Raw genomic sequence first — 144,179 nt, 5'->3', positions numbered from 1 at the left:
CATGGCTTGTACAATGCTCAGATACACCATCTGTACGAGATGTGAGATGACCATATCCCAGATACAAGCCAGATAATCGCCATATACCAAACCATGCGTGCTCGACTCCACTCGCGGCCGCTACTCCTCGTACTGCTGCCGCCATGCTACTGCGGTTCAGCTGAGCACCCCACCATGCCCGCCCTCCAGCTCGCCCTCGGCCACACCCGCGTGCTCGTCATGCCTGCTGCTCGGGCGCGGTTGCTCCCTCAACCTTCGCAGCTCCAGCCTCTGATGCACACCGGCCTCCTCAGCCTACGCGCGCCCGCGCCCGTCCTGGCTCGGCGTCCGCGTGCCCGCGGGCTATGGCTCAGTCTTGCGGCTCAGCCTCGCCACACGGTCCGCCTGCGTCGCGCCGCCTATTCAGCGCCGGAAGCTCCGATTTCCGCCCAGCCCACTCCGCTGGCTCGTCGGCCTCCTCCAACGCCTGCCGGGTCGTCCTCGCGCACCGGCTCCCGTGCCTGCCGGGTCGTCCTGACACGCCGGCTCCTGCGCCCGCCGGCCCGTCCTCGCGTCTCGGTCGCTCCGCCATCGACCACGCCGGGCGTCGCGCCCGGCCGCCCGGCCTCCACGCCAGTCGGCCTCCGTGTGCAGAGGCCGGCTGCTCCGTCCGTTCGCCCGCATCGCCCTGGGCCGGCTGCTGCTCCGCGCCGGCATCGCCCAGCGCATCTGCCTCGCTCTACTACGCGCGCCGACTCCCGAGCTCGGCCTCCCGTCGCCGGCGCCGCTTGGCCTCGCTTCCGACCTCTTCGCGCCGGCTCCTCCCCGCCGGGTGCTCCGCGTCGGGTCCCCTGCACCGGCTCCGGCTTCCCGCAACCCGGCCGGCCGGCTCCGCCCCCAGCCTTCTCCGCTAACCCGGACGGCAGGCTGGGCCGCCTCCGCCTCCTCCACGAACAGCGCCGGCTCGCCCACTCCGCCGGGCCGCCTCCCCGCGCCACCTCCCAGGACCGGCTCCGCCTGCTCCGCCGGGCCGCCTCCTCGCACCGGCTCGGCCGCGCGCGCGCTTGCCCCACCTCGAGCCTGGCCGCGTCCGCCTCCCCGGTGCCGCCCCGCGCCCAGCCGGGTCCGGTGAGCACCGCCTCCACCTGCGACCGGGTCGCCTCCTGCGCGCCCCCACGCTGGCTCCGCCCCGCACGCGCGTCCCTCTGCCGCCTTGTGCCGGCCCGACCGCCTGCCGTCCGCGCCGGCTCCCCTCGCTCACTGCCTGCCGGCTCCCTCCCAACACGGACGACCGGCTCCGCCGCCTGCCGTCTCCGCCGCAACCGGGCCGCCGGCTTCGCCGCGACCCGGCCGCCGACTGCCGCCATCCCGCTCCTGCCGACTGGAGAAAAAGAAAGGGCCGACTGCCCCACACGAGAAGCAAAAACAAAAAAAGGGGGAGGGGGGCCGGGTGAGAGAAGTCAGGGGCCGGCTGCCCAGGCCGGCTGAGAAAGAAGTGGCCGAGTCCTGAAAAAAAAAGAGAGAGAAGGAAAGAAAGTGGTCGGCTGGGACAAAGAAAAGGAAAAACTCCGTCTATCCGTCCGCCTGCTTCGTCACTCGGACGACCGGACGCGACCTGGCCTGCCTGTCCACCTCGACGCCTGGATGGTCGAACCTCGGCCCGAATCTCGGGGGCTACACCCAGCCGGTGCGCTGACGCGCCCCCGCGAGGAGAGAAGACAAAGTAGTCGCCGGGAGATCCGGCCCGACTACTCAGCAGTCGGCCCGAATCTCGGGGGCTACACCCAGCGGGTGCGCTGACGTGCCCCCGCGAGGAGAGAAGACAAAGTAGTCGCCGGGAGATCCGGCCCGACTGCTCAGCAGTCGGCCCAAATCTCGGGGGCTACACCCAGCGGGTGCGCTGACGCGCCCCCGCGAGGAGAGAAGACAAAGTAGTCGCCGAGAGATCCGGCCCGACTGCTCAGCAGTCGGCCCGAATCTCGGGGGCTACACCCAGCGGGTGCGCTGACGCGCCCCCGCGAGGAGAGAAGACAAAGTAGTCGCAGAAAGATCCGGCCCGACTGCTCGGCAGTCGGCCCGAATCTCGGGGGCTACACCCAGCGGGTGCGCTGACGCGCCCCCGCGAGGAAAGAAGACAAAGTCGTTGCCGGAAGATCCGGCCCGACTGCTCAGCAGTCGGCCCGAATCTCGGGGGCTACACCCAGTGGGTGCGCTGGCGCGCCCCCACGGAGACAAGAGAAGAGTTTCGTCCGGCTGCCAGCAGCCGGCAGAAGAAGAAAAAGGACGCTGCAAGACGCCTCGCCGCCTGGCCGGTCGAGCCTGACCGGCCGGGACCCTCCTTCGAGCGACTGGGGGCTCGAAGGTTACACCCAGCGGGTGCGCCGGCTCTCTCCAGCAAACCCCGCCTCGGCTACACGAAAACCAATGTGAGCTCCTCACCCGCAGATTTTTTCACCGCGAGAGCACGGATAACCCCGAGCGATGCTCGGGGGCTATCTCCGCATTCCATTATAGTCGCATCACTGTTCGCCCCGGCGCCAGCCAGAGTTGGCCCGGGGACTGGCCGCTTGGCCTGAGACGTTAGTTCCCGCAGACGGCTTAGTAGCGTGCGCGGTATGAAAAGCCCACTCTTAGTCACAGACCGCAGAGCGGCTGTCCGACTGGCAAGAATGAACGCTGAAGGCCACCCACGCGAAAAACGTCCGGGAAGAAAAACGCTTCGGGCGACCCGACCGTTTTCTTTATGAGTATCTACTCGGTTAAATTCGCTCCCAGAGTCTGAGTATTGTACACTCCACTCCGCGGCCCACTCTCAGCCACAGACCGCAGAGCGGCTGTCCGGCAAGCGAGAGCACAGGCCAAAGAGCGGAGGGAACATGAAAAAGATTGAAGGGGGCTCGGACGAAACCGAGTCGGCACCCTCCGCATAAAACTTGCAGTGCTAAAAAGCAATCATTTGATATATCTGCATGGACTAACTTTGTCTTTTGCATGATCATTTCCATGAACACTCGCGAAAAAACCTCCGCCCGACTTTGCCAAGTTGCCCGGAGGCTTGGGGGATACTGTCGGAGTAAGTGGACACGGGTATCCCGAAGACGGCGAGACAATATTTCAAGACATCGGGGCTAGCAAAGCCCCTCAGTCCGACTGCCCGGCCGCTCCTGCCGGCTCCCCGTCCGACTGCTCCACCCGGCCGGCTGCCAGCTGACCGACTGCACCGACTAGCCGGCTGCCGACTGCAGTCCGACCCGGCATCGACAAGACCCCGACGAGACGGCCATACCGCGGACAAGACAACCGTACCGCAACACCATCATGTATAGTGTCACTTGTCCCCTGGCACTATTCATGAAGTGACCTAGGGGACAAGCATGACATGCACCATGCCTTGCTCCCATACCTCCACATAGCTTAGATACAAAGCTACCCTCTCCTATAAAAGGAGACACACATCCATCCATCCATGGATGGACTCACACGTACACACACAAGCAAGCTAGCTAGCAAGAGAGCTAGCTAGCCATCCATCCATCCATTCCCACGGGCAAGCATGCCCAAGCACACATACGACCATGCTCATGGCCGGCCACTAAAGCGTGCCTTGTGCACACATATATGGAGTCAGATGCCCATGGCACTGTCCCCAGAGACAGCTCTTGGAGCGCTTTGTACTGCCCGATGTACACCCCAGATATATATGCTCGGACATGCAGGAGTAGGGGTATTATCTCTCCGGACAGCCCCGAACCTGGGTAAACTAGCGCGTGCTACTCGCATACCCGCTCCCGGGCCTATCAGCAGCAGTCTTACCCTCACACCAAGCCCTTGTGGCATCTGTCGCCTCACACCCCCCCCCCGTGAGAATACCACGACATTCGCCTTCTAGAGAAACAGCTCAAGGAGCAAGCTTGTAACCATCGTTGTTGCTTGAGTGATCATGCGGAGACCCCGCAGAGTAGGAGTAGGGGTGTTATCTCCTAGGAGACCCCCGAACCTGGGTAAGATTTGCCGGCCTGCATGTCTACGCCTCATCCCGTTTCCTGGCACCGGCGACGTCTTATTAGCCCCCTCCATGATAAGCCATCCTTTGGCATATGTCGCACGACACCCCCAACAACTTGATTATGAATCACTTGGTACTTGCGAACCATGCCTAATGGGCAAGATGACTAAAACTTCGTTCTCCGGAACAATGGAGCGAGCAACAGATTTATTGGAAATAATACATACTGATGTATGCGGTCCAATGAATGTTGAGGCTCGCGGCGGGTATCGTTATTTTCTGACCTTCACAGATGATTTGAGCAGATATGGGTATATGTACTTGATGAAACATAAGTCTGAAACATTTGAAAAATTCAAAGAATTTCAGAGTGAAGTGGAAAATCATCGTAACAAGAAAATAAAGTTTCTGCGATCTGATCGTGGAGGAGAATATTTGAGTTACGAGTTTGGTCTTCATTTGAAACAATGCGGAATAGTTTCACAACTCACGCCACCCGGAACACCACAACGTAATGGTGTGTCCGAACATCGTAACCGCAATTTATTGGATATGGTGCGATCTATGATGTCTCTTGCTGATTTACCGCTATCGGTTTGGGGTTATGCTTTAAAGACGGCCGCATTCACGTTAAATAGGGCACCATCTAAATCCGTCGAGACGACACCTTATGAACTGTGGTTTGGCAAGAAACCCAAGTTGTCATTTCTGAAAGTTTGGGGCTGCGATGCTTATGTGAAAAAGCTTCAACCTGATAAGCTCGAACCCAAATCGAAGAAATGTGTCTTCATAGGATATCCGAAAGAGACTGTTGGGTACACCTTCTATCACAGATCCGAAGGCAAGATATTCGTTGCTAAGAATGGATCCTTTCTAGAGAAGGAGTTTCTCTCGAAAGAAGTGAGTGGGAGGAAAGTAGAACTTGATGAGGTAACTGTACCTGCTCCCTTATTGGAAAGTAGTTCATCACAGTAATCAGTTCCTATGACTCCTACACCAATTAGTGAGGAAGCTAATGATGATGATCATGTAACTTCAGATCAAGTTACAAACGAACCTCATAGGTCAACCAGAGTAAGATCCGCACCCGAGTGGTATGGTAATCCTGTTCTGGAGGTCATGTTACTTGACCATGACAAACCTACGAACTATGAGGAAGTGATGATGAGCCCAGATTTCGCGAAATGGCTTGAGGCCATGAAATCTGAGATGAGATCTATGTATGAGAACAAAGTGTGGACTTTGGTTGACTTGCCCGATGATCGGCAAGCCATAGAGAATAAATGGGTCTTCAAGAAGAAGACTGACGCTGACGGTAATGTTACTGTCTACAAAGCTCGACTTGTTGCAAAAGGTTTTCAACAAGTTCAAGGAGTTGACTACGATGAGGCCTTCTCACCCGAAGCGATGCTTAAGTCTGTCCGAATCATATTAGCAATTGCCACATTCTATGATTATGAAATTTGGCAAATGGATGTAAAAACTGCATTCCTGAATGGATTTCTGGAAGAAGAGTTGTATATGATGCAACCAGAAGGTTTTATCGATCCGAAGGATGCTAACAAAGTGTGCAAGCTCCAGCGATCCATTTATGGACTGGTGCAAGCATCTCGGAGTTGGAATAAACGTTTTGATAGTGTGATCAAAGCGTATGGTTTTATACATACTTTTGGAGAAGCATGTATTTACAAGAAAGTGAGTGGGAGCTTTGTAGCATTTCAAATATTATATATGGATGACATATTGTTGATTGGAAATGATATAGAATTTCTGGATAGCATAAAAGGATAATTGAACAAGAGTTTTTCAATGAAAGCCCTCTGTAAAGCTGCTTATATATTGGGCATCAAGATCTATAGAGATACTTCAAGACGCTTAATTGGACTTCCACAAAGCACATACCTTGATAAAGTTTTGAAGATGTTCAAAATGGATCAACCAAAGAAAGGGTTCTTGCCTGTGTTACAACATGTGAAGTTGAGTAAGACTCAATGCCCGACCACTATAGAAGATAGAGAGAAAATGAAAAGTGTTCCCTATGCTTCAGCCATAGGCTCTATCATGTATGCAATGCTATGTACCAGACCTGATGTGTGCCTTGCTATTAGTTTAGCAGGGAGGTACCAAAGTAATCCAGGAGTGGATACTGGACAGCGGTCAAGAACATCCTGAAATACCTGAAAAGGACTAAGGATATGTATCTCGTTTATGGAGGTGACAAAGAGCTCATCGTAAATGGTTACGTCGGTGCAAACTTTGACACTAATCCGGACAATTCTAAATCACAAACCGGATACGTATTTATATTGAACGGTGGAGCTGTCAGTTGGAGCAGTTCTAAACAAAGCGTCGTGGCGGGATCTACGTGTGAAGCGGAGTACATAGCAGCTTCGGAAGCAGCAAATGAAGGAGTCTGGATGAAGGAGTTCATATCCAATCTAGGTGTCATACCTAGTGCATCGGGTCCAATGAAAATCTTTTGTGACAATACTGCTGCAATTGCCTTGGCAAAGGAATCCAGATTTCACAAGAGAACCAAGCACATCAAGAGATGCTTCAATTCCATCTGCGGTCAAGTCAAGGAGGGAGACATAGGGATTTGCAAGATACATACAGATCTGAATGTTGCAGACCCGTTGACTAAGCCTCTTTCACGAGCAAAACATGATCAACACCAAGACTCCATCGGTGTTAGAATCATTAGTGTGTAATCTAGATTATTGACTCTAGTGCAAGTGGGAGACCGAAGGAAATATGCCCTAGAGGCAATAATAAAGTTGTTATTTATATTTCCTTATATCATGATAAATGTTTATTATTCATGCTAGAATTGTATTAACCGGAAACTTAGTGCATGTGTGAATACATAGACAAACAGAGTGTCACTAGTATGCCTCTACTTGACTAGCTCGTTAATCAAAGATGGTTAAGTTTCCTAGCCATAGACATGAGTTGACATTTGATTAACGGGATCACATCATTAGAGAATAATGTGATTGACAAGGCCCATCCGTTAGCTTAGCACTATGATCGTTTAGTTTGTTGCTAGTGCTTTCTCCATGACTTATACATGTTCCTATGACTATGAGATTATGCAACTCCCGAATACCGGAGGAACACTTAGTGTGCTATCAAACGTCACAACGTAACTGGGTGATTATAAAGAAGATTTACAAGTGTCTCCGATGGTGTTTGTTGAGTTGGCATAGATCGAGATTAGGATTGGTCACTCCGATTGTCGGAGAGGTATCTCTGGGCCTGTGGGCGTTCTGGGAACGGGGGTCACCAGACTTGCCTGCTTGCGGCCCACGGCGTGGCTCTACCAGCGGGCCCATATGACCCGTCTTCACCAACAAACACTCAAGACCCTCGCGAGGCGGACGACACAAGACCTTCTCAAGAGCGGCCTCACCAGGCTGGCTCGCGAGGGGCAAAGAGATCAAGGCAAGGCAAACCTCGCAAGGTTCCAATGACGCAAGCCATGACGACCACACCAGGCAGACGCCAAGCAGGCACCCGCGCGCGCAGTGTCCTTGTTTCCTCTTCGGTGCTAAAGAGGCAAGCGCAGGCATGGAGTCCCGAGGCATCAGGCAAAGGTTTCCCTATCGGTGCAACGAGACCAAGACCAGCAGGACGGCAGGACGGAGGTCACTGTGGAGCCCAAGACGGCGTCACCACCAGAGCCTTTGGCAGGGGAAGACCGCTTTTGTCAGGATAAGCTGTACTAGTTGTTCCCCTTCAAACTTGGCCGTTGTGGGATCCCTTCCCGCTCAATATTTGGGAAGAGGACCCAGGCCTCTATAAATAGGACTAGCCACCACAGAGGGAGAGGACGGATCAAACCCTTCTCCAGCTGGTCGAGCACAAGAACACCTCACCTCAGGAGGCTGTTCTTCCCATTCTACTGTTCATCCCCAGCCCAAGAGGCAATCCACCACCACCACACTGGAGTAGGGTATTACACCACAACAGTGGCCCGAACCAGTATAAATCTTGCGTCCTCGTGTTCTTTGGGTTCGGCGAGCTAATCCGTGAGATCGTAGAGTGCGAGAGCGTGGGAGAGGAGAGATCTTCGTGCACACCCTAGTGTTCGAACCTCAAGGGTTTTGCCGGAACTCGAAATCCGACATTTGGCGTGCCAGGTAGGGGTGCGCTGGAGCTTTCCTTCCAACGATCTGCGCTTTGCCGCCACCGTGCTCCGCCCCCATGGCAAGCGCAGCGCTTTCCGCTCCGATGACCGATGCCAGTGGCGGTGCCAGGGGGCTCTGAGCCTTGGCCCCCGCCTTACGACAGGTGCAGTGGCCGCCCAAGTTCAAGCCGGAGATGCCACCATGCTACGACGGCGCAGCGGATCCGGTGGCTTTCCTGCTGGCGTACGAGGAGGCCGTCCTCAAAGATGGGGGCGACAACAGGGTCATGGCCAACTGGCTTCCCATGGCCCTTACGAGCGCACCGCGTGCCTGGCTGCTCACCCTCCCAGGATCTTCTGTGGCATCTTGGGAGGAGTTGCACGACTTCTTCACCGCGCGCTTCGCGGCGCCGACACCCCACGCTGTAGCGGCCTTCCTCGGTGGCTCGCAAGCACCGCCCTCAGACAGCCACCTCAAGCCGTTCCTTCGCCAGATCGGCGCCGCTTCCACGCGCCAGGGGGCACCCCCGGGCTGGGTGGCGCCCGAGGCCGACCTCACCTTCGACTCAGGGGACCACCCCGTCACCACCACCGGCTCGGGTGTGCTCCCAATGCTTTGCACGCCCACCATCTGCAACGTGTCCGCACCAAGACCCTCATCGACGGCGGCACCGGCCTCAACGTGCTCTCTCTGGAGGCCTTCAGCCTTCTTCACGTACCACTCGAGCGGCTCCTCCTCAGCAAGCCTTTCTCAGGAGTTGGCGGCGGCACCGCCCACTCCCTGGTGCAGATCCGCCTTCCTCTCACCTTCGACACGCGCGACAGCTACCGCACTGAGCTGGTCGACTTCGACATCGCCCGCATCGGCCTCTCGTACAACGCCATCCTCGGGTACCCAGCTCTGGCCCAGTTTATGGCAGCAACCCATCCGTCTTACAACCTCATGAAGATGCCTGGGAGCAAGGGCGTCCTCACCGTCGAGGGGGACACCAAGGAGGATCTGGTGGCACTCAAGCTTGCCCTCAAGACCGCCGCGGCGGCGCAGCCCGGCGACGCGGGCGCCTCCGGGGCCAAGAGAGCCGCACCAACCATGAAGAAGCAGTTGTTCACCCAAGACAAGGCTGAAACCAAGCAGGTGCCAGTTGATGAAGATGGGTCCTCAGGAGCCACCTTTACCAAAGGTGCAGACCTCGACCCTGATCAAGAGGAAGCGTTGGTGAAGTTCTTGCGCGCGAACAAGGAGATATTCGCATGGGAACCCAAACAGCTGGTGGGGGTACCGAGAGAGGTGATTGAGCATCACTTAAAGGTGTGCCCCAATGTACGCCCTGTGAAGCAGCGGGCGAGACAACAGTCCACGGAGAAGCAGGCCTTCATCATCCAAGAAACCCGCAAGCTAGAGGCGGCGAGTGCCATTCGCGAGGTTCGGTACCCCGAGTGGCTGGCGAACCCCGTTGTTGTGCCGAAGAAAGGCAGGAAGGAGCGCATGTGTGTTGACTTCACCAACCTCAACAAGGCCTGCCCCCAAGATTCGTTCCCGCTTCCACGCATCGACCAGATCATCGACTCCACCGCCAAGTGTGATTTGCTGTGCTTCCTGGATGCGTTCTAAGTCTATCATCAGATCAAGATGGCGGTAGAAGATGTGGAGAAGACCGCCTTCCTGACCCCATGTGGGGTGTACCGCTATACTTGCATGCCTTTTGGACTGCGCAACGCGGGAGCGACCTTCCAGCGGCTGATGCACATTGCCTTAGGGCGGCAGCTCGGGAGAAACGCAGAGGCCTACATCGACGACATTGTGGTGAAGCCTCGGGAGGCGAGAACTTTGATCCAAGACCCGGAGGAGACCTTCGCGAGCGTACGCCAGGTGAACTTGCGGCTCAACCCGGAGAAGTGCGTGTTCGGTGTCCCTTCTGGAAAGCTGCTGGGATTTCTCATGTCCCACAGAGGGATCGAGGCGAACCCAAAAAAGGTCAAGGCAATCGAAGACATGAGTCCACCGCAGACCCTCAAGGAGATGCAGAAGCTTGCCGGCCGTGTGACTGCGTTGGGGCGCTTTATCTCCAAGCTGGGAGAGTGTGCCCAACTGTTCTTCAAGCTGATGAAGAAGAAGGGCCCATTCGAGTGGACTCCGGAGGCCGACCAAGCGTTTCAAGACCTTAAGAGATACCTGACCAGCCCGCCAGTGATGGTGGCGCCTCGACCCTTCAAGCCGTTGGTGCTCTACCTGTCTGCCACACCCCACTCTGCCAGCGCAGCGCTGGTGGCCCTCAAAGAAGAGCGCCAGGTCAAGGGCCCACCAAGTGGAACCACCAGGCCGGACGAGGCGGCGCGTCACCAAGGGGAAGCTCCTGAAGCAGCGGCTGCCTCGGCAGACCACCAAGCCCCTGAAGCCGAAGACCCCGAAGAGATACCTCGACCCCTGGAAGCCGAAGACTCCGTCAGCTCTCCCGCCCTCGTAGAGCACCCGGTGTACTTCGTCAGCACAGTGCTGCGGGATGCGAGGGCACGATACCCCATTCCTCAGAAGATCCTACTCGCGCTCCGGGTGGCCTCGCGCAAGCTGCACCACTACTTCCAGGGTCACCCCATCAAGGTCGTCTCGGCTTACCCGCTGGAGAGAGTGCTCAGGAGCCCTAATGCTGCCGGGCGAGTCGCTGAATGGAACATCGAGCCGCAAGTGTTTGACTTGGAGTTCAGCACGACCAGGGTCATCAAGGGGGCTACGCTCACAGACTTTGTGGCAGAATGGACCGATGCCCCAGAGCTCGAAGCAGGCGAGAACCAATCCCTATCTCCAAGGAGCGAAGCTCCGGACGGCTGGGTCATGTACTTCGACGGCGCATTCTCACGCCAGGGCGCGGGGGCTGGAGCGGTGCTTATCTCACTCACCCAGGAAAAGCTCTGCTACGCTGTGCAGCTCTGCTTCCAGCAGGGCGAGAAGGTCTCCAACAACAAAGCAGAGTACGAGGGCCTCATAGCTGGCCTCAGGGCTGCAGTGGCCCTGGGGGTGAGGCGTCTCACCATCAAGGGCGACTCGCAGCTCCTCGTCAACTTCTCCAACAAAGTATATGAGCCGAAGGACGAGCACATGGAGGCGTACCTTGCGGAGGTGCGCAAGATGGAGAAACAGTTCTCGGTTCTGGAATTGCAGCATGTGCCCCGTGGAACCAACAAGGAAGCCGACGACGTCGCCAGAAGGGCATCCAAGCGGCTACCCCAAGAGCCCGGCGTCTTTGAGGAGCGGCTCTTCAAACCATCAGCAACACCGCCGCTCTCAACAACAGCGCTGCCTCGGGAGGAGCTCCCTCAACCACCTGCCTCAGGAGCCCCGGCCTGCGGCCCGACCTCGGGAGCGCGCTTGCTCTTAGCGCCCGAACCTTAGGAGGGGTGCTGGATCAAGGAATTCAAGGAATACCTGACGAAAGGGACGCTGCCGGAAGAGGAGGAGGACCTGGAGCGTGTGGCCCGACAAGCCATGGCGTACTGCATCCGGGACGGTGAGTTATACAGGAAGCGGCCAAATGACGTTTCCTGCGTTGCATCTCTAGGGAGCAAGGAAGAGAGCTGCTGGCCGACATACACGGCGGGGAGTGCGAGCACCACTCGTCGTCACGGACCCTCGTTGGCAAGGTGTCTCGCAGAGGATTCTACTGGCCCACGGCGCTCAACGACGCGACTGAGTTGGTGAGGTCCTGCGAGGCCTGCCAGTTCCACGCCAAGCAGATTCATCGGCCGGCTCAGAGCCTCCAGACCATCCCACTCTCATGGCCATTCGCGGTCTAGGGGCTGGATATCTTGGGCTCGTTCCCTCGAGCGCCTGGGGGCTACCGCTACCTCTACGTCGCCATTGACAAGTTCACCAAGTGGGCGGAGGTAGAAGCCGTCCGCACCATCCCAGCTGGCTTCGCGGTCAAGTTCATCAAGGGTCTCGTGAGCCGTTTCAGGTCCCCAACTGCATCATCACCGATAACGGCTCGCAGTTCACTAGTAATCTCTTCAAGACATATTGTTCTAACCTTGGAACACAGATCTGCTACGCTTCGGTGGAGCACCCCAGGAGCAATGGACAGGCTGAACGCGCCAACACGAAGGTCCTGAGGGTCCTCAAGACCAGGACCTTCAAGAAAAAGCTAGAGGCCTGCGACAGGGGCTGGCACGACGAGCTCCAGTCTGTGCTGTGGTCCATCCGCACCACTGCCACCAAGCCGACGGGTGAGACCCCATTCTTCCTCGTCTACGGAGCAGAAGCGGTTCTCCCTCACGAGGTCAAACATCGCTCCGCACGGGTCCTGGCATTTGATGAGGCGCAGCAGGACGCCATGCGGGGGATGGACCTCGTGCTGGGGGAGGAGCGCCGCTGTGAAGCCACGCTACGAGCTGCAAGATATCAATGGGCACTGCGGCGGTACCACTGCCGCAACATCCGCTCCAGGACGCTCGAGGTGGGTGACCTCGTCCTAAGGCGGCTGCTCTCCAGGGAAGGGCTGCATAAGCTCTCACCCATGTGGGAGGGCCCGTTTAGGGTTGCCCACATCTCCAGGCCTGGCGCCGCGTGCCTGGAGATGCAGGACGGGGTACCCATCCAGAACGCCTGGAACATCCAGCACCTCCGGAAGTTCTACCCATGAAGAAAGGCCCAGCGCCTGTGAAGAAGGCCCAATGCCTGTGAAGGTCTCCACTCGTGACACTCTCACGTAATAATGAGTGGGGCTGTACATGCCACGGAGTCTCAGGAGTGCCACCCTCGGGCCTCTGGGGCTCCCTCCCACATCCTAGTGGCAGCACTTAGCTCCGCGTTGGTGAGAAGACAAGAAGACTAGACTAGGCGCCGGACGCGACTTTTCATTTGCTTTCCTAGTTGGCTCGCCCCTCTTTAATCGAAATTTGCTTTCTGGTGTTCTCTTGTTGGTTTCGTCCTGTCGCTTTCTGCCTCTGTTCTGCCTTCGTTTCTTTTTTTGGCCTGTATTCTCTCTCTCTCTCGTGTCCCTCGCGAGGGGGCTGGACAGGTGCCCTCATGAGCGTCTAGTTTTTTCACGAGGCACCCTCGTTCGAGCCGCAAGCTGGCACTCCTCCCCTAATTCATGCCCCACGGGTACCGCGATGCGAGGCGTTGAGTCATGGCTGACGGTGCCTGCGATCAGGGCTCGGAATTCCCTAACTAACAAATTTTTGTAGTTCCCAAAAAGCCTTGCCAGGTGCTGAGGAATGCGCGCCTCGTAAGGCGGAAACTACTTCAAACACGTCAAGCTAAGTTATTCCTACACGCCTATATAAGACATTTATGCTGCGACACGACACAGGAACGATAAACATAGCATAACAACTCGGAAACCACAGTTTTGTTGCGCCCCCCTGCGGGACCCCATACTCGTCTCTCTAGATGCAGGAAGAAAAGGAAGAACAAAGCAAAAGCGGCGCGTGCCTCTGCAGCGGTTCATGAGGTCGGACCCGTGGCGCTCTCCTGAGCTCAGTCGGACCCTTCCTCATGCTTCACTGAGGCGCGACGGCGAGATGACCCGCTGCCACCTTCAAAGCGGGCGCGGCGACTGGTCGTACCCGCTGCTGTTGGAGCTTTCGCCGGAGGGAGAGTCACCGTAGCTGGGCGCGAGGTCGTCCTCGCCCTCATCTCGACCGTCGCCAAGGCCGAGCACCTCGTCGCCGTTGCTGACCTCGGGGAAGCACCCGGCGCGGCGACCATCTTCCCCAAACACCGTCACATAGAGGGTCGCGTCGCCGTCGTACTTGAAATGGAGGGTGCACCGCCTGCCCAGGCCGCGTGCGCGGGCAAACGTCTGCCAGCCACGGGCTAGGGCTATGTTGCCCGCGACGGAGACCTCAATCGCAACCCAGGAAGCCCTGCTGCAGCAGCTGTCCGCCTGCAGCCAGAGCCCGCTTGGACCCGCGGCCGGCAGCTCGTCGGCGAAGAAGCATGGGAGCTTAAGCCAATTGCCTGCCGGGTTCTCCGACTAGACGACGAACTCCGGTAGCACCTCCGCCGAGTGGAAGCGCGGCCAGGGAGGCCGCGTGACCACGACATGTCTCTCTTCACCGACAGGGCTGCCATGACCGGGGCGACCCCCACCACGCGAAGCGGCACCGCCGCGGCTGCGGGGGGCCACGGCGGGAGTCACGGCGTGCTTGCGGGGACGACCGCGTCCATGCTTGGGCACCGGAGATCCGGGCCCCTCCTGACGGGCCTTCCCCTTCTCCGCGGCGGAGAACCTCTTCGACGGCGCCATTGGTGTCGCTACTGGCAATGGAGCGAGGAAGAAGAAGCGAGCAGAGCGAGAAGGGATGAGCGATGGGGGCTCCGCCGCCCTCCTCATTTATAGCAAGAGAATGCCAACCGGCGACCCCCACGATCGCAGGTAATGATAACCCTTTTTGCATGCAGCATGGACTCGTCAAATCGGGCAGTTGCCGAGGCAGCGTGGGGAAGCAGAGATGCCCACGTCCAATCAACCGCCACGCGTCGACCAAGGCCGCAGGCTGATGGGGCCCGCGGCACTCCGTGCTTGCCCTTTGGCTTCGCCTCGAAGCCAAGCCCGAGCGCGCCTTGGGCCCGGTGGCTACTGTCAGCGTTCTAGGAACGGGGGTCCCCAGACATGCCTGCCTGCGGCCCACGGCGTGGCTCTACCAGCGGGCCCGTATGGCCCGTCTTCACCAACAAACACTCAAGACCCTCGCGAGGGGCCGCCTCGCGAGGCGGACGACACAAGACCTCCTCAAGAGCGTCCTCACCAGGCTGGCTCGCGAGGGGCGGAGAGATCAAGGCAAGGCGAACCTTGCGAGGTTCCAATGATGCAAGCCATGACGACCACACCAGGCAGGCGCCAGGTGGGCGCCCGCGCGCGCAGTGTCCTTGTTTCCTATTCGGTGCTAAAGAGGCAAGCGCAGGCGTGGAGTCCCGAGGCATTAGGCAAAGGTTTCCATATTGGTGCAACGAGACCAAGACCAGCAGGACGACAGGACGGAGGTCACTGTGCAGCCCAAGACGGCGTCACCACCAGAGCCTTTGGCAGGCGAAGACCGCTTTTGTCAGGATAAGTTGTAGTAGTAGTTCCCCTTCAAACTTGGCCGTTGTGGGATCCCTTCCCGCTCAATATTTGGGAAGAGGACCCGGGCCTCTATAAATAGGACTAGCCACCACAGAGGGAGAGGACGGATCAAACCCTTCTCCAGCTCATCGAGCATAAGAACACCTCACCTCAGGAGGCTGTTCTTCCCCTTGTACTGTTCACCCCCAGCCCAAGAGGCAATCCACCACCACCACACTGGAGTAGGGTATTACACCACAACGGTGGCCTGAACCAGTATAAATCTTGTGTCCTCGTGTTCTTTGGGTTCGGCGAGCTAATCCGTGAGATAGTGGAGTGCGAGAGCATGGGAGAGGAGAGATATTCATGCGCACCCCAGTGTTCGAACCTCAAGGGTTTTGCCGGAACCCGAAATACGACAGGGCCCTCTAGGTAATGCACATCACTATAAGCCTAGCAAGAAATGTGGGAGCCAATATGAGGATCCAGGTTCCGCTATTTGTTATTGACCGGAGATGAGTCTCGGTCATGCCTACATAGTTCTCGAACCCGTAGGGTCCGCACGCTTAACGTTCGATGATGATTGGTATTATGAGTTTATGTGTTTTGATGTACCGAAGGTTGTTTGGAGTCCTGGATGAGATCACAGAATTGACGAGGAGTCTCGAAATGGTCGAGACATAAAGATTGATATATTGGAAGGCTATGTTTGGACACCAAAAAGGTTTCGGATGAGTTCGGGCATTTCCCGGAGTACCAGGAGGTTACTGGAACCCCCCATGGGCTTAATGGGCCTACATGGGCTTTAGTGGAAGAGAGAGGAGAAGGCCAAGAGGAGGGGCACGCCCCCAAGCCCAATCCGAATTGGGAAGGGGCCCGCCCCCCTTTCCTTCTCTCCCTCTTCTCCTTCCTCCCCCCTCCTAGTTGTACTAGGAAAGGCGGGAACATATTCCTAGTTGGAGTAGGATTCCCCCCTTGGGGCGCACCCCTTGAGACCAGCCGGCCCCCTCCTCCACTCCTTTATATATGGGCGAGGGGGCACCCCATAGACACACAAGTTGATTGTTTAGCCGTGTGCGGTGCCCCCTCCACAGATTTCCATCTCGGTCATATCGTTGTAGTGCTTAGGCGAAGCCCTGCGTCGGTAACTTCATCATCACCTTCATCACACCGTCGTACTGATGAAACTCTCCCTCGGCCTTAGCTGGATCAAGACTTCGAGGGACGTCACCGAGCTGAACGTGTGCAAATCGCGGAGGTGCCGTCCGTTTGGTACTTGATCGGTTGGATCACGAAGACGTTCGACTACATCAACCGCGTGACTTAACGCTTCCAATTTCGGTCTACGAGGGTACGTGGACATAATCTCCCGCTCGTTGCTATGCATCTCCTAGATAGATCTTGCCTGATCGTAGGAATTTTTTTGAAATACAGCGTTCCCCAATAAATACTTGGGGCAGTTCCGCTTCCAGTGACCAGTCCCTTTGCAGTAGAAGCACTCAGTCTCAGGCTTAGGTCCAGACTTGGGCTTCTTCACTTGAGCAACAACCTGCTTGCCATTCTTCTTGAAGTTCCCCTTCTTCCCTTTGCCCTTTTTCTTGAAACTAGTGGTCTTGTTAACCATCAACACTTGATGCTCCTTCTTGATTTCTACCTCCGCAGCCTTTAGAATTGCGAAGAGCTCGGGAATAGTCTTTTCCATCCCTTGCATATTATAGTTCATCACGAAGCCTTTATAGCTTGGTGGCTGTGATTGAAGAACTCTGTCAATGACACTATCCTCAGGAAGATTAACTCCCAGCTGAGTCAAGTGGTTGTGGTACCCAAACATTCTGAGTATGTGTTACTGGAATTTTGTCTATTTTGGGCCTAGCCCAATAGCAGTTTTCAGAACTTCCTAATAAATCCTAGAGGCCCACGCAGCCCATTCGTGCAAGGCAAGAGATGGAACTAAAGTTTAGCCCCACATTGCTAGTTTAGAGGGAGTTGGACCTCTTTATAAGGGAGGCTCTTTCTCCACATGTATGAGGATGAGAACAAGAGGGACATCCACGCGCGCTCCTCCTCCGCCGCCCGCCTTGCCATGCCACACCTTGTCACGACGTTCCGCGGGTTGCGGGAATGAGCCGAGCCGATGTCTAAATTTTTGCCACGCACGACGGGTATACGAAAGGTCACGCGGAAGCTGAAACGGTTTTGCTGTAGTGGAGATTGAATACGAACGGTGCACCTCTTCGCCTGCTACCTGTTCGTTTCGTCTCCCTCATTCTCTTCAGCTCCCGACGCAGCCTCTCGCCTCCTTCTCTCGCGCCTATAAAAGGGAGGTCGCTCCTCTCAGAGAGGCGCACCAGAACCTCTTCTTCCTCTCGCCACAAGTTCCTAAGCACTGCGCTGCTGCTACGTTCTTCCCCATCCCGGCTTGCGGTGTGCACCGCAGGTCGGGACAGTAGGCCTCCAGAACCGCATCTTTTGAGTCCTGTACAGGAGAAGGGTGATAAGGTTTTTGGGGAGCACTCAGCGCGACTACTGACTTCTTCGTCACGGACGCCCTGGACTCCGACGACTACTTCCCCGACGATGACTTCTTCCCCGACGTCGACAACCTCCTCGACGACATGGCTGGCGAGGACACCGACCCCAAGACCGGTGCATCTGCTCCCATTCCGTACATTCTCATACTCTTCCTGTTAGAGGTTCTGTCACAACTTCTTGCTCTAGTGTCTGTTCTAGATGTGTTCGGTTCTAGTTCATATATACAGATGTTGTTTACCTTCTCTTTGTCAAATCGCATGATTTGTTTTATCACTGCTATACTAGTCGTGCTTTATCTAGTAATTCTGTTAATAAAACCATTCGGTAAATTGCTCATATTTCCAACAATTCAAAAACCTTGTTATAGGCAATTTACCCCAAGTGGTTTTGCTGCTTCCGTGAGAACTCCTATGTTTGAGGGTATCCACTATAAGAGGTGGCGCGTGAGAGCAGTCTTATGGTTTCAAACCATGAGTTGCTATGATGCCACTCTTGGCAAACCTGAAGGGGTGCTTGATGCTCAACAGGCACAAGCGTTTCAGAAAATGGATACTCTGTTTAAGGCTGCTCTCTTAAGTGTTCTTGGTAAGAACATAGTTGATGCTTATGTGTCAATTGATAATGGAAAAGATACGTGGGATGCACTCGAGGCCAAGTTTGGGGTCTCGGATGCTGGCACCGAGCTGTACATCATGGAGCAATTCTATGATTATAGGATGACTGAACAGCGCTCCCGCATGGAGAACTTGAGCACTTTAGTTGTATGCTACCAGAGAAGTTTGTTGCCGAAGGTATCATCACTAAGCTTCCTCCTTCGTGGAGGAACTTTGCTACCTTACAGAAACATAAGAGACAGGAGTTTTCCGTCCCGGATCTCATTGGCACTCTTGATGTGGAAGAAAAGGCGAGAGCAAAGGACACACGTGCTCGAGGTATTGAGGGAGGATCTAGTGCCAATCTGGTACATAAGAAGAACTTCCAGCCCCACAAGTTCAAGAACAAGGGCAAGTTTGATGGTAAGGCAAAGTTTGACGGGAAGAACAAGGCTGTGCAACACACGAACTTCAAGAAGAAGAATGACAAGAAGAAAGGTGTTTGTCATGTGTGTGGGGATCCTGATCATTGGACTCCTAGTTGCCCTAATCGCTATGACAAGCGTCATCCTGGGAAAGGCGGCAAGACCGCTAATGTTGTCATTGGAGACACTGACATGAAGGATGTTGGGTATGGTATATTTCCCACTATTCTTTCAGTATGTCATTCTCCTGATTGGTTGATTGACACGGGTGCTAATGTGCATGTATGCGGTGATATTTCCATGTTTTCGTCTTATCAGACCGCAGGGACTTCAACCGTGTTGATGGGCAACAGTTCAAGTGCTTCTGTTTGTGGTGTTGGCACGGTCGATCTGAAGTTTACTTCGGGGAAGATCGTGCGGCTGAAGAACGTGCATTATGTCCCCTCCGTCAATAAAAATCTTGTTAGCGGATCTCTTCTGTGTAGAGATGGGTATAAGCTTGTCTTTGAGTCGAATAAATTTGTAATATCCAAGTATGGAACCTTTGTCGGTAAAGGCTATGAGTCAGGAGGCCTATTTCCTTTATCCTTATCAGACGTTTGCAATAAAGTTGTTAATCATGTTTGCAATAATAGTGAATCGAATGTGTGGCATTCACGTCTTTGTCATGTTAACTTTGGTTGCATGTCGTGACTAGCGAAGTTGAACTTAATCCCTAGTTTCACCACTGTCAAGGGATCTAAGTGTCAAGTTTGTGTGCAAGCTAAGCGAGAAATCTTGCACCACTAGAGCTCATACATTCAGATTTATGTGAAATGAATGGTGTGTTGACAAAAGGTGGAAAGAAATATTTCATGACGTTAATTGATGACTCCACTAGATACTGTTGTGTGTATCTTCTGAAATCTAAGGATGAGGCTTTGAACTTTTTCAAGATCTATAAAGCTGAAGTGGAAAACCAACTTGATCGGAAAATCAAGAGGCTTAGGTCCGACCGTGGTGGAGAGTATTTTTCCAATGAATTTGATGCTTTTTGTGCGGAACATGGTATAATCCATCAGAGGACGCCTCCCTATTCACCTCAATCAAATGGGGTGGCCGAAAGAAAGAACCGTACTCTAACTGATTTGGTTAACGCCATGTTAGACACATCGGGTCTCTCCAAGGCATGGTGGGGGGAGGCGATATTGACTGCATGTCATGTCCTAAACCGAGTCCCCACAAAGAATAAAGAGATAACTCCATTCAAGGAATGGGAGAAGAAAAGATTAAAACTCTCTTATCTACGAACCTGGAGTTGTTTGGCGAAAGTCAATGTGCCAATTCCAAAGAAGCGCAAGCTTGGACCAAAGACCGTGGATTGTGTTTTCCTGGGATATGCTTTTCATAGCATTGGTTATAGATTCTTGGTTGTAAAATCTGAGGTACCTGACATGCATGTCGGTACGATCATGGAGTAGAATGATGCGACTTTCTTTGAAGATATCTTTCCCATGAAGGATATGGCTACCTCATCTAATCAGGAGATGCCTAGTTCATCGAATCAGGAACCAGTTACAATTACCAAACCTGCCATTTCGATGGAACACTTTGAAAGTCCTGTGGAGGAGAACAATGAAGTTCCTACTAGGAGCAAGAGACAGAGGACTGCAAAGTCCTTTGGTGATGATTTTCTTGTGTATCTCATAGATGACACTCCTAGTTCTATTTCAAAGGCCTATGCATCTAAAGATGCTGACTACTCGAAGGAAGCAGTTCGTAGAGAGATGGATTCCATCTTGGCGAATGAAACTTGGGAGATAACTGATCGTCCTTATGGGTGCAAACCTATAGGATACAAATGGGTATTCAGGAAGAAGCTTAGGCCGGATGGTACTATTTAAAAGTACAAGGCTCGGCTCGTGGCTAAGGGTTATACCCAAAAGGAAGGTGAAGCCTTCTTTGATACCTACTCACCTGTGGCTCGACTGACCACTATTCGAGTTCTACTTTAACTAGCTGCCTCACATGGTCTTCTCGTCCATCAAATGGATGTTAAGACTGCTTTCCTAAATGGAGAGTTGGACGAGGAAATTTATATGGAACAACCAGATGGGTTTGTTCTAGATAGTCAGGAAGGAAATGCGTGCAAGTTGCTGAAGTCTTTGTATGGACTCAAGCAAGCACCTAAACAGTGGCATGAGAAGTTTGAAAGAACTTTAACAGCTGCAGGCTTTGTTGTAAACGAAGCTGACAAATGTGTGTACTATCGCCATGGTGGGGGCGAGGGAGTTATCCTTTGCTTGTATGTTGATGACATACTGATTTTCGGAACAAATCTGAATGTTATTAAGGAGGTCAAGGATTTCCTATCTCGCTATTTTGAGATGAAGGATTTAGGAGTGGCTGATGTCATTCTGAACATCAAGTTGTTGAGAGACGATGATGGTGGGATTACATTGCTTCAATCTCACTATCTGGAAAAGATCTTGAGTCGCTTTGGCTATAGTGACTGCAAGCCCTCTCCAACACCATATGATGCAAGTGTGTTACTTTGAAAGAATCGAAGAGTTGGTAGAGATCAATTGAAATATTCTCAGATTATTGGCTCGCTTATGTACTTAGCTAGTGCTACAAGAGCTGACATCTCTTTTGCAGTTAGCAAACTGAGTCGGTTTGTCTCAAAACCAGGAGATGTGCATTGGAAAGCTCTAGAGAGAGTTTTGCGTTATTTGAAAGGCAATGCGAATTATGGAATTCACTACACCGGGCACCCAAAGGTGCTTGAAGGGTATAGTGACTCAAACTGGATCTCAAATGCTGATGAGATAAAGGCCACGAGCGGTTATGTATTCACTCATGGAGGTGGCACTGTTTCTTGGAAATCTTGCAAGCAGACCATCTTAACGAGGTCAACAATGGAAGCAGAACTCACAGCACTAGATACAGCTACAGTCGAAGCAGATTGGCTTCACAGGCTCTTGAATGACTTGCCGGTTGTTGAGAAACCTGTACCGAGTATCCTTATGAACTGCGACAATCAAACTGTGATCACGAAAGTGAGCAGCTCAAAGGATAACATGAAGTCATCAAGACACGTTCAGAGAAGGTTGAAGTCTGTCAGGAAAATGAGAAACTCCGTAGTTATTGCATTGGATTATATCCAAACGTCTAAAAATCTGGCAGATCCTTTTACTAAGGGTCTATCACGTAATGTGATAGATGGGTATGAGACCCACAATATGAGTTGTTCATAGTGGTAACCTATTCTTTGTAATCGGAGATCCCGTGAATTAGATGTGGAAGACAAGCTATTGATCAACTGAGAGGAGAGTATCCGTACTATTAACAATACCTCTCCATGAAGATGCAATACTCTCCTAAAACTGCATGGCAGGTTGATGTATATCTTAATGTGTTCTAAGTGGCTCATTTAACCAGAGATGTTTTCCTACAGAACATCTTTTGAAGAACACACCTATATGAGTCTGATTGTTAAACGTCGCAATCAATGAGAGTCGGGTTCTCTCTAGTAAACTCATGAAAGGTCTCGGAGTATGACGTATAAGCTCCACCCGCGGGGAAGACCCACGGTAGCCACGTATCGGTCAAGGCTTTATGTGAAGCTAGATTCGCAAAAAACTTGCAGTTCAAGGCCCAGTCCACTGTTCAAGTTGCTTACTAGTGTAGCATAGAGTTCTATGTGGAAGTTCAACTTAACATCTCCACTGCAGTACCGGTATATAAAATAGTGTTTTGGAACCAAAGGCAAATTTCGTGTGCCTCTGGGATCTGGTGGTTGATTGCTGGAATTTTGTCTATTTTGGGACTAGCCCAATAGCAGTTTTCAGAAATTCCTAATAAATCCTAGAGGCCCAAGCAGCCCATTCGTGCAAGGCAAGAGATGGAACTAAAGTTTAGTCCCACATTGCTAGTTTAGAGGGAGTTGGACCTCTTTATAAGGGAGGCTCTTTCTCCACATGTATGAGGATGAGAACAAGAGGGACATCCACGCGCGCTCCTCCTCCGCCGCCCACCTCGCCACGCAAGGCCTCTTCATGATGCGCCGCGGGTTGCGGGAATGAGCCGAGCCGATGTCTAAATTTTTGCCACGCACGACGGGTATACGAAAGGTCACGCGGAAGCTGAAACGTTTTTCCTGTAGTGGAGATTGAATACGAACGGCGCGCCTCTTCGCCTGCTGCCTGTTCGTTTCATCTCCCTCGTTCTCTATAGCTCCCGGTGCAGGCTCTCACCTCCTTCTCTTGCGCCGATAAAAGGGAGGTCGCTCCTCTCAGAGAGGCGCACCAGAACCTCTTCTTCCTCTCGCCACAAGTTCCTGAGCACTGCGCTGCTGCTACGTTCTTCCCCATCCCGGCTTGCGGCGTGCACCGCAGGTCAGGACAGTAGGCCTCCGGAACCGCACTTTTTGAGTCCTGTACGGGAGAAGGGTGATAAGGTTTTTGGGGAGCGCTCAGCGCGACTACTGACTTCTTCGTCTCGGACGCCCCGGACTCCGACGACTAGTTCCCCGATGACGATTTCTTCCCCGACGTCAACAACCTCCTCGACGACATGGCTAGCGAGGACACCGACCCCAAGACTGGTGCATCTGCTCCCGTTCCGTACGTTCTCATACTCTTCCTGTTAGAGGTTCTGTCACAACTTCTTGCTCTAGTGTCTGTTCTAGATGTGTTCGGTTCTAGTTCATATATACAGATGTTGTTTACCTTCTCTTTGTCAAATCGCATGATTTGTTTTATCACTGCTATACTAGTCGTGCTTTATCTAGTATTTCTGTTAATAAAATCATTCGGTAAATTACTCATATTTCCAACATGTGTTCACTGACAGAACTATTCTCCTCCATTTTGCAGCTATAGAACTTGTTGGAGACTTAATATCTCTCAACTCAGGAATTTGCTTGAAATATTAACTTCAACTCTTGGAACATCTCATATGCTCCATGATGTTCAAAACGTCTTTGAAGTCCCGATTCTAAGCCGTAAAGCATGGCACACTGAACTATCGAGTAGTCATCAGCTTTGCTCTGCCAGACGTTCATAACGTCCGGAGTTGCTCCTGCAGCGAGTCTTGCACCTAGCGGTGCTTCAGGGACGTAATTCTTCTATGCAGCAATGAGGATAATCCTCAAGTTACGGACCCAGTTCGTGTAATTTCTACCATCATCTTTCAACTTAGCTTTCTCTAGGAACGCATTAAAATTCAAAGGAATGGTAGCATGGACCATTGATCGACAACAACATAGAGATGCAAAAACTATCAGGTACTAAGTTCATGATAAATTAAAGTTCAGTTAATCATATTACTTAAGAACTCCCACTTAGATAGACATCCCTCTAGTGATCTAAATGATCACGTGATCCATATCAACTAAACCATGTTCGATCATCACGTGAGATGGAGTAGTTTTCAATGGTGAACATCACTATGTTGATCATATCTACTATATGATTCACGTTCGACGTTTCGGTCTCAGTGTTCTGAGGCCATATCTGCATATGCTAGGCTCTTCAAGTTTAACCCAAGTATTCTGCACGTGCAAAACTGGCTTGCACCCATTGTATGTGAACATAGAGCTTATCACACCTGATCATCACGTGCTGTCTCAGCACGACGAACTGTAGCAACGGTGCATACTCAGGGAGAACACTTATACCTTGAAATTAAAGTGAGGGATCATCTTATAATTCTACCGCCGAACTAAGCAAAATAAGATGCATATAGGATAAACATCACATGCAATAAAAATATGTGACATGATATGGACATCATCATCTTGTGCCTTTGATCTCCATCTGCAAAGCACCATCATGATCTCCATCGTCACTGGCTTGACACCTTGATCTCCATCGTAGCATCGTTGTCGTCTCACCAACTATTGCTTCTACGACTATCGCTACCTCTTAGTGATAAAGTAAAGCAATTACATGGCGATTGGATTTCATACAATAAAGCGACAACCATAAGGCTCCTGGCAGTTGCCGATAACTTTTACAAAACATGATCATCTCGTACAACAATTTATATCTCATCACATCTTGACCATATCACATCACAACATATGCCCTGGAAAAACAAGTTAGACGTCCTCTACTTTGTTGTTGCAAGTTTTATGTGGCTGCTACGGGCTTCTAGCAAGACCCGTTCTTACCTACGCATCAAAACCACAACGATTTTTCGTCAAGTGTGTTGTTTTATCCTTCCACAAGGACCGGCTGTCGGGGATATACCCCGCGGTATGACCCGGCCAGAATTGGCGACTCACTGGTGACCCGCTCGGAGCTTGGCGATTCACAGATAACCTGGCCGATCTTGGCGACTCATTATTAACCCGGCGGGCGGGTCAGATGGACAACAAGGCCTAAAGCCCAGAAGGCCGACTCACGTTATGATGGGCCGGATTAAAAGGAAAGGGATGACGAATATTTCCTTTACGAGGAAGCAAGACCCGGACTTGTAATTAACTTGTAAGAGAAGATAGACTAGTCCTAGTCCTACTAGGACTCCACATGTAACCCGCCCCTCTAACTTATATAAGGAGGGGCAGGGCACCCCAAAGAGGGACAAGAAACAAGAAACAATCTCTAGGGCTAGACACAAAGAGCCGGCTTACCGGCGACTCTTAATGAGACGTAGCCACAAACAGCATGTAGGGCTATTACCGGATGATGTTTCCCGGGGCCCGAAGCAGTCTAAATCCTTGTCGTGTGTTGCGTCTCTCGATTCCGCCCAACCCCTCTCAAGGTACCGCATAGATGCGTTGGCCTCATGACTAAGTCCTCACACTAGGACATCTGCCGTGACGATTCCACGACAGTTGGCGCCAACCGTGGGGCGTGCGCACGGTGGTGTTGAGTTCTTGAAGGGATCTTTTTAGGGTTCGAGAAGTTCACAAGTTTCCACATGAAGAAAGCCGGTTTGAGCAGCGCGAGCAATATTGAGGCGAGACGGGTTATGCGTCTGTACGCTGCCGCAAGTCGTCAAGATAACGGAAGTTTTCGCTGCAGATTCGACCCAAAAGCCGCTACTCGTATCCGGGTCAGAGGCCGAGGCATCTATCCAAGTCGTTGAATCCGAGATGAGTACGTACGCGTCGTCCTGTGCGCCGGCGCTACTGCTGCTTCTATTCCAAACTGCAAACATGGGGTGGCGTCAAAGTCTAAGGCAGCTGTTTGATTCTTCGGCCGTAATTGCAGATGTGACCGGTCATTGATTCCTTCTGAGGGAGACCAAAAACAAATCATCAACTACTATGCCACTATCCACTATGACGTGTGGAGGCACTAGTACAGAGTTAGTCCGGCCTTTGTTTTTACCATCAGATGCCACGTCCACCGAGACATATTACTGGTTGAAGGTTGCTATACATAACAGAATAAACTGATCTAAGCCGGATTGTTCAGCGTAAAAAAAGAAGGGAAGACCACGACTTGAACAGGGATTGATCCAACTGGCCACGACTCAGAAGTGGGCATGGGCGCATCTCCGTCGTTGCGGCCTCACCTCACGAGCGCCTCTCCGCGGCTGCGTTAGGCCTCAGTTGCCCTGTCTCCGGCAGGGTTTCGTATGGTTTCCTCCGTCGTCGAACCACCCCGGCCGACAAGTTGATTTTGCCGCAGCGACCTACCGCCTGAGTCACCTACTCCGAGCCGCCGTCTCCGTCGCGCCACGACCTTGCCTTTGAGCCGGCTGCCTCTGCCTCATGCTCCATCCGCCTCGAGGCCGCACTGGTCTCCGCCTCAGCTTCGCCGGCCGTGACCCGCCTTCGGGTTTTTTTCCATCGCATCTGCCTGCTACAGAGTCGCTGCCGTCTGCTGCTGAGCCGCTGCTCACCTTTCAGAGCCGAGAACACAGCAGGGGTGACCCAGTTTGATCCAAAACTTTCTACTTAGAGCCAAGGTCAACCCAGTCATCAAATACTTTCAATTAGTACTCCTATTCATCATGTGGAGACTACAGGGATAGACAAAAATCCCACGGAGAAGGTTCAAAGGTTATTACCACTTACCTTAAGTGACTTGGGCACATATTCCCAGGTTGAAGATGAAGAAGCTTACGGCGGTATTACACAATACTAGTATTTTTGCTCTGTTCAAAGATGTGGCCAACAAAAGCAGTACTACGGTCAGCAAGACGGCCTAAAAAACATCACGGGTACAAGCCCCATCAATCGGACATCCAGCGAATCAATCGGACACCTGAGCCGCCGCGTTGCAGGAGCTCCATTGTTCAAGTGGGCCGCCGCGATGCACCTGAGCTGCTGCCTCCGCCCTGCTTCACCTCGCCCTGTGGCCCGCCTTGCCGACGCCCCTTCAGAGTCGCCGGGTTACGCCCCTGTTGTTACTTTTTCTGGTGTCAGGACAGAGTCAAATTCAAGCTCAAACTTTGAGGAGGCAATTTGTACAAAGAAGAAATGTTGCTTGGTGAAGCTGCTTCACGTGAGCATGCATGTTTGGGCAAAGGATTACCACGACAGATCAATAGTAGACGCGATAAGACGTCTGAAGAAAATCAGATTACAAAAAAGCTGATTGTATGATGAGCATCCACACTGCTGTTGGGCCTTCATCTGTTCCAGTAAAATTCTGGTCGGCCCAAGGATCATATATCATCTGAATATATCAGGTGATGTCCATCCATTTACTTTTTTATCAGTACTTGTTAATTTTTTGTGAAAACAATCACTCTGCCCTATAGTGTTATTATACTCAGGTAAATTATTCATTACAAAAGTGTTGATATACTGCGGGTATGGAGCATGCGCCAGCATCTTTTTTGTTGGCATTCATCTGTGTTGCGCAACTTCACGGACACGCGTATAAGCCGCTGCGCTTGCGGTCCGGTCTACATCAACGCGCCAGCCGATTCGCTCGTTCGAGCCGCATTACAACGCCACGGTCGACTCACCCGTCTGCACCGGTTTACGACGCCGCAGCCGGTTCACCCGTGAGCCGCATTACAACGCCACGGTAGAACTTTAATATAACTCAAGGCGCAAGTCCCCGGGCCGACTGGTCGAACCCGGTGCCAGACAGAAAATCAAATGTAACGATACATTCATAGGTATGACACTTGTCATACATAGATAAAAGAGGGTAGTCCCCGAGTACACCTCGGGGGGGGGGGGGGCCGTTGTCTTGTACTTAATACAAAAGGTAGCGTGGTACATACTGCTTTTAACTGTAAAATCTTCTAAGGAGATTGGCGTTCCATGGTCGTTTCGACTCCTTGCCGGAATCATCTCTCTTGCGTGCCTTCAGCTTCTGTGCGTCGATCAGGTAGTAGGAGTCGTTGCCTAGGGCCTTGCTGATGACGAAGGGGCCTTCCCAAGGGGCCGAGAGCTTGTGCTGTCCGGCTGTTCGCTGGATCAGCCGGAGCACAAGATCGCCCTCTTGGAAGGATCTTGGCTTGACCTTCCGGTTGTGGTAACGGCACAAACCCTGCTGGTAGATGGTGGACCCGCTGAGTGCTAACAGTCGGCCCTCTTCCAGCAGGTCAACGCCGTCTTCTCGCGCTTCCTTGGCCTCCGCCTCCGTGTACATGGTGACCCGAGGTGAGTCGAACTCGATGTCAGTTGGGATGACAGCCTCGGCACCATATACAAGGAAGAAAGGAGTGAAGCCGGTTGACTTGTTCGGGGTAGTACGCAGACTCCAGAGGACAGCCGGCAGCTCATCGAGCCAGCAGCCAGCCGAACGATCTAGTGGTACGACCAGTCGGGGCTTGATGCTAGAGAGGATGAGGCCGTTTGCTCGCTCAACTTGGCCGTTTGACTGCGGGTGGGCAATGGACGCTAAGTCTAGTCGGATGCCCTATGTCGCGCAGAAACGTGCCAGTGCTCCTTTGGCAAAATTCGTGCCATTATCGGTGATGATGCTATGTGGTATGCCATACCGAGTGGTGATATCTGCGATGAATGTCATGGTAGTCGGCCCATTCAGCTTCTTGATTGGCTTCGCTTAAATCCACTTGGTGAATTTGTCCACAGCGACAAGCAGATGTGTCATGCCGCCGCGCGCCGTCTTGAATGGGCCCACCATGTCCAACCCCCAGACGGCAAAGGGCCAGGTAAGGGGGATGGTCTTGAGTGCAGAAGCCGGCAGGTGCTGCTTGGAGCTGAAGACTTAGCACCCTTTGCAGCATTTGACTAATTCCTTAGCGTCTTCCAAAGCAGTTGGCCAGAAGAAACCATGGCGGAAAGCTTTGGCGACAAGTGATCTTGAGGCCGCGTGGTGGCCGCATTTGCCTTGGTGGATGTCCTTGAGGATTGCTATGCCCTTCTCTGGCTCGACGCAGCGCTGGAAGACTCCAGTGACGCTACACTTAACGAGTTCTCTGTTAATTATTGTGTATGCTCCGGCTCGGCGTTGAACTTGTGTTGCCGAGATCTCATCAGTCGGCAGCTCTCTGTTTACTAGGAAGTTGAGGATGGGTTGGGCCCATGATGGAGCTGCGACTTCTTCTATCGCCAATACGGCTACTGCGACCAGGGTGGGTCGGTTGGGTGCTGAAGAGTTGGAGTCGGCCACCGCCTGTTGTGTCGTTGCAGTCCCTGGGCCGACTGCTGCAGTCCCCAGGCCGGGTTCTGAAGTCCCCGAGCCGGGTGCGACTCCGGCAGTCCCCGGGCCGCCTGTCAAAGTCCTCGAGCCGCCTGCTGGGTTCCCCAAGTCGGATCCGACTGCATCAGGGGCAGGCGGTATGAAGATGGAGTCTGATTCTGGAGACGGCTTGACAGACGGTTTGAGGAGGCGTTGAAGAGAGACGCCGACTGGTATAGCATGTCGGGTGGAGCCGATCTGTGCCAGGGCATCTGCTTGCTCATTGTCGGCCCATGGCACGTGGAGGAACTCGCATCCTTCAAAGTATTCGCTGATTTGCTGGACGAGGAATCAGTAACTCGCCATGTTTGCGTCCTTGGCGTCCCAGTCGCCGGATGATTGTTGGACTACCAGATCCGAGTCACCATAGCACAGGATCCGGCGTATGCCGAGCTCTTTGGCTAGCCGGAGCCCATGTATGAGCGCCTCGTACTCAGCCACATTGTTGGAGGCGGCAAAATGAATTTCCAGTGTGTATCTGAGTTTGTCGCCCTTGGGAGAGGTGAGGACGATGCCGGCTCTCAAGCTGGTGCGCATCTTGGATCCATCGAAGTGCATCCGCCAATGAGTGGAGTCAGGAGCCGGCGGTAGGTACTGGGTCTCGGCCCAGTCGACAAGGAAGTCGGCCAATGCTTGGGACTTGATGGCGGTGCGGGGCTGGTAGAAGATTGTGTAAGGAGCCAGCGCAATGGCCCACTTAGCCAGCCGGCCGGATGCATCCTGACTGCCTATGATCTCGGCAAGCGGGGTAGTGCATACGACCGTGATGGGGTGCTCTTGAAAGTAGGGCTTCAGCTTCTTGGCGGCAAAGTATACTCCATAGCACATCTTCTGGTAGTGCGGGTAGTTTTGCTTCGACGTGGACAATACTTCGCTCAAATAATATACCGGCCTCTGGACTAACTGAGCCCGGCCTTCTTCTGGGCGGTGGACCACAATAACTGTACTGACCGCTCGGCTAGTCGCGGCAATGTAAAGGAACATGGGCTCTTTCTTAGTCGGCGCTGCCAAGACAGGCGGCGTGGTCAGCATCTTCTTCAACTCGTGGATAGCTTGGTCTGCTTGGTCGTTCCACTCGAAGTGGGTGGACTTCTTCATGAGTCAGTACAGAGGGAGAGCCTTCTCTCCTAGGCGGCTGATGAAGCGGTTTAGGGAGGCCAGGCACCCGGTAAACTTCTGGACGTCTCGCAACTTGGTAGGAATCTCCATTCTCTCTATGGCCTTGATCTTCACTGGGTTGCACTCGATGCTGCGTTCGGAGACCAAAAAGCCTAGAAGCTGGCCGGCTGGTAGTCCGAACACGCATTTCTCAGGGTTGAGCTTGATCTGAAATCGGCGTAAGTTGGCAAATGTTTCTCGGAGGTCTTCCAGCAGGGTGCCACACTTCTCCGTCTTCACCACAATATCGTCTACATATACGTGGGCATTTCTGCCGAGTTGCTTGAGGAGGCATTTCTGCATGCAACGCTGAAAAGTGGCACCGGCATTTCTCAAGCCGAATGTCATAGTCAGGTAGCAGAAAGCTCTGAATGGTGTGATGAGGGCGGTCTTCAGGCGGTCGGCTGGATCCAACTTGATCTGATGGTAGCCTTAGTATGCATCCAAGAAACTCAACAGCTCATATCCGGATATGGAGTCTATCACTTGATCAATTCGGGGTAGGGCAAACAGATGTTTGGGGCAGGCTTTGTTGAGGCTGGTGTAATCTATACACATGCGCCATTTGTTGTTTTTCTTCAATACAAGGACCGGGTTGGCAAGCCATTCTAGAAAGAACACCTCCATAATGAAGCCGGCTGCCAGGAGCCAGGATATCTCTTCTCCTACAATCCTTCTCTTCTCCTCCAACAGTCGGCGGAGAGGTTGCTTGACTGGTTTTGCGTCTACTCGAACGTGTAGCTTGTGCTCGGCGAAATCCTTCCGAACACCCGGCATGTCCTTTGGGGACCATGCAAAGATGTCCCGATTCTCACGGAGGAAGTTGACGAGCTAGCCTTCCTATTTGCTGTCCAGGTTTGCTCCAATGACAGCAAACCTCTCCGGGTTCTCCGGGTCTAGCGGTATCTTCTTAGTTTCCTTGGCTGGCTGGAAGGAGCCTTGAGCATCATACTCCTTGGGGTCGGGGGATAGGGCTGGCTGCTTGCCGGCCATGGCCACAACTCGGTCCAGCATCTTCTTCTCTTCAGCAATCACGAGGGACTCAGCCAGCCGGCTGCTGGCTGCAGCACATTCGGAGGATTTCTTGTAGTCTCCGGCTATGGTGATGATCCCCTTCGAACTCGGCATCTTCATCTTGAGGTAGGCGTAGTATGGCATAGCCATGAACTTGGCCAGGGTAGGTCGGCCAAGCAATGCGTGGTAAGGGCTCTCTAGATCCACCACTTCAAACCAGATCGCTTCTCGGCGGAAGTGATCCTTGTCTCCGAAGAGAACATCCATCTTGATCTTGCCGATTGGGGAACAGGACAGGCCGGGTACGATGCCATGGAACACAGTCCGGCTTGGCATGAGTTGCCTCGTCTTGAGGTTCAGCTTCTCCATGGTGTCACGGTACAGTATATTGATGCTGCTTCCACTGTCAATCAGTACACGAGAGAAACGGGCAGCTCGCCTTTATGTCGCGAGGGTGGCGTACAACACCAATGCATAAGAGCCGGCCGACGGCATCACCTCTGGGTGATCGGCCCGGCTCCAGCTGATAGGCTTCTCAGACCAATGCATAAACTCGGGGTTGTTGGAGGCGATCGCGTTGACTTCTTGGTGCTGATGGCGCCGACTGCACCTGTCTTCAATTTGGCTTGTGAAGATGACGTAGGCGGCGTGCTCATCTAGGATCTCATCTTGAATGGCTCCGACTGCCGGTCGAACAGCCGGCTGCTGAGGGGCTGGAGGCGGCGGGCCAGCAGGTGGAGGCGGCACCAGCCCCTCGCCTTTGGAGATCCGTGTGAGCCAATGGCATTTCCGTGTCGTGTGGTTGGACGGCTTCGCGCCGCTGTGGAACTTGCAGGGGGCATCAAGGGTTTGCTCGTAGGAGAAAGCCGGCTGCCAAGCCGGCTTGCCACCCTTCTGCTTCTTGGGAGCGGGCCGCTCTTCGGGCTATTCGTCTTCGACTGTGGCTACTTGCCGACTGGTGGAAGGCGGCATGGGAGCCTTGCGCTTGTTGTTGTTCTGGTAAGGGCGTCGGTTGGAGTCGCCAGCCGACGTCTTGGGAGCCGGAGCGAGCACCTTCCCAGAGGCATCCACTCGAAGCTCGGTCTTCATCGAGGAGTCGGCAGTGGCGTACTTGTCTGCTATGATCAGCAGCTCGTCGAGGGTAGTCGACTCCTCACAGAGGAGTCGGTGCTTGCGGAGGGTGCCCTCTCGGCACCCGGCGGTGAGTACTCTAGGCTTGAACCTCGTGCACCCCCTCGCAGGAGTTGCGGAGCTCGGACAAACGCGTGAGGTAGTCGCGAGTTGATTTGCTGGGCCCTTGGACGGACAAGGAGAGCTGGCGGGGCTTGGGAGGCCGCATGTACGTGCTGGTGAAGTTGAAGATGAAGACTTCCGTGAAGTCTAGCCAGCTATTGATGCTGTAGGGCTTGAGGCTGTTCAGCCAAGTGCGTGCCGTGCCTTGAAGCATGAGCGGGACGTACTTCACGGCAACGCGCCGGTTGCCGTTTGCTATGCGGACTGCGGTGGAGTAGTCGATTAACCAGTCTTCCGGCTTCACGGAGCCGTTGTATTTCGGCATGTCTCTTGGGAGTGAGAACCCTTTGGGGAAGGGCTTGTCGCAGATGCGGGGGCCAAAGCAAGGAGGGCCGACATCATCATCTTCTTCTAGCGCCAGGGATCGTGCTAGGCGGTCGATCCGGTGGCGGGCGTCACTCTCGCCGACTCCTTCGCGGTGGCCCAGTCGGCCGCCGAGAGTCGGATGCGTGACAGGCGGCAGGGTGGGATATCTCTCCCCAGGAGGCGGGGGAGGAGGCGGATCGCCTCGTCGTTCCGCAGCTCGGGGGCGGCCTTCTGCGTCACGCTCGATGGTGAGCCGAGTCCGACTGCGGCTAGCATCCGGCTCCTTGTCTTTTCTTGCGCGGGCGTCGTCTGCAGTCGGTGTCCGGGATGTCGCGCCGTGCTCTCGGCGTGGGTGAGGACTTTCAGCGCGGGCGCTGGCTTCATGCTGCCCTGCGGTAGCGTCGATCAGCTGCTGGATGCGTCTAGTCACGTAGGGGAGCTCGTCAGCCCCCAGCCCATTCAGCTCATCAGCGGCCGCCTGAGCGGCACGCAGGTTCTCGAGCGGCATGGCATAGACTGGGCGGTCTGCTCCCAGCATGCTGGCGATGGCTGCACCGCGCTTCTTGACGAAGCCGGCTCGGCTCGGCCCGCCAGGAGGCGGTGTCCCGAAGGCGGCACGGTCGACTTCGCGCTGGTGAGCCTCAGTAAGGCGTCTCATGGATGCTATCTTCTGGCCTTCCGCGACGATGGCGAGGCGGCGTGCCTCCAGAGTCTCGGCATCAGCGTCGGCCGGGATGGGGACGGATAAGTCGTGCAGCGCCGCTTGTAGGGCGTCGTGGGTGTTCTCACCTGAGACGGCGCCGTGGCTGATGACCAGCACCTCAGTGACAGCGCTGCTGCCACTGTCGGCTCGAGGGAGAGGGTCGTCGATGATCACCACGTTGGTGGGGAAGGCGTCAAGCGATGCCGTGTCGGAGTCGACCAGCATCGGGTCGGTGGAGCCGACCGACTCCAAGTCCACAGCAAGCTCGCTGGAGACATGGAGCTGGTCGAGGAGGCTGATGAGGCTGATAAGACACGGAGATGCGAGCCTCGCCAAGAAGATCGGCGAGGCAGCTCGCCGCGCAGGCGTCGTCGACGCCTTGCAGCGCGTTGGGGCAAGCGCCATCGGGCGTGGCGGGCTGGCTACGCTCGCGCGGGAGGAAAAGGGTTCCCGTCCAGAATAGGTCTTTGGACGACGGTGCACCCGGCCCCACGGTGGGCACCAAATGTCGGGTGGTAGGTGCGACATATCCCAACGGGTGGCTTATCATTGTGGGAGCCAGTAAGACATCGCCGGTGCCTGGAAACGGGATGAGGCGAAGACATGCACGCCGGCGAATCTTACCCAGGTTCAGGGCTCTCCGTGGAGATAACACCCCTAGTCCTGCTCAGCGGGGTCTCCGCATGATCACTAGATCAACACAAGTCGCTACAAGAGGCTCCTTGAGCTGTTTGGCTAGAGGAAGAAGAAGGGCAAGGCTAGCTCTCCTTTTCTCTCTATGTGGTGTCTAAAACTCTAAGAGATCAACCCTTTGCATGGGTGGCCTGGGGGGTTTATATAGGCCTACCCCCCAGGGGTACAATGGTAATCCGGCTGGACGCGGGTCCTAGCCGTCAGTGTCTGTATTCGCCGGCTTCTCCGCCGACCGCTGGGGCCCATCGACTGGTGGGTCCCGCCGGCTGCCGGCCTCTTGGCCGACAGGCCGGCCCCACCGCCTGGGGTCTTGTCGGTGGCTGGTTACTGTAGCCTCGCCTCTGATGACGAGGGCTTTGTCGAGGTAAGCATGGCCACAGTGCCGCCGCCTTGCGCGCTCTCACTGTAGCCTTACCTCGTCTTGTCTCCTTAATGATGCACATACTTCGAGGATGGGGGGTAGCCGGCTATTGGGAGCCGGCTATGCCCCAGGCCGACTGGGGGAGGCTTGGCCGCCTTCGAGCATCTCTCTGGCTGAAGGGGCCCTCCGCCCGCGGGCCGTACTGGCGCCTGTCGTGGGTGGTGTCATGGTCAACATGGCAACAGTGCCGCGCCGGACGGGGGATGGCCGACCCGTACGGCGCTCTGTGGCCACGCGTGCTCGGGATTCGGGGGTGGCAGGTTGTACTGTAGCCACGTCCCGTCTCATCACCGTTATGTGGGTGCAGCCCTTGAGGGTGCAGTCTTGGCCGGCTTCTGGGAGTCGGCCTTCTTCGTCGCCGGCTTCTGGGAGTCGGTCTTCTTCGTGGCCAGCTTCTGGGAGTCGGTCCTCTTGGGGCCGGCTTCCTGGAGTCGGCCATCTTGTGGTTCTCTTCGGGAAGGTTTTTGAGGCCGGGTCGCCTTCCAGGAGTCGGCTCGGGAGATAGCCGGCCAGGGGAAGGCGGCCCTGTGCTTTGGATGCTTGAAGGCTCGATCGACCTGATAATTTTTGAAGTTAGGCTACCCGTGGCCATTTACTCCAACATTATGCAAGATACGCGCAATTAGTAAAACCTTGCCAAATTAGAACAAACACCTTGATGGGTGAATAGGACAGGCCATCTGCCTTCAACTCCTCGAGGTCAGAATAGTCATTAGGATCATATTCTGAACGAGAATCTGCAGGTGGGGAGCATATGCGTTTCATTGCATCCAGAATGGCACTCAATGCCTTGGTGCCAATTTTGTTAGTCGTTGGAGTGTTCCACAATATTCTTCTGATGCGCGCATTCTGATATCCACTGTGATTACATAAATATCTGAGAAGCATGAAAACATAAATAGTAGTGAGATTATCTTTGTAATGCAGAGGATATTCTAATATAGGGGTTCCTTGTAAACCCATGTGTGCTATCACTGGATTCAGATGAGAGAGCCCATGTGTGCTGTAATATGGTGCATGCATTAATATAATCTGGCACAAGTACACACAAAAATAGGATCCAGAACTAAGGATAGTTGGCAGATGATAGGTTCATAATATACTGTATAGAGAGTTTATTGTCAAACCATGATAACAAGAGCACACAGCAACTAGGCAGATCGTAGTGAACATAAAAGTGGTACACCATAACTAGGATATATAAATCGGGAAAGTGGAACTGGCTGGAAAATACCGTGTTGTATTGCCGCTACTACTTGAAAGCCTATCGATCACGTACAGGCCAGCTCTATCAGCTGTTGACTGCAGATGTCCCTGCTCCCCTTCCTGACAAGGAACATACTGTACATACTAAATACCGAATAACAAAAGAGGAACATGTTAATGAACAGAAGAGGAAGCATATTCTTGAGGTTTCGCTTCTTTGCATACAATGTTGGTTGCCCACTCATGATGAATCACAGCGCCCAAAGAAATGCAATTCCATGTTGTCTCTCTATATGTGGCCACATGCATTTGGAAAATCAAGTGGGAGCATTAGCTGACTAATTAAATGTGTGTCTGTTAACTAATATCACAATTTGTATTTGAAGAAGTAAGCTTTGGACTTATGATTGGTGTGTTGTTTAGCTTCAAGAGTGGACTGCTGCTAGTGCGACACAAAGCAGCTACACAGATCATAGTGTAGATATAACGGGAAAACCGTAAGCATCACAAGTAAAATTAGGAAAGTGGAACTTGCTGGAAAACATGGGCTACTATTGCCGGTACGGCTAGAAAGGCTTCGGATACCAGCTCTCTTCAACTGAAGGTGCGGTACTGTTAATATCAGTGTAACTCTCAAAGGCGACACAACTCCCCACATTTTCTTGCTAATCTTATAGGATTCAAGTGGGCAGGCCACTACAATTCCTATTCCTATGTTTACAAAATCCTACGAATCAAAGAGGCCCGAAGAGTTGAAAGTGTCCATCACAACCGACCGAATAGACCTCTACACTGCAAATGTCCCTGCTCCTCTTCATTACAAGGAACATACTATACTACTATCATACTCCCTCCATTCCAAAATATAAGTCTTTGTAAAGATTTCCACTATGGATCACATGCAGATGTATACAGATACATTTTAGAGCGTAGATTCACTCATTTTGCTCCATATGTAGTCCATGGTGGAATATATACAAAGACTTGTATTTAGGAACGGAGAGAGTACTTATTAAAGAAGAGCAGAAGAGGAACATGCTAAAGAAGAGAAAGCAGCTTTTGGATAATTAAATGTTCGTTGTGTAGTGCCCATACATGATGAACCAGAGCACATTAAGAATGCAACTCCCTGTTGTCTCTCTATATGTGGTGCACATGCTTTTCGAAAGTAAAGTAGGAACATTAGCTGACTAATTAAACGTTATCTGTTTTAGTAATATCAGCATCATATCAGATTCATATTTGAGCAACAAGTTTGGAATTATGAGTGGCACGTTGTTTAGCTTGATGGATTGAGGAGCAGTGCTAAGCAGCTACGATGATGGTACTAAATATAAAGGAATGTCTGCATGCAAGTCGCGTGACTTTCTTCATTTGGGTCAGTCGACCATTTCAGGCGGTCTCCTAACCTTTCTTGTTCCTCGTCTCTGATTCTTCCCCTACAGAACACCGCAGGGGCCGTCGGCCGAACCACTGTCCCTGACCCCCCCGCCCTCCCCTGGACCGCCCTCACCGCCTGTGTTCCTCCGCCACCCCACCCCCGCCCCGCCCGCATCGAGTTTTCTTCATTCGGCGAGGCCCCACCACCGCCCCCCCACAACCACCGTCCCCACCCGAGCCCCTTCATTCCCTCTGGCGAACTCCGGCGAGCTCTCAAAAATTGACTGGCCCAATTTTGAAATATAGTCTACTATCATTTAACTTGTGTGGAATATAAAAGGGGAAAACCATAAGCATTGCGAGTATAGTGTTGAGCATGCCATGGCAGATCTGAAGGTGCAAATCGGACAAAGGCAACTTTGCAACCAATGTTTGCTTTCAACTAACAAGTAAGATCCTAAGTGATGGACAAGAAATCACAGTAAAGTAGTGGCGATCTATTTTCTTGCTGCGATAAATAAGTTGAGGAGATATGAAAGAGTACCACCTCTGGTGCGGCGTCGTGTATGCATCTGCTGAGAATTTGATGGTGCTGCGGTAGCGATGGCTGTCGGCGGCGTGGAAGCAGATCTAGGAGGGTAGACGGTGGCGGCGGGGGAAATATCTCGGCGCGGTGGACGAGACAGTCATAGGAGCAGCATCGGCAAGGTGGACGCCGGCGGGGATGAAACGAGAGAACGGGATGCAAGGATCCTGGTCCGAAGTCGTGGATGAGAGAGGTCGATCTCTTGTAATGGACGACGGTGTCGGGGTATCAACTCAGGCATGGTGGAGGAGGACGGCGGTGGATTGGGTGGCAGACGGAGGAGGCTGGGGTGGAGAGGGTGTTTTGGCGCCCACGGAGTACGAATGGGGAAATGGAGGGAGAGAGGAAGGGGGAACCATGTCTTCAGGGCGCGCTTGTCTCAAATGCGAGGAAATTTCCAAACTTAGCTTCCGTTTAAAATTTCCTACATCACAACAATATTAGTCAGTTGGGGATAGGACGGTAATCTCGCATACACCAAATATTTGCCGACGGAGATTTCAGTCGACGAGAGTTTGTTTTGGCGCCCACCGTGTATGAATCGGGGAGGGAGGCGATTTCGGCCGAGGCAACACTGTGTTTTGGCGCCAACCGTGTATGAATCCGAGGAAGTGAGAGGCGGAGGTGGTTATGATGTTTGAGTGAAATTACAAACCTGCCCCTATCAAGACCTATTGAAATCGAGCCGACATGTGTTGCATGCCAGGGACAAGCAGTAATTTCCATCTCCCATATTTTGGTTTCGGGTGGTTACTGCGAGTTTGGCCGCTTCGTTCAATTTTTTGAGAAAAAGCTTGCACGTTTACCGTGCCAACTCAATTCCAATCCATTTTGTATTCTATTTTTGTTCAGGCAGGATCCATTTTCGATTGGAATAAAATTATATATACATCACTTTTTTATATATATACTTTCAAAAGCACAACAAAGAATTCTGCTCCTTTATATATATAATATGATTTCCAAATACAATGATCTCAAAATCATAAGGTTGAATTCTAAATTTTTAAACCAAATTATGTTCTACTAAAATGTAGGGATCAGTAATATCTACATATTAAATAACATAGATGCGCGTGAATTCATATGAGTATGCATGTTTGATAGATCAATTTTGGTTCGAGTATGAATTATATGTATCATCATCTCGAATTCAAATATTTGAATCCCTTTTATGTTGACATTTTCTACACACGCAACTAAATATTTGAATCTCCTTTCACGCCCATCTCTCTCGCATGCTCCTTCATGTAGCTATCACTCTCTTTTCTCCAGCTCACCCACACGCTCAATTCATATTTCTCCTATTTTCGCAAACATGGTCTCTCGACATCTCCCTTGAGAAGTGTCACACTCTCCCTATCATTATACATTACACGGTTTTCATTATCTCTCACGTCTCTATCGTTCTCCAGTATCACTAGGTACCTAAGCTTTTCTTTTTCACCGCCACACACACACTCTCACTCGTCTTTCACTTTGTCTTTCTCTCTAGGGTTCTCTCACGCACCCTATATCTCTCTAGATATGACTCCTACCACTAAAATTACTCTCTCCCACACACACAACATTTTTTGCGGTCTCCTTTCCGTCTCCATCTCAGTTAGAAAACTGACATTATTCATTTGTTTACCGATCAGACAAACTCCCCCCTCTCTCTCTCACACACACAACTCTTTGATTTTTTGTCCCTTCTTGAGACACGCCCTCTCGATCGTGCACACACAGTATCGCCTCATTTTATGGTGATACCTCTCGCACACACACTCTTTGTGTCTTTGTCACACACGCACTCCGTCCTCCTCCTCTCTCCCTCTCTCACACACACACCACCCACACACACATGCATGGGCTTTTTGCAACAACTAGCAAGACGCACATGCGTTGCACGGAACATCAAGATGCATTTGTATGAGTAGTTTATCTTGTGGGAGAAAAGGATGTACGAGGGAAGGCCTTATTTGCAAATGTGGAGAGGGGTGTGGGTATCTTTTTGCAAAATTGCCATAGTTTCCTTCCTATCCGTCAGATATAAATCGGATAGCCTATATTGCAGGATGGCAGGCACACCATCATCACCAACTCTGTTTTTTATAAGAGTAGAGATTAGAGATATACCACTTCTCGAATCTTGAAACCAACCACATTCCTCCCTTATCTCATCAAAACCGCCAAAGGAATATACTTTGACTGAAACATAACATATTTTTAGCGATATACATATTTCAAAACTAGACTTTTTTCTATCAAATCGGTGAATATGTATTAATCTACTTTGATCGTGTGGAAACACATTGGCACATTGCTAGTTATTACTACTGTATAACTTTTTGGACACCAGACAAACGGTGGAGTACATATACAAAGAGAAGAGGCGCACACATGTTGTCGGTCTCTCGCTGTCTCGCACACATGACAGTTACGTAAAGGCACCATAAACAAATAAACCCTAAAACCCTAGGAGCACGATTGTTGCATGCGCGGGTACTGGGTACGTGGTGAAGCGCACCTTTGTAGGAATAGTCAGCCCGCGTAATAATTTGATCCGTAGGAGTTGACGGTCGGGAGCACAGGTGTACGACCTGGAGGCGATGGCTCGCCAGTCGCCACTGATCGAGTAGCCACGTTTAAATTATCATTTTTTTAGCGGGGTAAGAGTTCTGATTTTCAATGGTACGTTATAAGTACTAGTTTTAAGAACGATTGGTATGGAGCGAAAATGTAATTCATAACTACTACCCCGTCCTGGTTTACTAGTCCCCATTGTATTTTAGGTCAAAGTTTGTCCATAAATTTTACTTGTAAAATGTGAATGGAAAACGAGATTTTGTTATACCCAAACAAAAAAGGACTGGAGGGAGTGACTGCTCTGACATGGAAGCGACCTCTCATAGCGCAGGCATTGAACCGGCACGCCTGTTGTCGGTGTCAAAACCAGCAGATCTCGGGTAAGGGGTCCAGAACTGTGCGTCTAAGGATCAAAGGTAACAGGAGACATGTAACACCCCGCATGTAACTTTCCATATTTGTAACTCCAACTCTTGCCATTTTCGGCTATGTGTTATGATATTCCCTCCGTGGTCGGGTTTTGTCTTTCGTTTTGCATTTTGTTCATGTCATGCATTTCATATCATGTCATCATGTGCATTGCTTTTGCATATGTGTTCGTCTCATGCATCCGAACATTTTCCCCGTTGTCCGTTTTGCAATCCGGCGCTCCTATCTCCTCCGGCGCACCCCTCTTGTTTTCTTTCATGAGCGGGTGTCTAACGTTCTCGGAATGAACCGAGGCTTGTCAAGTGGCCTTAGTATACCACCCGGAGACCACCGGTCAAGTTTCGTTCCATTTGGAGGTCGTTTGGTACTCCAACGGTTAACCGGGCATCCGCAATGTCCATTTGTGTGTAGCAGCAAAAACCGCTCTCTAAACAACCCAAAACCCACCAAACTCTCTTCCATGCTGTAGGTCGTTCGATCACGATCGTGTGGCTGAAAACCGCGCCTCATTTGGACTCTCCTAACTCCCTCTAGCTATATAAGTGCTTCCCTCCCGAATAACGAACGCAGACTAAACCCTAGACCCGCTCCCTCTCCGCCGCCGGACACGTCCGGGTGGAGCCAGACGCGTCCACTCCCATTGCCGCCGCCACGTGTCACAGCCACCTTCGCCGTCGCCGCCGGCCCGCCCGAGCCCGCGGGGAGCCCTCCCGGCCCGCGAGCCCGAGCCGGCGACCTCCTCCTCGCGCCGCCGCGGCCTCCCCGCCGCCGTCGACCGGCCGCCACCGCCGCCTCGCCGCCGCGCCGCCGCCGCCGGCCATCGCCGCCGCCATGCGCCGCGCCCGTCGCCGCGCCTTGGCGTCCGTGCCGCGGGTCCCCGTCGGCCGGCCTCCTCCACCTCCTCCCCGAGCGGCGCCCGACGTTTCGTGCATAACTCTCCGCATATAGCTCCGTTTCGTGCGTGTAATATGTCAAATTGTTCGTCTCGTGATGCTCTACATTTTGTTCAATTGCACCATGTCCATTAGAGGTCATCTTGATGCCCAAATCTCTGTTGCAAGAGGACTAGTTGCTGTTATCTGCTGGTTCTTAACAGAACTTGGAGATTTGTCATTTTTGTATCATTTAATCTGTGCATCTGATGGGCATGAGCTATACATGTGTTTTGTTGTATGCCATGCCATCTTTCCAGTGGTGTATGACATGTATTTTTGTGATCTCTGTGGTGACTAGAACAAGCATGCAAACTATGCTCCGTAATATTTCTGATTTCAGGGACTTAGTAATTTCTCTTAAGTCTTTGTCTGCTGTTATTTTGTTGCCATGTAAACTTGATGCTACAGAGAGATCCATGCATATTTTGGTGATGTACAGTGAAGATGTTTTGTATATATTGTTGTAATTCAGCAATTCCTGCCCTTGTTTGCAATTATGGAGTGCCATAGCATGACTCAATCTTGCTCTACTTTTGCTATAAAATATTTCTGGCAGATTCTTAACATGATATTCATTTTTGCTAAGCTTGTTGTAGTTGATCCATACATGCTATGTATTTGTTCTTGCCATGGTTAGCTTCATAAACATGCCGTCTTGCTGTAGGTATGCTTGTTTTGTCAGGCATTGTTTTGTGGTGAGTGCATCGAGCTCACCAAGATGCCTTCATATTATTGTTTCTGCCATGCTCTGTTTTCTGCTAAGTTTACATGCTTGTCATCATATCTTCTGGTCCTTTTTGGCATATTGTCACTAAGGGACTTTTGTCATATGCATTTAGTAGAATACTGACATGCCTTGTCTTGCCATGTTAAGTTCATGTAGCATGTTGTTTTCGTGCTCTGAACATTGCTACCTGATGCTGCTTCAGTCATGTCCAGTAATTTCACCGTGTCTGTGATCCTGCTATCTTTTGCACTTTTGCCATGCTTGTTTGAGCTTGTTATGTTGTAAACTAGCCGTAGCTCATTGTTCATCTTTTGTCAAGCATCTCCTGTAGTTTGCTTCCATATGCTTTATTGCTACGTTGGAGTGTTGTAGCATTGTTACTTGTTGCATTTTAAGTGCTATCATGCTGTTAATCGCATATTCGTGTCATTCTTGTTTTGCTTGCCATTTGCAAACCGTGCATCCGTTTCCGGTGATCTTTATATCGATTTCGACCGAAATCATCTCATCTTTCCAGTGGCAAGCTTGGTTTGCCAAGTTACTGTATTGTTCATCTTTTTTCCTTCCGGAGAACGCATATGCATCGCATATCATATCTTGCATATCATACATGTTTTGCATCATGTTGCTTGTGCATTTCTCGTGGTTGATTGTGGTTCCGTTTGTTTGTGTTCTTGTCTTGGGTAGAGCCGGGAGACGAGTTCGTGAACGAGGAACCTGTTGAGTACGCTTACGAGGATCAAGCTTTCGACAACTCTGAGAACCTTGCAGGCAAGATGACCACCCCTCGAAATCACTTCTATCTTTGCTTTGCTAGTTGTTCGCTCTATTGCCATGCTGCGCTACCTATCACTTGCTATATCATGCCTCCCATATTGCCATGTCAGCCCCTAACCATCCTTTCCTAGCAAACCGTTGTTTGGCTAAGTTACCGCTTTTGCTCAGCCCTTCTTATAGCGTTGCTAGTTGCAGGTGAAGTTGAAGTTGTTCCATGTCGGAACATGGATATGTTGGGATATCACAATATCTCTTATTTAATTAATGCATCTATATATTTTGGTAAAGGGTGGAAGGCTCGGCCTTATGCCTGGTGTTTTGTTCCACTCTTGCCGCCCTAGTTTCTGTATACCGGGATTATGTTCCTTGAGTTTGCGTTCCTTACGCGGTCGGGTGATTTATGGGACCCCCTTGACAGTTCGCCTTGAATAAAACTCCTCCAGCAAGGCCCAACCTTGGTTTTACCATTTGCCACCTAAGCCTTTTCCCCCGGGTTTTCTAGAGCCCGAGGGTCATCTTTATTTTAAACCCCCGGGCCAGTGTTCCTCTGAGTGCTGGTCCAAACTAGAGCCCTTGCAGCGCCACCTTGGGGAAACTCGAGGATTGGTTTTAGTTGTACGGACTGCTCATCCGGTGTGCCCTGAGAACGAGATATGTGCAGCTCCTATCGGGATTTGTCGGCACATTCGGGCGGCTTTGCTGGTCTTGTTTTACCATTGTCGAAATGTCTTGTAAACCGGGATTCCGAGACTGATCGGGTCTTTCCGGGAGAAGGTTTATCCTTCGTTGACCGTGAGAGCTTATGATGGGCTAAGTTGGGACACCCCTGCAGGGTATTATCTTTCGAAAGCCGTGCCCGCGGTTATGAGGCAGATGGGAATTTGTTAATGTCCGGTTGTAGAGAACTTGTCACTTGACCCAATTAAAATACATCAACTGCGTGTGTAGCCGTGATGGTCTCTTCTCGGCGGAGTCCGGGAAGTGAACACGGTCTGAGTTATGTATGACGTAAGTAGGAGTTCAGGATCACTTCTTGGTCATTGCTAGATGACGACCGTTCCGTTGCTTCTCTTCTCGCTCTCTTTTGCGTATGTTAGCCACCATATATGCTTATTGCCGCTGCAGCTCCACCTCATTACACCATCCTTTCCTATAAGCTTAAATAGTCTTGATCTCGCGGGTGTGAGATTGCTGAGTCCTCGTGACTCACAGATTCTACCAAAACAGTTGCAGGTGCCGACGATGCCAGTGCAGATGATGGGGTCGATCTCAAGTGGGAGTTCGACGAGGAACGTGGTCGTTACTATGTGTCTTTTCCTGATGATCAGTAGTGGAGCCCAGTTGGGACGATCGGGGATCTAGCATTTGGGGTTGTCTTATTTTCATCTGGATTTTGACCGTAGTCGGTCTATATGTTGTATTTTGGATGATGTATGAATTATATTTATGTATTGTGTGAAGTGGCGATTGTAAGCCAACTCTTTATCCCATTCTTGTTCATTACATGGGATTGTGTGAAGATGACCCTTCTTGCGACAAAACCACTATGCGGTTATGCCTCTAAGTCGTGCCTCGACACGTGGGAGATATAGCCGCATCGTGGGCGTTACAAGTTGGTAATCAGAGCCATCCCCGACTTAGGAGCCCCCTGCTTGATCGAATCGCTGGCGTTGTTGAGTCTAGAACAAAAATGTTTTGAGTCTTAGGATTATATATATCGGAGAGTAGGATTCTTTTTACTCCTCAGTCCCTTCGTCGCTCTGGTGAGGTCTCCTGACGTAGAAGTTTTGACTATTCTCTCCTCAAATTTCACTAAAAATTTTTTAGGATCACGCGGGTATCTTGGAATCGTTCCGATGGTTTTGTGACGAGAACATTGTTCTTGGTGCCTCCTGACATTTAGGGGTTGTGGCAGTGTCCCGGGGAGTTGAGCTCCGAGGTGTTGTCGTCACAATTTTATCGTTGCAGTTCTGGAATACCTGAGTTTCGCCGACATCGAAATCTCTTTTATGCAGTTGTTGGTGAGATCACCTCGACGCCACCCAGTACTGGGGCGGGAGTTCGGGAGTATTGCCATAACTTGTATAACGGATGTTTTTCGAAGGTTGAGGTAAACGATTTCCGAAGGTTTCTTGGTTATGTGTTGACGGATGGATACAGCTGGATCTAGGGATTGCTAGTTTGGGTGATATATTTTGTGTCCCCTGTATCCCCAACACCAGATTGCATAACCAGAAAGTTTCGGGAGTTTATAAGTGGGAATTCAAGTAGCCTTAGGATATCTTTCCGACAGACGCATGATATGAGATTGGGGTTCGACGTCTAGTGGTCCGCCTGTACACGGTTGGTTTTACAGTGGTCTCGTAGTGTCTTAAAGAGTCCTTGGCTATGCCGACTCGGGGACGCTTCGTATGTCATGTGCACAGCCTTGTACATGATGGTGCTGTACGATTGAGCCCGTGTGGGCCCCACCACGAAAACTTCGGACGAAATCTCTATCATATGTTTGTTCCGGCTTATTCTGCAAGCCAATACTTTGTTTTGTTTTGAATTGTGGTATTCGAGTTGCTTCGAAGTCATATGTTGATTCCATATCTTTTTCAAGTGGCTTCTCAACTTATGGAAGTGTGATGATTTACTACGGAATTCATTCGTTCATCTTCGTTCGAATGTTTATTGTGAAGACTATATGTTGCAATTTCTATCCGTTGATTCTACTTATCTATTTGTCTATCAAGATGCTAACGGATGTCACCCTCTTCAGGATGGCTCCGCCAACGCGTCAGAATCCGGATCGCAATGAAGGGAGTCAAGCGAACCCTCCGCCACCACCTCCGCCTCCGGAGGCATGGCAAGCTATCATGGCAGCCACCAACGCCAATGCTCAGATGATTCTGCAACTCTTGCAAGAACGCACCCAAGGGCAAGGCAATCAAGGCAATCAAGGTCAAGGCAACAATCAGCCTCACTTCGCTACTCTCAACCAGTTTCTCGCAAATCAGCCCAAGTCTTTCAGCTACTGTGCCGAGGCCACGGATGCCGATGATTGGCTCGTGGACATCAACAAGCATTTTGAATGTAGCAATGTCAGGCCTGAGGACTATGTCAAGTTCGCTTCTTTCAGCTCAAGGACCAAGCTGCTGATTGGTTTCAACAATACAAAGATTCCAGAGGAGGTCGTGTGATCACTTGGACTGACTTCTGTCGGGACTTCAAAGCGCACCACATTCCACAAACTGTTGTTGAGAGCAAGCGTGAGGAGTTCCGCAATCTCAAGAAAGGCAACATGTCTGTGTATCAATTCAACATCCAGTTTCAGAAACTTGCTCGCTTCGCTAAACAAGACGTTCCTAATGAAAAGAGTATGATCTATCACTTGAGAGGTGGCCTTAGAGAGGATCTGCAGTTAGCTGTCGTTCTTGTTGAGCCTACTCAGTTTGATCAATTCTACAATATGGCACTGAAGCAAGAGGCTGCTCAGCTCAAGTGTGAGGCTTCTAAGAAGAGAGTCAGAGACGCAGTTCAGTCTTCTTCTTCCTCACTTGTGGCAGCTAAGCAACAGAAGTTCTGGTTGCCTCCTCCTCCTCCATTTCGTCAGTCTTACCAGCAGAAGAACAAAGGTGGCCATGGTTCTTCCAACTCTTCCAACTCTGGCTATCAGAACAAGTCTCAGAATCAAGCTCCAAAGTCCAATGCTCCTTATCACCGTCCACTCTCAGAGGTGACTTGCAACAAGTGTCAGCAGAAAGGTCACTATGCTAACAAATGCTTCAACCAAAGGCGTCTTCCGCCTCCTCCTCCTGTCAGATCTTCCAGCAATGCAGTGGTCAAGCATAATCCAAAGTTTGCAAAGGTGAACATGATGAATGCAGCTCAAGCGGAGGAATCTACTGATGTGATAATGGGTAATCTTCCTGTTAATGATATTCCTGCAAAAGTTCTTTTTGATACTGGTGCATCGCATTCTTTCATTTCTAGACCTTTTGTGGCTATGCATGATCTGGTTACTGAAGTATTGCCGAGTCCTCTGTCTATTGTTTCTCCGGCTCGACAACTGACTTCTCGGGCATTCGTTCCGGATGTTCCCATCAAGATGGGCGACTATAATTTCTGTCTTCTCCAATTGTTCTTGGTGACTCGGATATTGATCTAATTCTCGGGATGGACTGGCTTTCTAAGCACAAGGCTCAACTTGATTGTGCTGCCAGGGAAATTCAATTGACACACTCTTCTGAGGATGTGATTATTTATGCCGCTCGTGATGAAACCATTCGGTTTTTTCTCTCAATGAGAAGGGCGAATTGAATGCCATCTCTCAAATTCCAGTCGTTTGTGAGTATCAAGATGTCTTTCCAGAAGAGCTTCCGGGTATGCCTCCTCATCGGCCAGTTGAGTTCGTTATCGAACTAGAGCCTGGCACTGAACCCGTTTGCAAGCGTCCATACAAGCTTGGACCCAACGAGCTGAAGGAATTGAAGAAACAGCTCGATGAACAAGAGCGTCTGGGTTTGATCAGACCGAGTTCTTCTCCATGGGGTTGTGGTGTTCTTTTTGTCAAGAAGAAGGATGGCACGGACCGACTTTGTGTCGACTACCGTCCATTGAACAAGAAGACAATCAAGAACAAGTATCCACTTCCCAACATCAATGAGCTATTCGAGCAACTCAAAGGTGCTAAAGTATTCTCCAAGCTTGACCTTCGTATGGGTTATCATCAGATTCGCATTCGTGAAGAAGATATTCCCAAGACAGCATTCAGAACAAGCTTTGGTTCTTATGAATATACTGTCGTGTCTTTCGGCCTTGTCAATGCTCCTCCAGTATTCTCTCGGATGATGAATTTCATCTTCAACCCCTATACCAATGAATTCGTCCTGGTGTATCTCGATGATATCTTGGTCTTCTCCAAGAATAAGAAGGATCATGCCAAACATTTGCGATTGGTGCTCGACAAGCTCAGAGAGTATCAATTCTATGCGAAGTTCTCTAAATGTGAGTTTTGGCTCGATGAAGTTCTTTTCCTTGGTCACATCATCTCTGCCAAGGGCATCGCTGTTAACCCCGAGAAGGTGTCCGCAATTGTGAATTGGGAACCTCCTCAGAATGTCAAGCAGCTCCGCAGTTTTCTTGGTCTTGCAAGCTATTGCCGAAGATTCGTTGAGAATTTCTCTAAGATTGCAAAGCCTCTTTCCAACCTCCTCCAGAAGCATGTGAAGTATGTCTGGTCTCCTGAGTGTGACGTTGCTTTCAACACTCTCAAAGAGAAACTAGTCACAGCTCCTGTCTTGACTCCTCCTGATGAATCCAAGCCATTTGAAGTTTTCTGTGATGCTTCTCTCCAAGGTCTCGGTGCTGTGTTAATGCAAGAGAAGAAAGTTGTGGCCTATACCTCTCGTCAGTTGAAGCCCAACGAGAAGAACTACCCCACTCACGATCTTGAGTTGGCGGCAGTTGTCCATGCATTAATAACGTGGAGACATCTCTTGTTGGGAAGACAAGTGGACATTTTCACCGATCACAAGAGTCTCAAGTACATCTTCACTCAGCCCAACCTCAACCTCAGGCAGACTCGATGGGTCGAAATGATTCAAGAGTACAATCCGAGTATTGAATATACTCCAGGCAAGGCCAATGTCATTGCAGATGCTTTAAGCAGGAAGGCTTATTGCAACAGCTTAATTCTCAAGCCTTTCCAACCGGATCTTTGTGAAGCTTTCCGCAAGCTGAATCTCCAAGTTGTTCCTCAAGGCTTTCTTGCCAACCTCATAGTCTCTCCTACTTTGGAAGATCAAATTCGTGAGGCACAACTCCTTGATGCCATGGTGAAGAAGGTGAAACGTGGTATCGACAAGGGTCTTTCCAAATACAAGTGCTATCGCATTGATGACAGAGACACTTTATTCTTCGAGGACCGGATTGTGGTTCCTAAAGGTGATCTAAGGAAAGTCATAATGAACGAGGCGCACAATTCTCTCCTTTCCATTCATCCTGGAAGTACGAAGATGTACCATGACCTCAAGCAGTCGTATTGGTGGACTCGAATGAAGCGAGAAATTGCTCAATTCGTGAATGAATGTGATGTCTGTCGAAGAGTGAAAGCAGAACACCAACGACCAGCTGGTCTCCTCCAACCTCTTGCTATCCCAGAATGGAAGTTTGATCATATCGAAATGGACTTCGTGACTGGTTTCCAAAGTCCAAGCGCGGAAATGATGCTATCTTCGTTGTCATCGACAAGCTTTCTAAAGTGGCTCATTTCCTTCCAATCAAAGAATCCATCACAGCAGCTCAGTTGGCAGAGCTATACACCTCCAGAATTGTCTCCTTGCACGGCATTCCACAATTGATTTCTTCAGATCGTGGAAGCATCTTCACCTCTAAGTTCTGGGACTCCTTCCAGAAGGCCATGGGCACAAACATTCGCTTCAGCACAGCTTTCCATCCTCAAACTAGTGGCCAAGTCGAGCGAGTCAATCAAATTCTTGAAGATATGCTCAGGGCTTGTGTCATTTCCTTTGGCATGAAATGGGAAGATTGTCTTCCATATGCTGAATTCTCCTACAACAACAGCTTCCAAGCGAGTTCGGGCAAGGCCCCATTCGAGATTCTCTATGGCAGAAAGTGCCGTACTCCTCTCAATTGGTCAGAGACTGGTGAACGCCAACTTCTTGGCAATGACTTAATCACTGAAGCTGAAGAAATGTGTAAAGTCATCCGTGATAATCTCAAAGCCGCGCAATCGCGCCAGAAGAGTTACTATGATAGTAAGCACCGTGATGTGGCTTTCGAGATCGGAGACCATGTCTACCTCCGCGTCTCTCCAATGAAAGGCACTCGTCGCTTCGGTATCAAAGGGAAGCTTGCCCCTAGATACGTGGGTCCTTTCAAGATCATTGGCAAAAGAGGCGACCTCGCCTATCAACTTGAGCTTCCTTCCAACTTCGCGAACGTGCACGATGTGTTCCACGTGTCACAGCTCCGCAAGTGCTTCAAGACGCCTGAGCGCACTATCAACTTCGAAGAGATTGACCTCCAAGAAGATTTGTCTTATCATGAGCACCCCGTTGCTATTCTTGAAGAAACTGAGCGCAAGACTCGCAACAAGTCAATCAAATTCCTGAAAGTGAAGTGGTCGCACCATTCCGACCGGGAAGCCACCTGGGAACGTGAGGACCATCTCCGTTCTGAATATCTGGAGTTCTTTCAGTCCTAGATCTCGGGACGAGATCCTCTCGTAGTGGTGGAGTGTTGTAACACCCCGCATGTAACTTTCCATATTTGTAACTCCAACTCTTGCCATTTTCGGCTATGTGTTATGATATTCCCTCCGTGGTCGGGTTTTGTCTTTCGTTTTGCATTTTGTTCATGTCATGCATTTCATATCATGTCATCATGTGCATTGCTTTTGCATACGTGTTCGTCTCATGCATCCGAACATTTTCCCCGTTGTCTGTTTTGCAATCCGGCGCTCCTATCTCCTCTGGTGCACCCCTCTTGTTTTCTTTCGTGAGCGGGTGTCTAACGTTCTCGGAATGAACCGAGGCTTGTCAAGTGGCCTTAGTATACCACCCGGAGACCACCGGTCAAGTTTCGTTCCATTTGGAGGTCGTTTGGTACTCCAACGGTTAACTGGGCATCCGCAATGTCCATTTGTGTGTTGCAGAAAAACCCCCTCTCTAAACAGCCCAAAACCCACCAAACTCTCTTCCATGCTGTTGGTCGTTCGATCACGATCGTGTGGGCGAAAACCGCGCCTCATTTGAACTCTCCTAGCTCCCTCTAGCTATATAAGTGCTTCCCTCCCGAATAACGAACGCAGACTAAACCCTAGACCCGCTCCCTCTCCGCCGCCGGACACGTCCGGGCGGAGCCGGACGCGTCCACTCCCACCGCCCCCGCCACGTGTCACCGCCACCTTCGCCGTCGCCGCTGGCCCGCCCGAGCCCGCGGGGAGCCCTCCCGGCCCGCGAGCCCGAGCCGGCGCCCTCCTCCTCGCGCCGCTGCGGCCTCCCCGCCGCCGTCGACCGGCCGCCGCCGCCGCCGCCCCGCGCCGTGCTCGTCGCCGCGCCTTGGCGTCCGCGCCGCGGGTCCCCGTCGGCCGGCCTCTTCCACCTCCTCCCCGAGCGGCGCCCTACCGCCTCGACCTCCTCTCCAGCCACCGCCCGTCGAGCTCGAGCCCCCATCGCCAGATCTCGATCCAGCCCGAGTGCGTTGACTTTTCCCGAGCCCCCCAAAATTCCTAAGTCTTCGAATTTTTATGATATGTGCACATTTTCATCATTGCATAACTCTCCGCATATAGCTCCGTTTCGTGTGTGTAATATGTCAAATTGTTCGTCTTGTGATGCTCTACATTTTGTTCAATTGCACCATGTCCATTAGAGGTCATCTTGATGCCCAAATCTCTGTTGCAAGAGGACTAGTTGCTGTTATCTGCTGGTTCTTAACAGAAATTGGAGATTTGTCATTTTTGTATCATTTAATCTGTGCATCTGATGGGCATGAGCTCTACATGTGTTTTGTTGTATGCCATGCCATCTTTTCAGTGGTGTATGACATGTAGTTTTGTGATCTCTGTGGTGACTAGAACAAGCATGCAAACTATGCTCCGTAATGTTTCTGATTTCAGGGACTTAGTAATTTCTCTTAAGTCTTTGTCTGCTGTTATTTTGTTGCCATGTAAACTTGATGCTACAGAGAGATCCATGCATATTTTGGTGATGTACAGTGAAGATGTTTTGTATATATTGTTGTAATTCAGCCATTCCTGCCCTTGTTTGCAATTATGGAGTGCCATAGCATGACTCAATATTGCTCTACTTTTGCTATAAAATATTTCTGGCAGATTCTTAACATGATATTCATTTTTGCCAAGCTTGTTGTAGTTGATCCATACATGCTATGTATTTGTTCTTGCCATGGTTAGCTTCATAAACATGCCATCTTGCTGTAGGTATGCTTGTTTTTTCAGGCATTGCTTTGTGGTGAGTGCATCAAGCTCACCAAGATGCCTTCATATTATTGTTTCTGCCATGCTCTGTTTTCTGCTAAGTCTAAAACCTGTTAACGAAACTTGCTATGTTTACATGCTTGTCATCATATCTTCTGGTCCTTTTTAGCTTATGGTCAGTAAGGGACTTTTGTCATATGCATTTAGTAGAATACTTCCATGCCTTGTCTTGCCATGTTAAGTTCATGTAGCATGTTGTTTTCGTGCTCTGAACATTGCTACCTGATGCTGTTTCAGTCATGTCCAGTAATTTCACCGTGTCTGTGATCCTGCTATCTTTTGCACTTTTGCCATGCTTGTTTGAGCTTGTTATGTTGTGAACTAGCCGTAGCTCAGTGTTCATATTTTGTCAAGCATCTCCTGTAGTTTACTGCCATATGCTTTGTTGCTACGTTGGAGTTCTGTAGCATTGTTACTTGTTGCATTTTAAGTGCTATCATGCTGTTAATCGCAGATTCATGTCATTCTTATTTTGCTTGCCATTTGCAAACCGTGCATCCGTTTCCGGTGATCTTTATATCGATTTCGACTGAAATCATCTCATCTGTCCAGTGGTATGCTTGGTTTGCCAAGTTACTTCCTTGTTCATCCTTTTCCTTCCGGAGCACGCATATGCATCGCATATCATATCTTGCATATCATACATGTTTTGCATCATGTTGCTTGTGCATTTCTCGTGGTTGATTGTGGTTCCGTTTGTTTGTGTTCTTGTCTTGGGTAGAGCCGGGAGATGAGTTTTCGTGAATGAGGAACCTGTTGAGTACGCTTACGAGGATCAAGCTTTCGACAACTCTGAGAACCTTCCAGGCAAGATGACCACCCCTCGAAATCACTTCTATCTTTGCTTTGCTAGTTGTTCGCTCTATTGCCATGATGCGCTACCTATCACTTGCTATATCATGCCTCCCATATTGCCATGTCAGCCCCTAACCATCCTTTCCTAGCAAACCGTTGTTTGGCTAAGTTACCGCTTTTGCTCAGCCCTTCTTATAGCGTTGCTAGTTGCAGGTGAAGTTGAAGTTGTTCCATGTCGGAACATGGATATGTTGGGATATCACAATATCTCTTATTTAATTAATGCATCTATATATATTTGGTAAAGGGTGGAAGGCTCGGCCTTATGCCTGGTGTTTTGTTCCACTCTTGCCTCCCTAATTTCTGTCATACCGGGATTATGTTCCTTGAGTTTGTGTTCCTTACGCGGTCGGGTGATTTATGGGACCCCCTTGACAGTTCGCCTTGAATAAAACTCCTCCAGCAAGGCCCAACCTTGGTTTTACCATTTGCCACCTAAGCCTTTTTCCCCCGGGTTTTCTAGAGCCCGAGGGTCATCTTTATTTTAAACCCCCGGGCCAGTGTTCCTCTGAGTGCTGGTCCAAACTAGAGCCCTTTGCAGCGCCACCTTGGGGAAACTTGAGGATTGGTTTTAGTTGTACAGACTACTCATCCGGTGTGCCCTGAGAACGAGATATGTGCAGCTCCTATCAGGATTTGTCGGCACATTCGGGCGGCTTTGCTGGTCTTGTTTTACCATTGTCGAAATGTCTTGTAAACCGGGATTCCGAGACTGATCGGGTCTTTCCGGGAGAAGGTTTATCCTTTGTTGACCGTGAGAGCTTATGATGGGCTAAGTTGGGACACCCCTGCAGGGTATTATCTTTCGAAAGCCGTGCCCGCGGTTATGAGGCAGATGGGAATTTGTTAATGTCCGGTTGTAGAGAACTTGTCACTTGACCCAATTAAAATACATCAACTGCGTGTGTAGCCGTGATGGTCTCTTCTCGGCGGAGTCCGGGAAGTGAACACGTTCTGAGTTATGTATGACGTAAGTAGGAGTTCAGGATCACTTCTTGGTCATTGTTAGATGACGACCGTTCCGTTGCTTCTCTTCTCGCTCTCTTTTGCGTATGTTAGCCACCATATATGCTTATTGCCGCTGCAGCTCCACCTCATTACACCATCCTTTCCTATAAGCTAAAATAGTCTTGATCTCGCGGGTGTGAGATTGCTGAGTCCTCGTGACTCACAGATTCTACCAAAACAGTTGCAGGTGCCGACGATGCCAGTGCAGATGATGGGATCGATCTCAAGTGGGAGTTCGACGAGGAACGTGGTCGTTACTATGTGTCTTTTCCTGATGATCAGTAGTGGAGCCCAGTTGGGACGATCGGGGATCTAGCATTTGGGGTTGTCTTATTTTCATCTGGTTTTTGACCGTAGTCGGTCTATATGGTTGTATTTTGGATGATGTATGAATTATATTTATGTATTGTGTGAAGTGGCGATTGTAAGCCAACTCTTTATCCCATTCTTGTTCATTACATGGGATTGTGTGAAGATGACCCTTCTTGCGACAAAACCACTATGCGGTTATGCCTCTAAGTCGTGCCTCGACACGTGGGAGATATAGCCGCATCGTGGGCGTTACAAGACAGGGGCACGATGTTTACCCAGGTTCGGGCCCTCTCGATGGAGGTAATACCCTACTTCCTGCTTGATTGACTTTGAAGAATATAGGGGTTACAAGAGTTGATCTACCTCGACATCGTAATGGCTAAACCCTAGATGTCTAGCCTGTATGGTTGTGATCGCCTCTATGGCCTAATCCCACTTGTTTATATAGACACTTGAGGGGCCTAGGGTTGTACAGAGTCGGTTTACAGAGAAAGGAATCTTCATATCCGAACGCCAACCTTGCCATACACGCAAAGGACAGTCCCATCCAGATATGGGGGAAAGTCTTCTATCTTGTATCTTCACGGCCCATTAGTCCGGCCCATGTCACATAGCTCGGACGCTCGAGGACCCTCTAATCCAGGACTCCCTCAGTAGCCCCCTGATACGTCTCCGTCGTATCTATAATTTTTGATTGTTCCATGCCAATATTCTACAACTTTTACATACTTTTGGCAACTTTTTATACTACTTTTGGGACTAACATATTGATCCAGTGCCCAGTGCCAGTTCCTGTTTGTTGCATGTTTTTTGTTTCACAGAAAGTCCATATCAAACAGAGTCCAAACAGGACAAAAACTGACGGGGATTTTTTTCGAATATATGTGATGTTTGGAAGAAGAATCAACATGAGACGATGCCCGAGGGGGCCACGAGGCAGGGGGCGCACCCCAGGGGGGTGGGCGCGCCCCTGACCCTCGTGGCCACCCCGTAAGGCGGTTGGTGCCCTTCTTTCGCCGCAAGAAAGAAAATATCCAGATAAAAATCATGTCCAAATTTGAATCCAATCGGAGTTACGGATCTTCGGGAATATAAGAAATGGTGAAAGGCCAGAATCAGGGAGTGCAGAAACAGAGAGTGACAAAGAGACAAATCCAATCTCGAAGGGGCTCTCGCCCCTCCCATGCCATGTAAGCCAAGGACCAGAGGGGAAACCCTTCTCCCATCTAGGGAGAAGGTCAAGGAAGAAGAAGAAGAAGAAGAAGGGGGGCCCTCTCCCCCTCTCTCCCGGTGGAGCAGGAACGTTGCCGGGGCCATCATCATGTGACGACGGTCTACACCAACACCTCCGTCATCTTCACCAACATCTTCATCACCTTCCCCCATCTATCTACAGCGGTCCACTCTCCCACAACCCGCTGTACCCTCTACTTGAACATGGTGCTTTATGCTTCATATTATTATCCAATGATGTGTTGCTATCCTATGATGTCTGAGTAGATATTCGTTGTCCTATCGGTAATTGGTGAATTGCTACGATTGGTTTAATTTTCTTGTGGTTATGTTGCTGTCCTTTGGTGCCCATCATATGAGCGCGCGCGTGGATCACACCATAGGGTTAGTTGTATGTTGATAAGACTATGTATTGGAGGGCAAGAGTGACAGAAGCTTCAACCTAGCATAGTAATTGATGCATACGGGATTGAAGGGGGACCAATATATCTTAATGCTATGGTTGGGTTTTACCTTAATGAACGTTAGTAGTTGCGGATGCTTGCTAATAGTTCCAATCATAAGTGCATAGAATTCCAAGTCAGGGATGACATGCTAGCAGCGGCCTCTCCCACATAAAACTTGCTATCGGTCTAGTAAAGTAGTCAATTCCTTAGGGACAATTTCGCAGCTCCTACCACCACTTTTCCACACTCGCTATACTAACTTTATTGCTTCGTTACCTAAACAGCCCCTAGTTTTTATTTACATGCTCTTTATATTCTTGCAAACCTATCCAACAACACCTACAAAGTACTTCTAGTTTCATACTTGTTCTAGGTAAAGCGAACGTTAAGCGTGCGTAGAGTTGTATCGGTGGTCGATAGAACTTGAGGGAATATTTGTTCTACCTTTAGCTCCTCATTGGGTTCGACACTCTTACTTATCGAAAGAGGCTACAATTGATCCCCTATACTTGTGGGTTATCACCCCCGAACCAGACTTCAATGACGATGTGTCCGGCGAGCAGGTTGTCTTCGGCATTGCAAGGCGGGTTCCTCCTCTGAGTACTTCAAAGCATCTGGACCAAAGGACTGTATTCGGCCTTCACATCTTCGGTCCTGGTAAAGTGAGTTCTATGAACAACTCGGCCTTTCATTAAATGTTATGCTCTTCTGCTTCTGCGCCATCGTCGCCTCGACTTCCACGTGTCAGATGAATATGAAGGGTCCAAGTATTTTTTACACAAAACACCCCGGCCATGTAGGGAAGGCGTCTATTTAAAGAGACTGAATCTCATATGCCATTCCACACCAAGCGGAAAATCCTTAGCGCTTGCCACAAGAAACCACGCAAACATGGCTAGCGCTCCCAGTTCTTCCTCCCGCCCTCACGGCCCTAAAATGGCGATTGGGAGAGCTGCTCAGTATCCCACGCCCAGTTGACCAAGCTTCAGATGCAGGGATATCTTCCGCCCGCCGATCTAGTCCTCGTTCGGGCAGGATTAACCTTTCTCAATGGCGAAGCCCTGGCAGAAAATTTCCCCAATCCTGCTAAGGGGGAGCGAGTGTGCTTTGTTTCCTCCTTATTAAGAGGCGTTTGATTTCCAATCCACCCGTTCCTCCGAGGTCTCTTCGAGTATTATGGTCTCCAACTGCACAATCTTACGCCGGGCTCCATCCTACGTATCGCGGGCTTCGTCGCTCTTTGCAAACTGTTCCTAGGCTATGAGGCCCATTTCACGTTATGGAGGAAACTTTTCTGCCTCGTCCCCCGCCCCCAAAAGGGATCTATATTCGACGTGGGTGTCGGTGTCAGAACCGGCGGATCTCGGGTAGGGGGTCCCGAGCTGTGCATCTAGGATCGATGGTAACAGGAAACGGGAGACACGATGTTCACCCAGGTTCGGGCCCTCTCTATGGAGGTAATACCCTACTTCCTGCTTGATTGATCTTTATGAATATGAGTGTTACAAGAGTTGATCTACCATGAGATCGTAATGGCTAAACCCTAGAAGTCTAGCCTGTATGACTATGGTAATGTCTATATGTCTATCCAGACTACGCTCTCCGGTTTATATAGACACCGGAGATATCTAGGTTTACATGGATTCCGTTACATCAGAGGGAATCTACATAGTCCGTTGCCAAGCTTGCCTTCCACGCCAAGTAGAGTCCAATCCGGACACAGGTACAGTCTTCGGTCTTCATGTCTTCACAGCCCATCAGTCCAGCCCAAAGGATAACAGGCCGTACGCTCGAGGACCCTTTAGTCTAGGACTCCCTCAGTAGCCCCTGAACCTGGCTTCAATGACCAGGAGTCCGGCGCGCAGATTTGTCTTCGGCATTGCAAGGCGGGTTCCCTCCTTCCGAACTCCAGAATAGTCTTCGGATGTGGTAAGTATATCCGGACCTGTGCATATAATTGCAGAGAATACAATATTCCATGAGTCCAATTTGCTGATAACTGTTTATGACATCATATCACGCCTGCCCGGTTACTATTTCCAACCGTTGGCTAGCACGTCGCCCCACGTCTCGGGGCACGGTTTTACTGGCACGTCTTGTCAAGGCAGAGATCGTGTCCCCTTTATTCACGGGATTTTATTAATGCAGGCGTGGGTAGCCCAACCGTCCCCTGGGCACAACTCTTTGGGGATAGGTAAGTTTCAAGACCCAGGTGGAGACGCTCAGTATTTGGGGTCTTTATATAGGGACCCAGTCTCGTCTTTTTCTTTTGCGCTTTTTTCTTCCTCAACCCCTGCCACCTCGAGTTCCAACCCTCGGGTTCCAATCTCGACCAGCCCCAATCATGTCCGGATCCAACCGTCCAGGCCGGTGGGTGGCTTCTTCTGTCACGGAGGAGGATATCGCAAAGCTCCGCGCGGCGAGGTATCTGACTCCAGAAATCCTTCATCGGCTTCCTGCAAAGGGGCAGGTTATTCCTACCCCCAAATCCGGTGAGAGGGTAATATATGTGTCCCATTTCCTCCACGGGTTAGGGTTCGCGCTTAACCCCTTCGTCCGGGGGCTCATGTTCTACTATGGGCTAGATTTTCACGATCTGGCCCGGGACTCTATTCTCCTCATCTCGACATTTATCGTCACGTGTGAGGCCTTCCTCCGGACTCCTCCGCACTTTGGTTTGTGGCTCAATACCTTTGATGTGAGGCCGTAGGTGACAGAGGTGTGGCAGGCAGAGTGCGGCAGCGTCATAATAGGCAGGCTTGCCAGCGCGGTTTGGTTTGAAGGATCTTTCGCCAAGTCTTCCGACCTATGGCAACAGGGGTGGTTTTACATCAACGAGCTGCGAGGCTCCAAGTGGGCGGCTACGCCTGCGTTCCGACCCGGCCCTCCAATTCAGCTTGCTTCATGGATCAATAAGGGATTGGACTGGGGATCTGTCAATGAAGTGCAAACTCTGCAAAGTCGCATCCGAAGCCTTACCGAGAAGGGCATCGATCTTGTCAACGTCGTTCAAGTAATGCTAGTCCGTCGGACCCTGCCATGTCAGCGGCGGCCTCTCCGTATGTGCACGTTTAATCCAGAAGGGCGGCGGACTCTTCAGCACTTCTTCGGCACCACACACGAAGGAATGTGGAAATTGTATTTCGGGGAAAGAGATCAATGGCCGGACACCACCGAAGACGTTGGCCTTGGCTGCAATCATCCGGACACTGCGGTAAGTATTCAATCTCCGAACACCTTCCATTCAAGCATCTCTTGACAAAATACTAAACAATCCGACCCTATACAGGACTGGATAAAGAAAGCGGTGTTAATCTGGTGTCCGACACCCCTTCCCGAAGACTCTGCGACCGCCCTGCTGACGAGAATGCTGATTCCGACACCGTACCAGGTGTCCGCAGAGGGGCGCGAGAGCAGGGAGCCCAGAGGCGATACCCGCCCTGAGGATGAATTAGACGCTGTGTTCGGGGAAACCGAAACCCCTTTGTCCAAGGGCAAAGGTGCAGAGGAAACCCTCCATGGCAAAAAGAGGGCCGCTTCCAAAGATTAGGAGGGGAAGCCTTCCATGAGAGGAAAAATGCCATCGTCGGGGGGCTCGGGCCGGTTGAGTGCTGCTGCCGTAGGGCTTTATGACGAGGACGAACCTCTGGCCAAACCGTAAGTGAAGCTGGGGCACTTTTAAATGTACCTCATTCTTTTCCTATTAGTGAAGTAATCATCCGACATATGTACATCCACGCAGGTTAACGCCTGGTCTTTCTCAATCGTCCTCCTCCTCGGGAGACCTTCTTCCAGAGATGATGGAGAGTGACACGTCTTCTCCAGCCTCCTCACCCAACAGGGGGGATGATACCGAGGTGTTGTCCCGAAGGGCTCCTCCCGATCGTCAAGTAGTGCAGGAAACGAAGAAGGCGCTACCCGAAGGTGGTGCCTCTGTCACTCAGGGTTCGGGAATCAAGAATGACAGCCCCGAACCGTCCGGTTTATAGCCGGAGACGATTCTGGAGGCGAGTAAATGGATTCCTTCAAAGGATTGCCGCACTTCGGCGGCGGTTTCCGAAGACCCCGGAGTGCCAGAAATGCTGACGGACATGCTGCGACAAGCGCCCATTTCAGAGGAGCACCGTGCCTTGATGGTTACGGTGGTCGAAAGGGTTCTATCCGCGAAGAGCGGATTGAATGAGGCCTTCTCGAGCCTTCTAAGAGGTTTTGAGGTTTGTGATGTAGTTTTGCCAATTGAATAATATTGATAGAATGCACCTGTTGTATATGCAGTAGCCCCTGAGACTCGGGTTGCCTTCTGAAGGAAGCGATCGGAGGATCAAAAAGATGTGCTCAGGTACTAACCTTGATTTAACTTGGAGTACAGGTTGTCTCTCCTCCCGCGGCTACCCGAAATACGGAAGTGGCCGAACTGCAGCGAAAGCTGGATATTGCGAAAGATGACATTGCATTGATCAACAGGCGTCTTGACGACTCGCAAGGTATGTATTTCGAGCATTCCTTACACCAATGTGTTTGTTATTTAGGCATGACGCCGAAAAGAGTTTTATATGAGATGTGCATGAGTGCTGATGGTGCTGCCGCCGTTGAAGCTCTTCAGGCAGAGCTAGCACGGGCCAAGGAGCAGGCCCGGTGTAGTGATGCGGCTGCCGAGAAGGCATCGGCTGAGCTAAGAGCCGAACAAGCAGCTCGGCGCCAAAATGAGGAGAAAGTATCCGCACTGGCGCTTGAATTAAAGAATACTGTCAGCCGCTGTGAATACCTTGAGAAGGAGAATAAAGCCAAAATGGCTAAACTTGATAAGGTCGTATGAGATGCGAGTGAAGCTCGGTCTGAATCTAGGGTAGCTCGTGAAGAGATTCGACAGGCTAAGGATATAGCGGCCGGTAAGCCCTTTTTGCTTCAGACTAAGTTTGGCGATCTGGACTATGCTCAGCTGAACCAGGTCTGGAGTTCTCCGGCTGAATTTTTGGACTTGCCGAAGAGTTCTTTCAATGCAGCGCAATTTTACCAAGCACAAGAGGGGTATGCCACGGAGAAGCTTTTCTGGTCACAATTTGGCGCATCAAAGCGCCCTCTATTGCTGAATGAACAGATGTCCCAATGGGCTGAGCTTCATAGGATATCCGGCGACGCCATGAAGAATGTCATAATCCGGTTGTGGCCGAATGAGCCTGTTCCAAAGAGCTACTTTGGCCTGGTGCGGCGTCTTGTTAATGCGGTGCCGCGTATCGATGTTGCAAAGCAATCAGCATGCATTGAAGGTGCATGGATGGCCTTTGCTCGATCCAAGACGTTCTGGGGTAAGATGAAGGCCGTCGATGTTGCGGCGAAGAGTCCGCCCAAGGGCAAGGAACGTAGTGAGCCAGAGCATTATTTTGAAGACGTCCTGGAAGCCGCCCGCCTGATAGAGGGTCAATGCTCGTTTCAGCCCCCTCGTAGGAAGTACGGTGGTGTTCAGAAAAGCATTTAATCACTCTTTATCCAACGTCTTGGTCCGCGAAGGAGGTGATAATGCAGCGAACCAGGCAATCGGACTATAAGGCGTTAACACTTTCACTTAGCCATAGGAGTTTTATGGTGGGACTACGACATAGCCCCTGGTATGTATGCGGCGTATAGTGCCTTACATATTTGATCTAAAAAAGATCCCTCGTGTGACACGGAGAATCGCCAAGGATTCCAAGAAGTCGTCAAATGGTTGACCAGCTCTCACCGCATCATGACAGTCAGTTTTCGGCTTTCTCTACTGAGGTGCTCATCCGGTTTAGACCAGAGCACAATTGCAGTAGTTCTCCCTTTACTACCCTAGCTGATAGAGCAAAACATAGGGTAGCAAGCATAGGAGTCGGGCAAGCCAACTATTGACCCAAGACAATGATTCGGAGCTGATGCATATAAGGCCAAACTTGCGACGCTGAAGTACGCTATAGAGCTGTTCGGACTTTTGCTGGCAACTCATTCGTTCCCATACCGAGCCCCTGGCAGGGTATGCCGAGGTGCATCTGTAAAGCAGCCGTTGAGGCCGTACTCATTGTTGAAAGAGTATGAAAGATTAGTTCGGACGAGGTTTACTGGGAGCGGAGCAATATGCCAATGATAAATTTATGTATATATAAAAAAAGAAACCACAAACCCAGCTATTTGACATGCTCGGGGTCGGGAACAGAGGAAAAAGGGCATAGTACAGGCTCGGAATAAAGAGTGCGGTCTACAAAAAGTTATTTTGGACCTCCTGTCACACGTCTGCGTCGCCCGTCCTCGGGGAGGGGAATCCTTAACGGAAGTAGCCCCTTAGGTGAGTGTACGGATCCGAACTCCGATAGAGTCCGTTGTAGATGTTGTCCTGTTGGTCACCTGTTCTTAAGAGATGATACAGAAAAATAAGAAAAACAGATAAAAACGTTACGGGAATGCTTGCAGGGTTGTCCGTATTGTGCTTCCGCCGATGCCCATGGTATCTTGAGTGCGTAGTGATGATCGCGTGGTGTAAATCTTGCCAGTATGTTAGGTGGGTGGCGGAAACCGAACTGCTATTTCCGTTCCGGGAGTGATCGAACTTCCGAGGGAAACTGTTTCTGGCCCCTAGTGTTCGGCTGGCGAGCCGCTCCGTCGTCTTTATTGCCTGGTGGCCTCCTCCCCTTGTGATCGGCGTTAAGCTTGTCTGCCTGCTTGAGGACCCAACAGTTTCTGTTGGTATGATTAGCTGGCTTATCGGCGTGACCGGGAATCTGACAAGGTCGGTCCAATATCCTGTCAAGGGTGGATGGTCCATCCTAGTTTTCCTTTAGTGGCTTCTTCCATTGACCGGGTTCGGATTGTAAAATCCGGCGTTGACCACTGTGTCGTGTAATCTTTCAGTATTATTGCGACTGTTGTGTTCAGTTCGTCGTGGCTTACCGTTGCCGTCTCGGATTTCGGAAGTGCCCGGGTCGCTGGCATTGTTGCTTTTATGAGCGAGCCAGTTATCTTCTCCCACACAAAAGCGAGTCATTAGAGCGGTAATGGCTGTCATGGATTTGGGTCCTTCCTGGCCGAGGTGACGCGCTAGCCATTCATCCCGGACGTTATGTTTGAAGGTCGCGAGGGCTTCTGCGTCCGGACAGTCGACAATTTGGTTCTTTTTGACCAAGAACCTAGCCCAGAGCTCCCTGGCTGACTCGTCGGGCTCCTGGACAATATGACTTAAGTCATCGACATCTAGTGGCCGGACATATGTTCCTTGGAAGTTGTCTCGAAAGGCGTCTTCCAAATCTTCCCAGTTGCCAATAGAATTTCTGGCAAACTGTTTAGCCAGTACCGAGCTGGCCCTTTAAGCTTGAGAGGTAGGTATTTAATGGCATGAAGGTTGTCTCCGCGAGCCATGTGAATATGGAGGAGGTAATCCTCAATCCATACCGCGGGATCTGTTGTTCCATCGTATGATTCGATGTTAATGGGTTTAAACCCGTCTGGAAATTCATGCTCCATTACCTCGTCAGTGAAGCAGAGAGGGTGTGCGGCTCCTCTATGTTGGGCCACACTATGAAGCACCTCCGGCGGACTGCGTTTACGGTGTTGATACCGGGTGTGGTCGGCTCTGTTGTGTCCGAATAGGTAACCCTCATCACCGGTCGGGGCATGTCCCCATGATCTGTATACTGATTTTGTGTGTCCTGTTCTACCCTCAGGTCTTGTTGGATGTCGCGAGTATTCCCCCGAGCTGTTTTGTTCTTGTTTTGACGGCCGGATGGGTTGGTATGGTGCTCTGCTTGGGCTCCTGCTTTATCCAGACCGAACTGTGGTCGGCCTACCGCATTATTCGATGGTGGTGTGGGCTCCAACGCCCTGCCATCGTATTGAGGGAGCCACCTACTCTTGGGGTGGCTTATTTCTGGGCTGCTAAGGCCGCATTCTTCGGCGGCCAGGACCTTGGTCCATCTATCATTGAGCAAATCTTGGCTCACTTGAAGCTGCAGCTGCTTCTTCCTTAGGCTCCTTGCAGTAGCTATGAGCCAGCATTTAAAGCGCTCCTATTTGAGAGGTTCCTTAGGCATGATAAAATCTTCGTTGCCGAGGGTCTCTTCTTCACTGGAGAGTGGGAGATAATTGTTATCCTCCGAGTCGCCATATGTGGCCTGTTCATCAGGGCTGTCTTGCCCTCCTTCCTGTTCCTCCTGTTCGGATCCTACCTCGACAGGGTTTTCATTGTCCGGAGTGTTATCTTCTCCGGTGCTAGTATTGTTTTCTTTTAAGCGAAGTGACTTAGAGCGGCGCCGGGCGCGCCGATGTTCGGACTGTGTACCAGGAGGTTTATCTTTGACTGGGTCCTCCTTGTCATCGTCGAGAGCGTCGTTGGGTGTGTCTACCATACACACGTCATACCATGAAGTGGCCATCCCGCGTCTAGCGGGTAGTGAGTTCTGGCCTTGCCCCTCATCGTCGTCCATACCGTCGATGTCTTCGGAGCTGGGGCCAAGCAGTTGGTTGGGTCTTCGACAGTGGCTATGAAGTGGGTGGCGGGTGGGAAGCAAAATTCTCCATCATCCGCCGCAAGTTCGAACCGAACATAGTTCAGCGGCGAGTCACCTGCCAGGGATAGGTTTTTTAGTGAATTTAGTACGTCGCCCATGGGCGTGTGTTGGAAGACGTTTGCGGCACTGAACTTGAAGATCGATAACCGATTAAGTTCGGCATCCGCGGACTCGCAGGGTTCGGAACTTGTCGCCGGAGACGAGTCCGGGGTTCCGTTGATGCAGATATCATATGAAGTAGAATCAGTGTGCGGCTCCAACGCCGCTAGATCAGTAGCCTCCGTGACGGGGTTGAGCTTCCTATCTTTGGATGACTCAATCTGATTCAGATCTAAGGCCGGAGTTGTTGCAGGAGCTATCTCCTGGATGGGGCCCGATGACAGGTTTAGGCCATGCTCATCGGGGCGAAGGGGCGCGGTGGCCGCGGTTTCGAATCCGTTGAAGATCAACTCCCCACGGATGTCCGCGATGTAGTTCAAGCTCCCAAATCTGACCTGCCGGCCAGGGGCATAGCTGTCGATCTGCTCCAGATGGCCAAGGGAGTTGGCCCGCAGTACGAAGCCGCCGAATACGAAGATCTGTCCGGGGAGGAAGGTTCCTCCTTGGACAGCGTCATTGCCGATGATTGAAGGGGCCATCGAACCTTTCATCGACGGCACAGTGGAACTCTCAATGAAAGCACCAATTTCGGTGTCAGAACCGGCGGATCTCAGGTAGGGGGTCCCGAACTGTGCGTCTAGGATCGATGGTAACAGGAGACAGGGGACACAATGTTTACCCAGGTTCGGTCCCTCTCTATGGAGGTAATACCCTACTTCCTGCTTGATTGATCTTGATGAATATGAGTGTTACAAGAGTTGATCTACCACAAGATCGTAATGGCTAAACCCTAGAAGTCTAGCCTGTACGACTATGGTAATGTCTATATGTCTATCCGGACTACGCTCTCCTGTTTATATTGACACCAAAGAGATCTAGGTTTACATGGAGTCGGTTACATCAGAGGGAATCTACATAGTCGGTTGTCAAGCTTGCCTTCCATGCCAAGTAGAGTCCAATCCGGACACAGGTACAGTCTTCGCTCTTCATGTCTTCACAGCCCATCAGTCTGGCCCAAAGGATAACAGGCCGGACGCCCGAGGACCCCTCAGTGGGCGGCGCCAAAGTATGGCGTATAGCGGGGACAGGATACCTGTCCGGCACCCCGAAGAAGGTATCCGAAGAGCGGCCCTCGGAGTGGTTTTATATTAAAGATGTTGTTCTCCCAGACCGAATCACACGGGGCCTTCCTGGATTCTCCAATGCCCCGTTAAAGAAGCACAGCAGCTGGCGTCCCCGGAGCCTCGAGGAGTAGGATAGTGCGGAGGTCAAAAAACTGATGAGCAAGATAAAAATACTCGCCCGATCCGGACTGTCCATAGTTGAAGTGATGGCGATTTCAATAACGCGAGGCGTCCAGCCACTCCAATCCCGAGGACTCCCCGTGTGGCATTGCAACGGGGAAGATGACGCTTCACGATGCGGGCGCAAGGGTTCAAACAACTTTGCCGCTTTGGCCGCCATGTTGGCCGGTCTTTTCAAAGGGGAGAAGCAAGACTGCACTCGCCTTAAATGCTGAGAAGGTCTTTCCATGTACAACACTGCTGAATGGGTGAGTTTTCGATCATAAGCCGTACTCCATCCTTTCCCTGAGTCGAGCTTTGTCGAACTTAATCCGACTATTCTTAACATGAATGGAGAAAGGTCGTGGCAGGGATCTACAGCCCTACTCCGCAGCCGGAGGACCACCCGCGAGACCTGGATCCCGGATTCGAAGAAGATCCAGACATATTTATAGAGTTTAAGGAGGGGGTCTTTTACCAGGCGTGCTACAATGGCACAAAAGTAGCCATCATAGCCGATTATCCTGGCATTCTCCCCTCTTCCCACGTAAGTATTCAGGAGACGTCCCCTCCGAAAGAGTTTTCGCACTGCGCCTCACCCACCGCACTGTCTCATGCTCCAAAGGGGTAGCGCTCGTCTCGCCACGCCGTATCAGAGGCATCCCTTAAGAGGGTGGTACCTGCACCGGGCGGGTCTTCGAAGAGAAAGGCGGATGGCAATACTGCCGAGCCTTCATCAAAGAGGTATGATTTTTAATATGCCCCACGGTAGTCATATCGAATTGTGACGTTTCCTATTGTGCCATATTTCAGGAAGAGCATTCGGCGGACTGTGTATGGAGACCTTGCTGGACACGCATCCACCAATCCGTCCCCGGACCCCGCCTCCAGGGCTAGGGTTGACGAGGGTGCAATGCCGGATTGCCCTCTCTCCGGAGACTCGGATAATGTATCCGTCACCAACTCCGAAGTGGAGAGTGCAATGAACCATCAGCGCTGGAGAGTGGCTATGCGTGACCCCAACTTTACTGAAGAGCCATTCAATGCCTTCAGCTTGCCGGATGCATACATCCGAGCTACTCGGCATGGGCTTGCCGGAGCCACTCGCCAACTTTCCAAGGATATGCGGGTAAGGACTATTGTGCAGATTTAATAATCATATGCCAGTAGCCCCCGAGACTTGAAACAGTTGAAGCAACTGATTTAAGGATCGTTATATAATTAGGTACTCACGGAGAGGAACAACATGCCGTCTCAGGAGCTGGAAAAGTGTCGGACCCAGCTAACTCCATCCGAATTATAGAACGATTTGTCGACAAACGTATCTCCATCCGAATTATAAAACGATTGTCATGGCAGACCTTCTGCTTTAACCTCCGAAATTGAAAGTTTTGGAGTGTTTCCGAATACTGTACCGGTGGTAAACACCGAAGTATGTTCGAAAACTAGGCAATCCGGTCATAGTTTCTTGAACAGACAAGTTGTATTAGGGGAGTTATGTCATATTATATTTGATCGTAAGAAACATCTTCGAGAGAGAATAGTTCCGGTAAGGGTTCCTTTCCCTGGGCCAGCATGCATTGTTATGCATGCCTAAACTATGATTTCGAAAAATTGCAGTATACGTAATATCTGGGGGCTTATATTGCAACGAGGCTAGTTCATCTTTTGTCCGCCAACCAATTATTCCCTTAAGAACGCTAGCTTTCGGCTTCACCCTTCTGAGGTACACGTCCGTATGACCCGGCTGTAACAATCGCAGAGGTGCTCCCTTTATGCCCTAGCTGAACAAGTGGGAACGCAGGGCATAAGCACAGGAGCCATGCAACCCGGCTTGGCAAAAACTTAAGTCATAAATGTGCATATAATGGCGAAGAAAAGGCATATATGAGGAGGCGACACACATATATGGTGAGCTTGATGCTTGAAAATAATAATAATAAGCTTCTGTAAAAGAAGCCCCTAGGGGTTGTGGGGATGTACATTTAAGGATGTGTACCCCGTAAGTGTGCGGTTTATCCGAACAAGAGCTGAAAATCCATAAAAAATTGAAAGAGAGGAAAGAGGAAAAAAGAGAAAAAGAAGACGAACAACGTGTCCGGATTTAGGCGTAGAATCTTCGAAGTCTGGCAGCATTTCATGGGTTCGGCTCTAAGCGATTATCTGAGGCATCACAAAGGCGGTAAGATCCTCCAGTGAGAACTTCATCTATAATGAAGGGACCCTCCCATTTGCGCTTGAGCTTGTCCTTTTTCTTCTCTGGTAAGCATAGAACGAGTTCACCAACATTATAAGTCTTGGCCCGCACTTATCTGCTTTGGTATCTTCGATATTGTTGTTGATAGAATGATGAACAAGCCTTTGCGACATTGCGCTCCTCCTCCAGGCCATCTAAATAATCTTGCCGATCGAGCTCGGCCTCTCTCTCTCTTCGTACATGCGCACTCGAGGTGAGTCATGAATGATATCGCAGGGCAAGACGGCCTCTACACCGTACACCATGAAGAACGGTGTGTATCCGGTCGTGCAATTGGGTGTGGTCTGTAGTCCCCAGAGTATGGAGTTGAGCTCCTCCACCCAGTGCTTATCTGACTCCTTTAAGGATCGCACTAGTCTAGGTTTAATGCCGCTCATTATCAGTCCATTGGCCCGTTCGACTTGACCATTTGTTTGTGGGTGATACACCAAGTTTTTACCTCGTCTGCTATAAAATTAGAGCCGTTATCGGTAATGATGCTGTGTGGGACACCATAATGGTGTACAACAACAGATATGAAATCTATCACTGGTCCAGCTTCGGCCGTTTTAACTGGTTTGGCTTCTATCCACTTAGTGAATTTGTCTACCATGACCAGCAGGTATTTTTCTTGTGGCTTCCCCCTTTAAGGGGTCCGGCCATGTCCAGCCCCCAGACCGCAAAGAGCCAGGTAATGGGGATGGTTCGCTGGGCAGTAGGCGGCATATTGCTTTGATTGGCGAAAAGCAGGCATCCAACACAACACTGTACGAGGTCCTGTGCGTCTGCTTGGGCCGTGGGCCAAAAGAAACCTGTACGGAAGGCCTTGCTTACGAGGGCCCGAGCCGTGGCGTGATGGCCACCCAGACCGGCGTGTATTTCGGCCAAGTGTTGCCGTCCTTCATCCTCGGAGATGCATCTTTGAAGGACTCTGGTAGTGCTTTTCTTGTAGAGTTCTCCCTCATGAACTTTGTAGGCTTTAGAATGTCGAACAATACGACGGGCCTCAATCTGATCCTCCAGGAGTTCTTTCCTAGTGAGGTAGGCAAGGAGAGGTTTGGTCCACGGGGCAATGACAGCCAAAATTTCATGAGCCGATGGTGTTATTTCGGTATCTGAGCCTCCGATGATATCAGGACTGTGTTCGGAATCTGGGGGTATGATCGGATCCGGACTGGTGTTGCCGTTCTCGTCCTGCCACACCATGGATGGCTTGAAGAGCCATTCCACAAAGGTGTTAGGCGGGACGGGGTCGCGCTTGGCGCCCATGTGAGCAAGGATGTCCGCCGCTTCATTACTCTCTCGAGCCATGTGATGGAACTCGAGCCCCTCGAACCGAGCTGATATTTTGAGTACGGTGTTGCGGTAAGCCGCCATCTTCGGATCTTTGGCATCAAACTCTCCATTTATTTGGGATATTGCGAGGTTTGAATCCCCGTGCACCTCGAGGTGTAGTATGCCCATAGAGACGGCCATCCGAAGACCATGGAGTAGAGCCTCATATTCGGCTGCGCTATTGGAGTATGTGTACAGTATCTGGAGCACATAGCAGACTGTGTCTCCTGTGGGGGATGTTAAGACGACACCAACCCACAGTCCGGCTAGCATTTTAGAGCCGTCGAAGTGCATCACCCAGTTGGAGTATGTACCATACTCTTTAGGGAGTTCGGCCTCTGAGCATTTTGCGACGAAGTCGGCCAATACCTGTGATTTAATAGCTCAGCGTGGCTTGTATGTTATTTCAAATGGTAGGAGCTCAATAGCCCATTTGGCAATTCGGCTAGTGGCGTCGCGATTGTTTATGATGTCATTGAGCGGTACTTCGGAGGCCACCGTGATCGAGCACTCTTGAAAGTAGTGCCTGAGCTTTCGGGATGCCATAAAGACCGCATACGCTATCTTTTGATAATGTGGCTATCGGGATTTACATGGTGTAAGGACCGCCGATACATAGTATAATGGTTTTTGCAGTGGGAATTTATGTCCCTCTTCTTCTCGTTCAACGACGAGCACCGCACTCACCACCTGGTGGGTTGCGGATAGGTAGAGCAGCATAGGTTCGCCGACGTTTGGCACGACCAGGATCGGGTTACTTGCTAGCAAAGTTTTTATTTCTTCCAGTCAGGCCGTTGCAGCGTCCGTCCATGCGAAGTGGTCGGTGCGTCGGAGAAGGTGATACAATGGCAATGCCTTTTCTCCTAATCTGGAGATAAAACGGCTTAAAGCTGCCACGCACCCTGCCAGTTTTTGGACCTGCTTGAGGTCTGTTGGTATAGCCAATTGTGACAGGGCTCAGATTTTGGCTGGGTTTGCTTCAATTCCTCTATTGGAAACAATGAACCCGAGCAGTTTTCCGGCGGGAACACTGAAAACACACTTTTCCGGATTGATCCGTATGTCGTATGTGCGGAGGTTGTCAAATGTAAGGCGCAGGTCGTCCACCAATGACTCGACGTGCTTAGTTTTGATGACTACGTCATCTAGATATGCTTCGACTGTCTTGCCGATTTGCTTTTCTAGGCATGTTTGATTCATGCGCTGGTAAGTGGCGCCGGTGTTTTTGAGCCCGAAAAGCATAGTGTTGAAGTAGAACGGCCCATATAGGGTGATGAATGTCGTGGCAGCTTGGTCGGATTCCTTCATCTTAATTTGACGGTATCCGGAGTATGTGTCGAGAAACACAATGAAACGTGTCCTGCGATTGCATCAATGATCTGGTTAATACGAGGAAGGGGGAAGGGATCCTTAGGGTAGGCCTTATTGAGGTCCTTGAAAAAATCGACACACAGGCGCCAGGATTTGTCCTTCTTCGATACCATCACGAGGTTTGCTAGCCAGTCTGGATGTTTAATTTCTCTGATAAACCCGGCTTCAAGTAGCTTGGCTAGCTCCTCCCCCATAGCTTGTCGTTTGGGTTCGGAAAAGCGCCGCAGTGTTTGCTTGACCGGTTTGTACCCCTTCAGTATGTTGAGACTGTGTTCGGCCAACCTGCGTGGGATTCCTGGCATATCTTAAGGATGCCAGGCGAAGATGTCCCAATTCTCACGCAGGAATGCGCGTAATGCAGCATCGACCATTGGATCCAGCTGTGCCCCAATGGAAGCGGTCTTCTTGGGGTCCATCGGGTGGACTTGGAATTTGACTATTTCATCTGCTGGCTTGAAGGAGGTGGACTTGGGTCTCTTATCGAGGATTATGTCGTCCCTATCCACCGTGGAGCATAGTGCAGTCAATTCCTCGGACGCGAGGGCCTCGGATACTGCCTCAAGGGCCAAGGATGCGGTTTTATTTTCGGCGAGGAGTGCTATGTCCGGATCACTGGCGATAGTGATAACACCGTTGGGCCCGGGCATCTTGAGCTTCATGTAACCGTAATGAGGTATGTCTTGAAAGCGCGTAAATGCGTCTCGCCCCAACAGGGCATGATATCCGCTGTTGACAGGGCCAGTTGGAAGACTATCTCTTCGGACCGATAGTCTCTGGCGTGCTGAATACCACGTCAAGTTTAATTTTCCCCGCGCATCTTGCTTCCCGTCTGGGGATAATTCCCCGAAAAGTTGTATTACTTTGCTCGATGCGACTCCTGTCCCTTTGCATTTTATTGAGCGTGTCCTCGTAGATGAGGTTCAGTCCGCTGCCGCCGTCCATGAGCACTTTAGTGAGCCGAAAACCATCCATAATTGGGTTAAGGACCAAGGCGGCTGGTGCCTGGACTGATCGGGATCTTGGTTCGTCATCGGCATTGAAAGTTATCGCCGTATCGTTCCAAGGATTTATTGATGCGACTTGGCAGACTTCGGTGAGGTCGCGAAGCGCCCTTTTACGCCGATTATTTGAAGAAAAGGTCTCGAAGACCATGAATACTTTAAGATCTTCATCCTCCGAAGAGTACTTCTCTGAGATAGTGTTGGTGAGGATGCCCTCGCCGCTCTTGGCCACTTGCCAGAGTATCCAACATGCTCGGAGGCTGTGGGTTGGTTCGGTATCCGGCATCATGTTTGTTTTACATGGCCTATCGAGCCATCCTTTGAGGACAATTCTATGCCCCGTAATGGGCTTGATTTTCTTACCTACAGGATGAGGATCGGGTGCCCCGCGAGGGTGCATCCTTTTTGCCCAACTGGGGGATGGCTTAAAGGCCTGTGGTTCCCAGCGGGCTGTCTGGGTTTTCCAAGCGCTTTCCATTGCGCAGTACTTCTGTACATTATTTGCCAAGTCGGCGAAGTGTAGTACGCGATGGCGGTTGAGGGTGTTAAGGATTCCCTCATCCATACAGTTATTGCAGAATATTGAAATTGCGTCGTCGTCGCAGCAATCTTTGATCTTATTTTTAACAAGGAGGAATCTGGCACAAAAGTGATGGACTGTTTCCTGAGGCTGCTGCCGTACATACATTTGGTCGCATATATCCGGGGGACCAGAATTGCTTGGATAATATTGCTTATGGTGGGTGGGCGGCGTTAAATCCAGACCCTGACCCAATGTGGAGTCCGGAGTTTGAAGAATTTCCGAGCTTACCAGCCCGGGCTCCGGGATGTCTAGTGAGTTTTCAGCCTCGACGCCCGGTTCTATGTTCGGAGGACAGGGAGTGTCCCCCCAAAGATGGGTATCCGCTCACCGGGCTCGGAAATCCGAAAATAGTTTGTTTATAACGTAGGGGAAGAGTTACTGTTGGCTTGCTCCTCCACGACCGCTACCTGATGGGCGATCGGTGGAGATTTGATTTCTCTTTGATCGGGTTTAAGACCAATCAGATCATAGTCTAAAGCGACCCCCAGGGCGGCGATGCGATCCAGGAGTTCATTCAAAGACGATAAATCCGCCAGATCCATCCGTTCGGAGTATTCGGGGCCAACACGGAGATGATTTTTGATGACTTGGGAAGTCGTCTTCGGCTTAATGGCCGAATGGGCAGTCATGGTAAAGCTGCCAAGCCGGAGGGTTTGGCCTGAGACTAGGGCTCCTCCGGAAGTGATACTGTCCTTGATAACAAGACGAGCTATCAATCCTTCTGTCGACGCCACCGAGGAACTCTCAATGAAAGCACCAATGTCGGTGTCAAAACCGGCGGATCTCGGGTAGGGGGTCCCGAACTGTGCGTCTAAGGATCGAAGGTAACAGGAGTTAGGGGCACAATGTTTACCCATGTTCGGGCCCTCTCGATGGAGGTAATACCCTACTTCCTGCTTGATTTACTTTGATGAATATAGGGGTTACAAGAGTTGATCTACCTCAAGATCATAATGGCTAAACCCTAGATGTCTAGCCTGTATGGTTGTGATCGCCTCAACGGCCTAACCCCTCTGGTTTATATAGACACTGGAGGGGCCTAGGGTTGTACAGAGTCGGTTTGAAGAGAAAGGAATCTTCATATCCGAACTCCAAGCTTGCCATACACGCAAAGGAGAGTCCCATCCAGACATGGGGGAAAGTCTTCCATCTTGTATCTTCACGGCCCATTAGTCCAGCCCATGTAACATAGCCCGGACGCCCGAGGACCCCCTAATCCAGGACTCCCTCACTTGCCAAGAGGGCCCCACTCGCTGTAGGCCAGGCTGAACACGCCTCCTCGCGGCATGCAACCGGCTTTAGACTGCCCCGCCAGCCTCCATTGAATCCGCGCGTGTGCCGGCAACACGTCCTTCCGCGAGCCGGTCGGCATTTTAGAACACAACGCCGGTTGGCTCCTCTCGTCCGCCCGCTATTTAAACGAGGCCAGACGCCTAGCAAGAACTGCACCACACCACCACTCCCCATATCCTCCTTGCACCATTTTCTCCACACTCTCCATAGCATCTGGTGAGCAGGAAGACGAGTTCTCCAGCATAAAAGCCAGTTGGGTGCCCCGACGAGCCAGGAAACTCGCTGCCCCACCTCCCTCCCCGCCCTAGGCCGTCAGTACCATGGGCGAGGCTGTAGGTGGGCAAGCGGAGGAGCAAGCCGCCGCTCCAAGCTGGCCCCTGGTTCATCAACTCGATGCTCCAAGCCTACTCGCAGAAGAGTCGCCAGTTGCTGCACACCGACACATGGAGGACCACGGCGTCCAGTGCATCATGGTTGGCCACACCATCCGACCCAAATGTTGGCAGAACCGCGGCATGCTGTCAGAGGTGGCCAACACGTCTTCTGCGGCCACCGCCAACACCGAGGAATAGTACACCACAGGAGCCGCCGCCGCTCGGAACCCATGAATGCTACGACCACCACGTCGCCGGTAGACACCCGGTGTGTTGCCCGGTTTGGCTCAAAACATCATGGCCCAGCCGCGGCCGGCATTAGATATTATACCTGCCTCCAGAAGTTATTCACGTTTAGTCAAAAAATCTCCAAAATATAATTAATTATGTATGGTCTTGACTTGTTCTGCTCGCACTGGTAGTAGGAACTAGAGATTTTTCTTTATTTATAACTCTCCTCACAGTTTTTTTGGCTTTGAAGTGAATCATGGTTGTGGACATTATCTATGAATGTGCAGATATCTGTGAACATGAGTTTGATGTGGAAGTTGAACTTGGAATGTTGGGCTTGCGTGTGAACTATACCATGTCCAATGCTTCTTCTGTTATTGTTTGGAAAGTGATTGTTGTTATTACATGACCCCAAAAAAATTATTTTGTGCCACATTAGTAGATGCACAGACATCACAACAGGCATGCTGAGTGGATAAACATTTGAACCTAGCTATTATGAAGGAAAATTTGTATTGACAACAATTTTAGATAGCAGGAGACGCCTAGCCTGCTCTGCCTCTGCTAGCTTCTTTCTGGCTTCTTCCATCTCTGCTTTGGCTTAGGTGAAGAGAGCATCTGTTTGCTCTTTTCGCTTCTTCAGGAACTCAGCTACATTCTCAAGGGGTTCTACATGCTTTCTTTCAGCCTTTAATAGAGCCACGAGAACACGAACAGTTGACAACTCCACCTGGCTTGTGTGTAATCCAGCATCATCTGGGAATTTGCACCTTGTGTCTAATCCAGTATCATTAGGGAACGGGCACCTTGTGTGTAATCCAGCCTCATTTTGGGAACATGATCTCGAGGTTGACCATACTTACCTCCTCGCAGGAACTGCATCCTGACATGAAGTTACTTCTTTTTTAGATCAATACTCAGAGCAACCCAGATCCATATAGTAGAAGCCAGATAAACATGACTCGGAGAAGTGAATTCAAAAGGAGAAATATAAAAACAGACTCCAAGGTGAGAACACCCACTTCCTACATAAAGAAAAATGAAAGCATTAGGACAATTAAGACTCTTCTTATTACACATCGAAGAACACGAGGCTAAGAGAAACAGAAACTACAACATATACACATCGAAGAACACGAGGCTAAACAAAAGTCATTGAAAGGTTGTTACTTTCCAAAGCTTGTTTTACAGGTTTGGTGTAGCTCCTCTTTAACTTGCCATGTTCCTTGAAGATGTCCTTTATATCCCGTGTTTGGTCTTCATTGATCCTCTGCATGTTCGCACTCGTGGTTTTAAAATCTCAACATGGCAAGAAAAATATAGTAATACTCATGCATCTTGTGGACAACATTAAAGGACTCATGTAAGTGCATCTAGTGCCCCTTAGTGATTTTGGTGTATTGAAGACTTATAGGTTAAGGGACTAATGTGTTTAATTGTGAGTGTACACAGGTCTATAAGTCTATGAGGAGTTTGATATCTACAGAGAAAGTCGACCCCTAAAAATGAAAGTCTTCAACTAAAGACTTTCGCTTTCTGAAGACTTTGAAAGTGAAGAAATTGGTGTGACCGTGAAGACTTGATATTCATGCGAGGAACATGAAGTGTGAAGAATTTTGTTTTCGTAGTTTCATTTTCTCTTTCTTGAGTCATAGGAAACACCGTACTGTTAAAGGGGGTCGATGAAAAACTAAGGAAAAGTTTCCAAGTGATGCTCATCTCAAAATCCTACACCTACCAATCCCTTTGAGTGAAGCCATTGGAAATCTCATATAGTTCAGTCAATTTCTTCAGTGACAGAGACGAAGATCTTCTGGTCTCTGAGGAATTTGTTCTGACTGAAGAGTTAGGAATTCGCCAGTGCGGATTGCCTACAAGTGAGGAACATGATAGCCCTGAGGGATTTCAACCTCAAATTTACGACCGTTGCTGTGCTATGCGCCAACTGTCCCAAAATATCTACCCACCTAGCGGTCATATCATTGAAGGGCATTTACGTCTTATCATGTCGGGCTACTCCCTAGGCTATAAATAGCCTCCCCCTACAACCACTAGCTGGTTGGCTGCTCCGAGAGAAACCAACACTTTTCATTGAGAGCATCCCATCCTCCGAGGACTTTGAGCAAAAATTATTAAGTGAGGAAAACCCAAACACCTACAAACCCAAAGTGATTGAGCATCACTGAAGAGATTGTTCCTGTGTGTATCCGACGCTTGTTACCTTTGAAGAGTGTGCATCTTCCAGACGGTTAGGCGTCATGGTGTAGAGCATCCAAGAGGAAATTGTGGATCGCCGAGTGACCAAGTTTGTGAAGGTTTGGAAGTCACCTGAAGACTTACCACGAGTGATTGGGCCAGGTCTGTGCGGCCTTAGCTCAAGGAGAATATGGTGAGGACTGTGTGTCCTCAGGTTTAAATACCTAGCCGCTCCAACCAGACGTACGACTGTCACAGCTGTTGGAACTGGTCTACCAAATCACTGCCTTCACCGAGCTAACTGGTTCTATTTCCTCAACCCTTTCATTTCCTCATTCTGTGTTGGTGTACCTGATCGTTACTGTTTTAAGACTTTGACTGAAGACTTTCTCTATTTCCTCAATTCAATTTCTTCAGTCAGTTTGTCTTCAGCCTGCTTATCCTGTGTTTATGCTTCCTGTACTCTTTGCTTGTCTTCATTTCATCATGTTGACTGGGCTACTGCTTTGTTATGCTTATTTCTGAGTACTTATTCCGCTGCTAGTTGTTTGTGACTTAGGAATTTCCTCACCCTGAAATTCCTCAGTGACAAATTTGTAAAAAATCGCTTGTTCACCCCCCTCTAGTCGATATAACACACTTTCAATTGGTATCAGAGCAAGGTACTCCCTTGTTCTGTGTGATTTTGGTTTAACCGCCTGGAGTTTTAGTTATGTCGACCGCAGGAATGAAGACTGTGTCATGCCCCATCTTTGACGGTCACGACTATCCCAAGTGGAAGGCCATGATGAAGAAGCGCCTCATGGTGATGAACAACGAGCTATGGACCGTCAATGAGATTGGTCTTACTGATCTATGCAAGATGGTGGAGGCTGATTCACGATCCCTGGTTTGAGGATTTCAAGGAATCGCTTAAAGCGATGACTTTTGATCGGGAATCATCATCCTCTGCACCATGCCTTATGGCAAAAGGTGCCAAGGTAACTAAATGCTACCTATTTGAGTCTAGTGATGATGAATTTGGTGATGAATTTGGACCCAGCTATACCAAACTTGCTTCCCTTCCCACTAAACAACAAAGAGCTTTGGAAAAAATTCAAAATATGCTTAATGAGAGCGATGATATGTTGGGTGAAGAAATGGATCGCACTCAAACCTTGACTGATAATCTTCAGAGACTTCAGTCCAAGTTTGATAACCTTCAGAGTCATCATAACACTCTCTTATCTGATCATGAGAAGCTTTCTTATGAATTTCTTCAAAGAAAGCAAGATTTTGAGAAGCTAAGGGAGAGTTATGAAGATCTTCAGAAGGAGTGTGATTCATTGCTTGCTCAACAGATCAGTGCCGCTCAGGAAGAATTCATTCCACCATGTTTGAAGAGCATTGAAAGTGAATCTGCTAATTCTTCACCTGAAAGTTCAACTGCTTCTATTGCTGCAAATTCTTCAACTGTCTCTGCTATCACTAATTCCTCATCTGAGGATGCTGCTAGTATCACTGACAATGCAGGGCTGAAGGAATTGTATGTGACAGGCATGTACAAAAGCCTTAAAGGGCATCAAGCTCTCTGTGATGTGCTTAAAAAGCAGATTCTCAAAAGGAACCCTAGGAAAGAGGGTATTGCCTTTGAGAGGAAACTCACTGCTGATGGGACATACTGGAAGCCTAAGAAGTATCCCAAAACCTCATGCGATTGCTGCAAAGGGACCTCCAATAGATCCATCTACTCTATCTGGCTTTACATGTGAATCTTCATATTCTTCTGACGAGTCATTTGATTCCAACTATAAGCTGTTCAAAAATCAGAATGGTGAAGTATTTGCTAGATATGTAGGCACTAACTGCAGGAACGGTCCCCCTATGAAGAAAATCTGGGTTCCCAAAAGGTTCCTTGAAAGTCTTGAGGTGAATGTCATCATGACACCACCTGTGAAGAATAGGAACCCCAGATCAAATTATTCATATGGACCAAAGTCTTCATATGGACCATGTTCCTTACGTGGATAAAATTCCTCATATGGATCAAAGTCCAAATATGAACATCATCGTGCTAACACTTCTGTTTCGCAGGGAAAGACTAAGGGTTATGAATATGTGCATTATTCTTCAAATCATTATGTTCATAAGTCCTCGAAGAATTTCTCTGTTTATTCATATGCTTACCCTAACCACTCTTATGTGAAACGAAGTGGATTGGCCTCTATGCCACCTTTCTCTTATGGAACTTGCAGAATAATGAACTCTTTGCCACCCCTCCAGATGTGGGTGGTGAAGAAACAGAACTAATCTCTTATGCAGGGTCAGGTCTCCAGGCGAACTTAAACGTCTAAAGAATTTGCTGGAGACCTGAATATGCTTGATAGGACGCAAGCTAATCATGAAGAAATGAGTTTTCATTTCTCACGTCCTCATACTGCTATCTGTTCTACTGTTTGATGAAATTGATCTGATGAATTTGATTTCATATTCTTCACTGATGAAGTATATGAGTTCGTAAGCTGCGCTAATTCATCTACAGGATGATCAGCCCAAAGCCACTGAGTGGGTCCTCGACAATGGATGTACAAATCACATGACTGGTGACAAGAACTTATTGATGGACACTGCCTTATCTCCATCGCATCTGAAGCATATCACCTATGCTGACAAAGACAAAAGCAAGGTATTGGGTCTAGGTAAGGTTGCGATCTCAAAGAATCGACACATGGACAAAGTCATGCTTGTCGAGTCCTTAGGATTCAACCTCATGTCTGTCTCAATGCTTTGTGATCTTGATATGGTTGTCATCTTTGGCAAGTATCGTTGTGCTGTGATCATGGAAGCTGACCATTCCAAAGTCTCCGAAGGCTTTAGGAGAGGAGATCTGTATATTGTTGATTTCTCTACAGGACCACAACCTGCTACATGCCTACTTGCAAAAGCTTCAGAAGGCTGGCTATGTCATCGACGACTGGGTCATGCTGGCATGAGGAACTTGCACACTCTCGCGAATAAGAAGCATGTCATTGGCATCGAGGATGTCAAATTCCTCAAGGATCACCTGTGCGGAGCTTGTGAAGCTGGAAAGATGACCAAGGCCAAGCATCCCTCAAAGACTATCATGACTACCACTCGTCCATTTGAATTGCTTCACATGTATCTCTTTGGCCCCAATCATTATTCCTCATTCACCAATGAAGCATCTTTATATGGCTTTGTTATTGTTGATGACTATTCTCGTTATACATGGGTGCATATCGTCACTTACAAACGTGAAGTGCAGGAAGTCTTCAAACGATTTTCCTCAAGGGCTTCAATGAACTTTGGTGTGAAGATCAAGCACATCAGAAGTGACAATGGGACTGAGTTCAAGAATACTGGTCTTGATGACTATCTTGATGAACTTGGTATTACTCATGAGTTATCTGCTCCTTATACTCCTCAGCAGAATGGCGTCGTGGAGCGCAAGAACAGGACTCTTGTTGAGATGGCTCGCACTATGCTTCATGAATACAAGACGCCTTGTCACTTCTGGATTGAGGCAATTGATACTGCGTGCCACATCATCAATAGGGTAATCTTCACAAATTCTTCAAAAAGACCTCATATGAACTCCTCACTGACAAGAAACCCAATGTGAGTTATTTCAAAGTCTTCGGTGCTAAATGTTGGATTAGAGATCCTCATCACAATTCTAAATTTGCACCGAAAGCACATGAAGGTTTTATGCTTGGTTATGGAAAGGACTCGCACACCTACAGAGTCTTCAACTCCTTTCACCACAAGGTGGTTGAAACTGTAGATGTGCGGTTCGATGAAACTAATTGCTCGCAAAGAGAGCACCTACCTCCTGTGCTAGATGAAAAGTCACCTGAGGAAACCATCAAGTTCAAGGCTACTGAGGATGTCATTCCTACTGAAGAATCTGCTGAAGAAGTTATTCCAGAATGTGAAGAACAGCAAGCTGGCGCACCTGAAGAAAATGGCTTTGAAGAAAATGTTGAGACAACTCAACGTCGCCAACCTGCTCATCCTCGCGTTGCAAATGAAGTGCAGATCGAGAAAATCATCAGCGACATCACACGCTCAAAGGCTTCACATTTGTCTAACTTTTGTGGGCACTTTGCTTTTGTCTCTATCACAGAGCCCACCAAAGTAGATGAGGCATTTTTGGAGCCTGAGTGGATTCAAGCGATGCAAGAGGAATTACATCAGTTCGAGCTCAACAATGTGTGGGAACTTGTCAAGCGACCAGACCCACGCAAGCACAATATCATCGGCACCAAATGGATCTACCACAACAAGCAAGATGAAAATGGCCTTGTAGTGAGGAATAAGGCACAGCTTGTAGCTCAAGGTTGAAGGAATTTATTTCGATGAAACTTTTGCACCTGTTGCTAGACTTGAGGCTATTCGCATATTGCTTGCTTATGCTAACCATCATAACACCATCTTATATCAAATGGATGTGAAAAGTGCATTCCTCAATGGTAAGCTTGAGGAAGAAGTATATGTTGCTCAACCCCCAGGTTTTGAAGATCCAAAGCATCCTGACAAAGTCTTCAGACTCAATAAGGCCCTCTATGGCCTCAAGCAGGCCCCTCGGGCGTGGTATGATACTTTGAAGGAATTTCTCATGAAGAAAGGCTTCAAACCCGGTTCACTTGACCCAACTCTTTTGACCAAAACCTATGGTGATGAATTATTCGTGTGCCAAATATATGTTGATGATATCATCTTTGGTTGTACTGACCAATGTTACAGTGATGAATTTGCCTATATGGTGAGTGAAGAATATCAAATGTCTATGATGGGTGAATTGAAATTCTTCTTAGGTCTTCAAATACGTCAACAACACAATGACATCTTCATATCTCAGGAGAAATACCACAAGGATGTATTGAGGAAATTCGGCATGCAAGATTGCAAAGGCGTGAAAATCCCTATGCCCACAAATGGCCATCTATGCACTGATGAAAATGGTATTGACTTCGATCAAAAGTTATACTGCTCCATGATTGGCTCTTTATTGTATTTATGTGCATATAGGCCAGATATTATGCTTAGTGTTTGCATGTGTGCCTGTTTCCAAGCTACACCGAAGGAATCACACCATAAGGCCGTGAAGCATATTCTTCGATATCTAGCTCACACTCCAACACTTGGATTATGGTATCCCAAGGGCTCGGCTTTTGATACCATTGGATATTCAGACTCTGACTATGCTAGTGATCATGTGGACCGCAAGTCAACATCAGGCACATGCCATTTCCTGGGACGTTCCTTGGTATGTTGGTCCTCGAAGAAACAAAACTGCATATCACTTTCTACTGCTGAAGCTGAGTACATTGCTGCTGGTTCGTGTTGTGCCCAATTACTATGGATGAAGCAAGCCCTCAAGGACTACGACATCAACGTGAAGAATGTGCATCTCTACTGTGACAATGAGAGTGCCATCAAGATTGCTCATAACCCAGTTCAGCACTCGAAGACAAAGCACATTCAGATTCGTCATCATTTTCTTTCTGATCATGTGTTGACGGGCGACATCTCTATAAAGCATGTGAAGACTGAAGAATAGCTAGCCGATATCTTCACAAAGCCCTTGGATGAGAAGAGATTTAGCAAGTTGCGGTGTCGTGGTTTTGTCACGGCAGATGTCCTAGAGAAAGGACTTAGTCGTGGAGCCATCGCGACGGGTTAGCTTAAAGGGGTTAAAGCTGACAAGGGACACAGAGAGTTTATACTGGTTCGGCCCCTTGCGGTGAAGGTAAAAGACTAATCCAATTGTTGTGGAATTGCTAGGGTTTCGATGACTAGGGAGCGAATACGCTTTGCCTGAGTCTCGAGTTGTTGTCTATTGTCCCTAAACCGCCGCCGGGTCATCCCCTTATATACATGGGTTGACGCCCGTCGGTTTACAGGGTTCCGAGGCCGGCTCATAAACGTGTCCGGCCCGGTCTCTACTATTTCTGCCTTATAGTACAAGCATACATATCAAGGTCAGTTTATGACTACAGGCCTTAATCTGTCTTTGGGCCCTGGGCCTTCATAAAGTGCCATCGTCTTTGTCTTCATGGGCTTTAGATATAGTGAACCATTATGGGGTTAACCCGGCCTCTCCTGGCCGGTTTACGCCCAGTAGTAATATCCCCAACATTAGGCCCCAGATTGATTTGAACTGGTTCATGTCAATCCTCAATACTTAAGAAAATTTCTTCTTCAGCACCTTGGCATAATCTTGTAAACCGCTGTGACGTCACCTTCCAGGACCATGATAAATCGCCATGACATCATTCATTAAAAACTGCACATAACCCACCTTCATTAATGGGCCTCCGACAATCGAGGCAACAACTGTCACATATCCCATTTTTCGGGCTCCTCGATTCTCGCGCCTGCCTCTTATCCATTCACCTTATAAATAAGGCCGAGGAGTCCTTTTTACTCTTCCCCCCCGTGCCTCTTCATATCGTCTTCGTCCTCATGGCGACCGAACCTTCGAGCTCTGCCGCCGCCGTCGATCTTCGCATCTACCTCACCAAGGGCCGCTGCATCAACCTGTTCGTACCAGAAATCCGCGGCGTCTCTCCGCTGTTCCTCTGTCATTGGTAAGCCTTCTCTTCTTCCACCCTAGATCCTACCATTAGGGTTTGTACTCATCAGAGTTCTTCGAAGTTCTTGTAGCTGTTCTTCCTTGTTCCTCTTCAGTAGTACCCATGGCGAGTTAGATCTGATATTTTCCAGTGCCCTTGTAGTTTAAACTCCTTTTTCCTCATTAGGGTATCTACTTTATATAAAACTCCTCTGAACTTGCTGAACTGTTCGAGCACTTGAAATTAGATCAGAATATATTTTGATTTTCTGTCATACCACAGATCTGAAATTTATCACCTCAATCTGCGAAACCTGTTTTTCCCTTACTTAAGTACTTCAGATCTGTACCTTTCATACCAGTATAGACGGTTTAGCTTTGAAAAAATGATAATCCGGTAGGTACCATTAGTCCCCTCGTAAACCGCCGATGCATTTATCTTTGCACTTTCTCCATTGTCAGACTCCGGTTTACCAATAACAAATTCCGGTTTAACAACATGCATATATCCTTGCACTGCTTTATAGTTATCCATTGTGAATCCTAAACCGTCAATAATCATGTTTCAGCTTCCCATTGAAATGGCCAAGCAAGTTTATGAATGCAACTGGGTTCCGTCTTGGGTCACTGAAGATCAGTTAAACAGATGTGTCGCAACCGGCGCTTTAGCCAAGAAAGAGGTCATTCATTGGAGGGCCCCTCGTATGGAAAATCCTCCTGAACCCAAGGACGGAGAAGTAGTTGTTTTTGTTGACCATCTGGGTCGAGGCTTTAGCCCTCCTGGTTCAAAATTCTTCTGAGATGTGCATGCCAGTTTTCAGTTTCACCCTCAGGACATCGGTCCAAACTCTGTGTCCAACATCTGCCATTTCCAAATCTTTTGTGAGGCTTATCTTCAGGAGGAACCCACAGTTGAATTGTTTAGGGATTTCTTCCATTTAAACCGTCGCACAGAGTTCACAGATGGACCCAATACTAAACTTGGCGGAATGGCGGTTCAGAAAAGGAAGGAAGTCAGCTTCCCCCACGCCAAGCTTCATAGTCACCCCAAGGAGTGGAACCAGACTTGGTTTTATTGCAAAGACACATCTCCAACTGATGAAAACCCTTTGCCGGGTTACCGCCCTCACTGTCTTAGCAATACACATCCCTTTCCTCAGAGGTTAACTGCAAAGGAAAGAGCCAATTATGCCCCACAACTATCAAAGCTTAGAGCCTTCATGGCGAACGGGTTAACAGGTGTTGACTTTACTCGTTGTTGGATAAACTGGAGCATTCTGCCCTTAAGCCGGCACCCCGGTTTGATGTGTGAATACACAGGGAGCTTGACCGATCCTCAATGACATATCAATATTCAGCTAACAGAGGCTGAAGTTACAGAGGATGTCAAGAAAATATTGAATGAACCGGAGGCCGTCTGCGGCCAGACCGTATTAAGTCCTTTCTGCACCTCCAACAAACCGCCATCTATAAGAATCATATGACTTCTTTGTTTTCAGCTTAATCCTTTAAAACATTCTCTCAAAATGTTGTTTATCTTTGCCAGGGTGATGATCTGTTCTGGAAGAAAAAACCACAGGATAAACCGGCGAAACCGCAAGATAAACCGGCAAAGCCACTTCGCCCGAAGACCAAGGTTGTTAAAAAATCTGCCAAGAAAAGGACCACTGCGTCTTCCGAGCCAAACGCATATGCCAATGAGGCTAATCCGGACTCAGAGGTAGAACTTGACTCTCTTGGTTCATTTTTCATACACCTCATTGACAATGATTATTGTCAGGACGACGCTGTAGGCAGTCAAGCTGATGATGTTGAGGTAATTATTCTTTCCTCCGATTCAGATCCTCTACCAACATAAAAAATCCGTCGAGCAAACCGAAAAGTAAAATTTTCTCACCCCTTGCTCACTTGAACCCAAACTTTCTTTTGAAGACGCAGCAACACGAACTCGCCGCACAACCCGGCACAGCGGCCAGGTAGTTACCTCCGCCAGTTTACCGAACACTCCGGTTTGGAAACGCCGATCAGAGGTCTCTTATACCCTTGACACTTCTTGCCCCAAGGCGGGTTGTTTCCGACAGCCTCTTAATCCGTCTGATTCGAATTATCAGGGAACGCCTCACTCATCTTCTGGCGAGTCAACAACTACACAACTTCCTGCCCTCAAGACAGTTTCTGGGTGAGTTATGCCTTAAACCGACTCTTAATACCTTATATTCACCTGATATATTTACCTTTTATATTTGTTCTATTAAGTTCCAAGCCTCGACCCAGCAAAAAGTCTCGGCTAAATAAACCGACTAACGAAAATGTGGTTGTTGAACCTGAAAAGACTCCGGATCCGGAAGAAACCGATGCGGATGTCATGCTTAATGATCCGCCGCCTCAAGATCATGATTTGTTTACTGAACAAGTAGAAATTGCCACCACAAGCCATGCTGACAAACCGACCAGCCCGGTCCGACCTGATGATAAATCAGCCAGTCTAGCTAAGGCTACTGACAAACCGCCAACTCCCATGAAGGCTGCTGATGATAAAGAGGATGATGTTATGATTACCGGTGTGAGCCACACCGCTCCTGGCAACCCGGTCGCTTTATCCAAACATAGCGCCAAGGATGAACTTTCTGCTATGGGCAAAGGCAAATGGAGCACCGATTTGTCCATCTACGCCCATCTCAACGCCCAAGACATTCACTCTGGCTTCTTGAACCGTCTGTACACCAGTCGTGATTACGAAGCCGGTTTAGTAAACTTGATGAAGGAGCGATGCGAGGTAACTAATGCTCAACTCTACATCTGTTTCACTTTTTAATTCCAAATATCAACTCTAGTAGCCCCCAAGTGACGGTTTATGATATCAATCTAGACCGGGACTTAGTAATAACTTAACTTTTCATGCTTAGCCTCCAGGGACCGGGTTATCTCTTTAAGATGAACCGGTATTGTAGAATTGCAATACTGTATCTTTCACTGGTGTAGCCCCCAAGGGCCGGTTTAACTTTGTAAAGATGAATCGGGACTTTTTAAAAGACTTCCCAGATCAGTACTTTGAGCAAACATACATTAGCCCCCAAGTGCCAAGAGTAATACTTGTATTGTGCTTGGGACTTGTAGAAATTTTCGAGAACAAGCAAATATGCATTAGCCCCCAAGTATCAGGTGCATAACTTGTTATGTGCTTGGTACTTTGAAACATATATTACCAACTCAATATACTTCTGTCTGTTACAGGCTGAGCTGAGCAAAAAGGAAGCCCAAACTGCTGATCTGCAAGAGAACATCAAATCCCAGCAAGCCGAAACCTCCAAGGCCAAGGAAGAGTTGACCAGCGCTTTAGACGCTATGGAGAAACTGAAAGAGAGCTTCAACAAGGAGCGGGTGGATTGGGAGACAAAAAATCTGCTTTGCGAAAAAGAGCCGAGGACGCAGAAACAACTCTTAAACCTGTGGTAGATGAACTGACTGGCGTAAAGCTGCAGATACATGCCATGACGGCTGCTGTATTCGGTAAACATCCTTGCTTTACACTTTCAACATATCTTCCCATACGTTGCCGGTTTACTGATGTTTGTAATGATGCAGGAACTCACATTAGTCATCTAGTCTCTGATGTACAGAAGAAGCTGAAGGCTGCCTACACGCTGATAGAGCAGTTGTATACCGGCGCGCAACGAATCATCTGCACCGCTTCACACAATAAACCGCCCCCAACGTTAATCAAGGATACCTTAGAAAGGCTGTCTATGTTGCCTGCCCGCGTAGAAGAACTAAATAGATCTGCTACAAGGGCTAGTGCTCTGACCACACTAACCCGGGCAAAGGCGTGGGTGCCTGATCTTGATCCTAAGGATGTCAGCAAAGGCTATTCGAGCTTAAAAGAAGACGGATCAGAATTCGGGAATGATGACCTCCGAGCAATAAACCGGGAAGTACGTCCGCTAGCTTGCCAATTAGCTGAAGAAGCTGATCTTTCACATTACCAGGCAAGTTATGACGTTAACAACAAACGGGTGGCCGCACCAACTCCTAAGGTTCAAAATCTCATCCCGCCAATTCGTAACCACACTTATGCCTCTGCCATTGAACCGTCCACCCTTATAAGCGACGAGGCCGTGTTCCAAGCCCTAACTGGGATCGACTGAACAACTGTTGACTTCCAGCCGCTGGGTAGAGACGAAGAGGATGAACCGGTGCAAGATGATCCGCAGCCGTTAGGTCAAGCTGGAGACGAATCATGATCCGAAGGCCGGTTTAATCTTCCACGTGCTGCAATGCTTATTGAGAAACAGTTATCCGTTTGGGCACTGAAACACCTTGTAATCGGCTAGTTAAAACACTTGGTCTGTTATGCCTTCATGCATATTTATTTGTGCCTGATGCTTGTTAATCCGCCATGCTTAACACATGATGTTCATAATCCATATCCAGTTATGCAAGCTATCCCTGCAGACAAGAAGCTGAAAGTGCCCTGGCGGTTTACCGCCGGACGGGTCATGATGCCCAGATATATAGCCAGGGTTTATAACCAAGGCTGTAAAAAGATATTCAAATATGAAAGTAATTGATACGTGTGACCTTGAATCACAACATTGGCTGACCAACGTTGGTAGTCAGGGTGATAACCCCAATCTTGAGTAATTATAACTCCTTTTATATCGTGCCGGTTTATGATAAAACCGTGCCAGGTTGTGGTAAACACCAGTTATTCAATGCTGGTGACTTAAAGTCGAAACCAGACCGGGTTAAGAAACTCCGGGTTGTAAGTGATTACGTACTGACAACTTGTAGTTGACAGCCTAACCGGGTTGATGAACACCGGTTTATCAAAAACATCATAAGCCTTGTCAAAAGAGAGAAAAACTTGGCAAAAAGCAAATGAAAACTTGTAGTCGAGGCTTTTCACGGGCTGCCAGGCCCCAAATTCGAGGCTTTTCATGGGCTGCCAGGCCACCGAGTTAAACCATTTTACGAAGGCTTTTAAGATGGTCCTCAATCCTTAACCAATCATCGTTTTAACTTGACAAGTTCAGGGTCTTATCAGAGTAACTTGTCAATGTTCGACGGGTCATACCAGGTTTACCTAGGCGGAGTGACTTACTTAAGAAGGCAGGCTAACCCGGGGTTTTAGGTGTATACACCAGGCTTCCAAGCCGTGGCTTGATAGCCTATTACAAGTGTAGATTCTTTGTTCATTGCGACAGCAAAGAATCCCCAAGTAACATTTTGAGCTGTGCTCAGTGGGTGCCTATGTTTGAGTTGTTGTTTTGCAACACTCTCTTTGGCCCCGGAGGAATTTGGCTTTGAGCCGATCAAGAGGTGTAGCTATGGTTCAAATGCAACCAAGCCCCAAGTGATTTTTATATAAAGCTTTAATAAGCTGAATCAAGGGGTAAACCGGACGCCGCTTTATGAACAGAAGCCCCCATGTAACCACACATGATATAAGAAAAACAACAGATACCCCGCTTTAGCTAAGGCTCTGGTTTATATTAATCATAATATATACATTGTCATAACTATGTACATGAGTAGAGCCTGTGGCTCAAGTATAATAAGGCCAAAGATGAGCAATATTCCACGACCGGTGGGTCTCCTCCTCCGATTTACGTGAGTCCTTGCGCTCTCGAACATCTATAAGGTAGTATGACCCGTTGTGCAGATTCTTGATGACCACAAAAGGTCCTTCCCAAGGTGGGGATAACTTGTGCATATCTGTCTGATCCTGGATGAGTCGGAGCACGAGATCGCCTTCTTGAAAAGTTCTGGTTCTAACTCGGCGACTGTGATAACGCCGCAGATCTTGCTGATAAATCGCCGAATGGGCTGCTCCAATGTCACGCTCCTCATCTAACAGATCAAGTGCTTCTTGTCGTGCCTTCTCATTGTCAGCTTCAACATACGCCGCTACACGAGGTGAGTCATGACGGATATCACTAGGAAGAACCGCCTCCGCTCCATAAACCATGAAAAAAGGCGTGTAACCCGTCGATCTGTTGGGGGTGGTATTGATGCTCCATAACACAGAAGGTAACTCCTCTACCCAAAAACCCGGCGTCTGTTGCAGAGGAACCATAAGCCGGGGTTTGATGCCTCTCAAGATCTCTTGATTGGCCCTCTCCGCTTGACCATTGGACTGGGGGTGAGCCACTGATGATACGTCAAGCCGGATGTGCTCACGTTGACAGAACTCTTTCATGGCACCTTTTGACAGATTGGTACCATTGTCCGTTATAATGCTGTGTGGAAAACCAAACCGGAAAATCACCTTTTTGATAAATTGAACCGCCGTGGCCGCATCACACTTACTGTACATGAGCCGGTACATGAGCTTTGTGAACTTATCAACCGCCACCCACTTTGTGAACTTATCAACCGCCACCAAAAGGTGGGTCTTCTTGTCCTTGGATCTCTTAAAGTGGCAACCATATCCAGCCCCCAAGTTGCAAACGGCCAAGTGATTGGAATCATCCTCAATTCTTGAGCCGGTACATGAGCGCGTCGTGAGAATTTTTGACATCCATCACACCTTTTGACCAAGTCCTCGGCATCAGCATGAGCCGTCAACCAATAGAAACCATGACGAAACACCTTGGCTAGCAGAGATTTTGAACCGGCGTGGTGACCACAATCTCCTTCGTGGATCTCACGCAAAATTTCACGGCCTTCTTCCGGAGACACGCAGCGTTGAAACGCCCCTGTTACACTGCAATGATGTAACTCTCCATTGATAATAGTCATGGACTTGGACCGCCGGATTATCTGCCTGGCCGAAGTTTCATCTTCTGGTAAATCGCCCCGGTTCATATACGCCAAATATGGAACCGTCCAATCCGGGATAACATGAAGAGCCGCCACCAACTGAGCTTCCGGATCAGGAACAGCCAAATCCTCTTCACCAGGGACTTTGACGGACGGATTATGCAGCACATCCAGGAAAACATTGGGTGGAACCGGTTTACGCTGGGAACCCAAGCGGCTTAAAGCGTCTGCCGCTTCATTCTTCCGCCGGTCCACATGATCGACCTGATAACCTTTGAAGTGACCTGCAAGAATATCCACCTCTCGACGATACGCTGCCATGAGTGGGTCCTTGGAATCCCAAGTACCGGACACTTGTTGAGCCACCAGGTCCGAGTGACCGAAGCACTTAACTCGGCTTAGATTCATCTCTTTAGCCATCCGAAGACCATGGAGTAGAGCCTCATATTCAGCTGCATTGTTAGTGCAAGGGAACATTAAACGGAGAACATAACAAAACTTATCACCTCCTGGGGAAGTTAATATGACTCCAGCCCCCGAGCCCTGCAATTGCCTGGACCCATCAAAATGAATAGTCCAATAAGTATGATCCGGCTTCTCTTCCGGCGCCTGTAGTTCTGTCCAATCATTGATGAGTGCCTGAGATTTGATCGCCGTCTGGGGTATATATTTTAACCCGTGAGGCCCAAGCTCAATAGCCCACTTAGCAATCCGGCTAGTTGCTTCCCTGTTCTGGATTATATCCCCCAAAGGAGCAGAGCTGACCACCGTGATGGGATGACCTTGGAAATATTGCTTACGCTTCCAGCTTGCCATGAAAACTCCATACACCAGCTTCTGCCAATGCGGGTACCTTTGCTTGGATTCAGTAAGTACCTCACTGATATAATAAACCGGCCGTTGAACCGGGTACTCCTTTCCGGCCTCCTTGCGCTCCACCACAATAGCCAAGCTAACAGCCCGGGCGTTAGCTGCCACATATAGCAACAATGGCTCTTTATCAATAGGAGCAGCAAGAACCGGTGGATTAGCCAGCTGCTGCTTTAAGTCCTCAAATGATTCATTGGCGGCGTCACTCCAGACGAAGTTATCCGTTTTCTTCAGCATCTGATATAAAGGGATGGCCTTCTCCCCAAGGCGACTGATAAACCGGCTCAACGCGGCAATCCGGCCTGCCAGGCGTTGAACATCATTAATACACTTCGGTTTAGCCAAAGAAGTTACAGCCTTGATTTTCTCCGGATTAGCTTCAATGCCTCTGTTAGATAACAAAAACCCAAGAGCTTGCCTGCCGGCACACCGAAAATACACTTGGCCGGATTAAGCATCATTTTATAAACCTGCAGGTTATCAAAGGTCTCCTTCAAGTCATCTATCAATGTCTCCTTCTGTCTAGATTTTACCACAATATCATCCACATAAGCATGAACATTGCGGCCGATCTGATCATGAAGACAATTCTGCACACAGCGCTGATAAGTCGCCTGGGCACTCTTGAGCCCAAAGGGCATAGACACATAGCAGAAGGCTCCAAAAGAAGTTATGAAGGCTGTCTTCTCCTAGTCCTTAACTGCCATTTTGATCTGGTGATAACCAGAATACGCATCCAGAAAGCTCAAACGCTCGCAACCCGCTATAGCATCAATGATTTGATCAATACGCGGGAGGGCAAAAGGATCTGCTGGGCAAGCCTTGTTGAGATCTGTATAGTCCACACACATACGCCAAGTGTCGTTCTTCTTAAGTACTAGCACCGGATTAGCCAACCACTCAGGATGAACACTTCGATGATAAACCCAGCCGACAAGAGCCTGGATACCTCCTCACCAATAGCTTTCCGTCTTTCTTCATTGAACCGGCGAAGAAACTGCTTGACCGGTTTAATCTTCGGATCAACATTAAGTGTGTGCTCAGCGAGTTCCATCGGTACACCTAGCATGTCAGAAGGTTTCCACGCAAAGATGTCCCGGTTCTCACGGATGAACTCGATGAGCGAGCTTTCCTATTTCGGATCCAAGTTAGCGCTGATGCTAAACTGCTTGGATGAATCGCCAGGAACGAAATCAACAAGCTTAGTCTCATCAGCCAATTTAAACTTCAAGGCCAGTTGATGCTCTGTAGTTGGCTTTTACAAAGATGTCATATCTGCCGGATCAACATTGTCCTTGTAGAACTTCAACTCCTCTGTTTCACAAATCGATTCAGCGTATGCCGCATCAGCTTCTTCACATTCCAAAGCGATCTTGTGGCTCCCATGCACTGTGATAGTCCCCTTATGGCCCGGCATCTTGAGCTGCAGATAGACATAACAGGGCCTTGCCATAAACTTAGCATAAGCCGGCCGTCCAAACAGGGCATGATATGGGCTCCTGATTTTCACCACCTCGAAGATCAACGTCTCTGAACTTGAATCGTGCTCATCACCGAAAGCAACCTCTAGAGCTATCTTACCAAGTGGATACGCCGATTTACCAGGCACCACACCATGGAAGACCGTGTTGGACGGTTTAAGATTTTTATCTGTTAACCCCATGCGACGGAAAGTTTCATAGTAGAGGATGTTGATACTACTCCCCCCGTCCATGAGTACTTTGGTGAACTTATAACCTCCTACCTGAGGTGCCACCACCAACGCCAGATGACCCAGATTATCAACCCAGGGTGGATGATCCTCTCGACTCCACACAATGGGTTGTTCAAACCAACGTAAATAACGGGGCACCGCTGGTTCAACGGAATTCACTGCCCTTTTATGAAGCTTCTGATCGCACTTGTCCAAGCTAGTGGTGAAGACATGATACTGTCCGCTATTCAACTACTTCGGGTTGCTCTGGTAACCCGGCTGGTGCTGCTGCTACTGATTTCCTTGATGATTATAACCACCTTGGTTGCCCTGATTGCCTTGATTGCCATGCCCACTATGATTACCGTGAAAACACAAACTGGAACTACCTCTACCATAACCCGCCCATGAGATCCGGGGCCTAAACCGCCACCCGGTCCATGATCATACCGAAAAAATCAGAATTTTTGAACTCCTGCATGATATAACAATCCTTCCAGAGGTGCGTGGCCGGTTTCTCCTGAGACCCGTGCTTTGGGCAAGGCTGGTTTAACAGATAAGACAGGCGCTCCGGGTTAGGGCTTGGTCCTCCACTACGCGGGGCGGTTTACCCTTACACCACTGGCCCTTGTCCTACGCGTTGGTATTAGCCACAAAATCCAAACTGCTATCCGTTTTACGATTACCATTGTTTCCATGACCCGCCGGGTTGTGCTACTGCCCCTTGGTATTGCCGCTCTTCTTTCCCTTCCCTATCTTGTCATCGTCAGACTCGGGATCCTTGGTACTATCAGAGTCGGCATACTTCACCAGAGTAGCCATAAGAGTCCCCATGTCATTGCGGTGACGTTTGAGTTGTCACAATTTCAACTTTAGAGGTGTAAACCGGCAATTGCCTTCCAACGTCAAAACTGCTATGTCAGCGTTGAAGCGGTCTGATGAATGCAAGATTTGCGAAACCCGACGCACCCAATGAGTTGTTGATTCTCCTTCCTCCGGAACACAGGCAGCCATGTCCACAATCGACATGGGCTGCTTGCACGTGTCTTTGAAATTCTGAATAAACCGGGCCCTCAACTCGGCCCATGACCCAATGGAGTTAGCTGGCAAGTTTTTCAACCAAGTGCGAGCCGTTCCTTCCAACATCATGGTAAAGTATTTAGCGCACGCCGCATCATCCACATCCAGCATCTCCATTGCCATATCATAGCTTTCAACCCATGACTCGGGGGATAAATCGTCGGTGTAATTTGGCACTTTACGTGGGCCTTTGAAATCCTTGGGCAGGTGCACGTTGCGCAGCGCCGGGACGAGACACAGCACTCGCAAAGAGCTGGAAGTAACCCCTGGTTCCACCGACGTGGTTGGACGAACCGGAGTAAGTTGGCGGGCCTAGCCCGTCGCATCTCGACCGCTACCGGGGACTCGCCTTCGATCGGGAGGGCCGCCAGTTGTGAAGCGGCAGTGACAATGTTAACCATCGGGTTAGAATAGTGACCCGGCGGCGTTGGGACGTGTTGCGACGGATCATTGTTCTGACGGGGCGGATTTGTTGGACACGGCTGAACCGGCGCTCCCGTTTCAGGTGCCTCTGCCCGGTTTACCGCCGGCGGATTACTGGTCCCTGCTCCTGGGGTATTAAAGAGGTTCCTGGCCTCATAAACCGGCGGCATGAAAGTGCGTTATATCAACTAGAGGGGGGTGAATAGGCGATTTTTATGAATTCTTCACTGAGGAATTTGCGGGTGAGGAAATTCCTTAGCGAAGAACTACTTGCAGCGGAATAACTACTCAAGAGTAAGCATAGCAGAACATAGGCATGGTCATCATGATGAAATGAAGACAAACACAGAGAAAGCGTAAACACAGGATAGCACAGGATGAAGACAAACAGACTGAAGAAATTGAACTGAGGAAATGGACAAAGTCTTCTGTCAAAGTCTTCAAACACATATATGACAAGCACACAACACAGTAATGAGGAAATGAAAGAGTTGAGGAAATAGAACCAGTAAGCTTGGTGAAGACAATGATTTGGTAGACCAGTTCTAACTGCTGTCTCAGTTGTACATCTGGTTGGAGCGGCTAGGTATTTAAACCTGAGGACACACATCCCGGACACACAGTCCTCACCGTATTCTCCTTGAACTAAGGTCACACAGACCTCGTCCAATCACTCGTGGTAAGTCTTCAGGTGACTTCCGAACCTTCACAAACTCGGTCACTCGGCGATCCACAATTCCTCTTGGATGCTCTAGACCATGACGCCTAACCGTCTGGAAGAAGCACAGTCTTCAAAGGTAACAAGCGTCGGATCCACGCAGGATCAATCTCTTCAGTGATGCTCAATCACTTTGGGTTTGTAGGTGTTTGGGTTTGGGTTTTCCTCACTTGATGATTTTCGCTCAAAGTCCTCGGAGGATGGGATGCTCTCAAATGACAAATGTCAGTTTCTCTCGGAGCAGCCAACCAGCTAGTGGTTGTAGGGGGCGGCTATTTATAGCCTAGGGAGCAGCCCGACATGATAAGACATAAATGCCCTTCAATGATATGACCGTTAGGTGGGTAGATATTTTGGGACAGCTGGCGCATAGCACAGCAACGGTCGGAAATTTGAGTATCAAATTCCTCAGGGCTATCATGTTCCTCACTGTGTAGGCAATCCGCACTGGCGAATTCCTAACTCCTCAGTCAGAACAAATTCCTCAGAGACCAGAAGAACTTCGTCTCTGTCACTGAAGAATATGACTGAACTGTATGAGATTTCCAATGGCTTCACTCGAAGGGATTGGTAGGTGTAGGATTTTGAGTTGAGCATCACATGGAAATTTTTCCTTAGTATTTCCTCGACCCCCTTTAACAGTACGGTGTTTCCTATGACTCAAGAAAGAGAAAATGAAACTACGAAAACAAAAGTCTTCACGCTTCATGTTCCTCAAATGAATACCAAGTCTTCAAGGTCACACCAATTTCTTCACTTTCAAAGTCTTCAGAAATCCAAAGTCTTCAGTCGAAGAACTTCATTTTTAGGGGTCGACTTTCTCTGTAAATATCAAACTCCTCATAGACTTATAGACCTGTGTACACTCATAAACACATTAGTCCCTTAACCTATAAGTCTTCAATACACCAAAATCACTAAGGGGCACTAGATGCACTTACAATCTCCCCCTTTTTGGTGATTGATGACAATATAGGTTAAGTTTTCAACGGGGATAAACATATGAAGTGTAAATACTGATATTGAGGAATTTGATTGCAAGATATAGAAGAACTCCCCCTGAAGATGTGCATAGTGAGGAATTTGCTTTTGAAGCAATGCACACTTGAAGAGTTGAATCATGGAGATCTCCCCCTATATCTTGTAATTCATACACGCATTTGACATAATATATGAAGAATTTGAAATGCATGATGAAATATGGTGACTGATGTAATTCAGCATGCGTGCAATAACATTAACGAGGAATAAGCATGCAGAAGAAACAGCAAAAGTATCAGGCCACCATAGAGTTTTAAGTTTACAACTCGATCCAACAAAGTCATCAGAAGAACGAGAGTTGTAACTTAGAAAAAAACGCCCATAAAAGATAGACCCGCTTGAAGACTAACTCAAATTTCTCCCCCTTTGTCATCGAATGACCAAAAGGTTCGAAAATGAGGACTAACGCCCCTGAAGAATATCAAGTTGATGAAGGAGCGCCAGCGTTGTTGGGGTCGTTTGTTGATGTAGGGCCTGCCGCAGTGTCGTCCAAGTCTTCATGCTCATCAGTTTCGCGCGATGAAGAATAGGAGCTGGCCACCAAGGAAGGAACCTTGACCTTCTTGTATTTCTTCGGTGGAGGTGCAGACCAGTCAAAGTCCTCCTTGAGACCCATGTTCTTCAGATCTTCTTCGCTGTAAATGTGAGACAGAACAGCCCAGGTGCGACCGAAGACTTCATGGAGGTAGTAATGGTTTTTCTTCACTGCATTATGTGTAGCAGTCATGTTGTGAAGAATTGAACCAAACTGACGCTTAACCCATTTATGGTTTCGATCCACCTTCTGGTGAAGACTTAGCATAAGTTCACGGTCAGTCATCACACGAGGAGCAGTAGCTTGAGGATTTGGCTTGGAGGCATGGGCAGCAGAATCATGAGTGGCAGAGTCATCATTGGTGGAATAAGATGCAGCCTTGCGAAATTGACCATCCAATGGACGAATGCCTTCATCTATAACAGCTGGTGCCTTGCCCTTTTCGTCAGCTGAGGAATAGGTCCGCTTGAGGACTTCAATCGGGGGCAAGTAGCTGAGGTGATTCTGAAAATCAGCTTTGTAGTTGAGTGAAGACCTTGTTCTGATGAATCTCATAATCCACGGTGCATAAGGCTTCAGCTCAAACGGTGAAAGTGCAACATTTGCCAGAGTCCTCATGAAGAAATCGTGATAATTGACAGGAATGCCATGAATGATGTTGAAAACCAGATTCTTCATGATGCCAACAATTTCCTCATCAGATGAGTCGTGGCCTTTGATTGGACTCATAGTCTTCGTCAGAATGCGATAGACTGTCCTTGGTACATACTGCAATTCCTTCACGAGGAATTTTGTCCTTGAGGCTTGACCTGGTTTCAATGGCTTCATCAGCACTTGCATATAGTGATCAGTAAGCTCAGGTTCTTGGTACATGCAACGAGCTCCTTCAGGTGGAGAACTGATGGGCAGGGCGTGAAGTAATTCAGTGGCCGGTGCCTTATAGTGAGTATTTTCAGTCATCCAGTCCAAAACCCAGGAGTTCACATCGTCAGGATCTCCTGTGATGTGCAAAGTTGCGTAGAATTGAAGAATGAGTTCTTCATTCCAATCAACTATGTCTGTGCAAAAGTTGAGGAGGCCTGTGTCATGAAGCACACTGAGGACAGGAGTGAAGCATGGCAGTGATTCCATGTCCACATGAGGAATATGCTCGTGGTCGAAGACTTTGTCCTTGTTGAAGAGCAGTGAAGAATAGAAGTTGGCCTGGCTGGCGGTCCAGAAGCGCTTCCTTCTAAGACGAGCAGAATCATAGGGATTGTAGTCAGTGAAGAACACGTGCTCGCCAAAGAAATCATCAGCCTTGAATTTCTGCTTCTTTGAGAATGGATCCTTTGGCTTGGGCTGAGGAGTGTCAGTCAATTGCATTATCACCTCAGGAATCGCAATCTCAGGTTCTTCAGGCTGAGGAATTTCAGCTTCTACTCCAGTGACAGCCTGGGTCTTCAATTCTTCATGTACATTTTCTTCAGCACTAGTGGCTGGAATTTCTTCATGGACAGATGGGGTTGCACGAGGTTCTTCAGATCCCATTTGTACTTCAGTAGCAACAGGGGACTGAGGAATTTGCTGTAAAGGTGTGAAGAGTGGAGAGTTGGGGTGCTGACTTTCCCAAAAGTCATCATTCATCACTGGTGTGGTACAGCCAATGTCCACGTCTTCATCTTCTATTTCTTCAACGCCGGCCTCTTCAGCAGTAAACTGAGGCATAGGCGAGGAAACAGCTGGAGTTGAAGGGATTTCATCCACTTCAATTTCTTCATCCATCTGCTCTGACGAAGCAGCAGAAGGATTTTCTTCATCAGATCCGCTAGGGATCACATATTCTTCATCAAAAGGAACAAGGTCCTTTGATGGCATGGTTGAGATCGGAACAACATCAATGGGGTTTCCAACTGAGCTGGTCAATTTCTTCATCTTCTTCGGAGCTGAAGAATCTGATGAAGCTGATGCTTTCCTTTTCTTCACTGTTGCATGCTCTGCAGCCTTGATCTTCTTCACATCTGATGCAGATGGAAGAATTGGAGTTGGGTTAGGCGCAGGAGGAGCAGAGGAATGTGGTTGATTTTCTTCAGGCACAACTGATGCAGTTGCCCTGACCTCTTCATTTTCTTCAGGCACACCACTAGTGGATGCCCTGGCAATTTCATCAGCGGCTGGAATGCAGTCATCAACCCTGGAACTCACATTTTCTTCAGCAGCCTGAATGTCATCAGCGGTGCTGGCATGTTCTTCAGTTGGCAAAAGCAGATGCTTCAGCCTGAGGAATTTCTTGTTGCGATGGGGCTGCAACATTGGAGGTGAACTTCTCAGTCAGTTTAACAAACCTGACCTTGGCTCCTTGCCATCAGCATAGTAAGCATTGAAATCATCACTGAGGACTTTGATTTCAGACTGGATCTTCACAAGATCATCAGTTGTCATAGAGACAACATTGTTCTTCAGGAATTTCTCCTTCCTGTACTGCGCTTTCTTGATCTGCCTGGCCTTCTCAAATTTCCATTTCTCTTCTTGGATGAAGGCAGTCAGCATATGATTTTGGCCAGGAGTCAGCTTGAAGTCAGGCATAGGAGTGTTTGGGTCCTTATGCCAGAGATCAATCTAGTCGAGGATCAACTTTGGATCCAAAAGCAGAGGCACATTTGTGCCCTTGGCTCTAGCGGCCCTGACTTGCCTATCTCTGATGATTTCAGTAAGTTCATCATCATCAGCTTCGTCTTCTTCAAACGGCACTTGGAAGGCGACCTGCTTCTTGTGAGGACTTGGGCGAGAGCCTCGTCCAGCAGTGGTCTTTGTCTTCAGCAGAGAGGGTCCCGTTGAAGAATTTGGTGCAGCTGAGGAACTAACAGAAGCTCCTGAGGCAATAGAGATCCCTGTAGTCCTTTGGCACGTGGCAAGATGCACAGGTGCTGAGGATTTGGTCGGAGCAGCTGAGGACTTATGCGGAGGAGTTGATAATTTTGGAGGAGCAGGAGCAGCGTGAGAAATTGGCCGTGAGGGCTTTGACGATTCTGGTCGTGAGGGCATTGCTGAGGAACTTGGCCTTGAGGGCATTGAAGGTGAAGCACTTGGCTTACGCGCAGGCTTCTTTGCCATGGATTTCTTCGGCTTGACATAGGCCTCAGTGGCAGCAGCAGCAGTAGAGTCTTCATTGAATTTCCTCACTGCTTCTCTGGCTTGTCTTGCCAGCTTGGCCTATTCATCAGGATAATCCTCACCACGCTTGAGGCTGGTGGGATCAGCTTCTTGGCCAGGTTCCAACGGAGGTCTTGGGCATGGAGGATTGAGTGCGAATTTCTTCATGTATTTGGGAGTCACATACCTGTACTCCCTCCACTCTCTTGCCCATCTCCTCTCTATCTTCTGAATGCGCACCTTGCGCTGATTTTTATCTTCCTCAGGGGTTGTGCAGTACCCAGCATAGATGTCCTCAGGGATTTCAAATGCAGTGTTGACTTCAGGCCTCTTTCCTCCTTTCTGTGGCTTCTTTCCATCGGCCATTTTCTTCAGATGAGGAATTTGAACAATTGAATTCTCTGAAGAAGTATGCAACTTTTCTTCGAGGAACGCTGCAAATGAGTTAAGTTGATGAGAACCTAGAGATTCAGCAGCGGACATGAGTACCTGTGAACGGAGTATAGTTGCGAGGAATTTGGAGAGGTCATATGCGTTCTTAGAAGGTTTTTCAAAAAGAACAAGTTTGAGGAATTTGACCAGATGAGTCTTGAAGAATTTCACTAAGCGTTCTTTGTCTTAGGTTCCAGAGTTGTATAGATCGAAGATCCACACAATTGAGGAATCTTGAAGAAAAATTATTGCTTAGAGAAACGAATCAAGAACAGATGACATGTGAGGTGTTTAGTGTGTGAAGAATTTGAAGAATAAACACCTTTGAAGATTTTGTAGAAATCATTTGAATCAAAGAGGGCAGTAAAAGTAACTTTTAATTACCCTGGACGAAGAACACGACGAACTGTGAGGTAGAGATGAGAAGTTCGTCTATGTAGATCTTCCACGCCCTAACTCGGCGGAGGAAGACGGCTACGGCGGCGGCGGAGTGAAGATTTCCGCGGCCGGCGCGAGGACGGCGGCGACGAGGTCGAGGCACTAAAGCTCTTACTCACTGGCGATGATGAAGTAGCGGCGGCGCTAGGGTTTGAGAAGCTCGAGCTGGAGAGAGGTCGAGCGGAGTAAAGGAAGCGACGAAGGGGAGAGGGGGTATTTATAGCCACGGTGAAAAACTGTTCGCCCGAAGATTTTGGACGAACGTGCTCCTGACCCTTCTCATTCGCTTGACATGTGTCACCCACGTACTGAGAAGTGGAGATCGTGTTAGATCGTGGGTGAATAGATAAGTATTTCGTGGGATGCGGAACGGTTTGAGCGGCAAAGCCGAAAATTTGGATAAGATAAGTTAAAAGTTCCGTTTGAAATTCTTCAGCTGACAAGGACACAGTGAAGATTTTGAACGATTTTCAAATAGAACGCACATGAAGAATTTGTGAATAGATTGGGTTGAGTATAGCATAGAGGGCGAAGGGTCCGATCAGATTCACTTAGCAGAAAAACTAACTTGAAGAATTAACCATAAGTGAATGCTGTAGAGGACATAAACATATATATATATATATATATATATATATATATATATATATGTATATATAGCCAATGAAGAAAAACGACGGAAACAGTGAAGACAATGCAAAGTTGAAGAAAATGAACAACTGAGGAAAAACTCAAATTGAAGATTTTCAACTTTTGGTGGTGGCGTGACCCACCGTATAAGAATGATGATTTCAGACACCGCGTACAATTGTCGTAGGGTTCTGAGAATCAAGTTCTTCGTTAATTTCTTCACACTTAGATTGTTATTCTTCATTGATTGAAGAAAAACGTTTCTTCATGTGTTGCACATCTAAGTCATCAATTTTGCATAAGTGTTAGGATGAGTGTCCTTTTCAAAGAACATTCGAAGATTCTAAGATATTTAGCTCACACCGCAACTTGCTAAATCTCTTCTCATCCAAGGGCTTTTTGAAGATATCGGCTAGCTGTTCTTCAGTCTTCACATGCTCAATAGAAATGTCGCCCTTCAACACATGATCATGAAGAAAATGATGACGAATCTGAATGTGCTTTGTCTTCGAGTGCTGAACTGGGTTGTGAGCAATCTTGATGGCACTCTCATTGTCACAGTAGAGAGGCACATTCTTCATGTTGATGCCATAGTCCTTGAGAGTTTTCTTCATCCATAGCAATTGAGCACAGCAAGAACCAGCAGCAATGTACTCAGCTTCAGCAGTAGACAGTGATACGCAGTTCTATTTCTTCGAGGACCAACAGACTAAAGATCGTCCGAGGAAATGACATGTACCAGATGTTGACTTGCGGTCCACATGATCACCAGCATAGTCAGAGTCAGAATATCCAATGAGATCAAGAGCCGAGCCCTTGGGGTATTGTCGTGGAATTAACACGTCAGATGTCCTAGGTGTAAGGACTTAGTCGTGAGGCCAGCGCATCTATGTAGTAGCTTGAGAGGGGTTGATTGGAATGAGAGACGTAGGGCGGATCAACGCACAAGACAAGGGTTTAGACAGCTTCGGGCCCCGGGAAACATCATCCGGTAACAACCCTACATGCTGTTTGTGGCTAGGTCTCATTATGCTCATGAGAGAGTCGCCGGTAAGCCGGCTCTTTGTGTCTAGCCCTAGAGATTGTTTCTTGTTGCTTGTCCCTCTTCGGGGTGCCCTGCCCCTCCTTATCTATGTTAGAAGGGCGGGTTACATGTGGAGTCCTAGTAGGACTAGGACTAGTCTATCTTCTCTTACAAGTTAATTACAAGTCCGGGTCTTGCTTCCTCGTAAAGGAAATATTCGTCATCCCTTTCCTTTTAAGCCGGCCCACCATAACATGAGCCGGCCTTCTGGGCCTTGGGCCTAGTTTTCTATCTGACCCACCGTTGGGGTCATCCGTGAATCGTCAGGCTCGTGAGTCGTCTGACAGTGAGCCGCCAGACCCGTGAGTCGCCAATCCTCCGGCGGGTCACGGTGAACCGCCAAGTCCGGCCGGGTCATACTTCTGGCCGGGTCATACCGCGGGGTATATCCCCGACATTAGCCCCCAGTTTAATTTGGATTTATCCATGTTAAACTAATCTGCAATATAAACACAAGAACAAATTTGACAGGTTGTGTTCCGGGTTAAATATTCTTGGTAAGCCGGCACTTGATCATCCTTAAGTCCTTGTCATCTTCCTTCTTGATATGTATCCATAATCTCTTAGCAAATCTCTTTAGCAGATATGTTCAAATTTTGCCAATGCAAAAAATCCAGATACTTCCTTTGAAAAATCCGGGTCAATAGGCCAGCTTCAGAGTCAATTTGCTGACATTAGTCTCTTGTTGAAAAGTATTGTAAGAGATAATCCACTTGAGTCGGCTTTCAATGCTCTAACTTGACAAAAATATTGGTCTTCAAATATTCAACTTATATTCAGCCGGCTTAAAGATATAAAACTTGCCGGTTTATGAGTACCAAAATTGCCGGGTTATAAAAGCTGATACTTCCGGGTCATAATTGTTGCCAACGCTGGTTCATGATTATTGATGATGCCGGGTTGTAGACACAGGGTCATAATGATTGGTGACGCCGGGTCAATCTGGTTTGCTCAAAACAAAGAATTTGAAAATATTTCTTCGATAATAATATAATACCTGTAGCCCCCAAGTCTTGAGGAGAACAAAGTGATGGCTTAAGACTTGCTTCAATATAAATGCTGCCACTTTGAAGAAATCCATATTGTTCATCTCAGTCACTAGTAAAAACTGAATACTCCATATTATGTAGCCCCCAAGTGCCGGGTTGTCATGCTTGCAGCAACCTGGGACTTGTAATTGCCTTATGCTCATATAAACTTCAACCAGCGTAGCCCCCAAGGGCTGGGTCATTATGCAATAATGAGCAGGGACTTTGTAAATATGATCATTGATAATAACAGTATATAATGTAATCTCCATCATGGGGCTTGAACCCATGTCCACAAGGTTAAGAGCTTTGTACTCTACCAACTGAATAGTGGATCTTTCAATATAATGGATTAAGGCTTGTGTACCTTGAATTTTCGACAGGAGCAACTGGTAGCCCCTAAGGGCGGCTCATTTAGAATGTGATGAGTCGGGTCTTCAATAAGTTGAGCCAAAAAAATAACTTTGCATTAGCCCCCAAGTGCCATGGTGCATGCTGGCAGTGACATGGGACTTGTATATTCAATGTAATCTCGATTTGAACAATGTAGCCCCCAAGTGCCGGGTCGTAAGCCTGCAGCGACTCGGGACTATTTCCTCCATTGTAAAATAAATCATGCCCATTGATAAAAATAATAGCCGTTGCCCTAAAGAGACTTTGAAAACCTCAATCATAACACTGGTTATTGATAATCACAATAGAAATCCAGCCATGTTGGCTATTCAAGATTTGAATAATATAATCCGGTATAAAAACCTCAATCATTCAATATCATCATGAAAATTCAGCCAGTTTTGGCTATTAAAGATTTGAATACCTCATCGATTGACAAGTAAACCCAGAGTTTAAATACCTGGCGGCTCTTGGCCAATGACGACTTAATGCGCCTTCATTGTAAGCCGGAATTTTTGTAACCTGGTGGCCTATAGCCCTTGAGAAAACCAATAATTGATAACCCTTTTGAGACACCAATTTCAGTGATGAGCTTGGACTGAAGCATTTATATAAGTCATAGTTCTGCAAATCCTGCATAGAGTTTAAACAACATATGCCCTGGCGACTTAACGTCAAAAGCCAGGGCGGGTAACCACCCAAATGTAGTCTTACCCTGCACACAAGTAGATCACAAGAACCCTTGGCGGTTTGCCGCAGGGCGGGTCATATAAAAACCCGAAAAGAATCATAAATAGACAAGCCGGTTATCAATCATGATGTTAAAACACAATTGATGTTATCATACTTATGATCCTTTGGATGATACCACCGGTTTACGTGACCCGGAGGGTGAAGTTGATAACGTAACCCTGTAAAAGCCGGCACATATGATATTTGTGACGACTCAAATACTTGTGATTGTATAAAAACAGATAAAAAATTTTGAGGCTTCTAATTCGAATACGATCAGTAAACCGTTCCAAAGGGGTTAAGCTAAGATTCGAATACGATCATATAGCCCCCAGTGGCGTTGGCGTTGCCGATCAAAGTGGGTATCGACAGCTATGTTCTCTTTGGTTCGAATACGACCTATGTTTGAACAGGAAGCCCCCAAATGACCTTAAGAGTTGTTTAGCGACGCTGATTCGAATACGATCCACGTCGAATCCCAAAGGGGTTGAGCTATGATTCGGATACGATCAAGAAGCCCCCAAGTAGGTTCAGCAGTTTGCTAATCAAAAGGGTATCGACATCTATGTTCTCTTTGGTTCGAATACGACCTATGTTTGAACAGGAAGCCCCCAAGTGATCATAATAAGATAAGCCGTAAGGCAGGATACCCAAGTTTGAACCACGCATCATGGCAGCAAGTTCTTTGGCAACCTTTAATTTTTCTGAGAACTCGAACTTGCGAGAGATTAATTCTTTTTGAACCGGAAGTTTAAACCGGATGTGAAAGCTTCAAAACTTTGTGAGAGATAAATTTACCTTGAGCCGGATTTTAAACCGGAATCCTTCTTTTTAAACCGGAAATTTTCTGACGGCCTTTAAATTTTTCACCAATATAGCGGTAGCCTCCGGAACCGGGTTACCTTCCCTCCAATGACCCGGAGTTCTTGAATTCAGTAACACCGGCCAATTTTGCCGAGTCATGTCATTGTAGCCCCCGAGTCTCAAGACGACTCGAGGAGTTGGCTTGAGATTCTCCATATTGGACCAGAGCAGAAGGTGTATATCATCAGCGCATTGATAGCGTGATGTGAACCCACAGAAGGTTGAAGTGACTGCGGCGGGTTATAAATGATCCCGTATGAGCCGTGTCAGCAACTCGGCCAATGGCTCCTTCCAACTGGTTGTTCGAAGTTAACCAAACTGTAGTGGCGGTGACTCGTGCGCCTGCCCATTGAACCATCCAGTGCAGACGACGGCTGATAATATATGATAATTTGCCTCCAGTTTATTGGAAGAAAACCGGGCTTCCCAAGTAGTGACTTGCTCATAATCAATAAACAACTCATCCAGACAAGTGCGGCCTGATATGTTGATGTAGACCAGGCCGCGAGAGACGGACGTCAAGGACGACCGCAACATCAGAGGTGGCACAGATAAATGAATCGGCCGTGACATTTTAAGCCAGTGCGGACGCGTAAATCGACCGTATATTAATGTAGACCGGACTGCGGGGGACGGCGGCCTGTGCACGCTTTATTGGGTAATTTGCACGGTCTTGACGAGTTGATGCGGATTGGATTGCGATATAAACCGGCATGGGTTATCCAATAGCTCAGCGATATAATAATCCCTTTTTACAATAGACAATTTGTCCTGCATTGGAAAACTTGCAAGCCAGAGTATTTGCTTTTTTTTAAGAAAGCAATATATAATGTAAAAATATAATGGATGGATTGCACCTGATATGTTAGCCAGAAAATATCCACCGCGGAGTTCATGATCGCCACGGTGAAACTGAAATCAATCACGGGCGAGTCGGCCATGCGAGCAGACGGATGAATCGGCCTCGGCGTTCTAAACCGGTGCGGACGAGCAAGTTCTCCTCCGCGTTGTAAACCGGCGCGGACGCATGAACCGGCGGCGAGGGCGGACGGGCGAGTCGTCTATGGCGCTGTAATGCAGTGCGGACGGGCGAGTCGGTCGGCGCGTTGATGTAAACCGGACCATGACACGCCTGTCGGTGAAGCCGCCCGGCACAGCCGAACGTGCATCCGTGGTATAACACCACCCCTGTTCTTTTTAATAGTCGCCCTGCATAAAAAATATTACAGGCCAGAGTAATTGTTGCTTGAGGAAAACAACGTGTTAATTAAAATGGACTTAGATGGATATCACCTGATTTGTCCGTATGTGGCATCCATAGATAACCTTTCAGTACTGTTGCTTTGGCCCTTATATTTACCCAAAGGATTTTTTGTTGATCCCCTCGAAGACCTCATAAGATGCTGTCATAGCTCTTCTCCTTTATATCTTGCTGATCTTTAAGAAATACCTTATCCAGATGACCTCATGCATCAATACTGGTCTTCATCTCTGGATGTCAGTTCTCCACAAGTAGTAATATCTGATGTTGTGGTGACTCAGCATGACCCTAATGCATGCGTTCTTGTGATCCATTGTGTGTTCAACACTTTTCCTGCTTGTTTTTTCTTCCTTGGCGAACTGTTGCATCAGGGGCGTCGCGGCTTCAAACGCGTCGGCGGGTTGCTGTAGCGGATAGCATGGACGAAGCGAGCACCCCGATGGTGACCGTGGGCGGCGACTCGAAGTGAGACAGCATGCGGCTCACAACAGAAGCGAGTCCAGCTTGAGGCTGCAGCGGTAAGTTTGCGTGGACGACAGAGTCCGGGTCGTAGCAGAAACCGTGCAGAGTCCGGGTCATAGAAACGGTGGCTTGAACAGCAGAAACGAACCGGAACCGGAATACAGCAGCAAAGGCGTACTGGCGGGTCGATGGCCGAGGCAAACCGGGCGGCTCAGCAGCAGATGGGAAGCCGGGTCAGGTGAGGCTTGATCAGCCGTAAACAAGATCGCCACTGCGACAGGCGGGCGGCTACGGTCAAAGCAGTGGAGGCGAATCCAGCAGCAGTGCCGGGTCGTAGCAGCGGGTCGGAGGCCACGGCTAGGTGCCTTGCGACCGGCTCGAAAATAAAGACCGAGGCGGAGACCAATCCTTCCAGTTGCTGTTCGTAGTAACTTTCAACCGCTGGTAATATGCTTTGGCTGGATGTAGAAAAACAAATCCGATCTAATGCTTATCTAGTACGGGTCTTCTGTCCTTCATAGCAATAGCCATCAATAACTCTGTCCTTGTCTTCACATGAGGAGTATTCCTGTTTGAATCAATTGACATGAAGTAGCGGCAATACTCATTGCAACGAATCTTTGTTGCTTCGGGACCCACACACCTCGGTACCTGGAGGCTTCGTAGGTGGCGCAGCAGCGAAAATCAATTGCTGTCGGATTAAACAGATCACGGATGCAACCCTAACTTTTGATCTCAATTTCACACACGCCAATACGACTGTTTGTCGAGCCCGCAGATCCTTCTGCGAGTTCTCTTCTTTTTCCGATATATCACGAGCTTCTCGATCCCTGAGATAGATCCCTCCAAGAACTCAACACCACCGTGCGCAGGCCCCACGTTGGGCGCCAACTGTCGTGGAATTAACACGTCAGATGTCCTACATGTAAGGACTTAGTAGTGAGGCCAGCGCATCTATGTAGTAGCTTGAGAGGGGTTGATTGGAATCAGAGACGTAGGGCAGATCAATGCACAAGACAAGGGTTTAGACAGCTTTGGGCCCCAGGAAACATCATCCGGTAACAACCCTACATGCTGTTTGTGGCTAGGTCTCATTATGCTCATGAGAGAGTCGCCAGTAAGCCGGCTCTTTGTGTCTAGCCCTAGAGATTGTTTCTTGTTGCTTGTCCCTCTTCAGGGTGCCCTGCCCCTCCTTATCTAAGTTAGAGGGGCGGGTTACATGTGGAGTCCTAGTAGGACTAGGACTAGTCTATCTTCTCTTACAAGTTAATTACAAGTCCGGGTCTTGCTTCCTCGTAAAGGAAATATTCGTCATCCCTTTCCTTTTAAGCCGGCCCACCATAACATGAGCCGGCCTTCTGGGCCTTGGGCCTAGTCTTTTATCTGACCCGCCGTTGGGGTCATCCGTGAATCGTCAGGCTCGTGAGTCGTCTGACAGTGAGCCGCAAGACCCGTGAGTCGCCAATCCTCCGGCGGGTCACGGTGAAGCGCCAAGTCCGGCCGGGTCATACTTCCGGCCGGGTCATACCGCGGGGTATATCCCCGACAGGTACCATAATCCAAGTGTTGGTGTGTGAGCTAGATATCGAAGAATATGCTTCACAACCTTATGGTGTGATTCCTTCGGTGTAGCTTGAAATCAGGCACACATGCAAACACTAAGCATAATATCTGGCCTAGATGCACATAAATACAATAAAGAACCAATCATGGAGCGGTATACCTTTTGATCGAAGTCAATACCATTTTCATCAGTGCACAGATGGCCATTTGTGGGCATCGGAATTTTGATGCCTTTCCAATCTTGCATGCCGAACTTCCTCAGTACATCCATGAGGTATTTCTCCTGAGATATGAATATGCCATTGCGCTGTTGATGAATTTGAAGACCTAAGAAGAATTTCAATTCTCCCATCATAGACATTTGATATTCTTCACTCACCATATAGGCAAATTCATCACTATAACGTTGGTCAGTACAGCCAAAGATAATATCATCAACATATATTTGGCACACAAACAATTCACCATCGTAAGATTTAGTGAAAAGAGTAGGGTCGAGTGAACCGGGTTTGAAGCCTTTCTTCATGAGGAATTCCTACAAAGTATCATAACATGCCCGAGGGGCCTGCTTGAGGCCATAGAGGGCCTTATTGAGTCTGAAGACTTTGTCAGGATGCTTTGGATCTTCAAAACCTGGGGGTTGAGCAACATATACTTCTTCCTCAAGCTTACCAGTGAGGAATGCACTTTTCACATCCATTTGATATAAAGTGATATCATGATGGTTAGCATAAGCAAGTAATATGCGAATAGCTTCAAGTCTAGCAACAGGTGCAAAAGTTTCATCGAAATTAATTCCTTCAACATGTGTGTAGCCTTGAGCTACAAGCCGTGCCTTATTCCTCACCACAAGGCTATTTTCATCTTGCTTGTTGCGGTAGATCCACTTTGTGCCAATGATATTGTGCTAGCGAGGATCTGGACGTTTCACCAGTTCCTAGACGTTGTTGAGCTCGAATTGATGTAATTCTTCTTGCATGGCCTGAATCCACTCAGGCTCTAGAAATGCTTCATCTACCTTAGTGGGCTCTGTGATAGAGAAAAAAGCATAGTGCCCACAAAAGTTAGATATATGTGAACCTTTTGAGCGTGTGAGAGGACCTAGTGCTTCAATGTCATCGATGATCTTTTCAACTTGCACTTCTTTTGCAACGCGAGGATGAGCTGGTTGTCGTCGAGGAATTTGATCAGCATTTTCTTCAGCACCATTTTCTTCAGGTGCATTAGCTCGACGTTCTTCATGTTCTGGAATCAATTCTTCAGCAGACTCTTCGGTAGGAATGACATCCTCAGTAGCCTTGAACTTGATAGTTTCCTCAGGTGCTGGTTCATCTATCACAGAGGGTAGGTGCTCTCTTTGCGAGCCATTAGTTTCATCGAACCGCACATCTACAGTTTCAACAACCTTGTGAAGAACGTTGTTGAAGACTCTGTAGGTGTGCGAGTCCTTTCCGTAACCAAGCATAAAACCTTCATGTGCTTTTGGTGCAAATTTAGCATTGTGATGAGGATCTCTAATCCAACATTTAGCACAGAAGACTTTGAAATAACTCACATTGGGTTTCTTGTTAGTGAGGAGTTCATAGGCAGTCTTCTTGAAGAATTTGTGAAGATATACCCTATTGATGATGTGGCACGCAGTATAAATTGCCTCAATCCAGAAGTGACGAGGCGTCTTGTACTCATCATGCATAGTGCAATCCATCTCAACAAGAGTTCTGTTCTTGTGCTCCACGACGCCATTTTGCTGAGTAGTGTAAGGAGCAGATAACTCATGAGTAATACCAAGTTCATCAAGATAGTCATCAAGACCAGAATTCTTGAACTCAGTTCCATTGTCACTTCTGATGTCTTGATTTTCACACCGAAGTTGGTTGAAGCCCTTGAGGAAAACCGTTTGAAGACTTCCTGCACTTCATGTTTGTAAGTGACAATATGTACCCAAGTGTAACGAGAGTAATCATCAACAATAACAAAGCCATAGAGAGATGCATCATTTGTGACTGCTGAGTAATGGTTAGAACCGAAGAGATCCATATGAAGCAATTCAAATGGTCGAGTAGTGGTCATGATAGTCTTTGCTGGATGCTTAGCCTTGGTCATCTTTCCAGCTTCACAGGCTCCGCATAAGTGATCCTTGAGGAATTTGACATTCTCAATGCCAATGACGTGCTTCTTCTTCGCAAGCGTGTGCAAATTCCTCATGCCTGCATGACCAAGTCATTGATTCCATAGCCAGCCTTCTGAAGCTTTAGCAAGTAGGCACACGGCTGGTTGCGGTCCTGTAGAGAAATCAACAATATACAAGTCTCCTCTCCTAAAGCCTTCGAAGACTTTGGAATTGTCAGCTTCCATAACCACAACACAACGATACTTGCCAAAGACAACAACCATATCAAGATCACAAAGCATTGAGACAGACATAAGGTTGTATCCTAAGGACTCGACAAGCATGACTTGGTCCATGTGTCGATCCTTTGTGATCGCAACCTTACCTAGACCCAATACCTCACTTTTGCCTTTGTCAGCGAAGATGATATGCTTCAGATGCGATGGTGATAAGGGAGAATCCATCAATAGATTCTTGTCACCAGTCATGTGATTTGTACATCCACTATCAAGGGCCCACTCAGTGGCTTTGGGTTGATCATCCTGCAGATGAATTAGTGCAGCTTACGAACTTCATATACTTCATCAGTGAAGAATATGACATCACAAATCATCAGACCAATTTCATCAAGCAATGCAATAGTTTAAACAGTATGAGGACGTGAGAAATGAAAGTTCATTTGATTAGCCTGCGTCCTTTCAGGCACTTTTCAGGTCTCCAGCAAATTCTTCAGACGTTTGAGCACGTCTGGAGACCTGACCCTGCATAAGAGATTAGTCCTTTTTCTTCACCACCCACATCTGAAGGGGTGGCAAAGAGTTCATCACTCTGCGAGCTCCATACGAGAAAGGTGGCATAGAAGCCAATCCATTTCGTTTCACATAAGAGGAGTTAGGGTAAGCATATGAATAAGCAGAGAAATTCTTCGAGGACTTATGAACATAATGATTAGAAGAATAATGCTCATATTCATAGCCCTTAGCTCTTCCCTGCGAAACAGAGTTGTTAGCACGATGATGTTCATATGAGGACTTTGATCCTTTTGAGGAATATGATCCACGTGAGGAATTCGATCCGTATGAGGACTTGGATCAATATGAAGAATTTGGTCCATATGAAGAATTTGATCTGGGGTTCCTATTCTTCACAGGTGGTGTCATGAGGACATTCACCTGAAGACTTTCAAGGCACCTTTTGGGAACCCAGATTTTCTTCATAGGAGAACCGTTCCTGCAGTTAGTGCCACCATATCTAGCAAATACTTCACCATTTTGATCTTTAAACAGTTTATAGTTGGAGTCAAATGACTCATCAGAAGAATGAGAAGATTCACATGTAAAGCCAGATAAATTAGATGGATCAACTAGAGGTCCCTTTGCAGCAACCCATGAGGTATTGGGGTACTGCTCAGGCTTCCAATATGTACCATCAGCATTGAGTTTCCTCTCAAAGGCAATACCCTCTTTCCTAGGGTTCCTGTTGAGGATCTGCTTTTTAAGCACATCACAAAGAGTCTGATGCCCTTTGAGGCTTTTGTACATGCCTGTCATGTACAATTCCTTCAGCCCTGCATCGTCAGTGATACTAGCAATGTCCTCAGATGAGGAATTAGTGATAGCATAGACAGTTGAATAATTTGTAGCATTAGAAGCATTTGAACATTCAGGTGAAGAATTAGCAGATTCACGTTCAATGCATTTCAAACATGGAGGAAAAAATTCTTCCTGAGCAACGTTGATTTGTTGAGCAAGTAATGAATCGCGCTCCTTATGAAGATCTTCATAACTCACTCTTAGCTTCTCAAGATCTTGCTTTCTTTGAAGAAATTCATAAGAAAGCTTCTCATGATCAGATAAGAGAGTGTTATGATGACCTTGAAGGTTGTCAAATCTAGAATGAAGTCTCTGAAGATTTTCAGTCAAGGTTTTAGTGCAATCCATTTCTTCACCCAACATATCATCACTTTTATCTAGCATGTTTTGAACCTTTTCCAAGGCCTTTTGTTGTTTAGTGGCAATACAAACAAGCTTGGTATAGCTAGGTCCAAAATCATCATCAGATTCATCATCACTAGACTCGGATGAGGAACATTCGGTTACCTTGGCACCTTTTGCCATGAGGCATGGTGCAGAAGATGATGGTGCAGGTTCGAAAGTCATCGTTTTGAGTGATTCCTTTAAATCCTCAAACCAGGGATCATGACAAGTTCGATGACCTTCATAGACGTCAGAGATTCGGTCCCAGATAAGCTTCTCATTGCAAAGATGCATAATGCGCCTGAATTCATCTCTGGATAGGCAGGAACAGATGATATCCTTCGCCATGATGTCAAGTCGAGTGTACTTGCGAATATCATCAGTGTCCACCATCTTGCATAGATCGGTAAGACCAATCTCAGTGACGGTCCACAGCTCGCTGTTCAGTGACATGAGGCGCTTCCTCATCATGGCCTTCCACTTCGGATAATCATGACCGTCAAAGATGGGGCATGTCACTTTCTTCATACCCGCGGTCGACATAACTAAAACTCCAGGCGGTTAAACCAAAATCACACAGAACAAGGGAGTACCTTGCTCTGATACCAATTGAAAGTGCGTTATATCGACTAGAGGGGGGGTGAATAGGCGATTTTTATGAATTCTTCACTGGGAATTTGTGGGTGAGGAAATTCCTTAGCGAAGAACAGTCTTCAAAGGTAACAAGTGTCGGATCCACGCAGGATCAATCTCTTCAGTGATGCTCAATCACTTTGGGTTTGTAGGTGTTTGGGTTTGGGTTTTCCTCACTTGATGATTTTCGCTCAAAGTCCTCGGAGGATGGGATGCTCTCAAATGACAAATGTTAGTTTCTCTCGGAGCAGCCAACCAGCTAGTGGTTGTAGGGGGCAGCTATTTATAGCCTAGGGAGCAGCCCGACATGATAAGACATGAATGCCCTTCAATGATATGACCGTTAGGTGGGTAGATATTTTGGGACAGCTGGCGCATAGCACAACAACGGTCGGAAATTTGAGTATCAAATTCCTCAGGGCTATCATGTTCCTAACTGTGTAGGCAATCTGCACTGGCGAATTCCTAGCTCCTCAGTCAGAACAAATTCCTCAGAGACCAGAAGAACTTCGTCTCTATCACTGAAGAATATGACTGACCTGTATGATATTTCCAATGGCTTCACTAGAAGGGATTGGTAGGTGTAGGATTTTGAGTTGAGCATCACATGGAAATTTTTCCTTAGTATTTCCTCGACCCCTTTAACAGTACGGTGTTTCCTATGACTCAAGAAAGAGAAAATGAAACTACGAAAACAAAAATCTTCACGCTTCATGTTCCTCAAATGAATACCAAGCCTTCAAGGTCACACCAATTTCTTCACTTTCAAAGTCTTCAGAAAGTCTTCAGAAATCCAAAGTCTTCAGTCGAAGAACTTCATTTTTAGGGGTCGACTTTCTCTGTAAATATCAAACTCCTCATAGACTTATAGACCTGTGTACACTCATAAACGCATTAGTCTCTTAACCTATAAGTCTTCAATACACAAAAATCACTAAGGGACACTAGATGCACTTACACGGCAGGTGAGACCGGTATCTTCTCCTCATGACATTATTTGACGCACTCTGATCCAACATAAGCCGGTAAACCTGTGCATCCAATGCGGCTCGTTCCGCAGTCATCCTAGCATCCTCAGCTGCCAGGTCGGCCTTGGCCTGAGTTATCTGATCTTTCACCTTTGCAATTTCCGCATCATGCTCATCCCGATTGGCCGGGTTAACCTCCGCCATCAATGTTGCCAAAGCGTCGAACAAATCAGATAAAACCTGCGCTGGCGGTCGCACGGGGCCTCCTGCCCCAGCCACTGTTGCTGCTACTGATCCGGAAATCATCGCCGCTGTTGTCGAAGAGTGGAGCGCTGGCTGTGTACCGGCCATGAAGATCGCAACCCGGTTTGGCGGATCAAAGGGGTCCAGAATACTGTCGCCATCGGAACAGCCCCCGATCCGGCCATCTTGCAACTGGTACAATGACTCGGTCTCCCCGGTCGATGACTCGTCGCCGGAATAAACGACGGTGTCACCACCAGATTCCGATCTATCCTTAGATTCCACTCCGTGGATGACTCCCACGAAGGCACGCTTCATGACAGGCTTAACCTGGGCAGATCTCGCACACTGAGCCGTTTTGACGATGTCGGTGCAGATGTCCGACTCAGGGCCCGGTTCGACGATCTTGCCAATGAAAACGTGTATGCCGCTGAAGGGGACCCGGTACCCGTACTTGATTGAGCCAGCCTCGGTGCCCCAGCCTGCGTCGTCGATGTAGAGCTTGCCGTGACGACTCTTGGTCATCCGGCCCACAGCGTAACCCTTGAGTCCTTCGAAGCTGCCCTCTAAGAACTCGAAACCATCTTGCGATAGCCCCACGGTGGGCGCCAACTGTCGTGGTTTTGTCATGGCAGATGTCCTAGAGAAAGGACATAGTCGTGGAGCCATCGCGACGGGTTAGCTTAAAGGGGTTAAAGCGGACAAGGGACGCAGAGAGTTTATACTGGTTCGGCCCCTTGCGGTGAAGGTAAAAGCCTAATCCAGTTGTTGTGGAATTGCTAGGGTTTCGATGACTAGGGAGCGAATACGCTTTGCCTGAGTCTCGAGTTGTTGTCTGTTGTCCCTAAACCGCCGCTGGGTCATCCCCTTATATACATGGGTTGACGCCCGTCAGTTTACAGGGTTCCGAGGCTGGCTCATAAACGTGTCCAGCCCGGTCTCTACTATTTCTGCCTTATAGTACAAGCATAAATATCAAGGTCGGTTTATGACTACAGGCCTTAATCTGTCTTTGGGCCCTGGGCCTTCATAAAGCACCATCGTCTTTGTCTTCATGGGCTTCAGATATAGTGAACCATTATGGGGTTAACCCGGCCACTGCTGGCCGGTTTAGGCCCAGTAGTAATATCCCCAACATGCGGTGTGAGCTAAATATCTTAGAATCTTCGAATGTCCTTTGAAAAGGACACACATCCTAACACTTATGCAAAATTAACTTAGATGTGCAACACACGAAGTAACATTTTTCTTCAATCAATGAAGACTAACCCCCTAAGTGTGAAGAAATTAACAAAGAATCTGATTCTCAGAGCCCTACGACAATTGTACGCAGCGTCTGAAATCATCATTCTTATACGGTGGGTCACGCCACCAACAAAAGTTGAAATTCTTCAATTTGAGTTCTTCTTCTATTTTTGAATTTCCTCCGTTGTTAAATTTCTTCAACTTTGCAATGTCCTCAGTCTTTCTGTCGTTGTTCTTCATTGACTATATATATATTTGAGTTTTTAGTCCTCTACATCATTCACTTATTGTTAATTCTTCAAGTTGTCTTTTCTGCTAAGTGAATGTGATCAGACCCTTCCCCGTCTATGCCAAACTCAACCCAATCTGTTCATGAATTCTTCATGTGCGTTCTATTTAAAACCCATTCAAAATCTTCACTGTATCCTTGTCAGCTGAAGAATCTGTGAACAAAATGTTAAAATATTATTATCTGAATTTTCGGCTTTTGCCGCTCAAACCGTTCCACATCCCATGATAGGATTTATCTATTCACCCACGATCTCACATGATCGCCACCGCTCTGTACATGGGTGACACATGTCGCTAGGATGAGAAGGGTCAGGGGCATGTCCATCCATTTTCCTCGGGCGAGCGGGTTTTCACCTCCATTCTCATCAACTTAACTCATTTGCAGCGTTCCTCGAAGACAAATTGCATACCTCTTCAGAGAGCTCAATTGTTAATAATCCTCAGCTGAAATAAATGGCTGATGGCAAGAAACCTTAGAAGGGAGGCAAGAAACTGGAAGTAAACACTGCCTTTGAAATCCCTAATGACATCTATGCAGGGTATTGCACTCCAGATGAGGCAACTCATGGAAAGAAAACGAAGAATGAGCGCAAGGTGCACATTCAGAGGATTGAGAGAAGATGGGCACGGGAATGGAGGGAATACCGATATGTTACTCCCAAGTAGATGAAGAAATTCGCTCTACACCCTCCTTGCCAAGACCTCCACTGGCACCTGGCCAAGAAGCTGATTCCACTAGCCTCAAGCGCGGTGAGGACTATCCTGATGAATGGGCCAAGCGGCAAGCAAAACTGGCCAAAATGGCTAAGGATGCAGTGAGGAAATTCAACGAAGACTCTGCTGCTGCCGCTGCTGAGGCCTCTGCTAGCAAGCCCAAGAGGGCTATGCCTAAGAAGCCAGCTTGCAAACCACCAAGTTCCTCAGTAATGCCCTCACGGCCAAGCTCATATATGCCCTCACGACAAATTCCTCAAGCTGCTCCAGTTCCTCCAATTGCAAAGCCCTCAGCTCCTCCGGCAAAGTCCTCGGCACCTCTGCATCTCGCATCTTGCCAAAGGACCGCAAGCATCTCAATTGCCTCAGGAGCCTCTGCAAGTTCTTCAGCTCCTCCTCAGTCAGGCCCCACATTACTGAAGACCAAGGCTACTGCTGGACGAGGCTCTAGACCAAGTCCTCACAAGAAGAAGGTTGCCTTTCATGTGCCGTCCAGTGAAGACGAAGCTGATGATGAAGAACTTGTTGAAATCATCAGAGACGGACAACAATGGGCTGCTAGAGCCGAAGGAACAGATGTGCCTCTTCTGTTGGATCCCAAGCTAATCCTGGACTTCATTTATCTGTGGCACAAGGACCCCAACACTCCTGTGCCTGAATTCAAGCTCACCCTTGGCAAAAGTCACATGTTGACCACCTTCATAGGCGAAGAAAAATGGAAATTTGAGAAGGCCAGGCAGCTGAAGAAAGCTCAGTACAAGAAGGAGCGTTTTCTGAAGAAGAATGTTGGTAAAATGGCAACTGATGAACTTGTGGCTGCACAAGCTGAGATCAAAGGACTCGGTGATGAATTTGATGCTTACTGTGCAGATTGGTTGGGAGCCAAAGTCAGATTCGTCAAGATGGCAAAGAGATTCACCTCAAATGTTAATGCAACATGAATCTCCTCAGGCTGAAGCTTCTGCATAGCCAACTGAAGAACATGGCAACACCGCTGATGAAAATCAGGCTGCTGAAGAAAATGAAAGCGCCAGGGCTGATGAAAAAAATTCTAGCCACTGATGAAATTGCCAGGGCAACCATTAGTGTTGCGTCTAAAGATCAAGACAGGCCAGTTGAAGCATCTGTTGCTGAGCCTGAAGACACTGAACAAGCTAGGGCAAATGCATTAGTTGCCCCTGATGAAACTGCACCAATTTCCTATTCTCCTCCTGCACCAACGCCAAGTCCTATTCTTCCTTTTGCATCAGAAGCGAAGAAAACCAAAGCTGCGGAGCGAGCAGCTATGAATAAAAGGAAAGCATCCTCTGCCTCAGAGTCTTCAGCACCAAAGAAAGTGAAGACTTTGACGAGCTCTTTTGAAAATCGAATAGATGTTGTTCCTGTTTCTAGCATGCCATCAAAGGAGATTGTTCCCTTTGGTGAGGACTAAGAAATCCCAAGTGGATCAGATGAAGAAGATCCTTCTGTTGCTTCGCCAGAGCAGATGGATGAGGAAATTGAAGTGGACAACATCACGTCCACTCCATTGGTATCATCGCACATGCCTCAGTTTACAGCTAAAGAGGCAGGCGTTCAGGAAATAGATGAAGAACATGAAGACGTGGACATTGGGTGCACCACTCCAATACTAAATGATGACTATTGGGAAAGCCATCACCCCAATTCATCAATATTCACCCCTTTGCAACAAATTCCTTAGTCCCCAGTCCAAACTGAAGAAATTTGTACGGTCTCTAATGAACCTCAAGCTTCTCTTCTTACCATCCCTGAAGAAATTCCATCCACTAGTGCTGATGTACATGCTGCTGAAGAAATGGAGACCCAGGCTGCTACTGAAGATGTTGAAACTGAAATTCCTCAGCCTGTGGCTCCCGAGACTGTGATTCTAGAGGCTGTGAAGACATTGACTGATACTCCTCAGCCCAAGCCGAAGAATCCCTTCTCAAAGAAACAGAAGTTCAAAGCTGATGAGAAGGGAAAGGCCACTATTATTGATGAAGGCATACGTCCATTGGATGGACAGTTTCGCAAAGCAGCATCCTACTCCACCAATGATGACTCTGCCACCCATGACTCTGTCGCTAATGCCTCAAAGCCAAATCCTCAAGCCACTGCTCCAAGAGTGATGACTGATCGTGAGCTTCTCCTTAGTCTTCATCAGAAGGTCGATCGCAACCTCAAATGGGTCAAAAGGCAGTTTGGTTCAATTCTTCAGAACATGACAATCACTCAGAATTCTGTGAAGAAGAACCATTACTACCTCCATGAAGTTTTTGATCGCACATGGGCTTTACTGTCTCATCTCTACGGTGAAGAAGATCTCAAGCAGATGGGCTTCAAGTAGGACTTTGACTGGTCTCAGCCACCTTCGAAGAAATTCAAGAAGGTCAGAGTTCCTCACTTGGTGGCCAGCTCTTATTCTTCATCGCGCAAGACTTATGAAAATGAAGACTTGGACGACACTGCGGCAGGCCCTACTTCAGCAACCGACCCCAACAATTCTGGCGCTCCTCCATCGACTTCGTGATATTCTTCAGGGGCGTTAGTCCTCATTTGTCGTCCCTTTTGGTCATTCGATGACAAAGGGGGAGAAATTTGAGTTAGTCTTCAAGCGGGTCTATATATGGGTGATTTTTTTGCTAAGTTACGACTCTCATTCTTTTGAAGTCTTTATTGGATCGAGTTGTAAACTTAAACCCGATGGTGATCTGATACTTTTTCTATGTTCTTCTGCATGCTATTTCCTCATATATATTAATGCACGCATGCTGAATTACATTAGTTACCATATTTCATCACGCATTTCAAATTCTTCATATCATATGTCAAATGCGTGTATGAATTACAAGATATAGGGGGAGATCTCCATGATTCTACTCTTCAATGTGCATTGCTTCTCAAAAGCAAATTCCTCACATATGCACATCTTAATGGGGACTTCTTCTATATCTTGGAATCAAATTCCTCAATATCAGTATTTACACATCATATGTTTATCCCCATTGAAAACTTAACCTATATTGTCATCAATCACCAAAAGGGGGAGATTGTAAGTGCATCTAGTGCCCCTTAGTGATTTTGGTGTATTGAAGACTTATAGGTTAAGGGACTGATGTGTTTGTGAGTGAACACAGGTCTATAAGTCTATGAGAGTTTGATATTTACAGAGAAAGTCGACCCCTAAAAATGACTGAAGACTTTGAAAGTGAAGAAATTGGTGTGACCATGAAGACTTGATATTCATGCGAGGAACATGAAGCGTGAAGACTTTTGTTTTCTTAATTTCATTTTCTCTTTCTTGAGTCAAAGGAAACACCGTAGTGTTAAAGGGGGTTGAGGAAAAACTAAGGAAAAGTTTACAAGTGATGCTCATCTCAAAATCCTACACCTACCAATCCCTTCGAGTGAAGCCATTGGAAATCTCATACAGTTTAGTCAATTTCTTTAGTGACAGAGACGAAGATCTTCTGGTCTCTGAGGAATTTATTCTGAATGAGGAGTTAGGAATTCTCCAGTGCGGACTGCCTAGAAGTGAGGAACACTATAGCCCTGAGGGATTTGAGCCTCAAATTTACGATCGTTGATGTGCTATGCGCCAGCTGTCCCAAAATATCTACCCACCTACCAGTCATATCATTGAAGGGCATTTATGTCTTATCATGCCGGGCTGCTCCCTAGGCTATAAATATCCGCCACCTACAACCACTAGCTGGTTGGCTGCTCCGAGAGAAACTGGCACTTGTCATTGAGAGCATCCCATCCTCCGAGGACTTTGAGCAAAAATCATGAAGTGAAAAAAACCCAAACCCAAACACCTACAAACCCAAAGTGATTGAGCATCACTGAAGAGATTGTTCATGTGTGGATCCGATGCTTGTTACCTTTGAAGACTATGCATCTTCAGACGGTTAGGCATCATGGTCTAGAGCATCCAAGAGGAAATTGTGGATCGCCGAGTGACCGAGTTTGTGAAGGTTTGGAAGTCACCTGAAGACTTACCACGAGTGATTGGGACAGGTCTGTGTGACCTTAGCTCAAGGAGAATATGGTGAGGACTGTGTGTCCTCAGGTTTAAATACCTAGCCGCTCCAACCAGACGTACAACTGTCACAGCAGTTGGAACTGGTCTACCAAATCACTGTCTTCACCGAGCTAACTGGTTCTATTTCCTCAACCCTTTCATTTCCTCATTTTGTGTTGTTGTACCTGATCATTACTATTTGAAGACTTTGATTGAAGACTTTCTCTATTTCCTCAGTTCAATTTCTTCAGTCAGTTTGTCTTCATCCTGCTTATCCTATGTTTACACTTCCTATACTCTTTTCTTGTCTTCATTTCATCATGTTGATAGTGTTATTGCTTTGTTATGCTTATTTCTGAGTAATTATTCCGCTGCTAGTTGTTCGTGACTTAGGAATTTCCTCACCCTGAAATTCCTTAGTGACAAATTTGTAAAAATCGCCTATTCACTCCCCTCTAGTCGATATAACACACTTTCAACTCATGTGCCATGTTAGAGCATCTCCAACAGAAGCGCAACGCGCGACGCGTTAAAAAAGCATTTACAGCGCCGGAATAGCCAGTTTCTGCGGGCCGCGTAGTGCTGGCTCCAGCGGCTGCTGCAAAAAATTGCGCGCGTGCACGGCTCCAGCAGACGCGCCATAGTTTTTTCTCCTTTCTACTATGACTCGGTACACATTCGACTCCGAGTCGATACTGGCATAGATAGATACATAGATAGTTCTCAGCATATATATAGCATAGATAGATAGAAAAATAGATAGTTCAACTACTCCTCGTCGTCCGACTCCGCCTCGGAGATGTCCTCCCCCGACGTCTGAATGTAGGCGTCAAGATACCGTTCATCGTCAGAGTCCCAGGGCGATGCTGCTCCTAGCTTGATGTTAAATTGAGCGGCCGCCTTTGCGTACGCCTGTCCTCGCGATAGATGGCTCGCTCCGCCCTCCTCTTCTCCCTCTCCGCCCTCCTTTGAGCATAGAACTCACGCTCATTGATGATGTACTGCAGGAAGCATTGGCGCCACCACGCCTTGGCTTCCTCGTCCGTCTCGGCATCTCCCTTCTTCGGTTGTCGCGACGATCCTCATCGGTGATAAGCCGCGGCGGAGGCGCAAGCTCCTGCGCCTGCTCCCGCGTCGGCACGTTGGGGAAGTTCATCTCCCTACGAGGCCGCCACAGGTGCCACGCCACCGTGTCGTACGCGCGGGCGGCCTCATGGGCGGTGTCGAAAGTGCCGAGGCCGAGGCGCATCTCGCGGAACCGGATCTCGGCGAAGAAGCCGCTGGAGGGGCGCGCGGACGCCATGGTAGCCCCAAGTTTCCCGACGGCACGGCAGCATGGTGGCGCGCCGGCGGCGAGGCGAGAAAGAGCAGGGAGAAAGCGGTGGCGAGGCATAGAGCGGTGGGTGTGCATTGGATTTTATAAAGCGCGTCGGACACCGCGCGCCAAAACTAGCGCCCGCCCGGCCGCTTTTCATCCCGCGCGCGTGATCCTTTTCGGACGTCCCTGCTATCTCTACACTCTTCTCTACTCTTATATTATATATATATATTATATTTATTTTTATCACTACTTCTTATATCTTATATATCTCTTATATATCTCTTATATATATTATATATACATACTACTCTTATAAAAAACAGAATTGGTGATGATGGTGTGCCTGCCATCCTGCAATATAGGCCGTCCGATTTATATCTGACGGATAAGAAGGAAACTATGGCAATTTTGCAAAAAGATACCCACACCCCTATCCACATTTGCAAATAAGTCCTTCCCTCGTTCATCCTTTTTCTCCCACAAGATAAACTACTCATACAAATGCATCTTGATGTTCCATGCAACGCATGTGCATCTTGCTAGTTCTCAAAACTTTCCATCATATGCCACACTACTAGTTGTAGATGAAGAACCTACCCAAGCACGGCGCAATACAGGAGCGACTCACAATCACAAGGTGATATTCTGTTGGACAATGCAAGCTATAACCAATTACTTTACAAGAACAATAGCAACCAGGAAATTTGAAGGGTAGGTGTGAACAAAATTGGAACTGCACATGTACTGCTAAGAGATTCAATACACACATTACCTATCAAGGAGGAGTACGATGGTCGCGGCGTCCTCTGTGCATCATGGTCATGGCGGCCTCTCTGCATCATGGTCAGCAACGGGAGTCAGTTCATTGTCCACGATGGTGGTGCTTCTGCGTTTGGCGTCACACTACAAAAAAAATACACTTCCGTGATGATACGTGTTTGTCACAGTAGGTCGTGTTTTTTGTCATGCATGTACATCCATGACAAATTTATGACAGAAGCAAGATAGTCATACCTGTGCTGTCGTAGAAGTGTTCCATGACATTACCAAAATTATCATCACGGAAGTGTCCACTTCCATGACGATAAATCGCGCGTCACAGAAGTGCTTTCGTCAAGGGTGACCGACACGTGGCATCCACCGTAACGGAACGCCGTTAACCTATCGGGTCGGTTTTTGGATCCGATAACCCGTTAACAGCCCCGACCAATGGGGATTTTCCACGTGTAAAATCATCATTGGCTGGAGGAGACACGTGTCAGGTCCGCGTTGGCACAGGTGTCACTCATCCAATGGGCGAGACGCGCCTATGATATGTTGACACGTGGACCGGCCCATCAAGTTTAAATGGGCCGGCCCAACTGAAGGTCCACAAGATTTTGCGGACCATAATGGGCCGGCCAGCTAAAGGCCCACGAGATTTTGCGGCCATAATGGGCTGGCCCAGCTAAAGGCCCACAAGATTTTGCGGGCCATAATGGGCCGGCCCAGGTAAAGGCCCACAAGATTCTTGCGGATCATAATGGGCTGGCCCAGCTAAAGGTCCACGAGATTTCGCCGACATTAATGGGCCGGCCCAGCTGTAGGCCCACAAGATTTTGAGGACCCTAGTAGGCCGGCCCATTAACTGGCTGCCATGTTTTGGGCCAAATGCCGGCCCATATTTGATCCGGTCCATTAATGGCCTGCCACGCTAAAAGCCTACCACGTTAAAAGCCTAATAGTGTCCCATATGAGATCCGGCCCGTTAAAAGCCTACCACGTTCTGGGCCAAATTACGGCCCAGATCAGGTCCGGCCCTTTAAGAGGCTTTGGGCTCAATTATGGCCCATATCAGATTCGGCCCGTCAACTGGACACTATGCTTTTGGGCCCACTTGCTAAAGGCCCACTTAGTAATTCAGCCTGATATTAGTTTTGGCCTGTTAAGGGCCCGTTTAACATTTCGGCCCTATATTAATTTTGGCCTGTTAAAAGCCCGTCATATAGTTGGGCCTAACTACGGCCCGGTTTGCATCCGACCTGGTCGCAGCCGATATCTGATAGGGCCAAACAAGGACCGAGACAATTTTGGCCTGTTAAAAGCCCGTGATTTGATTTGCACAATCATGGGCCGGGGTTCATTTCGGGCTGCTGCCGGCCCGTGAGCTGTTCGGCATGTTTCAGGCCCAACCTACATCGTGATTGCATGACGGCCCGATTATATACCGTAATTTTACGGTTTGGCCGGTTTACTGCGAAGACAGGATATATATACAGTAAAATAACTGCAGCATCGTGAATAAGAAAAAACCTAGACTATACAATAAAGAAATTACGGCATATTACATCCACTGGGCATCAAAGTTCGCCACTATGATAATAAAGCACAAGCAGACAGCAGATTACATACACTGGGCATCAAAGATCGCCACCAGTGCAAATAAACACGCCGACAAAATAATATACAAAACCGACAACACTTCAATAGAGTTCAAGAAAGGTTAGCCCTGCTGGGGAGCTGCAGCGCAAGCAGTTGAGCAAGATGATGAGACTATGCTTGTTCAACACTTATATCTTCCTCACTCTGAAAGATAAACAAGCAGACAGATGACAGGTTTTGCACATAAAAGTATCAGTGCTGACAATTCATCACATTTCTTACTGACGAATAAAGTGACATAGTTTAAAATTGCATTAACACAATATGGTATTGTTCAGGTCAAGAAATGGCAGGAAATGACATTGTGAAGGAGTTGGCAGCTTCACGACACCACTGGATTACAGATCAAGAACTCATACGTATCAATGGTTAGTGTGCTATCAATTTATACCATTTCAGATTGGCAAATAAAGAGACGGTTTAAATAATAGTAGAATGATATGACATTGTTCATAGTTAAGACATTGCAGAATATGACATTGTGCTGTAGTGGGTAGGTTCACCACATCACTGGATTACGGATGAAGAACAGAAGCATACATGCAGTGCAAAAGAAGATCACTTGCTCTGTATAGTTTAATTTACATGGTATGAAGAAGGAACTTGGTTGTACAACTGAAAACTTAAATTGAGAAAGGACAAACTTTTGTTTATGAACTACATAATAAACTTTAAACAAGCAATTTGATGCAAACACCAAAAATAAACAGCTGTTGCAGTCATGCCTAACCAAATATATACAACAAATTTTGAAGGCTTGAGGTGGACAAACTTACATTATTGGTGAAGACAGGCTCTATAAAGGTCTTGTCCATGCTGATGGGGGGGCAATTCAAGAAGTTTACCACAGAATCTTCTTGAAAAGCATTGCCTTTATTCTACATTTTGTTAAGAGTAAATATAGATGTGATAATATACGAAAAAATGGAGAATATTTAAGATAAGATGAAGAGTGATGCTACATAACCAAGTAGCTATAAATGTAAGTGCAGCGATACAGGCAAAAGGTACAGCCAAGAGGAATGCACAACTAAACTTCTTCAGTACCAACCTTATGGTAAGAGTAAATATAGATCTGATGTGTAGAAAATGGAGGGCAAAGGAAAATAAGCTGCAGAGTGATGGTACATGAACAACTACCTGTCATTATAAGTACACTGATAAAGGACAGCATGTACTTACAAGAACAATGCAGAGCTAAAAAAATGGCATTGGATATATTCTACACTAATGTAACCATTCATACAGATCAGATAATTTGGAGCGAACAATTGATAAGCAAGCTATCATGCATACTGCTGTCACATAATGAACCAGGTATGTATGCAAGTACAGTGATACAGGACAACAGGTACTAACAAGAGCAAAGCAGCGGGCAGCATATTTGCGATATCCTGTCGTTCTTGTCAAACCGGAATTCTTCTTCGAGAAGATTTCCTGCAAAAAAGATCCGTAAGGCACATGCGGAAAAGTAGAAGTTCAAATTGTCATGTGATTTCATAGACAGTACCTCATCCTGGGAACGAGACCAGTGCATAACAAGGTTTTTCCATTCAATGTCTTCTAAATTTAGCACATGAGACTTCACCGGAAATTCGTTTATAGACTTGCCATCAAAGTGTGATTTCCTCAGGTAACACCGATACTGCTGCAATGCTTCCTTGAAAAGCACAAGCAAGCTTTGCTCGTCATGACTATCTAGATTGACCCTCGCCTAGTTACAACAATGTAATGTAAATCATTGATGTGTTCAATCAGTAGAAAACAGGAAAATAATAACCATGAATAATAGCACTTACACGTAACTTGTTCAGGAAGATGTGAAAATGGTGTTTGTCTTCACAATAATCTTCCCATGATGGGAATATATGCACGTAGTCCCTAACAACATTGAAAGCATTGTCTTTTAAACTGGGAATAAATGGAATGGGGTTCCAATCTGCAGGAATTTGGCCGTCTCTGCAGTTGGGATAGGTCTTCGGCCGGTGGACTTGCTGTACTTTTTGCTGGAGTGGGATTTTTCTGTGGTACAGCTGGTGTTATGGCAAATGAAATCGGTATACCTTTTGCTGGAGTGCAGGTCCTGTGTAGTGGGGCTAGTTGTGTGGCCAGTGAAGTATGGGTACAGTCTGCTGGAGTCGGTCCTACGTTTTGTGTCACTGGTTGTACAGCCAATATAAGTGGGGTGCTGTCTGATTTCTCCGGCACCACCATGTTTTTCAAGGACTTTATTGGTGCTCCTTCAGGTTCGGCAATCACCCTCTTCCTTTTTGATGTCTGATGCACAAGAACGACATTTGAGTGGAAAAAACATGGTATGATGACAGATGGAATATGTATTGATAATGGATGGGCATGGCATCTTGACATATATGATGAGTAAACTAAGCAGATGGCGGTGCAACAAAGTAGAAGAAATGCAAGACAACATATGCAAGATACCCGCAATCAATAAAACATTGCCAAATTAGAACAGGCACCTTGATGGGTGAACAGGACAGGCCATCTGCCTTTGACTCCTCAAGGTTAGAATAGTCATTAGGATCATATTCTGAACAAGAATCAACAGGTGGGAGCGTATGAGTTTCATTGCATCCAGAATGGCACTCAATGCCTTGGTGCCAATTTTGTAAGTCATTGCAGTGTTTAGCTTCAAGAGTTGACTGCTGCTAGTGCGACACAAAGTAGCTACACAGATCATAGTGTAGATATAACGGGAAAACCTTAAGCATCAGAGTAAAATCAGCAAAGTGGAACTTGCTGGAATATATGTGCTAGTATTGCCGGTATGGCTAGAAAGGCTTCGGATACCAGCTCTCTTCAAGTGAAGGTGCGGTACTGTTAATATCAGTGTAACTCTCAAAGGCGACACAACTCCCCGCATTTCCTTCCTATTCTTATAGGATTCAAGTGGGTAGGCCACTACAAATCCTATTCCTATGTTTACAAGATCCTACGAATCAAAGAGGCTCAAAGTGTCCATCACAATCGACCGTATAGACCTCTACACTACAAATGTCCCTGCTCATCTTCAGTACAAGGAACATACTGTACTACTATCATACTCCCTCCGTTCCAAAATATAAGTCTCGGTAGAGATTTCCCCTATGGATCACATACAGAAGTATCCAGATACATTTTAGAGTGTAGATTCACTCATTTTGCTCCATATGTAGTCCATGGTGGAATCTATACAAAGACTTGTATTTAGGAATGGAGAGAGTACATATTAAAGAAGAACGGAACAGGAACATGGTAAAGAAGAGCAAGCAGTTTTTTGATAATAAAATGTTGGTTGCGCAGTGCCCACACATGATGAACCAGAGCGCATTAAGAATGCAACTCCCAGCTGTCTCTCGACCATTTCAGGCGGTTGGATGAAGATCCTACGTCTCCTAACCCTTCTTCTTCCTCGTATCTGATTCTTCCCATACAGAACACCGCACGGGCCGCCGGCCGGACCACCGGCCCCCACCGCCTATGTTCCTCCGCCACCCCCACCCCCCACCCCCGCCCCAACCCCCACCTGCATCGAGTTTTCTTCGTTCGGTGAGGCCCCACAACCACCCGAGCCCCTTCGATCGCACCGGCAAACTCCGGCGAGCTCTGAAAAATCGACTGACCCAATTTTGAAATTTAGTCTACTGTGATTTAACTAGTGTGGAATATAAAAGGGGAAAACCATAAGCATTGGGAGTATAGTGTTGAGCGTGCCATAGTGGATCTGAAGGTGCAAACCGGACAAAGGCAACTTCGCAACCAAGACAAGAAATCAGAGTAAAGCAGTGGAGATCTATTTTCTTGCTGCGATAAATAAGTTGAGCAGATACAAAAGAGTACCGCCTCTCGTGCAGCGCCGTGTACGCATCTGCTGAGAATTTGACGGTGCTGCGGTAGCGATGGCTGTCGGCGGCGTGGAAGCAGATCTAGGAGGGTAGAAGGTGGCGGCGGGGCGCCGTTGTAACGCCCATGATGCGGCTATATCTCCCACGTGTCGAGGCACGACTTAGAGGCATAACCGCATTGTGGTTTTGTCGCAAGAAGGGTTATCTTCACACAACCCCATGTAATGAACAAGAATGGGATAACGAGAGTTGGCTTACAATCGCCACTTCACACAATACATAAATATAATTCATACATCATCCAAAATCCACACATAGACCGACTACGGTCAAATCCAATTGAAAATAAGATAACCCCAAATGCTAGATCCCCGATCGTCCCAACTGGGCTCCACTACTGATCATCAGGAAAAGAAACATAGTAACGACCACGTTCCTCATCGAACTTCCACTTGAGCTCGGTTGCGTCATCTGCACTGGCATCATCGGCACCTGCAACTGTTTTGGTAGAATCTGTGAGTCACGAGGACTCAGCAATCTCCCACCCGCGAGATCAAGACTATTTAAGCTTATAGGAAAGGATGGTGTAATGAGGTGGAGCTGCAGCAGGCACTAAGCATATATGGTGGCTAACATACGCAAGTGAGAGCGAGAAGAGAAGCAACGCAACGGTCGCGAAGCTAGAAATGATCAAGAAGTGATCCTGAAACTACTTACGTTCATGCATAACTCAAACCGTGTTCACTTCCCGGACTCCGCCGAGAAGAGAATATTACGGCTACACACACGGTTGATGTATTTTAATTAAGTCAAGTGACAAGTTCTCTACAACCGTTCATTAACAAATTCCCATCTGCCTCATAACAGCGAGCACGGCTTTCGAAAGGTAATACCATGCAGGGGTGTCCCAACTTAGCCCATTATAAGCTCTCACGGTCAACGAAGGATAAACCTTCTCCCGGAAAGACCTGATCGGTCTCGGAATCCCAGTTTACAAGACATTTCGACAATGGTAAAACAAGACCAGCAAAGCCGCCCGATGTGCCGACAAATCCCGATAGGAGCTGCACATATCTCGTTCTCAGGGCACACCGGATAAGTCAAGCTACGAGTAAAACCAGGGCTCGAGTTTCCCCGAGGTGGCCCCGCAGGCTGCTCGGTTCGGACCAACACTCGAAGGAGCACTGGCTCGGGGGGGGGGGTTAAATAAAGATGACCCTCGGGCTCGGGAAAACCCAATGGAAAAGGCTTAGGTGGCAAATGGTAAAACCAAGGTTGGGCCTTGCTGGAGGAGTTTTATTCAAGGAGAACTATCAAGGGGGTCCCATAAATCACCCAACCGCGTAAGGAACGCAAACTCAAGGAACATAATACCGGTATGACGGAAACTAGGGCGGCAAGAGTGGAACAAAACACCAGGCCTAAGGCCGAGCCTTCCACCCTTTACCAAATATATAGATGCATTAATATAATAAGAGATATTGTGATAATCCAAAATATCCATGTTCCAACATGGAACCAACTTCAACTTCAGCTGCAACTAGCAACGCTATAAGAAGGGCTGAGCAAAAGCGGTAACTTAGCCAAACAGTGGTTTGCTAGGAAAGGATGGTTAGAGGCTTGACATGGCAATATGGGAGGCATGATATAGCAAGTGGTAGGTAGCGCAGCATGGCAATCGAACGAACAACTAGCAAGCAAAGATAGAAGTGATTTCGAGGGTATGGTCATCTTGCCTGCAAGGTTCTCAGAGTTGTTGAAAGCTTGATCCTCGTAAGCGTACTCAACAGGTTCCTCGTTCACGAACTCGTCTCCCGGCTCTACCCACAGCAAGAACACAAGCAATGGAACCACAATCAATCACGGGAAAAGCACAAACAACATGATGCAAAACATGAATGATATGTGTTGAGGATATAAACCTTAGAGTCACCCGCCAGGAGGGGCCGGGTTACTCATAATGGTCATCACGCGAAGCCCAGTCCGAGCTTGAAGACGGCGGGTCAATGATGGGCCTAAGACCCGGAGATGGCTTAAGGCCCGTAGTGATAACCGCCATTATGGTAGAACTTGTAGTGTAAGGCAAGAATAGTTGAGAGTCTGAGCCGGACACTCTTATGAGCCGGCCGGGACTCTAAGAGCCGCTGGGCGTCAACCTGTCTATATAAAGGGGCGACCCGGCGGCGGTTTAGGGACAAGTAAGATCTCGTCGAGAGCCAGGCATAGCAATCAAGCTCCCTGGTCATCGGAACCATAATCAATACCACCTCAACTGGACGTAGGCTTTTACCTTCACCGTAAGGGGCCGAACCAGTATAACCCCCGTGTTCCTTGTCCCGTTTAACCCCTTTAAGCTTCCTAGCTGCGATGGCTCCACGACTAAGTCCTAGTTCGAGGACATCTGCCATGACAATTCCACGACAGTTGGCGCCCGCCAGTGCACGATGGATTTGAGTTCTTGAAGGGCAGCTTCGAAGGGCTCAAGGGATACGCTGTGGGCCGGATGACCAAGAGTCGTCGCGGCAAGCTCTACATCGACGATGGAAACTGGGGCCCCGACGCCGGCTCAATTGAGTACGGGTACCGGGTCCCCTTTGGCGGAGTTCATGTCTTCATTGGCAAGATTGGTGAGCCGGGCCCTGAGCCGGATCTCTGCGCCGATCTCATCGAGACGGCTCAGCGTGCACGACCCGCCCGGGCTCTACCCGCCTTGAAGCACACTTTTGTGGGATGTGTTCGTGGAGGACTCTCTGAAGGGTCTGGATCTGGCGATGAGACGGCTGCCGGCTCTGACGGCGAGTCGACTACGGATGAGTCAAATTCGTTGTATCAACTTCAGGAGGGCAGGCTCGAGGGTTGTTCCGACGGCGACAGCATTCTGGACCCTTTTGAACCGCCGAGCCGGGTTGGAATCTTCATGGCCGGCGCGCAACCTGTTCAAAACCCCGCCTCCGGGTCAGGAAGCCCGGTGCCTTCACCAGCTCAGGTGCTGATGGATCTCACAGACAAGCTAACGGTCCTGTTGACCGCTACGGTGGCTCCGGCGGATCAAGTTCAGCATGACGCGGAGGTGGCACAGTTAAAGTTGGATCTAGCAAAGGCCAAGGAGGATCTGGCGGCGGAGGGGATCAGGATGGCTGTAGAGAGGGCGGCTCTCGACGCCCAGACTCAGCTGATTCAGGCACAGTCCTTCCGGCTCACGATGGATCAAAACGCATCCAATGAGGTCATGAGAAGGAGGCATCAAAAGGCCCAATCTCGACTCCCTCCGGTTTACGATCCTCGAAATCTCTTCAACACGCCGGGTGCAGGGTCTAGTAACCCGCCAGAGATCATAGTGCCCGGGGCTGGGACACCCGTTCAGCCCCAAGTGATGGGGCCTCCCCGGGTGAACCCTGCCCCGCCTCAGTACGTGCTAATACCACCGGGTCATTATGCCAACCCGCTGGAAAACATGGTTGCCGCGGCGGCACGGCTGGCGGCTCTCCCAATTGATGGCGACTCTCCAACGGCTGTTGAAACCCGCCGGGTCAGAGAACTCCTTCAGACAGCTCTGGCGCAGCAAGAGGCGTACTCTTATAGCCGCGACAGGATCCATTCAACCCCTCGTCCAGGTCGGAGCCCGAGTTATAGCAGACACATGGTTTCAGCGACCGGCTCAAGTAATGTCCGACGCCGTGACTTGCCACCTGGCCACGGCCCGGCTCATAACGGGGCCTTTCACGCAGCAGATCAAGACAGAGCACGGCAAGAGGCGGAGCAGGTGCCTCAATTGACGGCTTACCAGACACCCCCGGCTTATCTGATGGCTTCCATCGATGTGGGTATCCCTACGAGGACTGGATGTGTCCCTTGTTTAGTGCCGGCTCTCCGCAATGAACGTCTACCCAAGGACTTCAAAGGGCCTAGGAAGGTGCCTAATTACACGGCTGATTTACAACCTGGAGCCTGGATCGAGAGTTACGAGATGGCCATGGAATTGCTGGAGGTCAGCGAAGCGGCGATGGCCAAGTACTTCACCATGATGTTAGATGGGACTGCCCGCACTTGGTTGAAAGGGCTGCCACTGAATTCTATCGGGTCTTGGGCTGAGCTGAAAGCCTGGTTCATCCAAAACTTCAAAGATACCTGTAGGCAGTCTATGTCAATTGTGGACTTGACTAACTGTAAACAGCAGGAGGGTGAGTCTACGACACATTGGGTTCGCCGGGTCAAAGAGATAATACATTCATCAGATAAGATGGATGCCGGCTCTGCAGTCTTGATGTTGGAGCGGAATTGTCGTTTCCTGCCCCTGAAAATGAAACTCGGGCGGCTCAAGCGCGACTGCAATGATATGGGTACGCTGATGGCGGCTCTCGTCAACTACGCCGACTCCGATAGTACCAAGGACCCCGCGTCAGATGATGAAAGGACAGGGAAGGGAAAGAAGAAAGGCAATGGCAAGGGCCCTCAGCATAACCCGGCAAATCAAGGAGGTAACAAGTGTAAGGCTGATGGCAGCATGGAGTTTGTGGCTAATGCCAGCTCACAGGGTAACAACCAGCGACGTAAAGGGAGGCCACCTCCCCGAGCCGGCAGTTCAGGCCCAACGCTTGAGCAGTTGTTGAATGAGCCTTGTCCAAGGCATGGTTCTAGGGAGAAGCCAGCTACTCATCTATGGAAAGATTGCGCAATCATGAAAGCCTTTAAGAATTCCAATGCCTTTAATGGCAACAATGGCCCGGGCGGCGGCTCAGGCGCCGGCGGCTTTCATGGCCCGGGCGGCGGCTCAAATTCCAATCCTCAGAATGTTCAAGGGGGCTTTAATCAGCAGTCCGGCCAGGGTCATCAACAGCAGCAGGGGGGTTACCAGACCAATCCAAAGAAGCTTAACAGTGGACTGTGTAAGCGAGATCAGAAGCTTCATAAGAGGGCTGTGAATGCTGTTGAGCCCGCGGTTCCACGCTATTTAAGATGGTCTGAGCAGCCCATTGTGTGGAGTAGGGAGGATCACCCTCCCCGGGTTGACAATCCGGGTCACTTGGCCCTGGTGGTGGCTCCTCAGGTGGGAGGATATAAGTTCACTAAAGTGCTCATGGACGGAGGCAACAGCATCAACATCCTCTATTATGAGACCTTCCGTCGTATGGGGTTGATTGATAAGAACCTCAGCCAGTCCAATACTGTTTTCCATGGTGTGGTGCCAGGTAAGTCGGCTTATCCAGTTGGTAAGATCGAATTGGAAGTGGCCTTTGGAGATGAGTACAACTACAGGGTGGAAAAATTGACCTTTGAGGTGGTCAAGATAAGAAGTCCGTATCATGCCATATTTGGGTGGCCGGCTTACGCCAAGTTCATGGCACGGCCGTGTTACATATACCTACAGCTCAAGATGCCGGGTCACAATGGGACCATTACGGTTCATGGTAGCCGAAAGATAGCCTTGGAATGTGAGGAAGGTGACGCGGCTTATGCAGAATCTGTTTGTGCAACAGAGGAGCTAAAGTTTTACAAGGATAATGTTGACCCAACAGATATGACATCTCTGAAAAAGCCGACCACGGAGCATGAGCCAGCAATGAAATTTAAGTCAGCTGATGAGACTAAACTTGTTGATTTCGTTCCAGGTGACTCATCTCAGCAGTTTAGCATCAGTGCCAATTTGGATCCGAAATAGGAAAGCGCGCTCATCGAGTTCATCCGTGAGAATAGGGACATCTTCGCATGGAAACCTTCTGACATGCCAGGTGTACCTAGAGAACTTGCTGAGCACACTCTCAATGTTGATCCGAAATTTAAGCTGGTCAGGCAATTCCTTCGGCGGTGTAATGAAGAGAGGCGGAAAGCCATTGGTGAGGAGGTGGCCCGGCTCTTGGCGGCCGGGTTTATTGTCGAAGTTTTTCATCCAGAATGGTTAGCTAACCCGGTGCTCGTGCTCAAGAAGAATGGCACCTGGCGGATGTGTGTAGACTACACGGACTTAAACAAGGCGTGTCCGGCTGATCCTTTTGCTCTCCCCCGTATTGATCAAATCATTGATGCCACGGCGGGTTGTGAGCGTTTAGGTTTCTTGGATGCGTATTCTGGATACCATCAGATTAAAATGGCAGTTAAGGACCAGGAGAAGACGGTGTTCATCACTCCCTTTGGAGCCTTCTGTTATGTGTCTATGCCTTTTGGACTCAAGAGTGCACAGGCGACTTATCAGCGTTGCATGCAGAACTGTCTTCATAGCCAGATTGGGCGCAATGTTCATGCCTATGTGGATGATATTGTGGTTAAGTCCAGGAGAAGGAAACCTTGATAGATGATCTGAGGGAAACCTTTGATAATCTCCGGGTCTACAAGATGATGCTTAACCCGGCCGAGTGTGTTTTTGGTGTTCCTGCAGGCAAGCTCTTGGGTTTTCTGGTTTCTCATAGAGGCATTGAAGCTAACCCGGAGAAGATTAAGGCAATCACCTCTCTGGCTAAGCCGGCGTGTATAAACGACGTCCAGCGCCTGGCGGGTCGTATCGCTGCTTTAAGCCGGTTTATAAGACGTTTGGGTGAGAAGGCCATGCCATTTACCAGTTGATGAAGAAAACTGATGACTTTGTATGGAATGATGCTGCTAATACTGCTTTTGAGGATTTGAAGAGACAGCTGGCTGAGCCCCCAGTCCTTGCTGCTCCGGTTGACAAGGAGCCCTTATTACTGTATGTAGCTGCTAACACACGAGCCGTCAGTGTGGCTGTGGTGGTGGAGCGCAAGGAAGAGGGTAAGGAGTATCCGGTTCAGCGGCCGGTTTATTACGTCAGCGAAGTGCTCATCGAGCCCAAACAGCGGTATCCACATTGGCAGAAGCTTGTTTATGGTGTGTTCATGGCAAGCCGGAAGCTTAAGCATTATTTCCAGGGTCACCCTATCACTGTGGTTAGTTCTCCTCCGCTTGGAGATATCATCCAAAACAGAGAAGCCACAGGAAGAGTGGCTAAGTGGGCTATAGAGCTCGGGCCACATGGTCTGAAATACGTACCACACACTGCTGTTAAATCTCAAGCTTTGGTGGATTTCATCAACGATTGGACAGAGCTACAAGTGCCCGAGGAAAAGCCGGATAATACATATTGGACTATTCACTTCGATGGGTCCAGGCAATTGGAGGGCTCGGGGGCTGAGTTGTATTGGCTTCCCCTAAAGGTGACAAGTTTCATTATGTGCTACGGTTGATATTTCCTTGCACTAACAATGCGGCTGAGTACGAGGCCTTGCTCCATGGTCTTCGGATGGCTATGGAGATGACCTTGAGCCGGGTAAGGTGCTTCGGCGACTCAGACTTAGTGGCTCAACAAGTATCAGGCAAGTGGGATTCCAAGGACCCTCTCATGGCGGCTTATCGCCGTGAAGTTGATGCCATTGCTGGACACTTTCAGGGTTACCAAGTAGAGCACATCGATCGCAGGAAGAACGAGGCGGCTGATGCATTAAGCCGGCTGGGCTCTCAGCGAAAACCGGTGCCGCCTAATACTTTCCTGGACAACTTGCATAACCCTTCTGTTAAGGTACCTACAGAGGAAGATTTGGCTGTCCCTGACCCGGAGGCACAGTTGGTGGCGGCTCTCCACATCACCCCGGACTGGACGGTGCCATACTTGGCTTACATGACCCGGGGAGATTTGCCTGAGGATGAAACTTTGGCCAGACAAATAACCCGGCGGTCTAAGTCAATGGTTGTTATCAATGGTGAGCTGCATCGCCGCAGTGTTACGGGAGCGTTCCAGCGTTGTGTTTCCCCTGAGGAGGGTCAAGAAATCTTGCGTGAGATTGACGAACGGGATTGTGGCCATGATGCCGGCTCAAAATCCCTTGTGGCCAAGGCTTTTCGTCATGGTTTTTATTGGCTGACGGCTCATGCTGATGCGGAGGACTTGGTCAGTAAATGTGATGGTTGCCAGAGGTTCTCGCGACGGTCTCATGTGCCGGCTCAGGAGCTGAGGATGATTCCAATTACTTGGCCATTTACGGTCTGGGGGCTTGACATGGTTGGGCCTTTTAAAAGGTCCAAGGATAAAAAGACCCACCTCTTGGTGGCAGTTGACAAGTTCACAAAGTGGGTTGAAGTAGAGCCAGTTAGTAAGTGTGACGCAGCCACGGCAGTTCAGTTCATGAAAAGGGTGATATTTTGCTTTGGCTTTCCACACAGCATTATAACTGACAATGGCACCAATCTATCTAAGGGCGCTATGGAGGAGTTTTGTCAACGAAAGCATATTCGACTTGATGTTTCATCAGTGGCTCATCCTCAATCCAATGGTCAAGCTGATAGAGCTAATCAGGAGATCTTGAAGGGCATTAAGCCCCGGCTTTTAGTCCCTTTGCAACGGACGCCGGGTTGTTGGGTGGAGGAGTTACCCTCCGTGTTATGGAGCATCAATACTACTCCTAACAGGTCTACAGGTTACACGCCATTCTTCATGGTTTATGGAGCGGAAGCAGTCCTCCCCAGTGACATCCGTCATGACTCGCCTCGAGTGGCGGCTTATGTTGAGGCGGATAATGAACAGGCGCGCCAAGATGCTCTTGACTTGTTGGACGAGCAGCGTGACGTGGCAGCAGCTCGCTCAGCAATTTACCAACAAGACCTGCGCCATTATCACAGTTGCCGGGTTAAGTCCCGGGTCTTCCAGGAAGGTGATCTGATGCTCCGGCTCATCCAAGATCAAACAGATGCACACAAGCTATCCCCGCCTTGGGAAGGACCCTTTGTGGTCAGCAAGAACTTGCACAACGGGTCATACTACCTTATTGACGTTCGGGAGCATAAAGATTCACGCAAGTCGGAAGAGGAGACCCGTTGGCCGTGGAACATAGCTCAGCTTCGGCCTTATTACACTTGAGCCACCGGCTCTCATAATGTACATATATCTATAGCCATGCATATATTATGTTAAATAATAAAGCAGGACCTCTGTCCTTTTCTCCTCCAAAGGTAAAAGTGTTGTTTCCATTACACCATCACATGGTCACTTGGAGGTGGATCCGGCTTATGATCGTATTCGAATCTAGCCGTACGCAATATAATCACCTGGGGGCTTCCTGTTCAAACATAGGTCGTATTCGAACCAAAGAGAACATAGCTGTCGATACCCACTTGATTGGCAAAGTGCCGAGCTCATTGGGGAGTTTTCTTTGATCATATTTGAATCATAGCTCAACCCACTTTGGGAACCGACGTGGATCGTATTCAAATCAGCGTCGTTAAACAACTCTTAAGGTCATTTGGGGGCTTCCTGTTCAAACATGGGTCGTATTCGAACCAAAGAGAACATAGCTGTCGATACGCTCTTGATTGGCATCGCCAAAGCCACTGGGGGCTATATGATCGCATTCGAATCTTAGCTTAACCCCTTTGGATGGTTCTCTGGTCGTATTCGAACCGGAAGCCCCTAAGTTTTGATCTTCTCACTTACAACAAGTTCTTTCGGTCACATCAGCAGTGTGCAAGGGCGGTTTTTTGGTTTCGCCGGTTTAACTTTGGTAACACGCAATAAGCCTTATCGATACTGGTGAACCGGCATTGAGATTTTAACCATACTATTCGGGTTACATGAACCGAAAGTATGCTTGAAGGTTTGTAAGTATGCTATTATGGTTACATCAAAGATATAATTGAGGGCCAGTCTTTGGTGACTTTGTTCATATTCCGGGTTATATATATATGGTTTATGATTCTCAGTGCGGTAAGCCGCCCAGAGACTTGTGACTTGTTTTCTGTGCAGGATGGTTCAATACAGCTATTCGAGCTTAAGGAAAATAATTGATCAATTATAACCCGGAGGAATAAGAAGAAGCAGTTTCAATGGAGCTAAGCATTCAACACATACTCGATGGCACGACAAAATTAAGTATTTGTCCTACTCTATTACAAGACTGCCCGAGTCCAAAAGATGAGGCATTGTTTTAAGATGTAGTCATGAGCCGCCTACAAGTCAAGATGCTTGTTGAGTTGAAGCTTCCGGCTCATCCCTCTTCGCTCCTCCTGCTGTTCCCATGACCTGGAAGGTTGACGATTTCCAGTCAATGCCGCTCAAAGCTTCAAATTGAGCCTCCTCGTCAATTAACCCGGCCGGGTCAATTTCTGGGGCAAAGGTGTGCTTACGAGTCGGCGGGACCAAGCTGATGGCTTCATAACGCGGAGTGGGGATCCTCTGATTCTCTGCGTCGTAGCCCGGCTGATACTTGGTAAGGTCGGTGTCATTCCCAATCAGGGTGGCCACCGGGCGCACGATCTTCACACAGGCAGCAAAGTCTTTTTGGTCGAAGGGGGTGCCGTCTTCCTTCAGGCTGGGGTATCCAAGTGCAATGTCAGCCGGGTCTAGCTCTGGAAGGAAAGCCTTGGCCCGGCTCAGTGCAGCTATTGCTCCGGCTCTTGCATAGGCCCGTCGCAGCTCTTGGAAACGCTGAGGAAGAACGGCAAGCCGCCGAAGTACGTCCGCCAGGTGAGTCGGAACCTCATTGGACAGGCTTCGGCGATGTCCAGCCAGGTCTCTTCGATCTCTAGGTCCCGGCTGTTGTGCACCTGATTGACATAGCCGGAGATGATATCTCCAATGCTCAGGTTAGCGTAGTTGGTGATGTCCAGCATGGCCCTGCGGCGCTCTAGCAACTCTTCCTTGGCAGAGCACTTAGCCAGCGTAGTGGGTCTCCCCGGTTCGACAAATTCCGTCCGGGTGATTACCACGTCCGGGTCATCGGCCGGCTGAGCTGGGCTGGAGATCTCCGGGTTAGCAGAAATCTCTGTGATTGGCTCGTCGGTTGGAGCGGTGGCTTCAGGAGCAGAGGCAGCTGGCGGTTCTTGAGCTGAAACCTCCGGCCCAGTCAAGACCGGCTCTTCGACCGGTTTATTCTTCTTCGCCCTCTTGTTGAGCTTTGCCTGGGCACTGAAAGGACAAAAGGTTAGTACAAAGGCATGAGTAAAGATAAGTACAACATAATATGATCAATGTTACCCGGGTGCGGTCTTGAAAGCCGGCAGGTTAGATTGCATAGAATCACCAGAGGAAGGTGAAGTTTCCTGATAATTTGAATCAGAAGAATTGAGCGGTTGATGAGTAACGCCCGCCAATGGGTGAAAAGGATATAAGTTGGAGATAACCTCGGTCCGGCGCTTCCTCGATGCTTCAGGTAAGCCGGAGGAGAGGTCTGCATCCTTGTTGGTCCGGGTGTGCCGCCGGTTCTCATGAATCTGTTGCTTCAAAAGAAATTGAGGATCTTGATAAGCTAAAGGATGTGAAAATCTTACTTTCCGGGTCACTCTTCGGACTTTCGGCCTTGCCAAGGGCTCCGAGTCTGAGGAAAGTATAGTTACCTCTTCAGTCACTGGGTTACTTGCTCCGGTATCATCCTGCGAATAATCAAGTCAGTGAGATAGTTAAAAACAGATGAAAAGCAGAGTAAGAGCCTGAGGAATCAAGGGTTACCTCTGACTCGGAGCTATCACTTAGCTGAAGCAGCTCTGAGGCAGTAGGCCTGCTTCCCTTCTTGCGAGGGGCGGCTCTCCTGGCGGCTTTCTTAGCCTTCCTGGCTTTTTTGGCCGCCTCATGGTCATATTTGACCTTCCAGAACTTGTCATTAGCCTGAAACATACAACAAAGATTTCTTAAAGTTCAGATGGAAACTATTCAAAGGAAAACCAAGGTGTTAAGGTCAGTGGCTTATCGCCGGAGCCAAGTTAGCTAGGCAGAAGGGGTTCAGTCCGGTTCTCCCATAGTCGGCTAAGCTCTCATTCAGGAGAGACTTGGTCATGTCGTCCACAACGTCCTCAGGAAGATCATTGGGGCTGTGCCGCAGAGGGTCATCCTTCCGGCCCGTGTAAGCACACATTAAGCCGGGGCGGCGGCTCAAGGGGATCACCCGCCAAGAGATCCAAACCCGGACCAGATCAATGCCATTGAGGCCATTTCCCAGGAGAGCCTTGATCTTATTGATGGTGGGGATCAGAGGTTGACGCTTAGCTTGAGAAAGTTTGTCTAGCAGAGGGTGATTTGGCTCCAGACGCAGGGCACGAAAGCCGGGCAGAGGGCTCTCGTCAGCGAGAGAAGTGTCCTGGCAGTAGAACCACGTCTGGTTCCAGTCCTTTGGATGGCTTGGCGGTTCAGCGTAAGGAAAAAGGCAATCTCTCCGTCGTTGAATGGAGATTCCACCAAGTTCCAAGCTCGGCCCATTGGCGCACTCGTTCTGGCGGTTCAGATAGAACAGCTCCCTAAAAAGCAGTAGGTTGGGCTCTTCTCCAAGATAGACTTCGCAGAATACTTGGAAGTTGCATATATTTGACACGGAATTGGGTCCCATGTCTTGCGGCTGCAGATCGAAGAAGTTCAGAACATCCCTAAAGAATTTTGAGCCGGGCGGTGTGAAGCCCCGGCTCATGTGATCATTAAATATCACCACCTCACCATCTCTAGGTTGAGGTCTCTCCTCCGACGGGTCAGGGGCACGATAAGACATGATTTCCTTCTTGGGCAAGTAACCCGTCTTTACGAAATCAGCTAAAGTGTCGTCGGTGACATTGGATCTCATCCAGTTGCACGTGATGGGTGCCTTGGGAGCTTTGGGAGGCATTATGAAAGATGAAGCCTGTGACAAAAGGAAAATTTCCAGTTCAATTATAAGCCGGCAGACGTCTACAGTTTAATACTCAAATGGCGGCTTATGAGAGGGGCCTAATGGCATATGGTTAAGTGCATCGGGTTATCTAAGCCGCTGAAGGTATCGTGAGTAATTCAAATTGTCTACAGCTTTATCATAAATGAGCCGGAAATTTTACAGCGCGTGGCTTCTGTTGAGGATATAGACCTTAGAGTCACCCGCCAGGAGGGGCCGGGTTACTCTAATGGTCATTGCCAGAAGCCCGACGCCAGGCTTAAAGACGGTGGGCCGAAGATGGGCTTAAGACCCGGATATGGTTTAAAAGCCCGTAGTTACAATCATTATTATGGTAGAACTTGTAGTGTAAGGCAAGAATAGTTGAGAGTCCGAGCCGGACACTCTTATGAGCCGGCCGGGACTCTGAGAGCTGCGGGGCGTCAGCCTTCCTATATAAAGGGAGGACCCGGCAGCGGTTTAGGGACAAGAACAATCTCATCGAGAGCCAGGCATAGGAGTTAAGCTCCCTGGTCATCGAAACCCTAATCAATACCACCGCAAACTGGACGTAGGCTTTTACCTTCACCGTAAGGGGCCGAACCAGTATAAACCCTCGTGTTCCTTGTCCCGTTTAACCCCTTCAAGCTTCCTAGTAGCGATGGCTCCACGACTAAGTCCTAGCTCGAGGACATTTGCCGTGTCAATTCCACGACAGTTGGCGCCCACCATGGGGCCAGCGCACGGTGGATTTGAGTTCTTGAAGGGCAGCTTCTAAGGGCTCAAGGGATACGCTGTGGGCCGGATGAGCAAGAGTCGTCGCGGCAAGCTCTACATCGACGATACAAACTGGGGTCCCGACGCCGGCTCAATTGAGTACGGGCACCGGGTTCCCTTCGGCGGAATTCACGTGTTCATCGGCAAGATTGGTGAGCCGGGCCCTGAGCCGGATCTCTGCGCCGATCTCATCGAGACGGCTCAACGTGCACGACCCGCCCGGGCCCGGCCTGCCATAAGGCATGCTTTTGTGGGATGCATCCATGGAGGGATCTCTGATCGATTTGTGTCTGGTGATGAGACGGCCGCCGGCTCTGACGGCGAGTCGTCCACCGATGAGTCAAACTCGTTGTATCAACTTCAAGATGGCCGGCTCATGGGTTATTCCGATGGTGACAGTGTGCCGGACCCGTTTGAGCCGCCAAGTCAGGTTGGGGTCTTTATGACCGGTGCACAGCCTATTCAGGACCCTGCTGCTGGAGCGGGGAACCCGGTGCCCTCGCCGGCTCAGGTGCTAATGGATCTCATGGACAAGATAACGGCCCTGTTAACCGCCACGGTTGACCCGGCGGATCAAGCTCAGCATGATGCAGAGGTGGCACGGTTAAAATTGGATCTAGTGAAAGCTAAGGAGGACCTCGCAGCAGAAGGGATCAGGATGGCTGCGGAGAGGGCGGCTCTCGATGCCCAAACCCAGTTGATTCAAGCACAATCCTTCCGGCTCACGATGGATCAAAACGCGTCCAATGAGGTCCTGAGAAGGAGGCATCAAAAGGCCCAATCTCGACTCCCTCCGGTTTACGATCCACGCAACCTCTTCAACACGCCAGGTGCAGGGTCTAGTAACCCGCCTGGGGTCATAGTGCCCGGGTCGGGGACCCCTATTCAGCCACAAGTAATGGGGCCTCCCCAGATGCCCCTGCCCCGCCTCAGTACGTACCAATACCACCGGGTCATTATAACAACCCACCAATACCACCGGGGCTTCCTGTTCAAACATGGGTCGTATTCGAACCAAAGAGAACATAGCTGTCGATACCCATTTGATTGGCAAAGTGCCGAGCTCATTGGGGAGTTTTCCTTGATCATATTTGAATCATGGTTTCACCCCTTTGGGGACCGACGTGGATCGTATTCGAATCAGCGTCGTTAAACAATTCTTAAAATCACTTGGGGGCTTCCTGTTCAAACATGGGTCGTATTCGAACCAAAGAGAACATAGCTGTCGATACCCTCTTGATTGGCATCGCCACACCCACTTGGGGCTGTATGATCGTATTCGAATCTTAGCATAACCCCTTTGGGCCGGGTCTCTGGTCGTATTCGAACCGGAAGCTCCTAAGTTCTTTTGTTTCATTATAGGGTTCTTCTGATCATTTCAAGGTGTGTATGGCCGGGTCTTACTTGGCCGGTTTAAACTTTGATTTCCAGTGATAGTTGGACACAATGGGTGTTATTAAGATAGGTAAACCGGAATTGAGGTGCCAACCTTATTACTCGGGTTATCTAAACCAGAAGTATGCTTGCAGGCCGCTAAGTATGATATTACGGCTGCATTAAGGATATAATTGGAGCTCAGTCCTTTTTGATTCATATTCCGGGTTATATATCTAAGACTTATGATTCTCAGGGCGGTAAGCCGCCTCGAGACTTGTGATTTGCCCTTCTATGCAAGATAATTAAAGATAGCTATTTTGAGATTAAGGAAAACAAAGGATTGATTATGACCCGGAGAAACATAAAGGAGACAACTTCATCAGACTTTAACATTCAAGGCGTGCACGATGGCACGGCAAGGATAAAAGTATTGGTCCTACTCTATTACAAAGACTCATTGAGTCCAAAAGGGGGGAACATTGTTTGGTAAGCCGGCTGCAGAAGCTAAGACGCTTGCTGGGTGGAAGTCTCCGGCTCATTCCTTTCTTCTCCTCCGGCTGTCCCCAAGGTCTGGAAAGTCGACGACTTCCAGTCGATGCCGCTCAGCGCCTCGAATTGGGCTTCCTCGTCAATTAACCCGGCCGGGTCAATCTCTGGGGCAAAGGTGTGCTGACGAGCCGGCGGAATTAAACTCGGAGCTTCATAGCGAGGGGTTGGAATCCTCTGATTTTCTGTGTTATAACCCGGCTGGTACTTTGTCAGATCCGTGTCGTTGCCAATAAGAGTCGCCACTGGGCGCACGATCTTCACGCAGGCGGCGAAGTCTTTTTGGTCGAAAGCCGTGCCATCTTGCTTCAGACTTGGATAGGCGAGGGCGATATCTGCCGGGTCTAGCTCCGGCAGGAAAGCCTTGGCCCGGCTCAGCACGGCGATCGCTCCGGATCTCGCAGAGGCCCGTCGCAGCTCTTGGATACGTTGCGGCAGGACGGCCGACGAAGAACCTCCGCCAAGTGAGTCGGCACCTC

The sequence above is a fragment of the Triticum aestivum genome, chromosome 4D (genome assembly GCF_018294505.1).
Source record: "Triticum aestivum cultivar Chinese Spring chromosome 4D, IWGSC CS RefSeq v2.1, whole genome shotgun sequence".
NCBI lineage: Eukaryota > Viridiplantae > Streptophyta > Magnoliopsida > Poales > Poaceae > Triticum > Triticum aestivum.
The sequence above is the reverse complement of the archived record's forward strand: the minus strand, read 5'-3'. Positions refer to the sequence as shown.